Below are 129,556 nucleotides of genomic sequence, written 5' to 3' on the forward strand. Positions count from 1 at the left end.
AATGGGGTCTGAGAGGAGCACAAGAGAGGAAAGGTGAGAACTGATTTCAACTCTGGAAAATGAATCCGAGGGTAAAGGGAAGAGAGACAGAGCTGGAGGAAAGGTAACATGGGAAAAGATGGGGGGGGGGGGGGTGTAGAATGTGCCATGTGTAATTTAAGATACATATCTGCAGGGTGGGAAGGACGGCAAGGACCCCCGGAGGCAGGCCAGTGATTCACAGCTCTAGGAAAGCGCAATTTGATTTTTAATGAGTCGTCATTGTTGTAATTTCACAACTGATCGTCCAGAAGTAAAAAGACCTGCTTCAACTGCAGTGATCTAATTTTCTAAAGAAGTCACATTGCAATTTTTATTTTAAAGAAAGCTTTGAACTTTAAGCAAGTTGAATCAAAAGGTGATCTGAACTTGGCAAGCAGTTTTACTTGTTCAGCAATTTCCTTTTGTGTTCGTGGCTGCAAAACAAAACAGAAGAGTGAGGAATTGGATTGATGGTCATAAGTACACAACAGCAACTGTGCTCAAGAAAGCAATCACTATCTTCAAGGACTCTCCCCAACCAGATCATGCCCTCATTTCACTCCGTCAGGAGCCTGAAGATGAACACAAGGACAGCTTCCTTCCCTCCACCATTAGATTGCTGAACCAACAATAAACCACAGACACAACCTCACTTCTTTTCATTTGCACCAATTTACTTTTAAATGTAATTGAAAGCAATTTTTGCACCTGTAATTATGCCACAAAAGAACAAATCTTGTGACACATATTCATGACGATAAATTCTGAATTTCAAGAGTTTGCTTACCTGGGGTGCAACAGCCTAAGACTCTGTAAGTGAAAAGGAGGGGGGGAAGGGGGGGGGGGTGGGAAGAAGAGAAAACATTGTTAGTCTGTGATAAAAACAAAATCTGCACCAGTTTCCTGACGCCATCCTACACATGGAAAGATTCACTAATAACGGAGCCCCTGCCTGCTCATATGAGAAGTGTCTGACAATTCTTAGCCTGTATTTGTTGGAATTTAGGAGAATGATGGCCGGAGGTGGGGGATCTCTCATTGAAACATTTCAAATCTTGAAAGGCATTAACAAGGCTGATGTTGAAAGGTTGTTCTTCATGGTGGGACAAGAGGGCACAAATTCAGGATTGAAGGGTGTCCACTTAGAACAGAGAATTTCTAGCTAGAGGATGGTGAATCTGTGGAATTTGTTGCCACAGGTGGTTGAGGAGGCCAGTCATTGGGTGTATTTAAAGCAGATTGATAGATTCTTGATAGGCCTGGGCATCAAAGGTTATGGGGAGAAGGATGGGCAGTGGGGCTGAGTGGGTAAATCTATCAGCTCACGACGAAATGGCAGGGCAGACTTGATGGGCTGAATGGCCTATTTCTGTTCCCATGTCTTATGATCACAGAGAATTATATCACAGCGTCCAAAACACCATGTTCCCCAAGGGAAGGGTGCAGGTTTAAAGGAAAGGCTGTAACTGAGGTTACTTTGATGGAAGAAACTGGGCCTGCCTTGAAGACTCAGCTTCAGATTCTGGTACCTCTCCAGCCCCGACTGTGAAGGCTTCGCGGTAAGAATTCAGGCTCCAGTGCCACCTTCAAGGGGAGCTGTGGAAGATGGCGCTGGAGCACGGAAGAAAACTATGGAGGTGACTGTAGAAACAACACGCATGCACGGAACTTCGTGCATGCGCACTACGGAAGTGACCGAGTCTGAGTCTGTGGACCCAACTCAGTCTGTGATTGCAGGTCAAACATAGTCAAAGCAAAAAGCCCGCCTGCAGTTTCAACCTTTGGCAACTTCAACGGAGGAGGGAGAAGAACCGGGAGTGGAAGAGGAAAGCCTCCTGCCACAATCACAGGGAGAGGAATCAGAAGGAGGTGGAGACCAATATATTCAAGGTAAAATGGGTGCAGATTATGTTACCCCAAAAACCTCTTGACCCACAGATTTTTGAAAAAATGCACTCAATTAGTCAAAAAAATGGATACAAATTTTTTACAAAAAAAGTGAAAGCCGTTTTTACTAATCAATTGGGAGCTATTAGACAAGAAATGACTGCCATGAAGACAAAGTGTAATAAAACTCTTGATAAAATTAAAATTAAAGTTCAAAAGTTTGAAGAAGATTTCCAGGAATGTCATATGAAGGTAGAAGAATGTAAAGATAGAGTTAAGAAGACAGAAGATTCCTTTACGGCGTGGGAAATTCAGAAGAAATTTTTAATGCAATATGTTGGAAAATCAGAGTCGGAGAAATAATGTGAAAATTGTTGGTTTGCCTGAGGACTTTGAAGGCAATAATCCAGTTAAAAAAAAAAATCAAAATTGGGTACCTGAAATTTTGGGGCCAGAGAATTTTCCTAATGGTTTGGAACTTGATAGAGCACATAGGAAAATAACCATATCCAGGACAACCACCACGCTCTTAAATGTCTATGTTACCAAGATAGGGAAATAATTTTAAAAATGGCAGTTCAAAAAGCCCAGGGAACAATAAAGCCCTTTTAATGATCCAGAATAATAGAGTATTTTATTTGTGCAGATCTGAGTAATGAAAGTGTCAAAAGAAGAAAAGAATTTAATCCAGCAAAATCAGTTTTGCAGAAGAAGGCATATAAATTTGCTTTTCGATACCCAGCGGTTCTTTTATGGGCAATTTTTTTCTCATGAGTGCGAGTCTTTGGAATTTGCCAATTCATTGTTTAATATTAAGCAGAATGGAAGGCAATCTTGTGTATGTCATGTTCAAATTCTGATAGAATTGAAACAGTTTTTAGATGGAGATTGAACTCATAATTATTAAGAAATGTAGAATTTTGTGATTTTTATGAGAAGTCAAATACAGATATATTTAGATACAAATGTTAATTCAGTTGATAATAAATTTGTATTATAGGATGCCTTAAATGCTTATCTAAGAGGCCAAATAATAAGTCATTCAACTTAAATTAAGAAAAATTATCTTAAGGAAGTAGATAGAGAAGGAACCTTTGGGAAAAAATTTACAAAAAACCATCGGGGTGGCGGGGGAAAGGTTAGAATTGATAAATTCAATTCAGCCTTATAGGATTAAGAAATTAATTGATAGAACTAAACAAAAATATTATGAATTAAGAGAATGAGCACACAAGGTTTTAGCTTGGCAATTCAAAAAAAGAGCAAGTATCAAGGGTTATTAATGCTGTCAAGAAAAATTACATAAACTGCAGGATATAAATGATTCTTTGAGAGAGTATTACACTAAGTTATATTCATCTCTATCATGCAATAATGAGGAAGAAATTAATTATATTTTTGCACAAGCTTCAACTTCCATCTTTGAATTGCCAAGCTTGGAAAGATTTAGATTCCCTGTTTACATTGAAAGAAGTTATTAAGGCTTTAAATTCTATGCAAAATAGGAAATCTCCTGGTGAAGAAAAAAATTTAAAGACTTATTGATGCCTTTATTAATGAATGTATTAAAACAAGGACTGTAACTTGCTTGTTATCAGAACTTTTCAAATGCTGTAATAACAGTTCTGCCTAAGAAAGATAAATGTTTATTAAAACCTGTGTCTTATAGACCTATATCATTATTAAATGTTGATTATAAAATTGTTGCTAAAGTTTTAGCTAATAGAGTAAATGAATATTTACCTGAGTTGGTTCATTTAGATCAATCTGGATTTATTAAGAAAAGATATTCTGCTGATTATATAGCTAATTAATTAGCTTAGTACATAGTTCTCAGAGAAAATCAGATTTAGCATTAGTTTTATTGTTCGATGCAGAAAAAGCTTTTGATAGTTTAGAATGGAATTATTTATTTAAGGTTTTACAAAAATTTTAATTTGGGCCAACATTTATGAATTAGATTATAGCTTTATATAGTTACTGATGGACAACTTCCTTCTTCTCCTTCATTAACACGATCAGTCCTTTATCTCCTGCACTATTTGATTTAGTAGTTGAAACATTGGCACAATCAATAAGGCAAGATGTTAGTATTAAAGGAATTAAAGTGAATAAAGAGTATAAAATTAGTTTGTTTGCAGATGAGGTATTGATTTATAACAGATCCTGAAAATTCTTTAGTTTATTTATATAAAAAGTTACAAGATTATGGAGAAATATCTGGTTATAAAATTAATTGGAATAAAAGTAAAGTTATGCTGTTAGTAGAAGGAGATTATGATTGTTGTAAAATGTGTAGCTAAATTTAGGTGGACATGTAATCCGATTAAATGTTTAGGTATTAGAATTGATAAAAATTGTTAAATTTTGTTAAATTATGTTCCATTATTTGATAAAATTAAAGATGATCTAAATAGGTGGAATGACTTACCTATTACTTTAATAGGCAGAGTGAATTCTATTAAAATGAATATCTTTCAAAGGATTCAATATCTTTTTCAATCTATACCTTGTTTAGTACCCCCAAAAAAAAATTTTTTTAAGACCTTAACTTAAGTTTAAGGAAATTTTTATGGAAGGCAAAATGGAGAAATAACTTGGAAATTTGAATTAGGCGGTCTACAACTTCCACATTTTCACTATTATTATAAGGCTGCACAATTGAAATTTATTAATGCAATGTTTGATTTAAATAAATCTTCTATTTTGGTGAATATAAAATTGATGAGAAGTCTATCTCCAAATTTATTTATAAGTGAAATTAAAAATTGTTAATTGGTAAGGATCCACCAATTTTGAAATATGGAATAAAACTGATTTTATCAGATAGGTTGGAAAGGAAAAATTTCAGCGAAAATGCCTTTATATCAAACTAAACTTTTTCCTTTTACTGTAAATAATCCGTTTTTAAAGATATGGATCAATTGGGGATTAAAAAGAAGTTGAAGATTGTTTTGAAGCAGGGAAGTTTTTAATCTTTTAATCAAATGAAGGAGAAATTTCAAGTTCCTAGTAATACTTTTTTATTGGAAAAATTAGGCCATAGTTTAAAATTACCTAGACTATCTGCTTTAGAATGATTGCTTACTAATAAATACATTTATATCTGAGATGGAAAAGTTATTACAAAATAATGCCCAAGTTGAATGTTCATAAATCAAGAATGAAATGGGAACTTGATTGAAATAGATAGATGAAAATGTTTGGAGAAACTTATGTAAGGATAGTACGATTAAGATTATAAATGTAAGATATAAAATATCTTTCAACATAATTTTTACATCAATTGTATTTAATCAGAAATTAAAGAAATTTGAATTAATTTCTTCAGATTTGTGTTTTAGATATGGACAAGAAACAGGTACTTCTTTTTGACTTGGACTTGTTCTAAGGTTAATAATTTTTGGATACAAGTTAAATTGTTTTTGGAGAGAGTATTAAAAGTGAGTTTACCATTTGATCCAATGTTATTTTTATTGGGGGACATTAAGTCGATTGCTTTAGGATTGAGATTAACTATGTACCAAATTGAATTTTTACGTTTGGCTTTGGCTGTTTTGAAAAAATGTTTGGCTATTACTTGGAAATCTGATTTAGTTTTAGGAATGCAAAGGTGGTATGCTGAAATAAAACCCTGTATTCCTTTAGAAAAGATAACATATAATTTGAGGGATAAATATCATTTGTTTTTTTGTAAAAGTATGGAGCCCATATTTAAAAACTCTTTTGGTACTAAAATTTAATCTCTTGATCACTCTGGTGAATGTCTTGGTCTCTGCAGCCAAAAAGTTGATTATTGTTGTCCTTGGTGACGATCTCCTTTCTTCTTTCTTTGGGGAGGAGGGAGGGCGTTAGTTGGGTGGATGAAGGAGGTGGGGGGGGGGGGCGGGTTATTCAATTATATAATGTTTGTATCAATATGTTATAATTAATGTCATACGATTTAAAATTATAAAATATTTTTTAAAATCACGTTTACGAGGCTTTGGGCCAGGCGTGAACAGGATGGGAATTAGCAGAGATAAGATGGGCAGAAAAGCCTGTTCCTGTGCTGTCATCTCCCTACTGTGTGATTTCAGGGATTAGCACTGCAACATTCTCAGCCTAGTTATGGATCAGGAGTTCAGGCCAATGTTGGAAATTAGAGTGCAGAAACTAGTCTGATGTTTCAGTGCAGGTGTCCCTTGTCCATAAGTCCTTCGACCGAGATTTTCTTTTAAATCCTGCAACCACAGAGGTCTGTGCCAAACATGGCGGCACTTGTGCTCGACACCGGACTAGGAGGGTTGCAGATTTCGGTGGTGCAGCAGACAGGTGATGGGGAAGAACACTGCCCCTCCCCCTGCTGAGTAGGAGAAACATAGGGGACAGCCCTACAGGTCAGTGACCATAGCAGCAGAAAAGCGAGGGGCTCAGCGGCTGAAGGACCCATGCAGGCTGCAGGGGACTGGCTCATAGGAACCAGGTATCAGAGCCAGAGAGGGGAAAGAAGGACTTTGAAAAGTCCTCGGGTACTGAAGGCTTCCTAATCGTGTGGGAGGTTTGGATCTGGAGCTCGGTTGGCTGATGGATTGAGGTCCATCATGAGTCCATGCAGCTATAGGAGGGCTGGAGGGGAATCCACGGACACTCAGTGACTCTGAAGGGACTCATTTTGCTTCTCTTTCTCCTATTGTTAGGGATTAGTTCAGTATAATTTTCTATATCTGTTATACCTTACACCACAGAAATTGAATAAGTTGAAGTGGTGACGACGTAGGCACATTTTTTTGCATTCTTGTCCTCAGGTGAGATCTTTTTGGGTGGATTTCGGGAATTTTTTGGAACGAGTGTATTTCTGCAAAATCCAGATTTATTTCTATTACGAAATATTGAAGAAACAGAACCTAAATTAAATTTGTCAATATATCAACTAGAATTTGTTAAAGTTGTATTAGCAGTGGCAAAGAAATGTTTTGGAAATCAGATACATATCTGGGTATGGCAAGATGGAATGCAGAGCTGTATTCCTTTGGGAAAAAATTTACATATAGTTTGAGAAATAAATATGCTATGTTACTGCAAATTTGGCACCCATATACCCAAATATTAGATTTAAAATCTGTAAAATTGTCCTTCTTATGTCACTGGACCTGCAAGAATCTCCTCTGAATTGTATTAAAGATCTTTAAATATATCTTGAACATCTTTTGCTATTTTTCTTCTTTTATTATATATAACTATATTGCATTTTTTGTTCTGGTTACCTTGGGTGGGGGGTTGGGAAGGGGTTTTGGGGGGGGTAAATAACATCATGTATGTAATTTTTAATGTGTTTCCTTTTGAAACATGTATCATTATAATAATTATTATTGAATAATATGTGTGGGGAAACATTTTAAATAAAATATTCAAAAAAATCAGTCAGATTACAGGCTTTATTAAGACTGAAGCCAGAAGGGGTCATGTCTAGTCTATTCAGAGGAGGGGTAGGGGAAGAGCTGAACAGAATCTGGCATGAGACACAAACATGGGTGTGGTAACTGAGTAACTGGAAACAAGGCATCATGACGATTTACATCAGTAATATTAGTTACCTGGGAATGTTCCAGAATTGGATCAAGTTCAGCTGGATATTAAGCACTGAGTTGGAGAGGAAGTTGTTCTTAGAGATGAATCGCTTATAGTAAAATGGGGTTAAGAGTGTGTGATGCTGTGTGCATTTAAATATGGTAAAGCTCCAATAATCTACAACCCAAACCCTTGCTGCCGATCTCACATGTGACATTAGACTCCCTTACAACTCATTCCCTTACAACTTCCTCATTCCCTCATAACTCCCTGGAGTACTGGTTCCCCTAGCATTCACATTGACCCTGGAGTTTGGGTGTAATACCATAGACAGTATCATCAAAAATGTAAAAGTAAACAGAAATTGTTTTAGGAATTAAGACCATAAGACATAGGAGCAGAAATATGCCATTCAGTCTGCCCCACCATTTAATCATGAGCTGATTAATTTTCCCCACTCAGCCCCACTGCCCAGCCTTCTCCCCATAACCTTTGGTGCCCCGGCTAATCAAGAACCTATTAATCTCTGTCTTAAATACACCCAATGACCCGACCTCCACAACTGCCCATGGCAATCAATTCCACAGATTCACCTTCTGGATGAAGAAATTTCTCCGCATCTGTTCTAAGCGGACACCCTACAATCCTGAAGTTATACCCTCTTGCTCTAGACTCTCCCACCATGGGAAACAACCTTTCTAAATTTGAAATAAGCAGAAAGGAAAGTAATGGGAATAAATTCAATGATCCAGAAAATCTACCAGTTAGCTCCCAAGTTCCAAGCATGCAGTGCTCTCCATGTTTTACTATGTATGATTTGCAACCAATGCACGTTTCACTCACCCAATTTATATTTATACATCTTGCCATTGTGATGCACCCTACATCCGTATTCCTCTCCCGCCTTGGGGTGGAACTCGATGTATCTGAAGTATATGAACTTCCAGTTTTGCTCAAAGGTGATGTCGGAATGGTTTGTGTTCGGTATCACCTCATTTCCTTGCATCAGCTCCAGTTTGATGTTGGGTGGGGTGAATCCTTTGGCGTAACAGAAGAGAACATTCTTCTCACCCTCCTGGATTGTGTTGTAGGTGTACATGGTGATCTGTGGTGGACTTACCTCTACAGAGGAACAAAACGGTAAACGTCAATCTCATGTAAAAGTTAACTATAGTTTCTCACCTCAGCAGCCCACAGGCTGAAGGTCCCGATACCTTGGTCACAAACTCATGCCTTAGTCCTCCCAGCTGCCCACAGACCGCAGCTCTTGATGCCTTGTTCACGAATGCATGCCTAGGCCCCAACCGCCTGGTGCTCCCGATGACGCAAATGCTTACTGTGGTCCTGACCTCTCCCGTACTGGCACCCACGCCAACTCCCACTTGAACCTCAGCCTCCGCAAGTTTGACACTACTGCTGGATCCCACAGGCTCAACTCGCCCACGCCACACCTTACTCCCTCTCACCACTCCCTACTCAATCCCTCCTTTGAGATTCCCTTCCCCTACCCCCAATCCTTTGTGTTTTATTCTTGTGGTTTTTGTTACCTGGTTGGATGCATGTTTTGATGTGCAGAATCTACTTAATACCTTAACTCACTGTGTTTTGTTCTTTATCATTTAGAGATCATTTAGATTTCTGCTACTGATTTTGGATTCTAGTGTGAATTTCAGTCCCATGTAATAAAGCCCCTAAATTTAACATTAAAAAGTGGTCTAGAAAATTTGACTTTTACACAAGTACCATATAAACTCATGTAATAGTCAAGTTTTTTGGACCAATTTTTCAGGCCAAATTTGGGGGGTGGGAAGTCAACTTTTATACAGATCTCACTTTTCTGACCGCAGGAAGTACCTCAGAAGGCCAGGACTGGATACTAAGTCGCGCTCAGGGTGTCAGGAGCTTGGATAGGCAGGCAGCCAAGGTGAGGATCCACTGTCGGGACATTGGGAGCTTGGATGGATGGGCAAAAAAAATGTGAGGGGGGGGAGGTCATGGGAGAACATAGGATTTTACAGTAACAGGCCCTTCTGGCCCACAAGCCCGTAATGCACAAATTAACCTACAAACCCCATACATTTTTGGAGGGTGATAGGAAACTGGAACACCCAGAGGAAACCCACACAGTCTTGTGAAGAACATACAAACTCCTTGCATAGTGCCAGATTCCCAGTTGCCAGGATTGTAATACCGCTTCACCAAAAAAAGTTCAAGACTGGCACCAACTCCTGCACTAATCGAAGATCCCAGTGAAAGCTTACTCACTCCTCGATAGGCAGCCTATGTTCCTCTCCTCCAGACCTCATCTAACCTTATTCATTCATGTACGGAGTGAAAACACCGCTGGCAATGCCCAGCTGACCCTGGATTAAATGGTGGTGAACAGCCTTTTTGTATCACTGCAGTCCTGGTGAAGGTGCTGTGGCAGAGGGAGTTACAGGAATTCAACCTCACCACAGATTATATATTTTTTGGTCTGGATGATGTACGAAACCACATCATTGTACTTCCTTGCAGGTAACTCATGTCAAGTCAAATCAACTTTACACTCATCTGATTGTACAAGTACAACTTGACAAAACAGCATTCTCCAGTCCTTGCCGCAAAATACATGTACAGGTACACAATCCTTTATCCGGAACCCTTGGGGGTAGGGGGGCAGTTTGTTCCGAATTTCAGATTTTTCCAGATTTCAGCCCTCCCGAATTGTGCTGCCATATCCACTCCCACCTCCTTCCATCTCCCCCCTCCACCACTCCCCCCCCCCGACTAGGGCTGCCGGTCTCCTCCCCTCGCCTGCCTGACTCGTGCTGCCGGTCTTTCCCCCTCGCCCACCCAACTCGCCCTGCTGGTCTCTCCCCCTCGCCCGCCTGACTCACCCTGCCATCTCTCTTCCCACTTGCTGGATTTTGGAGCTTTCCGGATTTTTAGATGTCCGGATAAAGGATTGTGTACCTGTACAACCAGACCCAATAGACATACAAACAGTAGATATGTAGGACAACTCCTCATCTATACAAATGAATAAATATTGTTCCATTAATACGACAGTCTGGATGGTCAGTGAGAGCAGTTCCTTTGGTCGTCCAGCATTCTCACTGCCTGCGGGAAGAAGCTGTTCCTCAGCCTGGTGGTGCTGGCTCAGATCCTCCTGGATCTCTTCCCCGATGGGAGCAGCTGGAAGATGTTGCATGTGCTCTTCAGAGAATGGTTGTTGAACACATTTATCACATGGGCTATCAGCATGTTAATGAAATCTGTCATGGGAATTTCTTCATCGTCTAAGCTTTGTACCATATGAGAGAAAACAATAAAATCTCAGCAACATGCAAAACTCCTACATCAAGAAAGGGGTGGGGGGTGGGGGAAGAGTGGGAAGGAGCAAGAGTTGATAGGATAGTGGAATAAGGTGGGAGGGGTGGAAAAGTTAAAGAGAGTGAAAGGTGAAAGTCTGCAGGTAAAAACACAGGTAAACTCAGCTGATCTCGCATCCAGAGGAGGTAGAGATATATTACCAAAATTACGAGCCTGGACCCAGTAAGCAAAAAGAAGGCATGTGTCAGAAGTAAAGACTGGGGAGGAATCCTTATCAACAGACAAAAGATGGATAAGAGGAAAAGTGAAAGTTGATTTTGGGTCTGTGAAAGGAGAGGGGAAAAATACGAACCATGACCTGTGCACGATCACAGCCTTTCATACATTTTCCCCATTAGCCACACCAAAGCCTAACCTCTTCTTCACAATCTATTTTCTTTATATTCAGGGTTGGCGTCAAGGGGTAATTTGCAGGCATGGACCCTCCTAACGAGGTGCTGTGTCCTCTGTTCATGGTTGTAGCACAGTCAGGCCCGTTTCCCCCCACCCCCCCCCACCATGTTACTAGCATGCATCAAGATTGACACATGCTAGCAACTCTCCACCCTGGTCACGTCTATTGGCACAGGTCAGGCCCACGCATCCTACAGCACCCCCCAGCTGGCACATTTTTAGCAGATAGCACCTCCCCTTCCCAAGTGTCCCCTATCAACTTATTTTTAGTCTATAACCCCCCCCACTGAGCAATTTATCAAGCAGTGGAATGTCTGCACCTCTAACATTCCAATGACCCCCCCCCCCCCCCCCCACAATTTAACATTCGTTCTGGCATTGACCCAGTTTAGATTTGAGAAGCCTGGTTTCAGTTTCACAAACACTACATCTCCATGCAAGATTCCATCACGTTATGGTCTACTCTAAGTACTGATACACAATTATTAATGAACCCTTCTGCTTTGACATTAGTCAATCTAAAACAGCCAGTTCCCCTTGTTGTTTTCCAAATAAATAGATCTCAAAATCAACCCTGGGCACTCTTTTGCCCCTCCTCCCATCAGGGAGAAGGTTCAAGAAAGTGAAATCACACACCAACAGACATAAAGGAGAGGTTCTATCGTCCAGCCATCAGGTTCTGTAATGGAGAGGCTGCTGCGCTCCTATTCAGAGGATATGCTACCTGCCAACCAAGACTCACCACAAGCCATCATGGTGACCAGGTTGCTGTTGTTCAGACAGCCTGCCCAGACTCAGCCCTGACCTTCACCCAATTGGCCCAAGTGAATCACCTCTGCTGACCCCAGCAGTTTGCTTCAAACCATGGGCCCCAGCACCCAATGGGCCCCGAGTGATTGGTCCCCCAATACTGGCTGCAGAACTCTAAAGGAGCATGTGCTCCTTTGTTCTGCCTCTTTTGACCCCTCGTGGCACCCAAGTATCACCTTTTGCACTGGGTTGGGGCAAGTCTTGAGGTTAAGTAGCTAGAGCCGTGTCCATACTGGTCAAGGGGTGGGGGAACGTAGTATCACCTTGATTCTGTTGATTGTATATACTTAAATAATTTCTCCAGTTTCTGTCGGTTTTCCCTCGTTATCCGAAGAGTATATCCACCTCTTCCGTGTGTGTGTGTGTGTGTGTGTGTGTGTGTGTGTGTGTGTGTGTGTTTATGACAAGCGCTGAAATTGCACCCCCCACCCCGTTTAAAAAAAAAATGCAAATCAAGTTGCCAGTTGGGTCATTTCCACGCATAATTGGGCTAGTTTTAAAGATCAACCGCAGGAAATTCTGAGCAGCTGGGGGTTGAGGTTTTGGGGTACTTTTCAGGGTGTGCATGTTTTTTGGGTGGAGTTCTCCATGATGAAACTATGACATCACTGCGCTGAACAGAAGCACGAGCCAGCTGATTTAAAAGGGGCTTTCTACCCTGGATGGGGTTTAATTCCAGGAGGGAGTGGGAGCACTGCACCCCACATGCATTTAATCCCAGAAACCAATCGCCCAGCAGACCACCCACCACCCCCCACCTCCTTCCCTCTCCATTCAAAAAGCCACCCCCATCCTCCGTTTGCTGGTGTGCCCTCCCTTATCCACCTACTACTGCTCCCCTCCCTAACTATTTTATAGCACGAGAGTTGACGAGTTTGTACATTCTCCTCGTGGGTTTCTTCCGGGTACTCTAGTTTCCTCCCCACCCTTCAAAACATACGGGGATTGTCGGACAATTGGTATTAACTGAGAAGCATGGGCTCATAGCACAGTAACAGGTCCTTAGGTCCTATGTTTTTACATTTAAAGGAATGCATAAAATAATTGAAGACTCTTTTACTGAGGACAAACTATTGAACATTAGGGCTAATGGGGGGGGGGGGTGGAGGGAGTCTTTCAACGCAAGGTAGGGAGTACACGTGCATTGGGCTAAAGGGGTGGAGGAAAGTCTTTCCAGGAGAAAGAGAGACCATGGGGCCTTTTGGGCTAATGGGGAGCACTTGCAAGGGGCCACTGAGGTTCATGGTAGGGAAAGGGGGCTCTTTTTGATAGAGCTTTATGGAGATCATTCAGAGAAGTAAAAGGGGCAGAGAAGAAACTTGGGTCCGCTGGGAAGCAGAAACTGGTGTGAGGAGCCCACAGAGGTGGAGGGCCACTGGCGACTGTGGACAAGGGACTCGCACAAGGCGGCGGGCTGCTGGAGACTGGCCGAAGGGGTACCAGGTACCAGAACCAAGGTAATGGGACTCGATAGGGAGCCAACAACACTGAAGGCTCCCTGATCATATTGGTTTGGATCTGAAGCTGGGGCGGCTGATGGTCTGTGTGCAAATCCACACTCAGTTTCACTTTTGCTTCTCTTTCTCTGAGCATAGGGGCAGCAGGCAATTTTGGCCCATGGTGAATCACAGTGGGCTAAAGGAAATTAGGCAATATTACACCCATTTTATCACTTGACAATAAAAGAATCTTGAAAATCCTTTACAGGGGATTCAAGAGAGTGGGGAGCAGTGGCAGGGAAAAGAATAGAACTGGGGCAAATGGAAACAGAGGCACAGAACAGGAGCAGGCCATTCAGACCTTCCAACCCATCTCACCACTGAGCGCAACCAAAAACTGGCTCCCCAAATTCAATCCCCAAGCCTGGAACAGGACCCAAATCCTGGGAAGAGGGTGGCCTTCCTTTAGACAGAGAGAGACTGAGGGAAGGTCCAATTTGAAAGGGAGACAGAGGACTGGGACTATTGGCCAGAAGGAGGGCTTCTTCCAAGAGAAAGATGCGAGGCTTGAAGGCAAGGGGGTCCTTTTACCAAGAAAAAAAAGGGAAAGTGAGAGAAAAGATAATAGCATTCAAAGACGAGGAGTCTGGAGTCCAAACGTTTTCTTTTTGAGCGAGGGAGGAATGAGGGGAACAGGACCGAACCAGGGAGATCTTGCAAGGGGCGAAGGGCCGAATGGACAGTCACCAGCACCCACTCCCTCTTTTTTTTGGCCTAGCCCTCACTTACTCGCCAGACACAGAAAAGCCAGGGACATCCAGATGAAAGCCTGAAGCATGATGACAGAGAGCTCTGGCGACGATATCCCTTCGATAGCGACCTGTGTAACCAGTCCCCGCCGCAGCAACTGAATGAAGCTCAGCAAAGTCCTGTCGATGGCGAGCCGTCGACCCACCCCCGCCGGTTTGGCCAATCACAATATTCTCCGCGCGCTGCGTCATCGGTCTCCGGGTGAAACTTCTCTGTAGATGTTGCGAACTGGGAAAGGTTTGGAAACGCTCACTCGAGTTGAACCTCCAGACTCTGAAGTTTGCATCTATGTCATTGCATGACGGGGCAGTCACCAAACTAAGAAAGAGCCCTGACAAATTCACCTGTCCATTGCATTAAAGCTGCAAACATCAGGTTTATTACGATTCAAGATTCTTTCATTGTCAGGTAATAAAGTAGGTGTGTGATACCCCGTTTTACGAATACTCACTTTACGAAAATTCGCTTTTACTAAGAGACCTGTGTTCACTTTTACAAAAGGATTTGAATAGGTTTGCACTTTTACAAAAATAGCCTTCAATAGGAATGAATGAGTCTTCACTTAACGTCACTTTGGCTTACGAAAGGTTTTGTCGAAATGGACGAGTTTGGTAAAGCGGGGTACACCTATACACAAAATTTCTTTTAGTCTACGGTAGGGCCGTCAAAGATGTACCATGAGCAGAAATTACCCGGCGCCCCTTACAGTCAGAGAAAGAGAAGCAAAAGGGAGTCCCCTTCAGAGTCACTGAATGTCCGTGGATTCGCCTCCAGCCCTCCCGCAGCCTCTGCAGCCGCACGGATTCCTGTTTGATCCACTGGCAAGATCTAAAGCCTCTGACAGGAGGCCTTCAGGATCTTGGCACCTTCCTGCATCCCGGTTCGATATCTTGTACCCCTTCAGTCAGTCTTGAGTCAGTATCCATCAGTCCAGGGCCTGGTGTCGAGTCCCTTGACATCATGCATCAGCAGCCTGCAGTCTGCTTGGGTTCCTTGCCTCAAGTCACCAAAAGCCCACCGCCTGTGTGTTCTTCAGCCGTAGAGCCCCTCGCTGGTCTGCGGCCATGGTAATGGTCCCATAGGATCATCTCCTATGCCTTTCCTCAATCTGGTTTTCTGGTGCCTTACACCAGTCCTCTGCTTCCACAGAGACTGCAACCCCTCGTGGCCAATGACGGTCATAGGCGCCACCATCTTAGGCTCAGACCCCGTGGTTGCAGGATTTAAAAAAACAATGTGATTTTGAAATAATTATTCCAAGGCAGTGGAATTCCACCCAACTCCAGTGTTTACAGGACAGAAGCTGGGGATTGAGTGCAGTACACAAACAGCAGGTCACACGTATCTATAGAAAGTAAAGGCTCATCAATATTTCAGGCTTGAACTAAGTTGATTCCAGAGATGAGGAGGGGTTAGCCTATGAGGAGAGATTGAGTCACCTGGAACAGTACTGACTAGAATTTAGAAGAATGAGAAGGGACCTGATAGAAATGTATCAAGTGAAAAGCATAAATAAGATAGAGGTAGGTAAGTTGTTTCCATTGGTGGGGGAGACTAGAAGCAGGGGACATGGCCTCAAGATTCAGGGTAGTAGATTTGGGTTGGAGATGAGGACCTGCTTTACCCAGAGGGTGGTGAATTAAAGGAATTTGTTGCCCATTGAGGCAGTGGAGGAGGCCTCAGTAAATATATTTAAGACAAGGGTGGAGAAATGTTCACATAGTACCTGTAGGGAAATTAAGGGATATGGGGAAAAGGCAGGTAAGTGGAGATGAACCTCTCATCAGATCAGCCATTGAATGACAGAGCAGGCTCAATGGGCCAGATGACCGAATCCTGCTCCTATTTTTTATATTATGACAAGGTCAAGGTACTTCCCGTGAATGGTATAAACACAGAAATACTGGAGGATTGTGGGGGGGGTGGGGGGGGGGGGTTGTTGCTCTGTGAATGCAGGGCTGCGGGAAAGGAGACATAGGAATAGGGGAAGGGGAGAAGGCTAATGAAAACTGGATAGTCGATGTTGATGCTATCTGGTTGGAGGGTGCCCAGATGGAATATAAGATATTGTTCCTCAAATTTGCCGGTAATCTCAGCCAGGCAGTGCACGAGACCATGTGGGTGCAAGTCATGCATCTTCTGCGGTCACAAGGACAGGTCAGCAAGGGAATGGGATGGAGAATTAAAATAGGTGGCCACCTTTAGGCAGGAAACAAAGGGATCCTGTTCAGGTTGGCTGCGTGCAGCAAGCAGTGTTCCACAGGGGTCGGTCTTGGGGCCGCTACTGCTTACAATTCGTATTAATGATTTGGATTGTGGATTGAATGGTTTCATGGCCAGATTTGTAGATGACATCAAGATAGGTGGCGGAGCAGGAAGGGTTGAAGAAACCGAAAAGTTGCAGAAGGAATTTAGACAGGGCAAAAAAAATGGCAGATGAGATAAAATGTTGAGAAATGTACAGTTCTACATTTTGGCGGTGGAAATAATCAGACAGGGTACTATTTGGTGGGGAGAAAATTCAAACCTCAGAAGTGCAAAAGGACTTGGGCATCCTAGTGCAGGTAAACCTAAAAGTTAATGGGGGTGTTTCTAGTGAGCTGGGAAAAGCGCGGTGATGTGAGGTAATGCGAGGTGAAGCGCGGTGACACCTCGAATTTGGCCGCACTAGAAGCACATCCGGTTGTGGCCGATGTGCGGTGATTCAAGGTGCTCCGGCGTCCTACTTTTGAGGTGGTCGATGCAGGGTGATGCGAGGGACGACCTCGCAGTGGAAACACCGTGGGTGACTCACCGGAATTCGCGATTTTTCACCCGCGGTTTTCAATTGCTCATTGGACTTCCTGATCACCTCACATCGCCCTGCATCACCTCACATTCCTCGCATCACCTCGCATCGCCCCTCATCACTGCGTATTCATCGCTCGGTAGAAACAGTTCAGGTAGTCCAAAAACGCGCGGTGATGCGAGCGACAAAAAATCGCGGTGATTCGAGGTGATGCGGGGTGATGCGAGGTGTCCTTGTATAAACACAGCTAATGACCAGGTTGGATTGGTAGTGAAGAAAGCGAATGTTATGTTGGCATTCATTTCAAGAGGAATAGTGTATAAGAGTATGAGGTGTTGATGAGACTCTATGGGGCACTGGTGAGACCTCATTTGGAGAACTGTGTGCAGTTTTGGGCCTACTATCTTAGAGAGGATGTTATGTTGTTGGAGAGGGTGCAGAGGAGATTTACTAGGATGATTCCTGGAATGCAAGGGCAAATGTATGAGGAGCGTTTGGCAGCTCTTGGACTGTATTTTTTGGAGTACAGAAAAATGAGAGGGGATCTCATAGAGACATTTTGAAAGGTTTTGACAGAGTGGATGTAGATAAGATGTTTCCTTTGGTGGGTGAATCAAGGACAAGAGGGCACAGTCTTAGAATTAGAAGTTATCCATTCAAAACAGAGATGAGAGAAAAACTTTAGTCAGAGGGTCGTGGATTTGTGAAACTTGTTGCCGCATAGTGGTGGAGGCCCGATCACTGTGGGAGAGTTTAAGCAGGAGATTGATAAGGGGATATGGGGAAAAGGCTGGCAATTGGAACTAGGTGTGAGTAGAGTTCAGCTTAGGGTAGAGTCGCAGGGCAGACTCGATGGGCCAAGTGGCCTACTTCCTTTATCTTGTGACCTTTCCTCTCTCCTGACCTCCAAACCATTACCAATTAGCACTTTTGGCCCGTGATCTGTTCTGCATCCCATCATTTTTTGTCCTTCTCGTCAGCCTTTTTATTCAGGCAGGTTTTCCTCACACCTTGAAGAAGGGCTCAGGCCTGAATCATCGGTTCTATGCCTTTATGGATGCTGCAAGACCTGCTGAGTTCCTCAACCCTCTCTGTGTTTTTACATCATCTGTGGACTTTGGGTTTTTTTTTAATTGTTGTGGGTGGGATAGAACCTGCTGAGTTTCTCCAGCATGTTTGGCTATTTTTGTATTAAGTCAGTATAACTTATCATGTTAAAATCTCGGTTGCGCCTCCATTTACAGCAGCCTTGATTATCCAATGGCAACGTTTTAAACTCAACTGCTTCATGCCCTTTTATTTGTTGGTTGGCTTCCTCAGCTGCGCACTCAGAGCAGGGAGTCAGGATCAGTGCAAGTGACTGCTCTCCTGTTTGTCAATTTCTATCAGTTTCACACCAGAACAGAAACTGCCAATAGATTACAGGAATTACTAATACAAGTGCCAACCAAAATGAATTTGTTCCTACAACCAGAATCTGGTATCTCCCCTCTCAGGACAAAGGAAAATTGACTTGTGCTTCCCCTTTTCCTCTCTGGGATAAAATTTGCTCCTGTAAACACTGGTTCTAGTTCAAGTTTATTGTCACAGACCAAGGCACGGTGAGAAAGTTTGTTTGCAAGCAGTCCAGCTGGTCAAACTATACAGAGCACAGCAGTAAAAACACAGGTCAGAGTGGTCATAGAGAGAGGGGGGGGGGGGTGGCAGAGAAAGAGAGAGAGAGAAAGAGAGCAGAGGAGAAGGGAAGAAAGGGAGAGAGAGAGAGAGAGAGAGAGAGATCAGTTAGAGCAGAGTAAAGAAAACATTGTTTTACTAGTGCAAGACACCAATGTGCTGGGGAAACTTCAAATGGTGGTGAGGGAGGAGGTGTGGGTGCAAGTCAAGCATCTTCTGTGGTCACAAAGGGAGGTCCCAAGGGGATGAATGGTGGGGAGGGAGGACAGAACAAGGGAATCAAGGAGGGAGAATCCCTGTGGGAGGCGGAGAGGGGAATATGTGTCTCGAGGTAGGATCATGTAGTAGGTGGCAGAAATGGCAGAGGAGGATGTGATGGATGCGGAGATTGGTGGGGTGGTTGGTGAGAACAAGTGGAATCCTGTCCTTGTTGCATGTGGGAGTGGAGGGGGCCAGGGCAGATGTGCGGGTAATGGAGGATATACAGGCAAGTGCTGGTTGATGGTGGTAGAGGGAAAGCCATGTTGTTTGAAGAAGGAGGACATCTCTGATGATCTGGCATGAAAGATCTCATCCTGAGTGCAGATGTGGCAGAAACAGAAAAATTGAGAGAATGGACTGGAATCCTACAGGGGACAGGGTGGGAAGAGGTGTAGTCGAGGTAGCTGTGGGAGTTGGTGGGTTAATAGAGGTTATCTGTTGAGTGTTTGACTCCTGAGATGAAGTCAGAGGGATTAAGGAAAGGAAGAATGTTGCTCAAAATGGACAAAGTGAATTTGAGGTCAGGGTAGAAGATGGACTAAGTCAATGTGCGTACATGAAGCAGCACCAAAGCTGTCATCGAATGGATCAACTCATGATGGAATGGAAGAGCAGACTTGACAGGCTGAATAGCCTCCTTCTCCTATATCATAGGGTTTTATGGTCAGGTTTGGTCATTTAAACTAAACATCAGGGGTTGGCAGGTTTTTAAATTCCCATTCACCTTTTTTTTTCAAATTTTAATGCAGTCACAATCAATATTGTTTTCCTAATGAGAGCACCCTCTCAGACGTAGGAAGAGAATGAGGCCATTCAGCCCACCATTCACATCATGGCTGATGTACTTTTCTTTTCACTTCCATTTCCCTGCCTCCCCATAACCTTTGAAGTAATTTAAGGCAGAGATTGATAGGTTCTTGATTAGCCAGGGCATCAAAGATTATGGGGAGAAGGCCAGGCAGTAGGGTTGGGTGGGAAAATGGATCAGCTTTATTAAATGTTTAATTATTGTTTAAAAATTAAATGATTAAATTGTGGGGCAGACTTGATGGGCTGAATGGCCAATTTTTGCTCCTATGTTTTGTGATCTCATTAATCAAGATCTTATCAACTTTTAAATATACCCAATGACTTGGCCTCAGTAGCAACAGATTTATACTCCGTCCCACAATTTCTGGGGTTTTGTTGTCATTAAGGAGATCTGTTTTCGACGAAAGGGAGAGGGGATGCCTTCATTATGTTTTCTGTCATGAAGATGGGCCTAAATGTTTTAATATCTGTCAGCACATACTTGGAGTACTTACTTACTTGCTAGTTCATTCACAGAAGAGTTAGAGAAACTCAGCAGGTCCCACAGCATCCATTGGATGTAAAGATATAGAACCAACATTTTGGGCCTGAGCCTTTCGTCAAGGTATGAGCAGAAATCAGGCAGGGAGGGGGGTTCGGAGGAGGGGAGAAGGAGCAGGGGGGAGGAGCACAGGCCAACAGGCATATGTGGACAGGGGTAGGAGGGCAAGAGAGAGGAAAAGTGAGAATTGATCGGGGAAGGGGGTGGCTCTGTGAATGCAGAGGTGGAGCAAAGAGGAGACAGAAGGATAGGGAAAGAGAGAAGTGGGGAGGAGAGAAAAAGAGAGAGGAGGGGGTGAGGAGGAGCTGGAGGATAGGAGACTGGGAAAGAGAAAGGTGGAGGGAGACATCTATGCTTAACTGTGCAACCAAACAGTAACTTGTAAAGTACAACTATAATGGTAATTAAATTACAAGAGACGAAAATGTGTTAGAACAATAATACATATTCACAGTAATCCTCATGCAAAAATCCTACTTCAGTTAAAGATCAGCCAGGAACCATGACATAGTAAACAGAAAGGAAGGACTGAATGGCCTGTGTCTGCTTCTGATGTACTTGGGTTCAATACCCTCGAGGGCTGTCATCCTGGGAGAGGATGACTGTGACAAAACTACACCTCAAAGTAAGCCACGTTCTTTACACAACCTCTGGATGCTTCAACAAATTCCAGCCAGTATAGCCATTAGCATTACAGGGCTTCAAATCCATTACTGTCTGTAAGGAATTTGTACGTTCTCCCCACGACTGGCCAGAATTTCCTCCAAGTGCTCCAGTTTCATCCAAAAACACAGGGCGGCAGGGGCTGGAGGAGCCTTTTACTGTGCAAACTCCTGCAGGGATATGGATAGTTGCAGCTGTAATAATGTTGTGCTGACCATTGCACAGTCTGTGCTGCCTTTCAGTGATAGTCAGGGATACTCCGTGTGATCGGAATAGGTGGTGTCTGTCTGCAGACACCACGATTGAAGTAACAACATGGTTAGTGTAGCCGTTAGTTTACAGCGTGAGTGACCCCGGTTCGAATCTGGTGCTGTTTGTATGATCTCCCCGTGTCTGTATGGATTTCCTCCCAGCGCTCCAGTTTCCTCCCACCCAGGTTGTTGGTCAACAGGGTGTAACTGGGTGGCACAGGCTCATGGGCAGGAAAGGGCCTGTTGCTGGGCTGAATATCTAAATATAGAAAAATTACAATATTGGTGAAACTCAGCAGGTCAAACAGTGTACTTTAAACTGTAAAGTTGGTTATGCATAACCAACGTTTCATTCTTGAGCACTTCATCAAGGAGAGAACAAAATGTAGTTAGGTGCCTGAACAAAATGGCCAGGGGGAGGGGTAGGGGGAGTAGCATGGTTCCAAAGGCAGGAGGTCCTAGGTGGATAAGGGTTGTCTCTGAGAATGGAAAAGGAAGAGGTAGACAGTGGGGAGACAATGGGTAGTGGGCTAGCAGAAACCAGAGAAGTCGATGTAAATGCCATCTGGATGGAGAGTGCCCAGATGGAATATTAGGTACTGGTCCTCCAATTTACAGATGGCCTTGGTTTGACATCACACGAGGTCAAGGACAGAAATGTTGAAGGGAGAGGGTGGTGCAGAATTGAAATGGTTGGCCTCTGGGAGAACCCTCTCATTGATGTAGGGAGTGCGAAGGTGCTCAGACAGAGGTGATCTGGTGGTGCTGTTACGAGTCCAGAGGATCCCAAAACCCAGCAGGGGTTAAACAAAAGTTGCTTTTAATTATCTTTGAACATGAAAATAGAATCAAACTTTAACTTATCTCTATTGACTCACTTACCCTACTTAACCACCTTCTAATTCTAAGTGCACGTGTGTGTAATGTGTGTGTGTAAGTTCAGCAAAGTTCTTTGGTTCACAGTCCAATGTCACTGGTTGCAGGCAATTCTTGTACTCTGCACAGAAGTTAACATTAATAAAGTTCACCAGGCTTTGATGCTTAACAAGTAAATGGTTACCACTCAGAAGGGTTCTTGTTGTTCTTCAGAGAGGGAGTTTTTCTGTTTCCAGGACAGCCACCATGGAGTTCCTTTCTGTTTCTCCTATTCCAAGGGAAACACCGGACAGCCAGCCCTCTCCTTTGACCAGGCCGTCTTCCAAAATTTGCTAGCTTTGTCCCTCTGGAACCAACGTCTGCCTGTCTGTCTCTCTCTGAGAGCAAAGCCTGCTTTTTTCTCTGTCCTCTGCCTGCAAAGATCACATGACCCCCCCCCCCCCCCCCCCCCAAGACAAGTTCTGGTTTCCAGACAAAGCTGCTACTGCCTGTTATTACATTTGTTGCTTTTTGCAAACAACAGTCCATCATGAGTCTCTGAGCTCTCTTGCAAAAGCTCCTGCAAAAATTCTGTGTTTTAAAGTGTTTGAGTGTGACCTGCTCTAACAAACCTTCCCCAATTTATCTCCCAAACACCTCTATATACTCTGTCACAGTATAATGGTGATTAGCGGTTTTGGTGAGTAACCTGTGATTTACTGGGCAATAAAGTTGGTCAGCCCCATTTTGTTCTGATCTGCACAAGGTCACACAGCAAGTATCCACAGAGGCCAGAAAATACCCATCACGTGTCTTCCTGCATCTTCAAGTTTAAATTACTGTGTGAAAAACAGGGCTGTGAATAAATGGAGACTGCAAGCCCAGATACAAAATGGAGATGAATAAACAGTTTGGAATTTGTGATGAACACACAGTGACCTTTGCTCACTGAACCTTTGCCAAATGAAACTGAAAGAGCTGTTGTCTGATTATGTCAGGCAGTCTGAGCTAGGAGTACAGAGGGGATTTCCAACACATCAGTTCCTGCTCTTTACAATCCAATCTTTCAGACTCTCCTTTCTGCCCCTTCTTTCTTACTACCTTGTGATAAGCACCACCTGTAACCAGAGAGACTAGACTGAGGAAACGATAGGCTTTAATATACAGAAGAACTTTGCTGTCCCAGATTTAGGTATAGGAATGGAGGAAAGGGAGGGGTAGCTTGAACTTTATGGCCCAGGGCCACGAGGGAGGAGTCATAGGGTATGAGTCATCAATGGGCAGGTCAGGTCCATATATACAATAGTCAATTATAACTATATACAATGGAGGAAACTTATCACCACACCCTGCTCTTATATTTTCCCAGGTGAGTTCTGTGTGTTTTTACAACCAGATGGAGGCCATTTGAGTCTCTGATCCATTCCCTTCAAACAGTTCTTCCCAGATTCCTACTAATACACTCCATGAAGGACATCTTTCAGAAGCGGTGCCTCAAGGAAGTAGCTTCTATCCTCAAGGACCCTCCCTTTTCTCCCTGCTACCATCAGGATGGAGGTCAAGGACTCAGACGCAATGTAACAAAAAATAGCTTCTTCCCTCTGCCATCAGATTTCCACATGGACCCTACTGCTCTTTTTCTCTCTTTTGCACTAGTTATTTATTTTTAAAAATCTTGTATTTACAGAATTGCAATTTGTAGAAATTTTGCACCTTGTTTTGCACAGTAAATGCTGCCACAAAACAATAAATTTTGTGATGCATGTTCGTGACAGTAAACTTGTTTTGATTCTGATTCTATCACCCATCTACAAACCTGACTTGGGATACAACAGCCAATTATCCCACTAACCGGCATCGTGAGGGGCAGGGAAGAAACTAGAGCACCCAGAGGAAACCCACAGAATGACAGAGAGAACATGGAAACTCCACACAGTCTGCGCCGGAGGTCAGGATCGAACCGGGGTCATTGGAGCTATGCAGCAGTGGCTCTCCCAGTTAAGCCCCAAGTACTCCCTGTAGATTTTCCTTTCAGAAATCTCCTTTAGATCAAATACTATTTATCATCATGTGATAAAACAGAAATTTAATATTACATGAAATTGCATTTAGTCTGCAATAAGGCATTCTGCAATGAAGAATTCTTCTGTCATCAGCTGTGGAGGTCTTCCTTGTCCTTTCAGTCCCTTGGTGGTTACTGAGGTCACCAGTTCACTCTTTCTTCTTAGTGGTATTCCAAACATCCTAAGATTTGTGTGCTGTCCCTTCCAGTTTTATTCTTATTTTTCAGTCTCATAATGGCTTCTTTGACTTCCATTGGCACAACTCGGGTCCTCATGTTGATAAATGGCAACTACAGACTCCAAAGGTAGCCCAGCTCTCTTATACCTGCACTAATGAAGCAATTAAACATACCTGAGCACTCACAAGCCCCCGTGAAGCCAAATATCCCAAACATAATGGTGCCCTGAAATGGGGGAACTATGTATAAAAAGTTCTGTAAATTCCACATGGTCTAACCAAAATGTATCCAAATAACCTTGAATAATGTGGAATGTGCACTTTAATCACATAACCATATAACAAATACAGCATAGAAACAGGCCAACTTGGCCCCTCTTGCCAACGTCGAACACTTTCTCCCACCTAACCCCATTGATCTACCCTCAACCCGTAACCCTCCACTCCTTTCCCATCCATGTACAGATCCAACTTCTCCTTAAATGCTAAATATCGAGCCCTCCACTACTTCATCTGGAAGCTCGTTCCACACACCCACCACTCTCTTGAGTAAAGAAGTCCTCTAAACTTTTGCCCCCTAACTCTCAACTCATGTCCTCACGTTTGTATGTGGATTGTTTGATTAAAAACTAAAAACTGTGGAGTGCAGGGGTGGGAGGGAACTGAAGCCCACACTAACATGGGGAGAACGTACAAACTGCATACAGACAGCGTGGGATTTGAACCCCAGTTTCGATCACTGACGCTGTAAAGGTGTTGGTTTAACTGTGCCTTTGTCCCAAACAGTATGAAGGACATGTTCGCTCTGTCCGCTGCAACAGCGAGGATCTCCCAGTGACCACCCATTTCAATTCCACACCCTATTCCCACACTGACACGCCTGTCCATTGGCCCCATGCACCGCGACTCACTGCCCTCTTCCTCTGTCGCTTCGAACCACCTGTATCCACCTCTCAAACTTTCTGCGGCCGAAGAACACACAGGCAGTTGGCGACTCGAGGCGAGAAACCCAGGCAGGCTGTGGGCGGCTGGAGACTATGGTCGAGGGACTCACACCAAGCGGCGGACTGCTGGAGACTGGCTGAAGGGGTATCAGGTTTTGGAACGTTGATGCAGTGGGGATGGGGGGGGGGGGGGGGTGTTGCCGAAGGCGCTGAAGGTTTCCTGATTCGTGTCAGAAGTTCGGATCTGGAGGTCGGGCTGCTGATGGTTTGGACTGGGCTCTCTGGGGGCTGTGGCAGCGCGGGAGGCGAATCCACGGACACTTGGTGTTGCTTCTCTTTCTCTGACTGTAGGAGGCTCTCCAGGCACTTTCTGCCGATGGCGAATCTTGTCTGCCTTAAAGCAAATTTCATTTAATATGGCACTGGGTGTTTTTAATTACATGAAAATAAGGAAATATTGAATCGCCTGTTATCCTCTGCTTCCCCCATCCCATTTCTCCTCTCCCCACCTTTATATTCCTTTATTCACAGACTTTGCCTTCTGCCAGTCAGCCAATTTACCATCCACGCCTGAAAATTTTGCCTAATACCATGGGCTCCTTCTATCTTGTTCAGCAGTCTCATGTGCGGCACCTTCTGAAAACCCGAGAGAAATGCCTCTCCCCAAAGGGGTTAGTTTTGGATTTATAGAGGGAGAGAGAGAGAGCAGGGATAGGGGTTGGCTTCCCATTGACCTCCAGCACTCGGAATCAAGGCTATACATATCTGCGGATGCTGAGAGAATACAAGGTAGGTGGAGGCAAACAAGCCTGTACATGCTGGGAACTGGAGCAAAAAAAGTAATTGCTATTGCAATTTTTAAAGATTTTCTTGGTATTTGTCCAATTATATCCTTTTCATAAATAGCTCCAAGTAAAAATATTATTGGCTCCTTTGGTATCTTTATCTTCATAATTTGCCCTAATAATAAACTCAGTTCATTCCAAAACTTTTCCACTTTTTCACAAGTCCACACTGAAAGCAAAAATGTTCCTATTTCTTTCGCACATCGAAAATACTTATTTGAATAATTAGGATTAAGTCCATTTAACCTATGTGGAGTAATAATACAATTGATGAAGAAAATTATATTGAACCATTTGATATCTAACATTCACTGTATTCGTAACACTTTCATAACATAATTTTGACCAAATCTCCTCCTGAATTTGTATATTTAAATCTTTCTTCCATCAGATTTTTGATTTATATCAATCTTCTTTCTTTACGGTCTGTTTTAATTTTATATAGATTTCTTAAAATAAATGTATTTATTATTACATCTTCAAATTTACTGTTTAGGAAGTATCAAATCTGCTCCCAGTCTCTTTTTCAAATACACTTTTAATTGATAATATGCAAAATTGTATTGTTATGCATGTTGTATTTATCTTTTAATTGATCCAAAGTTAAGAAAAAAGATCCAAAGATTCTCTGTATACCCTTACCACACAAATTATCAAATAAAGAATTATTCAAGTTACAGGAAGAAGTTGATTTTGTTTTAACATCTTTTTGGTAATTGATAATTTTTAATTCCTCTCTCAATATGAATTCTATTCCATATGTTTAAAATATTTTTCAATACGGAAAAATCTTTAGTTCCTTTAAATGACTCACTATTCCATTTATACAAAATTAACTCTGGAATAGTTTCAACAATTTTATTCATTTCTATTTGAATCCAAGCTGGCTTTTCATCCTGTTGATAACAGGAGGACAAAATTGAGTTGCTTTAAAATAATTCTTAAAATTTGGTAATCTTAGTCCAACCTGATCAAATTTTTCTAAACCAATTCTTGTCATCTTACCTTTCCAAAGAAATTCATGTATTATTTTATTCAAGTTTTGAAAGAAAAATACTTGAATGGGCAATGATAGAAACAAATATTGTATTCTTAGAAAAATGTTCATTTTAATACAATTCACTCATCCTATTAACATTATTGGTAAATCTTTCATCTTTTCAAATTTTTTTAACAATGGCATAATTTAGTTTAAACAAATTACTTATACTTCTACTAATTTAATTTCTTAAGTATTTAATTGCTTCATTTTGCCATTTAAATTTTGTCAATCTTTTACATTGAGAGTAATTCACTTTTATCCACATTCACTTTATAACCTGATACTAATCCATACTCATTTAATCTCTCATTCAATTTATTTAAATATATTTCTGGTCTCATTAAATATACTATAAAATCATTAACAAATAAATGAATTTTATGTTCTTTATTTCCTACTTCAAATCCTTTAATTTCATTATAGTTCTAATTACTTCTGTCAATGGTTCAATCGCTATTGCAAACAAAAAGGGTGATAATGAACAACCTTGTCTAGAAGACCTTTCAAGCAAAAAGGGCTGTGAGATTTGTTTATTTGTAACCACTTTTGCTTTTGGTTGATAATACAATGCCTTTATCCAGTTTATAAAAGTATTTGGAATCCCAAAACCATTAAGTGTCTTAAATTAAAAATCCCATTCCAAATGATCAAATGCTTTCTCTGCATCTAATGTTGACACTTCCATGGGAATCTTCCTGTTTTGTGCTATATTTGCCAAACTTAAAAATTTAACTATGTTATATATGCTTTTCTATTTTTAATGAAGCCAGTTTGATCTAAACTTATTAATTTTGGCAAAAATTCAACTAACCTATTAGCTAACAATTGCAATACAATTTTATAGTCTGTATTCAATAATTCAATAATGATATAGGTCTATATCAATAAGCCTGTAAACAATCTTTCCCTTTTTTTAGAATTACAGTTATTAATGCTGTTTTAAAAGATTCAGGTAGATCATGAACCTCTTTCATTTGATCTAATACCTCCATCAATACTGGTATTAATAGCTCCTATTCCAAGGGAAACACCGGACAGTCCTTTCCTTTGACCAGGCCATCTTTCAAAGCTTGCCAGCTTGTCCCTCTGGGACCAATGTCTGTGTCTGTCCTTTCTCTCTCTCACTTCCTCCTCTCTGAGTGCAAAGTCTTCTTTTTTCTATGTTCTCTGCCTGCAAAGATCGCATGACCCTCCAGACAGAAAGTTCTGTTTTTCAGACAAAGCTGCCCTGCATGTTGTTACATTTGTTGCCCTTTTGCAAACAACAGCCCATCATGAGTCTGAGCACTCTTGCAAAAGCTCCTGCAAAAATTCTGTGTTTTAAAGTGTTTGTGTGTGACCTGCTCAAACAAACCTTTCCCAATTTATGTCCCAAACACTTTCACTACTCTTTATAAAATTCTGGTGGGAAACCATCTTCACCTGGTGCCTTATTATTCTGTAAAGGCATTAGAGTTTCATAAACATTTTCTGAAAAATTCTCAAACAGTCTCATCTTTTTGTCCACCTTTAACACCGTTAATTTAATTTGTCTCAAATAATCTCTTATTTTATTATCATCTTTCTTAGACTCTGAACGATAACATTTAGCATAAACGTCTTCAAAATTATCATTTATTTTCTGCATTTTATGTTATCTATCCTGATCATTTCTTTGTAGCAACTATTGTTCTAGAAATCTGTTCCATTTTTAATTGCCATGCTAAAACCCAATTTATAATATCTTTGATATATTCTTATTATATCTCTCTCCATTCTATAAGTCTGCACAACTCTGAGTCTTAATTTCTTCAACTCTAACAATGATCTCTTCTCCTCATCTTTATGTATTTGAATTTCCTTCTCCAATTTTATTATTTCTATATCTAACTGAGTTATTTCTTTCATATATTCTTTCTTTATCTTTGATAAAGTATAACTTATTATTTGACCTCTGAAATATGCCTTCATTGAACCCCATAATACAAATTTACTTGCAACTGAATCCTTATTAGTATCTAGAAAAAGTTTTATCTGTTGCCTCATAAAATCACAATATTCCCTTTTCTTCAACAAAATAGCATTTAACCTCCATCTATAACCTAGCTTTTGTTCTTCTTCCAATGAAACATACAAAATTAAAGGTGATTGATCTAATAAAACCCACACTTGATATTCCACTCTTTGTATTCTATATTGAAGTTGTGCAGAAATTAAAAACATATCTATCTGTGAATATGTTTTAAATTGAAAAGAACAAAAATAATAATTTCTTTCACTTGGGTGGATTTTTCTCCATATATCCATTGAATCCATATCTTTCATCAAATCTGTTTCCATTTTTGCTACCTTATTTTTCATCATTCTATCTCCAGATCTATCTAATTTAGGGTCTAAAGCAAAATTAAAATCCCATCCCTATATACATTTTCCTTTTGCATTTGATAAATTCATAAAGACATCTTGCAAAAATCCTCTACATTTGATGATTATACATTCATTGAGGTCCATTGTTCCAAATAAATCTGACAATTCACCACAACATATCTCCCCATTACATCTATATTAATATCCAATATTTTAACTGGTACATTTTTATTAATTAATATTGCTGTACCTCTAGACTTAGAATTAAAAGATAATGCTATTACTGTTTCTACCCAATCTTGTTTTAATTTTTGATGTTGTTTTCCATTAAATGTGTTTCCTGAAAAAAATCTGTCTGTTTTAATTTTTTTCATATAAACTAATAATTTTTTCTGCTTTATTTGATTCTGAATCCTATTAATATTAATACTAATAAAATTCAATTTATCAGCCATCTAAACACTCATTAAATCCAAAAACCATCCAATTTTCCATCTCCACTCCTCCTACATCCAAAATACTAACTAAATATTTCATAATACAATTATTACATTTAGGTGTATTAGAGAGAAAAAGAAAGAAAAGAAAGAAAAGAACAGAAACCCTACCCTCCCCCCAGCCCCCCCAGGCGTATGTTATTAACAGTGCGTCTTTATACCCTTGATCTATAGGAGTTGTGAACAAAAACCACACCCGCCATTAGATTCTGCGGAGGCCAGGCTCATACTCTCACCGAACTCTCCAAAAATTGTACTCTCTCTTATGCCTCAAATCTACTTAAAATTACAATGATCAATTCATTTTTTTATACAGATCTACCATGTAAAAACTGTCCTCTCTAATATTCTCTCTCCTCCTAAAACTTATATCATTTCATTATACATCCCCAGATGCAAACTTTGTACTTCTCTCCCTCTCTTCAAATATCTCCCAGTTCTCGTCTCATTTTCTCAGGCAACAAATCTGCAAACACTTTCGCCTCATTGGGTTGCGTAAAAAATCTATTTGTACCCTCAGGAACAAAAACTTCTAACACTGCTGAGTACCTTAAAACAAAAGTGTAAGCTTTTTTCCATAGCACATTTTTAAATTCTTTTCTTTTTTTACAACAAATCAAAATTTATATCAGGGTTAAAAAAAAATCTTATTATCATTATGAATCAATGGTGATTGTCTCTCCTCTGTTTGCTTTGCAGCCAGCTCCAAGATCTTCTCCCTCACTTCATAACGAAGCAACTTGAACAGAATCAAATGTGGTTTCTGATCTGGCTGTGGCATAGGTCACAATGCTCGATGAGCTCTTTCAATCTCAATATATCCTTTAAATTCAGTTACCCCCCCAAATTTGGCGGAATCCAACGTCATAAAAATCTCTTTATATCTTGCCCTTCATCGCCTTCCTGAAGTCCTACAATTTTTAAATTATTTCTTCTACTAAAATTTTCAAACATATCAATTTTTTGAGCTAATTGTTCGTTAGTTGCAGCCTCCGCAGGTTGAACTTCTTCATTTGCACTTCAACCTGCTGAATTTCAAATTCATTATCTTTAATTTTTGCGTCCATCACTTCAAATTTTTGTTACATTTGAGACAGCGACCTTCCACCTTCTTCGTAGAACCCTTATTTTCAATTATACCCTCATTACATTTTTTAATTTCCCTTGTTAACTGAAACAAAGTTTGCAGGAAGGAATCCCTATACTTCTTCATTTCAGTTGTAGATATACAAGACTCCTTTATTTTCTCCTGTTTTTTGGCCAAGACTCTGTGTTCAACAAACATTTCTTCTTCCTGCTCCTCTTCCTGATCACTGGAGCTGGAGGCTTCTTGAACTTTTTAAAAAATGGCCTCCTTTCTTTGCGCTTTGCTCTGAATGGGGAGCACAAAGTACCTTGGCGTCCATTTAAAGGACGACCTCTCCTGGACCCACAACTCCTCTTCGTTAATCAAGAAGGTGCAGCAGCGCCTACACTTCCTAAGGTAGTTGAGGAGGGCAAGGCTACCGGCCCCCATCCTAACAACGTTCTACAGGAGCGCAATAGAGAGCATCCTGGCTGGCTGCAACAGGTATATTAGCAGCAAAGCAGCAGATCGGAGGTCAATACTGAGGGTGATTAAAACTGCTGAAAAGATCTCCCTTCCCTCCATCAATGATATCAACAGGGAGCTGAGCTTAAAGTGGGCTCAGAGAATCATGACCTTACTTGTCCAGCCTGACACTACCTTCAAGGACCATAAAAACCAGGACTGCCAGGCTGGGAAACTGCTCCTTCTCACAGGCAATGAGACTGTTGAACAATGCTAGAAACCTGTAAATTAATTTAGATCTCAGTATTTTGGATTGCCAAGTATATCTGTCGTTTGTGTGTAGGGTGCACTATGTGTCTGTGAGATACGCTGATTTGTCAAGTTGTGTATATGTATATGTATATGTATGTGTGTATACAATCAGATCACAATAAACTTGAACATGAACCGCCATCCATCACACAGGATTTTAAATGCCTGACTATCATGAAGGAGGTTGAGGAGCATCAGGGCTGCCAGGTTGGGATATAGCTTCTTCCCACAGGCTCTAAGATTGATGAATATTCTGAAACATTGGGTCTCTTATATTAAACAAATATTTCAGTCCAGAATATTTATATGTATGTATATTTTTATTCATATGCTGTATGTGATCTTAATGCGCTGTTTATGATGTGTGTATGTCCATCATGACCCAGAGAAATGCTGTTTTTGTTTGATTTTTCTCAGACGATTACAAACTTGATCTTTTCTTTTCTCTTCATTTTCTCCTTTCTTCTGCAAAATGAGGTGAGGTTCACTGAGTCGCTCAGAGTTGAAACAGGCTCTTTGGCCCAACTTCCCCACACCGACCAAAGCGTCCCACCCACAACTCATCCCACCTGCCGGTATTTGGCCTGTGGTGATATGGCCACCAGGGGTCATCCCAGTGACCTTGTATATAAAGCAGTCCAGAGTTACAGTCTAGCCTTCTGGGTTTGTCTTGCAGAGAGTCAAGACCTCGTAGTGTACATATTAGTTTATTAAAGCTGTCTTATACTCGCACTGCTGGTGTGGTTATTGTCAATACATGGTCAACAGTCCTGGAGACTTATCCTATCCATTTATGTGTCCAATTTCTTAAACATTAGTACGTACCTCAACCACCTCCTCCTGCAGCCCCTCAAGTTAAATCTCTCTCCATCTGGTTTCCCCTTCCCCAACTCTGGGAAAAAGACTCTCTGCATACACTTGATCTCTTCCTCTCATGATTTTGTATACCTTGGTGAGATCGCCTCCTGCGCTCTAAAGAATAAAATCCTGGCCTACTCAACTTCACGCTCTTACTCAAACCTCCCCCATCTCCCAAGTCTGCTAATTCTGATTCTGATTTACTCACTGTATCATTGCCTGGAGAGAATTGCTGGACCATTCTGTTCCTTTAAGATTATCCATGGCTGAGAGAGTGAGGAGCACAAAGTTCCTTGGCATTGTGATGGGCCCAGAGGACCCCAAAACCCAGCAGCAACAGAAATTCACCAAGACAAATGGTTACATAAACACAAGTTACTTTTAATTTTCTTTAAACATAAAAACAGGATCAAACTTTAACTTATTACTATGAACTTAACTTAATTTAACCCCCTTCTAATTCTAAGTGCACGTGTATGTAATGTGTACAAGTTCAGAAAAGTTATTTGATTTACAGTCCACTCTCACTTCTCACTCCTCCAAGTTCACCGGTATCAGGCAATTCTTATACTATGCACAGAATATAACATTTATGAATCTTCACTAGGCTTTGGTGCTTGAAAGGCAAATGGTTACCACTCAGGAAGGTTCCTGTTGGATTTCAGAGACAGATTTGTTGCTCATTGGACACCCACAAACTGATTCCTTCCAACCAGCCACATCAATGTCTTGCTGAAGAAACTTGCTCCATCAGGGTTTTCCAGATGATAACCTCTTTCTTTCAGGTCACCACAAAGTTGATTTTCTGTTTCCCTTATTTCAAGTGAAACATTATCAAGGCACAAGGGCTTTGAACAGGCTAAACTAAGAACTCACAACCCATCTTCAAAGTGAGGTTTCAAACAAACTTTCAAAAGCCCCTGCAGAAAACCAGCAGTCTCTCTCTCTCTCTCTCTCTCTCTCTGTCACACTCAGCGAAAACCCTGTTTGACTCTCTCTGCTTGCAAAACCACATGATCTTCTGAGAACAGAAAACTGCATTCCGACAGACTGTGGCATCAGATCCAGTCTTCTGAGTTCATTCATCTGTTGCTTTCCAAGACAATAATCCATGTCCAATGAACACCTACTTGTGAAGCAGTAAAGCAGTTTCCATTGTCTTTACAAGGCACTGGGAGCCTGGACTGTCTAGGTTGAGCAGAGCTCTGTCATTTTAAATGAGATCTGTGTTGTGAAGTGTTTGTGTTTGTTTGTGACCTACAGTAAAAAGATCCCACAATTTATCTCCTTTAAAACTACAATATAAAATATAACATAATCCATCACAGCATCCATTTAAAGGACAACTTATCCTGGAGCCACATCTCCTCATTAGTGAAGAAGGTGCAGCAGGTGACTACACTTACTAAAGTAGCTGAGGAGGGCAATTTTACTAAATGTAGAAGGCTGTAGAAAGTGAGCACAGGACATCTACATGAGGCACAATCTCTAAAAAAACCAACAAATATATTTAGAAAAGGATTGTAGAAAGATGAGCTGTGACTTAACAGGCATACGTCAGACGGGGTACCTGGAATGCATTGCCAGGGGCTGGTAAGATAGAGACATTTAAAAAACCCTTAGGCTGGCACATGAATGCAAGAAATATAGAAAATCAGAATCAGGATTTGTTGTCATGAACGAGTCATGAAATTTGGTGTTTCGTGGCAGCGTCATAGAGCAAACATTCATATTATAGCATCTTACAACATTATAAAAAAAATTAAAATAATAATGCATGAAAGATAAGGCAGTGTCTTTGGTTCATTGATTATTCAAGAATCTGTTGGCAGCGGGGAAGAAGCCGTCCTTGCACCGCTGAGTGCTCGTCTTCAGGCTCCTGGACCTTTTCCCTGATGGGAGCAAAGTGAAGAGGCCATGGCTTGGGTGCTGGGGTCTTTGAAGATAGAGGCTGCTTTTATGTCATGGCCTCTTGTAAATGTCCTCGATGGAGTGTAGCCTGGTGCCTGTGATGTTACATGCCCAGTTAACAACTCTCTAGAGTTTATTCTTGTCCTGAGTGTTGGTGCCTCCACACCAGTCAATGATGCAACCAGTCAGAATGTTCTCCACGGTTCACCTGTAGAAGGTTACAAGCCTTCAGTGACATACTGAACCTATGGGTGTGAAGAAAGAAAGGTTATGTGTGTGACAGAGGGAAGGGTTAGAATGCTGTGCTGCAGGTTTAAAGAAGAGGGCATGGCATTGTGGGTTGACGAATGTTCCGTGTTCCTCCATAGATGCTGCGTGCCCTGCTGCGTTAAAATGTGTATAAATGTTTTGAGATTAAAATATGTATAAGTGTTCTGGTTTGCTTGGTAACTTGAACACTGAACACTGGTGCACCTCAGGGCTGTGTGCTCACCCCTCTGCTGTTCACGCTACTGGCCCACAGCTGCATCACAAGATGACAAGGAAAAGGAACAGAAGCAGGCTATTTGGCCCATCGAGTCTTCTCCGTGAACCCTCCCAGTGCTAATTGCACATCTAGTTCCAAGTTCCAGCCTTGTCCCCATATCTCTTGATACCCTGACTAATTAGATACCTATAAATTTCCCCTTTAAATTCCCTCAAAGATCCTGCCTCCACAGCTGCATGTGGCAACAAATTCCATAAATCTACTACCCTCTGGCTAAAGAAATTTCTCCTCATCTCTGTTGTAAATTGGTACTTTTTAATTCTAAGACTGTGCCCTCTTGTCCTGGAAACGTCTTATTTGCATCTACTCTGTCCAATCCATTCATTATTCGAAATGTTTCTGGGAGATCCCTTCTCATTCTCCTATATGAATAGAGTCCAAGAGCCACTAAGTTTTCCTCATACATTAGCTGCCTCATTCCCGAAATCATTCTGGTAAACTTTCTCCAACCTTGCTATATCCTTTCTAAGATATGGGGCCCAAAACTGCACACAGTTACTCCAAATGAGGTCTCACCAGTGCCCCACGGAGTCTAATCTCTTTATTCTTATACACAATTCCCTTTGAAACGAATGCCAACATTTACTGCCAATCCAACCTGGTGGACAACGCTCAGGTTATCCTGCACGAGAATCCCCAAGTCCCTTTGTGCCTCTGAGGTTTGAATTTTTTCCCCATCCAAATAATAATCCGATTGTTTATTTCCTCATCCAACCATACATTTCTCAACATTATATCTCATCTGCTATTTCTTTGCCCATTCTACTAAGCTGTCCAAGTCTCTCTGTAAGTTTCGATTTCTTCTACATTTTGTACTTTACCACCTATCTTGGTGTCATCTGCAAACTTTGCCATGAAACCATTTAATCCACAATCTAAATCATCAATATACATTGTAAAAAGAAGCGGCCCTAACAACAACCCTTGTGGACATCACTAGTAACTAGCAACCAACCAAAATAGGATCCCTTTATTCATAGCCTTTGCTTCCTGTCTATCAGCCAATGCTCTACCCAATTTATTATTTTTCTGGTAACTCCATGTACTCTCCTCTTATTGCCAGATCCAACCCCAACAGTGTCATCAACAACAACTATGAGTTACACTACAGAGAAGAGGTGGAAAATCTTGTAATGTAGTACAGGAGTAACAACCTAAGTCTTAATGTGGACAAGATGAAAAAGATGATCATGGACTTCAGGAGAACCAGGAATTGTAAAGGTTAAAACCATGTGTTTTTGATTCTTAGTTAATTTTGTGCCTGTCTCTTTAAGGAAGTAATGATTGTAGTGCTACCATAGTAATATGGCATAATATGTCATAATATCTGAGCAGATGGAGAGCTTGCATGTCATTCTTTGTTGAACTCTGAAGGGAATGTGAATCAAGATAATTTTCTTTGCATTTGTCTTATTTCTTCTTGTATATGTCTTTAAAGTTGAATATCACTATATCTTTAAATTTAGCCGAATGCTTTGTTTATTCATCGTTATGTAAATCTTAATGCAAAATGTTTATGTGTTTTATCGATGAATTAAAGCTACATAAAGATGCATCTATAAAGTTTGGTTTATTGGATTAATAAGATAGTAATTCAGAATATCTTCCCCACATTTCCTTGAAGATGACACGTTTTGAAATTAGGAAATACTAGAACCTGGAAAGTGTTGTCTATATTTTGATTCAAAGAAAATTATAATTGTGAACTTTGTTTGAAAGAAAGGCTCATAAAATTTGTCTGAAAGAACTCAACTTGTTAAACTCACTGTAAAGATACAATATTCCAGAAGGCCATAAGAATATGTCTGTGAATTGCGCAGTTTAAAATTGAGCCAAGGTCTGGCCATACACCTGTGACCTTGCAAAGATAAGATACAGCTCTGGTTTACAGAATCTGGCAGAAAGTCCAGAAGAATGTATTCTTTAAAGTTATAAACAACCAGCGATAAGGAAAGCTTGTGTGCACACTCACAGATTCAAGACAATTAAGAGAAATTCTTTTAAAGGGACAATGCAAGATATAAATTTGTTTACAGTTCCCAGGAACCAGGAGAAGCAAAGATGCAGTGTGACGAACCCAAGATGGTTAAGAAGAAGTCTTGTCGGGCTAATGACCTCAAGCAAACAGCTCCTCTCAAAGAAATTACCTTATCACATAGAGTTTAATTTGTATACTGTATTTTTCTTTTACAATGTTCATTTGAAACATAATTTCAAGGATTATGCACTTTTTCTGCAGTGAAAAAATGTTATTTCATTTGTGTCAAGTGTTGACTTTATTTTTCTTTAAAACTGCTCATTTTGATAAGTGAAATGTGCAATATTTGCTAATGAAGAAACAATTAAAATTTATCTGTTCATCTATTCTTTGCTTTTCTTTTAATTTGAATTTTAAAAGTACTGCCCAAAAAATCCAGGAAATCCAAAAATCTGGATAGACCCAATCCCTGATGAGTCCAGATTTTAGGACTTCTACTGTACCTAAAGTTGTAGTGGTTTGACTCTGAAAGGCTGAAACAAGCCCAGGTGGAAATGAAATGTTGCCCTCAAATTTGTCATGGGTGATGTGGTCACAGTATAGGAGACCCCAAATGGAGAGGTGAGGTTGGTAGTGGAGTGGACAGGCAACCAGGTTTCAAACTCACCCCCACCCCCCATGACTTCAGAAACCCTGGCAAATTTCTATAGATGTGTGGTGTAAAGTGTGCTGACAGGCTACTTCATGGTCTGGTATGGGGACACCAATAACCCTGAATATAAAGCCCTGCAAAAGGTAGCAGACACAACTCAGGACATCACAGGTAAAACCCTCCCCACTATCGAGAACATTCACAGAGAATGCTGCCGTCGGAGGGCAACGGCAATCATCAAAGACCCTCACCACCCAGCACACACTCTGTTCTCGCTGCTGCCATCAGGAGAGAGGTTTCAGTGGCACAAGACTTGCACAACCTGTAAAGGTTAACACCTTGTATTTTCAAGTTGTAGTTAATTTTATGACTATCCCTTTAAAACATAGTTGTTTGTAGTGTTACCACAGAAACTGTGACATCATAGATCATAATATCCAAGCGGACAGAGAGTTTGTATCTCATTCTTTGGAGAATCATTACAGAGATGTAAGCTCAAGATACTTTTCTTTGAATTCATCTTAACCATCTTAATTTGTTTATTTCTTTTACATCTGTTTAAAGTTGAATGCTTTGTTTACTCATCATTAAGAAAATCTCAATGTGAAGTTATGCAAAATGTTTATCTGTTTTTATCAATGAATACTTGCTACTTACAGTTGCAACTACGAAGTTTGATATATTAAATTATTAAGATAGTAAATTTGAAATATCGCTGCTTACATTTCTTTGTAGATGGCACGTTTTGAAATTGGGAAATACTAGAACTTGGAAAGTGTCATCAATATTCTTATTCAAAGTATAATTGTGAACTTTGTTTGAAATAAAGACTTGTAAAATTTGTATGAAAGAGTCATAATTTGTGAAGCGTTAAAGCTTTAAAGAATTTTAGTTGTCTGTGAGAAGATTTCAGAAATCTTTATGAGAACATGTCTGTCTGACTGCAGACACCTGTAGCCTTTCAGAGAGAAAAGAGCTCGGGTTTGCAGAATTGGCAGGAAACCCAAAAGTATGTGTCTTATAAACAACTGATATGGAAGAAGCCTGTGTGCAGAACAGAGACAGCTAGAGAAATCCTCTTAAAGGGACCACACAAGATACAAATTTATTTAAAGTTCCCAGGAACCAAGCCAGGAGACAGGCTGCAGTGTGAAGAATCCAAGATGGAGAAGAAGAAGTCTCATCGGGCTAGAGACCTCGAGCAAACAGCTCCTCTCAAAGAACTGTTTGGTTGTGCATTAAGCCAACAAGGTGGACCAACAACGGTTGATAGGATGTTGGAGCCAGCCACCATAGAAGAAGCGGCTTCATCTACCAAACAAGACGCTGGACTGCAAAAATTACTCTCTGAGCCAAACAAAAGTCTGCAGTGCGCTTACTGAGGAGAAGGATAACACCGACAGGAGGGGGGCTCAGCTGAGGAGCGGGCAAACACAACGCGACCAGCTGAGGGATCCCCGACACCAGGGCTCTCAGTTGGAAGAAGAGGAAAGCGACAGAAAAGGGAGTGATAGGAAAGAAGTGCAGTGGCAGGAAGCCCAACAGATGAGTAGCCCAGAAGAAGAGGACCAACAGCAAGAAGCCAAGCAAGAAGAAGCCCAGCAAAGTGAGACAAGCAACTCATCAGGAAAGTCAGAAGAGACACAGATACAAGGAAGAGAAGAAGAAAACACAAACACAGCTGCAGACACAGAAGAAGAGGAAGACCAATATCTACAGAGAGAAATAGAAGGTAAAACAGATGGACAGAATATAGACAAAGTTTTTTTTCCAAGAACAAATGAGAGCATTAAAAGAATTGTTGACATTAGAATTTAATGAAATGAAAAGTACAGAAGAAAAAGTGAGTAGAATAGAGGTGGTCATGGCAGAAATAGGGAAAAGATTAGAAAATGTGGATGAACGAGAAATGGCTGTAGAAATGGAAGTGAACGACTTAAGAAGAAAATTGGAAGAAAGTGACAAAAATGTTAGAGTCACAAGAGTGGTGAGCTCAGAAAATTGATATGTTGGAAAATTATAGTAGGCGAAACAACAAAGGTAGTGGGCCTAAAGGAAGATGAAGAAGGCACACATATGAAGGAATTTATAAAAGGGTGGATCCCAAAGGTCCTGGGAATGACAGAAATACAGGAAGGAATGGAAATAGAAAGGGCACACAGAACACTAGCCCCGAAACCACAGACACATCAAAAACCAAGATCCATTTTAGTAAAATTTTTGAGATATATGACAAGAGAAAATATACTGGAGTGGGCAAGGAATAAAATTAGAGAAGACAATAAACCATTGGAATACAAGGGTCAAAAAATATTTTTTTACCCAGACATAATTTTGAACTCTAAAACAAGAGGAAGGAGTTTAATACAGCAAAATCAATCCTAGGGAAAAAAGGTTATAAATTTATGTTAAGACATCCAGCTGTGCTTAAAATATTTATCCCTGGGGAGCAAATCAGACTGTTCTCAGATCCGGAGGAAGCACGAGAATTTGCAAAATGACTGGAGGACAGAAGGAGAGATGAAGAAATGTAACAAGAATGAAGAACGGCGATAAAATACATATAAAGATATAAAAATAATGTATATATAAGAACTAAAGAATGGAAAGAGAAGGGAAGAAAGAAAGTAAGGGAATAAAAGAGGGTGAGCTTTGTTATATGTGTAAAAAAAAGTATTTTCTGGGGGGGGTTTGGTGGGAGAGAATAGTTGACGCTTGCGAGCGGGTTCGCAATCCAAATGGAGAGGGGAGTTGTGGTTGCCTGGCAAGGGATAAGGAGAAACTTAGAGGGGGGGGCACATTTGGTTAAGGGAATATTGGATGGGGGGGTTTTTGAAGTATTTTATATTTTAAATGTGTTGTCATACATTGAGTTTAAAAAGGGAAAACTGAGAGATGAAAATGGGGAAAAGGTGAGGAAGCGGAAATGAGGTGTCAACAGGATGAGATGGCCATGTTGAATTATATGACTATAAATATTAATGGAATACATAACCAAATTTAACATAAGAGGCTATTAAATTTCCTGAAAAAAAGAAAAAATAGACATAGCATTTGTGCAGGAAATGCAGCTAACTGAAGTGGAACGTATTAAATTAAAGAGAGACTGGGTAGGGCACATAGCGGCAGCATCATATAATTCAAAAGCTAGAGGTGTAGCTATATTAATTAATAAAAATATACCAATCAAAATAGAGGAGGAAATAATAGATCCAGGAGGGAGGTATGTAATGATAAAGTGTCAGATATATTCAGAATTTTGGAATTTGCTCAATATATATGCACCTAATGAAGAGGATCAAAAGTTTATGCAAGATATTTTTTTGACAATTGTAGATACACAAGGGGATATATTGATAGGAGGGGATTTTATCCTTAATTTGGATCCAATGTTGGATAAAACTGGACAAAAGACTAGCAAAAAGAATAAAGTGGCCAAATTTATGGTTAAATCAATGCAGGAAATGAAACATGGATATATGAAGGAGGCAGCACCCAAGGTAGAAGGAATACTCATATTATTCGAGTAGGCATAAAACATACTCAAAGATTGATATGTTTTTGTTGTCAGCCCATATTCAAGGGAGAGTCAGGAAAACCGAATATAAAGCTAGATTGCTATCTGATCATTCACCCCTGTTATTAGCAATAGAACTGGAGGACATCCCACCAAGAACATATAGATGGATGTTAAACTCCATGCTACTTAAAAGGCAGGAATTTAGAGAGTTTATTGAACGCCAAATTAAAATGTACTTTGAAATAAATACGTAATCAGTGAAAGACAAAATTATATTATGGGATGCAATGAAAGCCTTCATTAGAGGGGAGATAATAAGTTATGTAACTAAGATGAAAAAAGACTACAATCGGGAAATAGAGCAGATGGAAAGTGAAATAGTAAGTACAGAAAAGCAACAAGGGATGATATAACAAAAATAAGAGAATTGGCGGACAAAAAAAATACGAAACATTACAAACATATAAGGTGGAGAAGAACATAATGAAAATAAAGCAAAAGTATTATGAACTAGGAGAAAAAAACACACAAAATATTAGTGTGGCAACTTAAAACAGAACAAGCTAAAAGAACTGTATTGGCATCAATGATAAAGGACAAACAAATTACATATAATCCAACAGAGATTAATGAGAACGTTAAGGAATTTTATGAACAATTATACCAAACTGAGAAGGAGGGGAAAGATGATAAAATAGAAGAGTTTTTAGCTAAAATTGAACTGCCGAAATTGCGAGAAGAGGAACAGAACAAACTGATAAAACCATTTGAAATAGAGGAAGTACAGGATATATTAAAAAAGGTGCTGAACAATGAAATGCCTGGAGAGGATGGATTCCCAATAGAATTCTATAAAACATTTAAAGAGTTATTAATTCCTCCTCTCCTGGAAGTAATGAACCAGATAGAAGAAACACAAAACTTGCCAGATTCATGTAAGACAGCAATAATTATAGAAATACCAAAGATGGGGAAGGATCCACTAATAACAGCATCATATAGACCAATATCTCTACTTAATTCAGGTTATAAAATAATATCAAAATTATTACCGAACAGATTGGCCGACTGTGTACCAAAAATGGTAAAACAAGATCAAACTGGATTTATTAAGAAAAGACGAACAACGGATAATGTCTGTAAATTTATTAATCTAATTCATGCAGTTCAAGGAAATAAGAAGCCAACAGTGGCTGTTGCTTTAGACGCAGAAAAGGTCTTTGACAGGGTGGAATGGAATTATTTATTCAAAGTATTGCAGAGGTTCAATCTACCAGAAAAATATATTAATTGGATTAAAGCATTATATAATGGGCCATTGGCGAAGGTAACAGTAAATGGATATGTATCGAACCAGTTTAAATTAAGTAGGTCAACTAGGCAGGGATGTCCATTATCTCCCTCACTGTTCACTTTAGCAATAGAACCATTGGCAGAACTGATAAGAACAGAAAATAAAATAAAATAGATAAAAATAAAGGAGAAGTATAAAATCAGTTTATTTGCAGATGACTCATAGTATACGTAACAGAACCAGAAATATCAATAAAAGAATTACATAAGAAATTGAAGGAGTATGGAAAAATATTGGGGTGCAAGATCAATGCAAATAAAAGTGAAGTGATGCCAATGAGTAATACAGATTATGCAGAATTTAAAGAAGAATCACCAATTAAATGGCAAACACAAGCAATCCGATACCTAGATGTTAGGTTAGATAATAATTTAAGCCACTTGTGCAAATTAAATTATCAGCCAGTAATAAAGAAATTGCAGGAAGACTTAGAACATTGGAAAGAATTACTGCTAATGTTGGTAGGGAGGGTAAATTGCATTAAAATGAATATCTTCCCAAGGATACAATACTTATTTCAATCGTTACCATTCCCTTAACAGAGAAATTCTTTAATGAATTAAAGAGAATAATAAGGAGATTTTTATGGAAATGTGGGGAAACCGAGGATAGCGTTAGATAAATTAACAGAGAGGTACAACCAAGGTGGTTTGCAGTTACCAAACTTTAAAAGTTATTATAGAGCAGCACAATTAAGGTATTTATCAGATTTTTATCAGACAAGGGAAAAACCAGATTGGACTAAGATAGAGCTCGATAAAATAGGGGAGAAGGTACTGGAACATATACTTTATAAGTGGGATGAAAAGCTGGTACAATATAAAAGCCCACCAGTACTGTATCATTTACTCAATTTATGGAAGAAGATTCACTTAGAAAGGAAAAAAATGAATTACCAAATACCAAAATTATTATTGACACAAAATCCGCTAATCCCTTTTAACCTTTCCTTTAGAGCACACATGTCAAACTGTGGCCCGCAGGCCAAATTTAGCCCATGATATAATTATATTTGGCCCGTAAGATCATTTTAAAAATGTATTAGAGGTGGCCCGCTGGCCGCCGCTCCAGTATAGCGCATGCTCAGCTAATACTATAAATCCCAGAATGCATTGGCGTCAGCCTGCTAATCGCCCCCACCTCCTCTGTTTACTTTGCAGGGTCTCACCGTGGACTCTGGTTTTGGGGCCTGGCCGGTGTCAGGGGAAGCCAAGGCCACTTCCCAGCGCCCGGAACCGGAGGCCTCGGGCCTGACCTCGCCAGGACCATTGCTCACTCCCCCTCCCTGCCGCAGGCCGACCCGCGACTCACGGTGACGGGGCCGCTGATCCACCGAGATGCCGCCCTGCAGCGAGAGCCGATGCCCCTACACTGTCGTTGTCCAACCTGATCGCCCGCAAACCCCGCCCTCCCACACACAGGCCTGAGTAAGTATTATGAACTTTAATCTCAGGATAAAACAATCTTCCAATAGTTTCATGTCACAGTGATAAATATATTCCTGGTTAAAAATGATCCTGCACCTGGATGCAAGCTCATTAGGCATAAAACTTGAAAAGTGTGTAAATCAAAGGATATCTGTACCAATGGAAAAAGGGCATGGCAAATAACCCTGCTAGAGTTCATGCCCACAATCAGTCACCCATTTGATTGTTTCAGGAATCATGTTATTCTCCCATATTCTCAATAGCCCTCAGATTTTACTATTCGACAGCACACTACCAACATTTGACAAATCCTCTATAGAGAAATATTATTTATTGAATATTTTATTTCTCATTTGTTAATGCTTCTGGAAAGAGTTTATCCAAAACTATTATTAAACATTTATTTTAATAAGAAAATGTTTAACATTACATATGTTGAAAGAAGAGAAAACATGCAGATGTTGTTGAAAATTTTCAATAAATATTTAGTTCGGCCCTCGACTTAGTCCATGATTTTAATTTTGGCCCTCCGTGAATTTGAGTTTGACACCCCTGCTTTAGAGAATGGGAGAGAAAAGGAATTAAAAGAATAGAAAATTATTTTTTGGGAAATAATTTATTAACATTTGAACAAATGAAGTATAAGTATGGAATAACTCATGATACAATGTTTGCAATGTTTGCATACCATAAGAAAGCCTACTTAAAGGATAAATTGGGAAACAGACTGAGATTACCAGAAGGAAGCAGCTTTGAATATGTAATTACAGAAATAATGAACATGTACATCAAGCTGCAAGAGAAGGAAAATGATGAAATAAGCTATAAACCCAAGCAAAAGTGGGAAAAAGATTTAAACATAAAGATAAAAAATGAAACATGGAAAATGTTATGTTCTGGAACTATGAAGAATATAATAAACACGAGGTTACGCATGATCAATATAATTGGTTACACAGGTTATATATCACGCCCCAAAAATTACAAAATGGGATCCAACATTATCAGATAGATGTTTTCGCTGTAAGAAGGAAATGGGAACAACAGTACATGCAACTTGGGCATGTACGAAAGTGAATACATTTTGGGAAGATCTAAATAAAGTATTAAATAAAATCACAAAAAGCAACAAACCAAAAAATCCAGAGATATTTCTTCTAAGTAATATAAGAAGTAAGGAATTAGGCCTCAAATTGGATAAAGTGCAAAAAAGATTTATTATGATAGCCTTAGCTGGAGCAAAAAAATGTATAATGTCAGCTTGGAAAATGTAAGAGAGCCTGAGAGTACAGCAATGGTACATGGAAATGAATAAATGTATTCCATCGGAAAAAATAACATATAATTTAAAAAATAAAGTCACATTATTTAAACAAATTTGGGAACCATACATGGAATATAACAGAGAGGGCTTGCCTCGGACCTCCACCCCCTAAAATGATAAGAAGACAAAATGACTTGATCCAGTGTGTAAAAGTAGATGACACATATTTCTTGTTTATTTTCATTGTGTGATGATGACATTGTTTAATGGTTTTATTGTATTGTATATGTTGAATGTTTATTGGTTTTGAAGAAGGGAGGGAAGTGGGGAGGGAAGGTAGGGGGAAAAAAGGGGAGAAAATGACACTGTGGATGTTTGTATGTACTTTGGTTGATTATGGTTCACAGTGTGAAAAATTTAAAAAATATTTTAAAAATCTACCAAACAAGAAGGCAATGCAGACCTCATTAGCTGACTGAAAGGTTAGTGGAACTGGAACAGATGAATATATGTTGCAAAGCTCCACTGAGTGAAAAGCAGAAGAAAGAGACTCAATCAGCGGTGTCTAAAAATTCATATGTGAATTCTGACGATAGTATTTCCAAGGTCATAAGCACAGAAAGATCTTTAAAGTCTTCAAAGGCATCTAGAGCAAGTTCAGCTTTGCATGCTTCAAACATATCAGCTATGCATGCTAAGGTGCAAGCAAACCTGGCTACTGTCTGTGCACAACAGTGGTTGAAGAAAAGATATGCTTTTGAGGATATGGAAGCTGAAAGCATGAAACAACCATTGGAACAAAAAGAGCAACTTTAAAGGTTACAAATAACTAGTGAAGAACAAAATGGATTATTGAATAGAGAAAAGACTGGAGCTTGAGGAACCACGTGCAATGACTATGTCAAAGTGAAAGCATTACCTCAGGCTTCTGCAAGATTTATCACCCAAAATGAAATACCCGAAGGGCTAGCACCTAACATTTCAACTGATCAATCAGTACTGCAGCCAAGAGAAATGAGTAGACTCGAGCAAGGAGCCACGGGTGTCGCTGCGAGTGCTCAAATGGCAATGACCAATCCTTTGGAAAGAGCGAGCGACATTCAATCTCTCCAGAGCGCTAAATATAGGAATCTTCCCGAAAGGAGGGTAGTTCAAAAAAATTCAACCATGCGAGTTGATCAAAATCAACTGTTGACATCTCTTCGTGTTGCTGGAGAACCAGTGACAAGACAAGGATCTCCACCAATGCCATCACTTACATACCAAGGATTCCCATCAATGCCATCACTTACAAGTCAAGGTGGCACCAGTTCAAGATCCATTTCTCCATTCACTCAAGACAACCAGTCACAAGCCATGGTGGACAAGACAATAGAATATCACTCATAGCAAAACAAAATGAAATCTCTGCTCTGTTAGCACAGCAACAAGGTTCATATGATTTATCTAAGAAGGAAATTCCAGTTTAATATGGAGATCCATTGCAATATCTGACATTCATGAATTCCTTTGAACATCACATTGAAAGTAATACTAAAAATGCTAAATATCGTTTGTGTTACCTGGAACAGTATCCTGGAGGACAGGTGAAGGAGTTAGTCACAAGTTGCCAATATAAAAATCCAAAACAAGGTTTGAAAAGGGCAAACAAATGATTGTGTCATCGTTATGGCGATGAACATAAAATCGCAAGGGCCTACATGAAATAATAAAATCAGTAATAAAATGAGAGGACACAAAAGCTTTACAAGCATATGCACTCTTTCTGAGAGGACATTGTGGGAATGGGAAGTAGTGTACATTTGCAAGAGCTCAATTTGCTTGCTAATTTGTCGATTTCTATTAATAACTTACCTTATAAGCTGAGGGATTTATGGAGAACCAAGGTTGCAGAGCTTAAGATTCTCCCCAGAAGGAATGCCACTTTTGAGGATGTTGTACAATTCTTGGAATGGCATGTGCATGTTAACACTGTACCAGTATTTGGAAATATTAAGGATACTTCAATAGTTCCTAAAGATGTAAAGAAGTCTAAATCATCATCTCAGCAGAAACCAAAGGGAAGTACCTTTGTTACTGCTGTGTCAGATACAAGCACAAGAAAGAACAAGAAAACAAAGGAGAACGAAGGTCAGACTGTTCGGGGAAGCTGTTTGTATTGTGAAGATAAACCTGCTTTAGAAAGATGCTCACAATTGGAGGAAAATTCGTATGATGAGAAATTAAACTTTTTAAAGAAGAATGGAATATGTTTTGGTTGCTTGTGTAAAGGACATATCACCAAAACTTGTAAAAAGCGACTCAGTTGTGATATATCCAGTTTAAAGCACCCCAAGTTACTGAATACTCCATAAAGTAAAGTTGTGAAAGAAGGCAAACAATCTGAATCCAAGACTAAAGAGACAGTCAGAGAGGATGCTCCAACTTCAGTTCAGACAAACAGCCTGTGACAAAGCCCTCTCAATAGTTCCTGTGCAGGTTAAAGCTAAAAAGGGGAGCTTCATACTGAAGACTTGTGCATTTCTTGATCCAGGAAGTACCGCATCATTTTGTACTGTTGAATTAATGAATAAATGTAATCTTCATGGTAAAAGATCATAGATCTGTTGAAGACAATGAATGAAGAAAATAACATTGAAACTAATATAGTTTCAGGTTTACCGATTGCCGGATTTTGTGATCTTCCAAGTGTATACACTGTGCGTGTGAATAAGGGGAACATTCCCAATCAGGATGATATCAACAAGTGGGATCATCTAAAAGACATTTGCTTAGCCAAGAATGATGCCAAAATGGAGATGCTCATTAGATTAGATGTACCAAAAGCTCTTGAACCTCTAGAAGAAATAAGGAGTCAAAATGACGGACCTTATGCCATGAAAAAATTACTTGGATGGACAATTAATGATGATTAGGAGGAAAAATGAATAATGTTCAGGAGTCATTGAATGCAAATATCAACAGAATTTCAGTTGTCAAAAAGTTAATGATCTGTGGGAACAACAGTTTAAAATTGATTTCCCTGAATATCTCACAGATATTCAAGAACCATCAAAGGAGGACAAGGAGTTTCTGGATTTATTTTCAAATTCTGTTAAACATGTTGATGGTCATTACTGTGTAGCATTAACTTTAAAGAGAAATTTGTATGCCAGATAGCAAAATAATTGCAGAACAGAGTATCCTGAATTTGAAGAGAAAATTCAAGAGAAATTCTTCCTTTCATTTGGCATATACAGATGTCATGTTGAATATGATAAACAAGGGTATAAGGATTATGTGGAAAAGGTATCTGAAGATATCTTGAAATATAAAGATGACAGAAAATGGTATTTACCTCATCATGGAGTTATACATCCAAAAAAGGAGAAACTGTGTGTTGTATTTGATTGTGGAACATCATTTCAAGGAGTTTCATAAATTCTCACCTTTTACAAGGTCCAGACTTAACCACTACTTAAAGAGATGCTCTGATAAGATTTTGTAAAGGACCTATGGTGATTGCTGCAGATATTGAAGGGTTGTTTCAAGTGGAAGTACCATCAGAAGATTATGTGGTTTTGCAAGCAGAGAGAGTCAAACAGGCTTTATCTCAGAGAGTCAGAGAGAGAGAGAGAGAGAGAGAGAGAGAGACAGACAGACAGACAGACAGACAGACAGACAGACAGACAGACAGACAGACAGACAGACAGACAGACAGAGATCACTTGTACAATGTAACAGCCAGCAGAAGCAGCTGGGACTGAAACAGGACAAGCTGGCAAGTTTATGAAAAATCATCTACTTGGAAGACAGCCTGGTCAAAGCCCTTGTGGTTCATGCAAGAGGAGAGGACAGACTGTCTAATGTTTCACTTGGAATAAGGGAAACAGAAAGGAACTCTGTGGTGAACTGAAAGAAAGAGGTAATCATCTGGAGAACCTGAAGGGGCAAGTTTTATCAGCAAGATACTAAAGTGGGTGATTAAAAACAAACAACAAATCTCTCTCTGAAAATTGACAAGATCCTTCCTGAGTGGTAACCATTTACCTTTCAAACACCAAAGTCTGATGAACTTTACATATGTTAAATTCTGTGCACAGTATAAGATTTGCCTGCAACCAGTGAACTTGGAGGAATGAGAAGTGAGATTGGACTGTGAACCAAAGAACTTTTCTAAACTTACACACACATTACATACACATGCACTTAGATTGAGAAGAGGGTTAATTTAGGCTGTCAATCAATAGAGATAAGTTAAAGTTTGATTATATATTCACGTTTAAAGATAATTAAAAGCAACTTTTGTTTAAGTAACCATTTGTCATGGTGATAATCTATTGCTGCTGGGTTTTCAGGTCCTCTGGGCTCGTAACAACCACTCTAGGTAAATAGGAGTCTGAAAGGATTAGGGGTTCTGTGGATAAATGTGAGTTGGGGTCTGCATGGGCAGAACAGGTAAAATTAGAGTCAATTGGACAATTTAAAACCACAATTGTTAGGGAAAAAATAGAAGTAGCATTGAAAATAACATAGTAACTGCAAAGAGTGGACATGTCAGAAATAAAGACCATGGACTGGACTGAATGACGAAGTGTGCTAAACAAAATAGCACGATGAGTAAAGCGACTGTAGTTGAATTTGAAAAATGGGAGAAAAGAACAAAAAAAGCTGTCAACCCAGTGGCCAAGGGAAGGCACCTTTGACATAAACGTGTAATGAAATGGAATGGAATTACTGATCAAAAATCATGTCCAAAGATAAATCTGAAATATGAGAAGGAAAGAGAGAGCAGGAGATAGAGATAGTGAAGCTTTTCAGGACAGGAGAGAAACTGGGGAAGGTGTGTCAGGCGGTGAGAGTAACTAAAGAAGAAAGTAAAAATAACTACAGAAACAGCCTGAACAGGAGGAGAATCAGGAAAAGAGACCAACATTATGTGGAGTAAATGGAACTCAGTGCACTTATTATTCAACCTTGATACAGGGATATAGGGGAGGGGGCTACAAGGGGTCTGATTTACCTTGTACGTAATGGTCATTTACCTTGTATGTGGAATAATGATGTAATCTTTTATTTCAACTTGTTTTCTCGAGTGTATAAAAGTTGATGCATCCCCTTGTTGAGCCGATACCCCGGAGACTGCTTTCAAGGCTGAAAGCAGTAAGGGTTCTCTCAGGTTAACTTGGTGTCCAATAAAGAGTTAGCTGGACCAGTTCTGTGTGCTGTGTTCTTTGCATTGGGAAGTGGTAGTTTCAATACATTTGGCAAACCAGGAGTCCAGGATTAAGGAACGTTTACTGGATGGTGTCAGTGACCAGCTGGACTAGTCTCTAAAGACTAAAATACAGGCCCATAGGACTCTTTCCTGGTTCTTCTCTTAAGGTGTTAGATCAATTGATCTCTCCCTCCCTATAGCATAACTCTGATGGACTCAAGATGAACTAAGAGTGTCAAATCCCGAGCACACAGAGGATAAGGGCTTGAGGATTTGCCCAATGAGGGGATAAAAGTACTGTCCAATATAACATGTTGTCCTAGTTCTGATGCCCTGCCTTAGACTGGTTGTTAAGAGGGGAAATCCCCCACGCGAAGGTCAGGACCCTGAAGTAGCGCAGAGGAACAAAAGAACAACATGGGACAAGTGTGTGATCAATTAGGAATAAACAGTGACGTGAGGTCCCTGGAACAGCCAATGTGTTATTTATATCTGAAATATGGTAGAAATTTAAATTGGGCAGTGAGTTGCACAACTCAGAAAAAGGAAAGAATGGAGCAGAAGGCTAGAAAAGGGCTGGCCAAGTAAATTTATGATAGAGTTAAAAATATATCAGAAAAGGGACTGGTCCCACCCATGTTCCAATTACACGGAGCAGGAGGAAGAATTTATAATGGTAGTAATTCAGCGGTGGCAAAGTAACATATGTGGAAACAAAAATAAGAGTTGGAGAGATAATGGGAGCCACAGGGGAGGAAATTTTGGGGATCTCCATTGCATGTCTGGAATATTGCTTGGTAATTAAAGTCAATAATGATTGGCCGCTCCCACTCTGAATGCGCAGTTTTTTAAGGCTGAAATTAAACATTTCTCCACGTAAGATGTGTAATAAAAATTAAATTTAAATAAGGAACAGACCAGCACCAACTACAGACTATGAAACGGATTTAGCATTTTAGATTAAAGAGATGATAATTATGATTAAAATGGTAACACTTTCTCTCAGGCACCAAAAGGTTAACAAGCAAAAGGTGGAAAAAATTAAACCCCGGGGACCTGGTCAGGCAGGGCGACCTTATTCTTTTTTTTTTAAACTTTATTTAAGATTTTATAACATGAATAACATATAGGATTACATTTAAAAAAAATTAAGAATAAAATAATAAAATTACAATACAGTATCAGTAATCTAAATAAACTATACCCTCCCCAATAATTATTACACATTAATAACCCAACTCAAATTAGTCCAACCCCCCCTTTCCCCCAAAAAATAGAGTGAAGAATTAATAAAGTTAATAATATATGTGAGAAAAAAAACACACTTACAAAAAAAAAACAAAAACATAACCGATTAAAATACTAACAAAAAGAAAAGTAATTAATACTAAGATATCAGACTTAAAAAACATATTTAAATCAAACTTAAATGCATATATTTAACAAACGGAGTTAAGATGAAACATATATTTAACTCAAACTTAATAAAAAAAATTAGTAAAGTAACATTATCTATCAAAAATTCTTAAACAATAATCAATTCTTAAAAAAAATTGTAGCATGAAAAAAAAATGAAAAAAAAACTTTCTCTGTAGAGATAAACCTTCACCAAATATCAACTAACTTCACATCTATCATCATATTAGTCACATAAACCACCATCTTAAAACAAAATTCAAACCTCATTAAGCATTGTACAATTCAATTTTAGTACTCTTCCACCATTTTTCCCTTTTACTCTTGAATAGTTATCCAATAAAAGCTCCAATACCACATTTAAATATCCCCAATCATTACGTTAAAATTCAGATATCCAAATAATAAAAACACATCTTCAACGAAATCTATATCTTCAACAAATGGAGCATAAACCATAAACAAAATTCAAGCCTCATTAAGAATTGTACAATTCAATTTATAACTTTCACCATTATTCCCTTCATTCTATAACTAAAATAGCAAAATAATATACACCAAAATTACCACTCCTTTCACTTTAAAGTTAAAGAAAAAATTTAAAAAAACTTATCCATCCCATTCACATTTAAATTTCCGATATTCCTTATCTACTGAATAAACTTTACAAAAAAAACCACATCAATTTTTAGTTTTTTAAACAATCAAATACTTTCTTATGCTTTTTTTATATATTTAAACAAAAGAAGACCCCTTAGGGCGACCTTATTCTTGCAGAGCGATGAGATTCCTTGTAGGTAAGGCCATCCCCATATGTACCCCAGCAGCCACCGTGACCAGACCTGTGTCTCACTAGTTACGATAAAGAAGAAGGTTTCAGACTTAGCTTTGATGTAAAATTGTTGCTCATTTTGGAAAAACAAATTTGAAAGTTTGCCTCGTAATTTCATTGACAGGAGAAAGACTGTGCATGAGTGAGGAAGAAGGGGTTAAAGAGCTTGAACTGAAAGTTATCTGCAGTAATTTGAAACCTGCCTTCCAGAGAGCTTCACCATGCAGCAATTTCACAAGTTGATGGACTTTAAAAAGTAACAATAAAGAAATGGTGTTCTACTTCTGCAGTGTTTCCTGGTTCTAATTTGTACAGAGGGAGTAAAAACAAATCACACCGAAGAAAGAATTTTTTTTTTTTAAACTGCAAATTGTTTAAACTGGTCTAATACCAATAACAACCTAGAGAAGTGGTGATGACTCCTGGGCCGAGTATTAAAGAGTAAGAGCTGAGATACCTTTGAAACCCAGAGTAAAATACATCCAACATTTAGGAGAAGCTCTCCTGACTCAAGCACTTTTGAGCTACTATTAACGTTTCCCTTAGTGAATTCATCTGACCTTCTATGAGTGTATTACTGTTAACTCGATGGCCTTTTTAAAACTGCCTTGTGAAAAATAGAGAAATGAAATAATGAAGATGGCTGCCTTCTATCATCCAGTTTTCCATGAATTTTAATTGTTTGGCCTTGTTGGAGCCTACAGGATAGGGAAATAAATACTTATGCCCATACCAGAACCTTTTACCCCTTGGGAGTGATTACACAGGTGCTCCTGCAAAAGCTGCTGTTATAAACGGTCCCTTCACCGTTTATTCAGAAAGCGATGAACTGCTTGAATAGACTGGTCTTGCCTGATTTGGTGTTGAAGCATAAGTTCGGGATCACTCCTACCATTTCGTTAAGCTCTGTAAACAGTAGGGGGTGTGCCAGAGATCAAAATATGAACCACCCCCACTGAACAATTTCTGAACTAAATGTAATTTCTTTTACTTAAACTACTTAATTGTATATATGCAATAATGTAGATTGGCTAAGGAGGAGTGGCATAGGAGGGACACGTCACTAATTTAACAATGTAGGACATTCCTGCCTACAGCATAATCCTGGTAAAAAAATTGAATGCCGACCATTTGAGTGTCTATGGATTGATTTTATAGAATTAAGTACATAACTACAAGTATTGTCTTGTTGTTATTGATTTGCCTGGGACCTTAAAGAATAAATTGACCAAGTTGTGAGCAGAAACTGGGTTGGATTGGATGAAGGAATTGGAGACTATAGTGACTCCACTACTCCCATTAACCCCAGCCAGGAGGAATAGTGGAATGTGCAAATTAAAAAAAAACTAAACTGGCCAAATTGACTGAGGAAACAGGGCTAAATATGGCTAAAAAGTGCTACTCCCGCATTGTTTTAAATGCAGATGACACCGCAGGCTAAGTTAGGGCTATCTGCTGCAGAGATGGTTCACGGACAGCCAATACTGACATCTTGGGGAGCAAAGCCCGCCAGTAGGGATGGCTATATTATCATTAGGTGAGGACATAAGCAAATGTTCAAGTAATCTAACTAAAACTTTTTTGATAGATGTGTTCACAGGTACAACAAGCACACCTAAAGGAGGCTGATCCAACAACAGATCAAAGTGGTGAATATCCTGATATCAAACCTGAGAATTATGTTCTGGGAAAGAATTGGATCGGAAGAAATTGGAAACTCGCTGAAAAGGAGACAGAATGGAGAAGGAGATAAACAAGTGGAAGACAGCAGGAGATAACATGACACCTTTTATTAAATAGTATATCCAGTCATAGCCATACTAAACCTGGGAGAAAGTTGATGCAAATCTCTTAGTGTAGACAATGAGACATTTATTTTGACATAAAGCATATCCGTGGCTCACTACTAATTGGATGGGGTCCTGTTAATTGAAATATGTGGTTCCTTCTATGTGGTGGTATACCATCAGCCTACTGCAGGGAGCAACCTCTGTACCTGCAGGAGTGTACTGCCGGCCTACTGCAGGGGGCAACCTCTGTACCTGCAGGAGTGTAAGGGGACAGGACAACACCTGGCCAGCTGTCAATCAGTCGGCCTGAAGGGATCAAGCCCCACCCGGTCGGGTGTCAATCACCCTCCGGGATATAAGCCTGCGCCAGCCTCCCAAGGCCTCACACAGAGTTACCGCAGCTACTGCTTGTGGATTAAAGCCTGTTGTACAGTCTTTACCTTGTGTGTGTCTGATTCTGGCTAACAGTGCACCACAATTTACACATCATGTACAAGAGTTACACTAGTCAGAAGTTAGGGCTATTGGGTAATGAATCGTTTAAGTGGTTCCAAGCAGCTAAAGGAAGGTGTATAGAAAGCCAGCCACACTTGTTTGATGAGATAGATAGTATGACTAGAGGAGGTTGCTAGGGTACTTGCTTTTACAACACAACCACTCCTGAATTAGCACAGTCAGTATATTTCTTAAATAACAGTTACCCCATGTGTTTTGATGGCCTGGGATGGGGCTGTAGGATGGTAACATTAAACGATGATTTACCCTTGTATAGAAGAACACTGCTGGGAGCACGATTGTAGGATTAAGGAAGGTCACTTCTCATGCACTTGTTTAAGGAAAGAATGTTTGAATTTAACTCGAGGATAGTTTGTGGGGATGCTGCTGGGAAAAAAAAATAGGAAAAATATAAAGTAAGAATAGGAAAAATCACCCTTGATTTTGCTAAATAGAGATCCCAGACATTGTACCAATAAATGTACCAAGACTCCACCACGTGTTATCAGTTAAAGAAACCCTATGTATTACAGGAAACAGCCTCCCTGCCTTGTTTGCCATTGGAACGTTAGGACCTCTTGTCACCCCATGCCCAGAAAACGCTAGAGTCAAATGACAGATCATCACCGAGGAATGTCAAAGGACCATAACAATCCTGTTACCCTAGGATCTGACATTGGAAGGGGAGTCCTCAGCTTCTTGTCCCTCAGCCAAGAATCATCATAATTATCTCATCTGTGGTTTAACAGCATTGTGGAATGAGATAGTAGCAGGGTTGGAGGCTGTAAATTGTGAATTGGTAGAATCGAGGCTTTTCTCACAACAAACAAGATATGCGGTGGATTATCAGTTTGCTACCCAGGGTGGGGTATACTCGATTAGAGGGGATACAAAGGTTGCAGATGAATCCTTCAATATCTCTAAGGCAATACAAGATATGTATAATCAGTTAGACTGTTTTAGACAGGGAGCAAGGGAACAGAATGGATGGCTTGCTTGGTTAACCTGAATATTTGGAGAGTCATGGGGGTGTCATATATCTTACATGCAATTCTGATATTAGCTCATTAAAAATTACAAACCAAAAGACAAATCTAGGAAAACAAATATAGTATTAAAGTGAATTAAAACACAAAATGGAATCCAGAATGAGGTTACAGATTGGTATAACCTTCATAAGACACCAACAGATGGCCTTGGAATGCAGGTAGTGCAGATAAGAAATATATTTTGGGGATAATGACTCTTTGTATTCTCTCTCTCTCTCTCTCTCTCTCTCTCTCTCTCTCTCCCCCCCCCCCCCCCCCCTCTCTCTCTCTCTCTCTCAATGTCAGACCATTTAGGACTTAAAGGGGGCAATATATGGAAAATAAACCACAGGAACTACCATCCATTTCTTGGTAACAATTTACACACACTATGTTACAAAAGTAATAATCCATTATGTATTTACTACACAAGGCTACAGTAATGAATAGAAGGCAGCAGGTGGCAGGAGATGATGAAACACGTGGTTCAAAACATGATTAGATTACTGGGTGGAAAATAATGAAAATAGTTGTGGTGAGACAAGGGATGGTGTCCTGTTAAGGAATGGGGTTATGAATGATTGGGTGCAGAAATGTGAATGTCAGGACTATTTTATATAAAAAAAGGGCAGTGTTTCATAGCAACAGGCATTTCAGAGTCCAGGCTTTGCTTTGTCTCAGTTTTTGTTTGCAAATAAAGGCTTAAACTTTTCTTAAGAATTCTCTGCATTTCCTGACTCATTTTTGGACATCAAAACACCGTCACAAGTTCAATATATGATCCTTTGGGAATATTGGCATCAGTAGAATTAATAGCCAAGAAAATTCTGCAAGAATTGTGCAGAAGAAAATTTGGATGGGCTGAAACGATACCAGATTCCATCGCATAAGATTGGATTGAAAGTCTTAAAATGTTAGAAAATGTTGACATCAACGAATGCTTTAAATCAACAGATTTTGGAATTGCTACATTTGCTCAGTTATGCAATTTTGCTGACACAAGGGAAGGTGGTTTTGGTCCTGTCAGCTATTTAGTATTGCAAAATAACCAAGAGGAAGTACATTGTGGGTTTGTAATGGAAAAAGCCAGAGTTGTTCCATTAAAGCCAGTCACCAGACCTCGTATGGAATTGACTGGCGCTACTATGGCGAGTAAAATGGACACTGTGTTAAGAAAAGAATTACAGAGAGAGTTAGCTGATTCTATGTTTGGACTGATAGTACATCAGTATTCAAATACAGGAGAGACCACCCTCCTCCATGTAAACAACTCTGGTAGAGAGAGTGGAGAGCACCAAGTTCCTGGGAGTCCACTTAACTAGTGACCTATCATGGACCCACAACATCTCCTTACTTGTCAGGAAGCTGCAACAGTGACTGAGAAGACTGAAGCGGGCAAGGCTACTGGCCACCAATGTGTCAACCCTCTACAGGAGATCTATCGAGAGCATCCTGGCCGGCTGCATCATTGAATGGTACAGTTGCTGTCGAGAAATGGATCCGAGGTCAATCCCCAGAACCGTGAGTGGCAGAGAGGATCTCTGAAGTCTCCCTCCCACCCATCGATGTGATCAACCAAGATCGTTTTCTGAAGAGGGCGTGCAAGATTATTGAGGACCTCTTCCACCCTGACAACAGCATCTTCCCCGTTGGGGAAGAGATACAGGATGATCAGAGCCAGCACCACCAGGGCTGTGGAACAGCTTCTTCCCACGGGCAGTGAGAAGGCGGAACGACCAAAGGAACTGGTCTCAATAACCCTCCGAGACTTTAATATTCAGGAATCAATACTTTTTATTTGTATATATGAATACTCCTCCTGGATAGAACATTACAGCACAGTACAGGCCCTTGGCCCTTGATGTTGTGCTAAGAAAAGTACTAAACCCTCCATACCCCATAACCCTCTATTTCCACCCATGTGCCTGTCTGAGAGTCTCTTAAGGGACCCTAACGTTCCAGGCTCTACCACCATCCCTGGCAAGGCATTCCAGACCTTCACCCCTAAGCTTCCCTCCCTTCACTTTATACAGAGGTGCACTGTTTGAACGTGGGAGTGTTATGTGTCTGCGTGTTTTTGCACGGAGCACCGGAGAACTTGTACAATAAGATATGTGCTATGGCTGGTGAAGGAGAGGACTGAGGTGCAGGGGATGGGTGTGCCTGTCGATAGGGCGGGCGGGTTGGAAGGGAGCGGGCTGGAGGCGCAGGTTGCATGGCGAGGTAGGGGCAGGTTTGCTGTGAACCTGCGGGGAGCGCGGACTGGATGTGGAGCCTATTCCCGGGGTGAGCGGGGCGAGGGGATTGGAACGGTGGTTAGTCCCCGAACACTGTCCCCCGCGCCGTGACAGCGCAAGCTGCCTTCCACTTCCTTCTCCTGACTTGTGGATAGGACGACTCCAACGCCCATCCCTTCTCCCTTCCTCGTCGCTTCCAGCAGAGCAGAGCGTGTCACTCCGGACGGAGCTGGTTCCGTGATCAGTCGCCGGGATGGAGAGTTGGAACGGACGCTTGTCGCTCCTCGCCCTGTCCGCTCTCTATTCTGTCTCGGGGAGCCTCTCAGGTAAGTCCGGGGGTAAATGCTTTTGGCGGAATTCCGCTACCATCTTCTTAAAATCCCACAGAAGCAGGATTTTTTTTCATGGACAAGTGGGGAAATGCGGGGTTTTGCAACAGCGCTGTGAGAAACAGAAGTACCTTCACAGAAATTGCTGGAGACAAAAATTGAGAACAAAGAACATTTATGATACAACAATGCAAAGTTGGGTGCTTCCCCTCACCCTGGGAATACACACACACTCTGGGGTTCACCCAACTTTTATACAGTTCATTTCAGTGTAGAGGTACCCTCCCCCCCCACCCCCCCCCCTAACATTCTTCTGCCTTCTGGATAAGTTTGGCATTAGGCAATCCTGTCTGCCTACCTGCTGTTTCTGTGAACTTGGAGGACCAGGAGGTATCCTATCTCATCATGTCATTGTCCTTATTGTCCTTGTCCTTATTCACAAACCTGCCTTTGTCCTTATTCACACCTTCCCGAACCTCAGGGCTACAACCTTCTTATGCAGAACTTGCTAATTCTGTCTAAAAGGCAAGAAGACCCTTATCTTATTCAGACTAACTTCCTACATTCTATTATCTATTATCTATCCTTTCATACTGGCTTTATTCATCTCTCATATTTTCATATTAGTTTTACTCATCTCTCACAATCCTCACTTATCTTTTAGCTACGCTTCGTGAATTCTCAACTGGAATGTAACTTGGTCTTTTCCCCAGCGAGTCAGTAAACGAACTGCAGTCTCAACATCATCAGACAATTTGGGAAACATACATCCTTTGGGTTATAGTGATCTGACGAGGGGTCCGTTGAATTAAATACTGCACACGTCTTTAGGCAGGGGAGCACCATAATGGCCAGAATAGCGAGTCCAGCTGCTTAGTTATCTGATTGTCCCGTGCTTCCTTATCAGACTCCAGTTACCAATAAAAAGTCTAGTCCATCCTGTGAGAGATAGGTAAAACTAATATGAAAATATGAAAGATGAAGAAAACTAGTATGGATATATGTAATGAATAAAGCCAGTATGAATAAGATAAGGATAGATAATAGAATGTAGGAAGTAAAGTTAGTCTTTTAGACCGAATTAACAAGTTCTGCATATAAGAAGTTAGTAAGCCCTGAGAGTCGGGAAGGTGTGGATGAGGACAATGACATGATGGGACATCAACAGGATACCCCCTGGTCCTCCAAGTTCACAGAAACAGCACGTAGGCAGACAGGATTACCTAATGCCAAACTCATCCAGGAGGCAGAAGAATGTAAGGGGGAGGGTACCTCTACACTGAAATGAACTGTATAAAAGTTGGGTGAGCCCCAGTGTGTGTGTGTATTCCCAGGGTAAGGGGAAGCACCCAACTTTGCATTGTTGTATAATAAATGTTCTTTGTTCTCAATTTTTGTCTCGAGCAAATTTTGTGAAGGTACTTCTGTTTTTCACAAGTGGGGGCTCGTCCGGGATCCCTCTCCCTCCACTGACAGAGTGCCCGATGACGAGGGTAGGTGCACCCCGGCTGATTCAGCTGGACTCACGGACGGCGGGTGACTGGTCAGTGGATGAAGCGAGTGATATCCGAGAAGAGGCATTGAGAACAAACGACGGGAGGACTTTAAGGAAGCGCGCTAGGAATAGCTACTGGATCCCGATAAGAGGAATTTTACTTACCTGTTAGTATGGGAGGTGTGAGTGGCAAGGGAAATAGTCCTAAAGAAGGACGGGACAATCAGATAACTAAGCAAAGTCCGTTAGGATTAATGCTATCTGATTGGGCTGCGGGGAAAACCCGTGGGAAAGACAAACAGACCATGGTCAGGTATTGCTGTCTGGAATGGGTTAAAAAACCCGATAAAAGGGAATTCGGTATATTGGCCAAAGTTCGGATCCGATGAGGACTGGATGTGTCAGGCATTGAACATCTGGCTCTATCAAAATCAAAGAAATAATATTGAGAGCAGAGAATATGCAGCCTAGCCTGCTGGCTCAGTGGATCGGTTGATCAACTGGTTTTGAATGAAAAGGAATGTAAGGACAAGAAGGATGAGGAACCTTTTGTCCCTGAAACACAAGGATGGGATGTGTTACATTCCCTTCCTCCACCTTATGCTCCTCCTATGCCAGCTCCTATTTTTCCCCTCTCTCCTATGCTCTATCCTTCTTCACCTTCCCCTCCTCCCCCACAGCTAAAGAAAGGAGTAGGGGTGGTATGATGACCTGTTCACAAAGTACTAGATTACCACCTCAATTGACAAGAGAGGGAGGAGACTTTGATTCAAAACAAGTGTGAGACCCTCCGGGAGGGAAGGGCAGAACCCTTTGATTCATTTCCCGGAGAGCAGGAATTTAGACATTATAAAGGAGAGGATAAGCCAGAAATTAACTGGATGAGACCTTTATGGGAAGTTCCCATGGGAGGGGGTCTCGGTTTCGTAAATGTGCCCCTGACTAGTACGGAGGTGCGTAATTTTAAGAGAGAATGCCCAATAAACAGAAAGGAAAGGCTAAGATTTTGATGCAGGCAGTCAAGGAAGTCGTGGAGGGACAGCAAGGAAAGGGTAGGGACTGTGTGCCAGCTCCTGGACATTAGGATGAGCTCCGGGAGTGGGAGAGTATATACCAGAGGAGGGGCAAGGGTAGAGGGGAATTCCAGGGACGACGACCGTTCCCGGGACCTCATGGTAATCCTGGTAGGAATTGGGAAACAGGAGCATTAGTTTGCTACCATTGTAAAAAGGAGGGACATTTTAAGAGAGAATGCCCAATGTGATCCAGGGAGACACGATCTTACGCACTGATGTGTTGGAATATAGGGGTTAAGTAATCATAGAAAATATGTTGAATATATGCTTATGTACTATTCAGTTTGTATACATGAATCCAGTACTATGTAACAATTTAATATTTACCTCATGGTGAAGGGAAAGAGTAATGTAAGTAAGGGGCAGCCACAGTATGTAGCAAAGTTGGCTGATTACAGTAGGTTTAGAATTGCCTGCTCCCAAAATACAAGAGAGGATATGTATGAAACAATTTAGTAGGAATGTTAAGGCAAAAGGAGGTGTTGATTAGCACAAACAAAAAGAATCCTGACAGAGACTGTCAGAAACAAAGAGAATGGAATCAGTAAGAAGGCTATAAGACAGAAGGAGGTGTTGAGTAGAACAGAAGAATATGGCCAGATGAGAACAAAGAAATAATTAGAAATATCTGGGGTATGAATTGATTTCTGATCAAAACAACAGGATATTGTGAACTTGAGGATTAAGATGGGAGCTCTTCACACCAGATAACTGCAGAGCAGGAAATTACTCGTTATAAATCTTATGCAAGAAATCTAGCAAAGAAACCCAACTTTTGTTCTGTATGATAATGAAATCTAGCAAAGGAAGCCAACTTTTGTTCTGTATGATAATGAAATCTAGCAAAGGAAGCCAACTTTTGTTCTGTATGATAAGGTTGAGCTATATAAATTGTAGAGACTGGACAATAGAGGTCAGTCTTGGGGAATATCTCACTGTGCAGGTGACCTATGAACTAACGACTGAACCAGAGCTCTATTAAGCTTTATTCTTGTGCTTGTAATAAACTGATTGTTGAACCGAATACCTTCTCCTATCACTTCATTTAACGAACACGCTGGACTCAGACGACACATAGACTAAATTAAGGGTAGGGTAAAGCCAGAGTCCGACAGATGGAAGCAGATTATGAATAGGTTGGGGAGGGGGGGGGTCACGGTTCTCAGTCAATACACACCGTGGGGCTGCACGGAGAACCATTGATAAATTTAAGCATAGGACCCCACAGTGACAAGATGACCTTTTTAGTAGATTCTGGGGCAGCCCGGACTAGTATTTTACAACCACCCGAGGATGTTAAGATAGAGGGGACAGTGATGATTTCGGAAGTAGGAGGAAGAGATTTTATGGTCCCTGTATTAAGGGATGTAAGAATACAAATGGGAGAGAAGATAGTAACGGAGGACATTCTACTAGTTCCCCAAGCTGGAGTTTGTTTGTTAGGACGAGATTTACAGGACCAATTGGCTATCGGCACCAGACCACAGGAATCAGGTATCGGGGTTCAATTGTATGTATTAACTGAGGAGGATCGGGAACTAATAAATCCTGGAGTATGGGCAAAAAGAGGCAATAGAGGAGTGTTAGATATTCCTCCCCTGCAAGTTACTTTAAAAGATCCTGAGCAAGTAATTAGACGAAAGCAGTATCCAATTCCGATGGCTGGCCGAAAGGGGCTGCAGCCAGTAATTGACTAGTTGGTGAAAGATGGTATACTCGAACCTTGTATGTCAGCTTTTAATACCCTTACCCTTGAAGCGAACAACCAGTACATATCCAAATATTTAAAGGGACTTTCTGCCTCTCTATACGAATTAAAACGGAAGGGTTTATTAGCTCAAAACCCACCCCTGGAGTATCCTATTCATTCTATTAAATCTGGTGATTGGGTATATGTAAAAGCATGGCAAGATCACCAACTAAAACCTGTCTGGGATGGCCCCTATTGTGTACTTTTGATTATAGACACTGCAGTGCGAACGAAAGAAAAGGGGTGGACTCACATAGAACGAATTAAACAAGCTGCAGATCCACGGACTAACGACATTGATAATCTACCCTCCACCTGGCGTGCAGTCCTTCATCCTTCTGATCTGAAAGTTATACGAGGCCGGGAAAAAGTGCTGTAATGTTGTTTTTACCATTTGCTGTTTTGTTTACTTGTTATTTCCCAATTTTTGGGAAATCACCAAATTGCTCACAATGTATTAAGTCCTCCTGGAATAGGGGCAGCAGAGGTGACAATTATTTACCTTTAGAATGCAGACAGGGCCAGGGCGCAGGTATAGAGTATAGTCATAGTGGGGTACTTTATTTAGTATGGGTTAATATAGGATCCCAACATGGACCAGGGGAACAGAATGCCCCTAGGGGAGTAGAATTGGTTTGTATTCCGGCCTCTACAGATATTAAAAAGAGGAGTTTTAAAGAGATAGCACAAAGAAAATGGTGGGACAATGACAGACAGAATGTTAGTCAGGATTGTACATGTAGCAGAGATAGAGTGAATACATATGCTAATGTCACAGACAGGCTGCAACTCACAGGTTCAGTGATACTTATGCTAATGTTCGCAGACAAGCTGTAACTCACAGGTTAAGTGACAAGAAACACCCCTCCCCAACTTGGTCTCCTGTAAATCATCCTTTGGGTCACACAGACATTCGGAATGTTAAGAACCACCACTGTAAGGGGAGTTCCAGTTGTAAACGACGTAAGCTGCTCCAGAACACCACAGCTGCTTGGCATTTAAATCATTTAATCAGACTCCAGGCAGCCTTGGAGATCATCACCGAACAGACAGTGATGGCCCTGAATTTTTGGGCTGAAGAAAGACGACAGATACAAGCCACAGTTCAACAAAACCGCCTGGCTCTCGATTACTCGTTGGATGCTGAAGGCAGCGTTTGTGAAAGACTGGTTAATGACAATGATCACAAAGGTCAGGCGGATAAAGACACTTCTTCAGGAGTTCGAAAATCTTCCCATGCCCAGGTTCAGACTCGGCAACCTTGGACCAGTGTGGAATGGACTAGACTTTTTATTGGTAACTGGAGTCTGATACCCACAGCCCTTATAGCAGCTGAACTCGGTATTCTGGCCATTATGGTGCTCCCCTGCCTAAAGACGTGTGTGCAGTATTTAATTCAACGGACCCCTCATCAGAACCAAAGGATGTATGTTTCCCAAATTCTGTCTGATGATGCTGAGACTGCAGTTCGTTTACTGACTCGCTGGGAAAAAGACCAAGTTTACAAGTAATACATTACAGTTGAGAATTCACGAAGCCTAGCTATAAGAAAAGTGAGGATTGTGAGAGATGAGTAAAACTAATATGAAAGATGAAGAAAACTAGTATAGATATATGTGTAATGAATAAAGCCAGTATGAATAAGATAAGGATAGATAATAGATAATAGAATGTAGGAAGTAAAGTTAGTCTGAATAAGATGTCTTCTAGCCTTTTAGACAGAATTAGCAAGTTCTGCATATAAGAAGTTAGTAATGAGAGTCAGGAAGGTGTGAATAAGGACAATAAAGGACAATGACATGATGGGACAAACACAGGATTCCCCCTGGTCCTCCAAGTTCACAGAAACAGCACGTAGGCAGACAGGATTGCCTAATGCCACACTCATCCAGGAGGCAGAAGAATGTAAGGGGGAGGGTACTTCTATATTGAAATAAACTGTATAAAAGTTGGTTGAGCCCCAGTGTATGTGTGTATTCCCAGGGTAAGGGGAAGCACCCAACTTTGCATTGTTGTTATAATAAATGTTCTTTGTTCTCAATTTTTGTCTCAAGCAAATTTTGTGAAGGTACTTCTGTTTCTCACAAAGTCTGAACCTGGGCATGGGAAGATTTTCGAACTCCTGAAGAAGTGTCTTTAACCGCCTGACCGTTGTGAGCATTGTCATTAACCAGTCTTTCACAAACGCTGCCTTCAGCAGCCAACGAGAGCCAGGCGGTTTTGTTGAACTGTGGATCGTATCTGTTGTCTTTCTTCAGCCCATAAATTCAGGGCAATAGCTGTCTGTTCGGTGATGATCTCCAAGGCTGCCTGGAGTCTGATTAAATGATTTAAATGCCAAGCAGCTGTGGTGTTCTGGAGCAGCTTTTCAACTGGAACTGCAACTGGAACATTCCGAATGTCTGTGTGACCCAAAGGATGATTTACAGGAGACCAAGTTGGGGAGGGGGGTTTCTTGTCACTTAACCTGTGAGTTGCAGCCTGTCTGTGAACATTAGCATATGTATTCACTCTATCTCTGCTACATGTACAATCCTGACTAACATTCTGTCTGTCATTGTCCCACCATTTTCTTTGTGCTATCTCTTTAAAACTCCTCTTTTTAATATCTGTAGAGGCCGAAATACAAATCAAATCTTCTCCCCTAGGGCCGTTCTGTTCCCCTGGTCCATGTTGGGATCCTATATTAACCCATACCCCACTATGACTATACTCTATATCTGCACCCGGTCTGCATTCTAAAGTTAAATAATTGTCACCTCTGCTGCCCCTGTTCCAGGAGGACTTAATACATCGTGAGCAATTTGGTGATTTCCCAAAAATTGGGAACCAACAAGTGAACATAACAACAAATCGTAAAAACAGCATTACAGCACTTTTTCCCGGTGTAGTGTAACTTTTAGATCCGAAGGATGAGGGACTGCACGCCAGGTGGAGGGTAGATTATCAATGTCTTTAGTCCATGGATCAGCAGCTTGTTTAATTCGTTCTATGTGAGTCCACCCCTTTTCTTTCGTTCGCACTGCAGTGTCTGTAATCAAAAGTACACAATAGGGGCCGTCCCAGACAGGTTTTAGTTGGTGATCTTGCCATGCTTTTACATATACCCAATCACCAGGTTTAATAGAATGAATAGGATACTCCAGGGGTGGGTTTTGAACTAATAAACCCTTCTGTCTTAATTAATTACCAATGTATTCCCAGGATTTATTAGTTCACGATCCTGTTTACTTGGTGAAATGCTAATTAAAAGTGAATAGCTGCAATTTAATGCCTTATCTGTTTTTACAATAGTTTCCAAAATCGTTGTGGGGCAAGACACCGTTTACCATAACAATCTGACATTTCTTTGTGTTAGTGTAAATGTTATATTTAGAATTATTGTAAAAAGAAACACAAACCATATTTCCATGGGTTTTGAATATATGAGACCTTATTAAAATGCAGTTGAAGCTGCTTGTCTGTATGGGGCAACCAACCTGCAATTTGTTAGAGTGAGTACATAACAGACATTGCAGCACTCAAGCATGTTTGAGCCTCCCTGAACTCTATTAGCGAACCCGTATTTGACCTTCACAACTGCAGTACTATTAACCCAGCAGTCTTTTAGACACCACTTCCAGATGAATTTGAAAAACGAGATCATGATTATTTACAATGTAACTTCCGCACGACCAGATTTAAATATAAACCTGATGAATGGGGGAAGTTATCACAAACTAAATTACAGCGGCAATACAGAGAAATTGTGCTGAGGCATGAATTTCACTCCGGAGGAAAATGCACCAGAGAAATCAATCATTAAACTTATTGGCTTCCCCAGAGGTTTCTTTATTCTCCAAAGGTGGGCGATCTTTAAGCTCACGGACCTTGACTGCTGAATGTGTAGAAGAAATGTACTAAATCTATTGAGAGGGCTCCATACCGCTAACTGCAAGACAGGAGCCTGAAGCCTCAGTTTCAAGTGAACAGAATACAATTCATTAGTGCCACACGTGCTTAAAGGGACATGCACACTCCCCCTTCAACTGGTTGATCCAGCCACTTTACACATCGGATCCTTTCTTTATCTTACATACACTTAAAAAAAGTAAGACGTATAGAACTCACCCTACTTGCGCAAACATTTCTCCCTGCAAATGTTATAACATCGCTCAACTCTCACGTACTCCCTGTGCAAAATCACGTTTGAATACAATTTATTTCATAAAATGAAATTAACTGGTAGTTAAATTCGCTCATTCTAGAGTATTGATAAACGATCATTTATGACATTTACATTTTAGCATGAATTTTAATTAATATTGGTCAGTGACTGAAGTGAGAAGTCGTGATTTATGAAATTATCTCTGGTCTCTACTCTCCCACTCCCAGCACTTCTCCCAACATCCAGAAGCTGGCACACAGTCCCTAACATTTCCCTGCTGTCCCTCCACAACTTCCTTGACTACCTGCATCAAAATCTTAGCCTTTCCTTTCTGTTTATCCTCAGAACTCTGGACATATACCCTTTGTGCGATCTGCAAAAGCTGTGTTATTCCCTGTTCATGCCAATTCTCAGTCTTCTGCAATTTTCTCCTGATGTCTGGGGCTGAATTAGTAATGAAGCCCGTTAATACCCATGTATATATATTTGGTCCCAAAAATTGATCTAATTGTTTGGAACATCCCTAGGATCCTCTATCAGGGAGGTCATTTCTCTCTTAAAGTTATGCACCTCCGTAATAGTCAGGGGCACATTTTCGAAACCGAGACCCCCTCCCACGGGAACTTCCCGTAAAGGTCTCATCCAGTTAATTTCTGGCTTATCCTCTCCTTTATAGTGTCTAGGTTCCTGTTCTCCGGGAAATGAATCAAAGGGTTCTGCCCTTCCCTCCCGGAGGGTCTCACACTGTTCTGAATCAAAGTCTCCTCCCTCTCTTGTCAATTGAGGTGGTAACCTAGTACTTTGTGAACAGGTCATCATACCACCCCTACTTTCTTCTCCTTTCTTTAGCTGTGGGGGAGGAGGGGAAGGTGAAGAAGGGTAAAGCATAGGAGAGAGGGGAAAGATAGGAGCCGGCATAGGAGGAGCATAAGGTGGAGGAAGAGAATGTAACACATCACATCCTTGTGTTTCAGGGACAAAAGGTTCCTCATCCTTCTTGTCCTTACATTCCTTTTCATTCAAAACCAGTTGATCAACCGATCCACTGAGCCAGCAGGCTGCATATTCTCTGCTCTCAATATTTTCTCTTTGATTTTGATAGAGCCAGATGTTCAATGCCTGACACATCCAGTCCTCATCGGATCCGAACTTTGGCCAATATACCGAATTCCCTTTTATCGGGTTTTTAACCCATTCCAGACAGCAATACCTGACCATGGTCTGTTTGTCTTTCCCACGGGTATTCCCCGCAGCCCAATCAGATAGCATTAATCCTAACGGACTTTGCTTAGTTATCTGATTGTCCCGTCCTTCTTTAGGACTATTTCCCTTGCCACTCACACCTCCCATACTAACAGGTAAGTAAAATTCCTCTTATCGGGATCCAGTAGCTATTCCTAGCATGCTTCCTTAACGTCCTCCTGTTGTTTGTTCTCAATGCCTCTTCTCGGATATCACTCGCTTCATCCACTGACAAGTCACCCGCCGTCCGTGAGTCCAGCTGAATCAGCCGGGGTGCACCTACCCTCGTCGTCGGGCACTCTGTCAGTGGAGGGAGTGGGATCCCGGACGAGCCCCCATTTGTGAGAAACAGAAGTACCTTCACAGAATTTGCTCGAGACAAAAATTGAGAACAAAGAACATTTATTATACAACAATGCAAAGTTGGGTGTTTCCCCTTGCCCTGGGAATACACACATACACTGGGGCTCACCCAACTTTTATACAGTTCATTTCAGTGTAGAGGTACCCTCCCCCCCTAACATTCTTCTGCCTCCTGGATAAGTTTGGCATTAGGCAATCCTGTCTGCCTACGTGCTGTTTCTGTGAACTTGGAGGACCAGGGGGTATCCTGTCGGTGTCCCATCATGTCATTGTCCTTATTCACACCTTCCTGACTCTCAGGGCTGTAACCTTATATGCAGAACTTGCTAATTCTGTCTAAGGCTAGAAGACCCTTATCTTATTCAAACTAACTTTACTTCCTACATTCTATTATCTATTATCTATCCTTAATCCTACTCATACTGGCGAACTCAAAAAGGTAAGATGGGTTGTTTTCATTGGCCGGTGAAACTCGAGCCAAGGGATTCAGGGAAGTAGGTTTAGGGCAGAGATGAGGAGGAACTGCTTTTCCCAGAGGGTGGGGAATCTGTGGAATTTGCTGCTCTTTGAAGCAGAGGAGGTGACCTCAGTAAATACATTGAAGATGAGATAGGATAAATTTTTATATAGTAGGGGGAATTAAGGGATATGGGTGGAGATGAGCCATGATCAGACATGATCTCATTTAATGGCGGAGCAGGCTAGATGGGGCCTCTCCTGCTCCTATTTCTTTTTGATATATATATATATATATATATACACACACACACACACATTTATATATATATATATATATATATTTATGTGTGTATATATATTAAAGCAATAAGCAAGAAACACTCTGGCTGTTTAAAAACTCTGCAAGGGTTTTGACAGAGTCCACAGAAAGGTCACTCCTGGGTTTCATTTACCTAAAGACAACAGCTTGTCCAAGAAGACTAATTTGCTGGAGAAGGCCAGGGGTTTTGCAAGTGAGAGAGTCACATGATCTTTCTGGCAGTTGCAGAGACAGCTGAACAGAGCAAGCCAAGAAGCTTGTGGGAACTGAAACAGAAAGCTGTTTGATGTTTCTCTTGGAATAAGTGGAACAGAAAGGAACTCTGTGATAGCTTGAAAGAAAGAGGTTCTCACCTGGAGAACCCTGATGGGGCAACTTTCAACTAACGGTGGTACCTCAGTTGTGGGCATCCTGGAACAACAAATCTCTCTCTGCAAACCCTACGAGAACCTTCCTGAGCGGTAAACATTTACCTTTCAGGCACCAAAGCCTGGTGAACTTTATACATGTTAAATTCTGTGCACGGTATAAGAATTGCGTGCAACCAGAGAACTTGGAGGAATGGGAAGTGTGATTGAACTGTGAACTGTGAACCAAGTGAGATTGAACTGTAAATTTACACACACATTACATACACGTGTGCTTAGAATTAGAAGGGGGTTAAGTTGGGTTTAGTTACGTTAATAGAGATAAGTTAAAGTTTGATCCTGTTTTAAAGATGATTAAAAACAACTTTTGTTTAAGTAACTACTTGTCTTGGTGAATGTCTATTGCTGCTGGGTTTTGGGGTCCTTTGGGCTCGTAACAGTTTCCGTGTGTCGGGCACTACCACAAAGACAAGCTGAGGGAATGATAGGCTTTAATACACAGAAGAACCTTGCTGGTCCGAATCCCAGGATAGGAATGGCGGCAAGGTAAAGGTGACTTGATCTTTATGGACCAGGTCCACGGGGGAGGAGTCATAGGGTTATGAGTTGTCCATGGGTGGGCCAGCTCCATATATATACAACCGACAATGATAACTATATACAATGAAAGAAACATATCACCACAACGTATTAACGCTGTGTACAGTTTATTTTTTGCACTGCCAGTTAGTGGTAATTCTGCCACACCCGCAGGAAAAAGGAATCTCAGGGTTGTATGTACTCTGACAATAAATCTGAAAAATGGACTGTGGAATAAATGTCTGTGGCTACGTTTGCGGGTGATACAAAAGGCAGGTGGAGGAGCAGGTAGCGAGGAGGAACTGGAGAGGCTGCAGAGAGAATTGGATCGATTAGGAGATGGGGCAAAGACGTGGTAACTGAAATACAATGTTGGAAAGTGTTCAGTCATGCACTTTGTTGGGAGGGATAGAAGGGCAGGCTATTGTTTGGATGGGGAGAAAATTCAAAATTAGGAGGTGCAAGGTGACTTGGGAGTCAAAAGATTAACCTCCATGTTGAGTTGGTGGCAATTACAATTCCGGAGGACAGGATACAAGAGCAAGGATACAATGTTGTTGCTTTATAAGGCACTTTTGAGGCCTCGCTTAGAAATCGGGGTTCAGTTTTAGGGACCTTATTAAAGAAAGGGTGTGCTGTCATTGGAAAGGGTTCAGAGCAGATTTGCAGGAATGATTCCTGGAATTAAGGTATTAGCATATGAGGAATGTCTGATGGCTCTTGGGCTGTATTCCTTGGAGTTCAGAAGGATGAGAGAGGGGCCTCATAGAACCATTTTGAATGTCAAAAGGCCTGGACAGAGTAGATGTGGCAAAGTTGTTTCCCTTGGAGGGGGTAGTCAGAGAGGGAGTCAGCATTGAAGGGTGCCCATTCAAAACAGAGATACGGAGGGATTTCTTCAGCCAGAGAGTAGTGAACCTCTGGAATTTGCTGGCATGCGCAGCTGTGGAGTCCAGATCATTAAGACAAGGATTAATAGTAATCTGATTAGTCAGGGTTTCAAAGGTTATGGGGATGAGAATGGATCAGCTTATGATCCATTCCCTGTTGAATGCCCTGTTCTGCTCCGATATCTTATGGCCTTATGGATACGTGCTGGAATTTAGAAGAATTTAGAGTGGATTTGATGAAAACTTTTTTTTCTCTAAAAAATAAACTTTATTCACAGTAACATTATATACAAAAAATCCATGTTAGGTTCTGGTGATGCACCACTAGCCTACTGCAGTGGGCAATCTCTGTACCTGCAGGAAGTGTGGTGATCTGTAATTACACCACTAGGTCACCAGGGGGCATCCCGGTGACCTTGTATAGAATTCAGTCCAGAACCACAGTTTAGCCTTCCAGGTTTGTCTTGCAGAGAGACAAGACCTCGTAGTGTACATGTTAGTTTATTAAAGCTGTCTTATACCCGCACTGCTGGTGTGGTTATTGTCAGTACAGGAAGATCACTGGAGGACAGACCACACCTAGCCGGCTGTCAATCAGCCAACCTGAATAGACCTAACTGTACCCAGCCGGCTGTCAATCAACTGCCCAGGATAGAATCCCGAGCCAGTCACTCAGGAGTCATTAGTATAGCTGCCGCTGTAGCAGAGACTTTTAACTGAATAAAATCTGTTGTACAGTCTTTCTCGAGTTTTGTATCTGCTTGCTGCTGCAGCCATGCATCACATAGGTCTCTTTGCATCCTTAGTGTTATATTCATACATTCCTTTACTGTACATTGTTGCATTAATCCATCAATTTTATATTTTGCACTGTTCCAACTCCCGTGGACCCTTGTAGTTAACCCCCCTCCATTGTTTGTGGGGCTTTCCCTCGATTTCAATCCTGTAACGGAAGGGCCCTAGATTGTGCCCCCCCCCCCCCCCCCATCACCCTCTCGTTGGCTGCACCAAGCCTCAGCACGTATTCCTGCAGCCTGGAATGTCCCATTTGGCAGCATTCCCACTCCGACATCTCTGTGTTGTGAAGGACCAACAGGTTTCGGGTGGACTAATCTAAGCCTTTCACCAAGTTGATGGTCTTCCGGCAGTTCTGGATGACTGATTCTGTGTGTGCCTCCGGGAACAGCCCGTAGATCAGAGAGTCCTCTGTCACACTGCCGCTGGAGATGAAATGTGACAAGTACCCTTGCATCCTTCTCCACACGCTCTTAGCGAATTCACAGTTTGAGCAACATATAAAATGATTGAAAAAAAGTAGGATGGATGTAGGCAGTTACTAGGCGAGTCCAGAACTAGGGGACATTGCCTCGAGGTCCAGGGGAGTAGATTTAAGACTGAGATGAGGCGGAACTGCTTTTCCCAAAGTGGAGTCAATCTATGGAATTCTCTGCCCGAGAAAGCAGCAGAAGCTGTTGAACAAGAAAGGCTGCAGATGCAGGGGTTGAGGGCAATAGATAAACGTGCTGGAGAAACTCCGTAGGTCACGAAGCATCCATAGGAATTAAAGGCTTCAGACAGAAGAAGCTTCCCCATTAGATATATTGTGTATCAAGAATGTTTGGTTTGGGAATCCATGGGAAGTCAAGGGATCTGAGATTGAACAAAATATCTAACATGTAAATATCTTAAAAAAAAGGAGTGTTTGGTAAGTTAAATTTTACCACCAATTATTCAAAGGAAGCAAAATTGTTTTGTATAAAAAGATCTTTAAAACATTTAATACCCAACCTATACCAGTCATTAAAGACAGTGTCTTGCAAAGAAGATTGAAAGAGGTTATTAGATATAACAGGACTAGCAAGAGGAAAAACTCTGAAATCCAAAAAAACATAAATGTGCCTATATTCTCAAATGATGTCTAATTATTGGATTATCAGTTAATTTATATATAGAAGAGGATTAAAAAAAGACCCTAGAGTTGCTAACATAGAAGTACTTTTAGTAAAATTAAATTCCATTTCTACCCATGTAGGGCGGCCAAGTAGATTATCGAAGTGTAATAAAAGAAGCAAATTCTGTATATTGACCGCCCAGTAATAAAATCCAAAATTAGGTAATGCCAATCCCCCATTCCTTTTTGAAGATGAGTTTTATTTAAACATTTTCTTTGCCATGTGTAGGAAGATATGAGCGAATTAAGTGAGTCAAAAAAAATTTGGAAATAAAAATTGGTGTAGATTGGAAAAAATACAAAAATTTAGGGAAAATGTTAATTTTAATGGAATTGATGTGACCAATCATGGAAATAGATAAAGGCGACCATCTCTTTTTTAAAATTTTATTTATTAATCAAAATAAGTCAAACAATCAAAATCAAAATGCAAGTAAATACATAATATTTGTACATATAATCCCCCACCCCCAACCCTAACACCCCCACCCCTTCCAACCCCCCTCTAATCTACCCCAAAAGAAAAAAAAATATAGAAGATAGAAGAGATCAACTTATGTAAAAATCATCAATTATTGCCATGGTTTGGTGCATCCCCAACAACCATGGGAAAAAATAACTATTACAAATTCAAACCCATATATCTCATATACGGGCTCTGAACTTTAACAAAGAAAGGATAATTATTATGTAAATTGTACATAATCTTTTCCAATGGGATACAAGACTTCACTTCCAAATGCCAACATTGAATACTCAAATCAGTCTAATTTCTCCAAGTAATTGCAAAAAGTTTTCTTGCCACAGCTAGGGCCAGTCTCAGAAAAGCAATTTGAGAATTATCTAATTTTAGTTCCAAACTCAAACCCACTAAAAATACCATAGGATCAAGCAAAATTTTAAATTTAAATAAAACTTCTAAAAGTTCCTTAATTCTATTCCAAAAAGGCCTCACCTGATTTAATAAAGGAATTGTAATACAGGTACACAATCCTTTATCTGGAACCCTTAGGGGGCAGTGTGTTCCAAATTTTGGATTTTTCTGGATCTCGGAAAGCCCACCCGAATTGTGCTGCCGTATCCACCCCACCCCCTTCCAGTCGCCCACTGTCTCCCCCAAACGTCGGTCCCTCGGCCGCCTCCCCCAAGTGCCAGTCCCTCGGCCGCCTCCCCCAAGCGCTGGCCACCTCTCTCCCCATTTACCGGGTTTTAGATGTCCGGATAAAGGATCGAGTACCTGTACCAAGATAGGTAAATTGATTCTTCACAATCTTAAAAGGAAAATTAGATACATTGTGGACAAAAGTAAAATACAAAAGTCTGCAGACCCTGTGGTTGAAGTAAAAACATAAGGCCTAAACATGTTTGTACTCGGCATCTGATGCCTCTTGTGTCAGTGACTGGAATAGTCAGGCTATTCCTGTTGTCCTGATACCATGTTTCCACGGTCACAATATCCTGGTGAATCCTTTCACCGTGTTCGTCACTGACTGCACCAAGACCAGCAGGGAAGACATTCAAGTGCGAATGCAGAAAATGAATTTTCGATGACATGTTGAACTTCATGGTTTTGTCTGCTTGAAGAAGATGACAGGAAATCACAGAAATAAGTTTTATCTAAAAAAATGGTATGTGATAGGAAAATTTTATCCTTGTTTTTCATGATCAGCAGCCCAAAATCCAAATGAAATACACCCAAAGGTGTTCAGGAAGCAAAATCTTCATTGTTCTGTAGAATTGAATATGAATATGAGGACAGGAGAGGGAAGGCGAGAATTGATCAGGGAGAGGGGTGGGTCTGTGAATACAGAGCTGGAAGAAAGGAAACAGAGGGAATGGGAAAGGGGGGGAGAGAGAGAGGAGAGAGGGGGGGAGGAAAGGAGACATGGGTATAGGGGAAGGGGGCGAGACAAGGGTAAGTGGGAGGATATTGGAAACCAGAGAAGTTGACGTAAATGTCATCTGGTTGGAGGGTGCCCAGACACAATATGTGATGCTGATCTTTCTATTTGCAGGTGGTCTCAGCCTGGTTGTGCAAGAGACATGTCAGCAAGGGAATGGGATGGGGAATTGAAATGCTTGACCTCTGGGAGATCCCCACCATTACAGCAGACAGAGCAATCATTCTCAGTGAAGCAATCTCACAATCTGCGTCCAGTCTCTCCGATATAGCGGAGACCTCCACGGGAGCACCGGATGCAGTACGGGAGCACCGGATGCAGTAGATGACCCCTGCAGATTCATGAGTGAAGTATGGCTTCACTTGGACCGGCGGGGGCCCCAAATAGCAGTGAGGGAGGAGGTGTGGGCGATGCCAGACAAGCGGCTTGAATAAGGCGGGCATTCTTCAGAGAGGATGGACCTCCCCTCGGCTGCTCTCTCACCTTCCTCTCTTGTTTCTTTGCCTCAGCCTCACACAGCCTGAAGTATTTGTTCAACTTTTCCTTCAACGTTCCCCAACAGCCGACTTTCTCCAGGGTGGGGATGCTGGATGACCTGCAGATAGATTACTACAACAGCTCCTTGATGCAGGTTGAACCCAGGAAGCCATGGATGAAAGGCAGCCTCCTGACTAAGTACTGGAATCAGCAAAAAGAAATCTCACGCTCAGTCGAAAAGCTTTTATCTGAAGAACTGAGAATATACGCCTCATTTTTCAGTATGTATTTTGAACCTTTACTGAAGCTCACATTAAATTTTAGGTGCAAGTCAAACAAATGCTGGAGAAACTCAGCAAGTCACGCAGTGTCTCGAAGAAGCAGAGGATAACCAACGTTTTGAGTATGATCAAAACCAGGGACCGAAATTAAAATGTGGGGGAGGAGAGGAAGGGACAGGGGGAGGAGCACTGGCAAGAGGTCAATAGGTGGATGCAGTGAGAGTGTAGAAGAGAAAACAATCTGAGTAGTGATGGGGGAGGGGTTTGCTGGGTGACTGGGGTGGGAGCTGGAGGAAGGGAGACAGAGAGTGAGGGAAATAGAAAGACTCGGTGGAGGGGTTCAACGGAAACCAGAGGTCGATTATAATCTGGTGGAGTGTGTCCAGACAAAATGGGTAGAGTTGCAAGCACCACAGGTTTGGCAGTACTGGAGGTCCTGGATTGACATGTTGGTGTGGGAATGGGGCATGGAATTAAAATGGATGGCCACCGGGCAGTCCCTGCTAGTGCAGCAGTCAGAGAAAAGATGCTTGACGAAACAATCTTCTTGTCTGCGCTCAGTCTCCCTGATGTAGAGGAGGCCACAATGGGAGCACTGGGTGCAGGAAATGACCTCCACAGATCTCTCCATAGCCATAGGCACTGCCAAACCTACAAATTGGTCAAACAATGCCTAATATTCCATCTGGGCACTCTCCAACCAGAGAGTAACATCAACGTCTCCTGTTTCTGTTAAATCTCTCTCTCTCTCTCTCTCTCCCCCTCCCCCATTGTCCCATCTCTTTTCCTCCAGTTCCCCCTGCTTTCCCCTCCCTCTCCATTCAGTTCCCCACCCACTTTCTTTCCCTCTCCATTCAGTTCTCTCCTCCCCTCTTTCCTTCCCCATCACCTCAGCTTTTCTCCCCTGCCTCCCACCCATATCCACCGAGGAACTGGTTGCCTGAACTCCTACCTGTGTCTTCCTCCCCCCTCGCCTCCCACACCTTCTTATTCAGGCACCTGCCTGCCTGCTTTTTGCTCATCCCTAGACAAAGAGCCCAGGCTCTAAGTGGTGGCTTCCTTTTACTTCCTGTTGGGCACTACCAGTTGCCCCAATAATTACAGAGACTGTGGGGAACAATGGGCTTTATTACACACGAGACTGCTGGACCGGGTCCAAGCTAGGGAAATGAGGGGAGGGAGAGGAGTCTCGACCTTTATGGCCTGGGTCACAGGGGAGGAGACCAGGAGAGGATGTCATCGGGAAGGCAGACCAGCCTGTGCCTATAGTACATATAACCATATCATTACATTTCCTATGGATGGTGAATGGCTTGCTGAGTTTCTCCAGCATTGATGTGCGTTGTTCTCGACTCCAGCATCTGCACACTTTCCTTTTTAACTACATTGAATCGTGTGGCTAGCAGTTAACAGTTCAGTTTTTAAATTTTAAAATTCCAATCCCCCCTTTCGATTTCTTTCAAAATTTTCAATTTCAATAAGAGACACAGTACAGTAACAAACCCTTCTAACCCACGAGACCGCGGTGCCCAAATAAACCCATGTGACTAATTAACAGACTACCTGCATATCTTTGGAACATAGGGAGAAACCGAAGCACCCGGAGGAAACCCACTCATGACATTGGGAGAACATACAAACTCCATACAGACAGCGCTGAATTCGAACCCGGTCACTGGCGCTGCGTTAACTATGTCACCCTGATCTCTTAAGGTTCACAATCTATTCCATACTGTAGAACCATAGAACGATAGCATAGAAACAAGCCCAGGGCATGCTGGACCATTTTTCTGCCTCAACCCACTGACCTGCACTCAGTCCATAGCCCTCCGTACCTCTCCTATCCAGGTACCTGACCGAATTCTTCTTAAATGTTAAAATTGAGCCCAAATTCACCACTTCAGCTGGCAGCTCGTTCCACACTCCCACCGCTCTCTTTGTGAAGAAGTTGCCTTTCATATTCCCCCTAAACTTTTCCCTTTTATCCTTAACCCATGTCCTCTGGTTTGTATCTCTCCTGTCCTCAGTGGAAAAAACTGACGTACATTCACTCTCATAATTTTAAATGCCTCTATCAAATCTTCTCTCATTCTTCTGTGCTCCGGGGAATAAAGTCCTAACCTGCTTAACCTATTCCTATAACTCACTTCCTGGAGTCTGGGCCACACCTGCAATTAGAAACAGATTCCCAATTATCCTGGGGAAGTTGCAGCCTTTCAGAATCCTATCCCTGGAGACCCCTCCTGCCTCCCTCCGACAGGTAGAAACACTGCGGAGACCATCAGGCTCACTGACCATGCTGGCTTTTCATGTGGCTGTCAGGGCAGAGGGTATGGTGAGCTCCCCATCCTCGACACATGGTGAACTTTTCTGTCGGTGATGGGTGTCCTCATCTCTCCTGCTACTGCCATGGTCCCTGGATATGATCCCCAGATGGGAGTCCCTGGGTCATATTCAACATTCAGTGCTAGGATTCAAACTGCAGTTTGCTGGTTCTACACACAACCCCTTCCTCCTCCCACTGCGTGTGCCTTCTCTGTACATAGTGCACATAGTACACGACACCTCATTGTGACCCCTTCTCTGAACACGCACCTACACACAGATCACAGTCCCTCTCTGTGACCCCTTCTCTGTACACACACCCACACAGTACACAGTCCCTTCCTATGACCCATTCTCTGTATACACACCCACACACAGTACAGAGTCCCTCCCTGTGACCCTTTCTCTGTACACACACCCACACAGTACGCAGTCCCTCACTGTGACCCCTTCCCTGTACACACACCCACACAGTACGCAGTCCCTCCCTGCGACTCCCTTCTCTCTACATGCACCCACACAGTGCACAATCCCACATTGTGACCCCTTCTCTGTACACACACCCACACACAGTACACAGTCCCTCCCTGTGACCCCTTCTCTGTACACACACCTACACAGTACACAGTCCCTCACTGTGACCCCTTCTCTGCACACACACCCACTCAGTACGCAGTCCCTCCATGACCCCTTCCCTGTACACACACCCACACAGTACGCAGTCCCTCCATGACCCCTTCTCTGTACACACACCCACACAGTGCAGTCCCTCCCTGCGACTCCCTTCTCTCTACATGCACCCACACAGTGCACAATTCCACATTGTGACCCCTTCTCTGTACACACACCCACACACAGTACACAGTCCCTCCCTGTGACCCCTTCTCTGTACACACACCCACACAGTACGCAGTCCCTCCCTGTGACCCCTTCTCTGTACATGCACCCACACAGTGCACAATCCCACATTGTGACCCCTTCTCTGTACATGCACCCACACAGTGCACAATCCCACATTGTGACCCCTTCTCTGTACACACACTCACACAGTACGCAGTCCCTCACTGCAACTCCCTCCTCTGTACATGCACCCACACAGTGCACAATCCCACATTGTGACCCCTTCTCTGTACACACACTCACACAGTACGCAGTCCCTCACTGCAACTCCCTCCTCTGTACATGCACCACACAGTGCACAATCCCACATTGTGACCCCCTTTTCTGTACACACACCCACACAGTACGCAGTCCCTCACTGTGACTCCCTTCTCTGTACATGCACCCACACTCTGCACAATCCCACATTGTGACCCCTTCTCTGTACACACACCCACACAGTGCAGTCCCTCCCTGTGACCCCTTCTCTGTACATGCACCCACACAGTGAACAATCCCACATTGTGACCCCTTCTCTGTACACACACTCACACAGTACGCAGTCCCTCACTGCAACTCCCTCCTCTGTACATGCACCACACAGTGCACAGTCCCTCACTGTGACCCCTTCTCTGTACACACACCCACACAGTATACAGTCCCTCACTGTGACCCCTTCTTTGTACACACACCCACACAGTACGCAGTCCCTCACTGCGACCCCTTCTCTGTACACACACCCACACAGTACACAGTCCCTTCCTATGACCCATTCTCTGTATACACACCCACACACAGTACAGAGTCCCTCCCTGTGACCCCTTCTCTGTACACACACCCACACAGTACGCAGTCCCTCACTGTGACCCCTTCCCTGTACACACACCCACACAGTACGCAGTCCCTCCCTGCGACTCCCTTCTCTCTACATGCACCCACACAGTGCACAATCCCACATTGTGACCCCTTCTCTGTACACACACCCACACACAGTACACAGTCCCTCCCTGTGACCCCTTCTCTGTACACACACCTACACAGTACACAGTCCCTCACTGTGACCCCTTCTCTGCACACACACCCACTCAGTACGCAGTCCCTCCATGACCCCTTCCCTGTACACACACCCACACAGTACGCAGTCCCTCCATAACCCCTTCTCTGTACACACACCCACACAGTGCAGTCCCTCCCTGTGACCCCTTCTCTGTACATGCACCCACACAGTGCACAATCCCACATTGTGACCCCTTCTCTGTACATGCACCCACACAGTGCACAATCCCACATTGTGACCCCTTCTCTGTACACACACCCACACACAGTACACAGTCCCTCCCTGTGACCCCTTCTCTGTACACACACCTACACAGTACACAGTCCCTCCCTGTGACCCCTTCTCTGTACACATACCCACACAGTACGCAGTCCCTCACTGTGACCCCTTCTCTGTACACACACCCACTCAGTACGCAGTCCCTCCATGACCCCTTCTCTGTACACACACCCACACAGTGCAGTCCCTCCCTGTGACCCCTTCTCTGTACATGCACCCACACAGTGCACAATCCCACATTGTGACCCCTTCTCTGTACATGCACCCACACAGTGCACAATCCCACATTGTGACCCCTTCTCTGTACACACACTCACACAGTACGCAGTCCCTCACTGCAACTCCCTCCTCTGTACATGCACCCACACAGTGCACAATCCCACATTGTGACCCCTTCTCTGTACACACACTCACACAGTACGCAGTCCCTCACTGCAACTCCCTCCTCTGTACATGCACCACACAGTGCACAATCCCACATTGTGACCCCCTTTTCTGTACACACACCCACACAGTACGCAGTCCCTCACTGTGACTCCCTTCTCTGTACATGCACCCACACTCTGCACAATCCCACATTGTGACCCCTTCTCTGTACACACACCCACACAGTGCAGTCCCTCCCTGTGACCCCTTCTCTGTACATGCACCCACACAGTGAACAATCCCACATTGTGACCCCTTATCTGTACACACACTCACACAGTACGCAGTCCCTCACTGCAACTCCCTCCTCTGTACATGCACCACACAGTGCACAATCCCACATTGTGACCCCCTTTTCTGTACACACACCCACACAGTACGCAGTCCCTCACTGCAACTCCCTCCTCTGTACATGCACCACACAGTGCACAATCCCACATTGTGACCCCCTTTTCTGTACACACACCCACACAGTACGCAGTCCCTCACTGTGACTCCCTTCTCTGTACATGCACCCACACTCTGCACAATCCCACATTGTGACCCCTTCTCTGTACACACACCCACACAGTGCAGTCCCTCCCTGTGACCCCTTCTCTGTACATGCACCCACACAGTGAACAATCCCACATTGTGACCCCTTCTCTGTACACACACCCACACACAGTATACAGTCCCTCACTGTGGCCCCTTCTCTGCACACAGACCCACACAGTGCACAGTCCCTCACTGTGACCCCTTCTCTGTACACACACCCACACAGTATACAGTCCCTCACTGTGACCCCTTCTTTGTACACACACCCACACAGTACGCAGTCCCTCCATGACCCCTTCTCTGTACACACACCCACACAGTGCAGTCCCTCCCTGTGACCCCTTCTCTGTACACAGACTCACACAGTGCACAGTCCCTCACTGTGACCCCTTCTTTGTACACACACCCACACAGTACACAGTCCTTCCCTGTAATCCTGCGCTCTGTACACACACTCACACTCAGTATACAATCCCTCACTGCGACTCCCTCCTCTGTACACACACCTACACACAGTACCTTATAGTAATGCCAGGCTCTATGCACACATTGCAACCTTACATGGTCCCTCACTATGATCCCACGCTCTGCACTCACACTGATGCCACTGTACAATGTACCCCACTATGATCTTGCGCTCTGTGCACAAACTGATATAACTACACCATCCATCACTGTGATCCTGTGGTCTGTACACATAGAAACATAGAAGATAGGAGCAGGAGTAGGTCATTTGGCCCTTCGAGCCTGCTCCGCCATTCAATGAGATCATGGCTGATCTTAAGTTCAGTACCCTGTCCCCGCCTTCTCACCCCAGCACACACTATAACAGTCCTACGATGAGTCAGTATGTGCATAGGTAATATCCATAGGGGTCTGGGTTGAAGCACTGAAAATTAATGATGATTTAATTGATATGTTTGTCCATGGTTATATCTCCCAGTGGCCACCCATTTCAATTTTACATCCCATTCCCTTGTTGACATGGGTCCCTTGCCCTTGGTCTCATACATAGACAGACTGAGTCCACCTACAAACTGGAAGAACACCACCTCATCGTCCATCTGGGCACCTTCCAACCGGACGACATTTACATCTTTGGTTTCTGTTAGCCCTCTACTTCTCTTTTCCTTTAGCTCTGTCTCTCTCTCTCCTTGTTGCTCTCTCTCCTTTCCTGCAGCTCTCTATTCTCAGAGCCAGCCCCTGCCCCAATTGATTCACACCTTTCTTCTGCTGTCCTCCTATCTGTGCCCAATTATCACCTTTTGGCAGTTGGACTGTGGTTCTCCCCCTGCCCTTTCTTTCGTTCTCCCCAGTCCATTAATTTTGACACCTTCCTGCTTTGCACTCGTACCTTGAAGAAGGGCTCAGGCCTGAAACATCGGTTATATATATCCTTACTTTCTATGACTCTGCGAGACCTGTTGAGATTCAATTTATATTTAAATTAAATTTAGACACACAGCATGGTAACAGTCCTTCCGGCGCACAAGCCAGTGTCACCCAATCACACCAATTAACCTACAAGACCCATATGTTTTTGAAGTTTTGGATAGGGGAGAGCATACAAACTCCTTAAAGACTGCGCGGGATTCGAACCAGGGACGCTGGCTCTGTACAACGTTGTGCTTACTGGCTACATTAATTCTGCCACCCTCCCTCCAACATCTCTGATTTTTTTTTTACTATGAAGATTAACCTGTTCATCCTTCACAGGCATCCACTACTTGGAGGGGATGTGGGGCTGTACACAATCTGAATCTACAACCAATGTTTTTGTAAATTTAAAGACGGAAACTGCTGGAGAGATTGACTGTGATATTATCATAATGAAGTGTTCTGCCACCGGTATCTTTGCTGCCACAAATGACCCTCTAAGCATATTGGATGAAGAATCCTCGCCTATCCGTGCAGTGAATGCCAGCTGCATTTCCGACTTGCAGAATATCCTCAAGCTTGGTAAAGCGGCCCTGGAAAGAAAAGGCAAGTTGGAGCATCTCAGTGTGCATCCTCTGGCTGGGAGGGTGGCGGAGTTCCCTATCTGGAGTCAACCGATCCGGGTTGGTGAAAGCTCTCCCAATCTGGGATGGTGACAGATCTCCTGATCTGGAAACTGAGGGAGCTCTGGATCCAGGGCAGCGTGGGGGTTCCCAATCCAGGATTCTCCTGGCCCACGATGGTGAGGGAGCTCCCGATCAATGATGTTCCTGATACGAGCTTTAATTTTAGCCAATGAGACCATCCTGCATCTGAGAGTTTGGGGATGATCTCATCTTGGGCATCCGAGGATTCCCTGAATTGGGAACATAAGAAATAGGATCAGGATTCGGCCATCTGGCCTGTCAAGCCTGCTTTGCAATTCAATGAGATCATGGCTGATCTGATAGGCTCATCTCCACCTACTTGCCTTTTCCCCATATCCCTTAATCCCCCTACCATGTAAAAATCTATCCAACCTTGTCTTAAATTTGCTGTTCAAAGGGCAGCAATTTCCACAGATTCACCCCCTCATCTCCATTCAAAATCTTCTACCCTGGATCCTAAGGCTATGTCCCCTAGTTCTAGTCTCCCCCACCAATGGAAACAACTTGCTTAATTCTATCTGATCTACGCCTTTCATAATTTTATACATTTCTATCAGATCCCCTCTCACTCTTCTAACAGGGCGTGGAGCCTTGACCTGTGACTAATCTTAAGCTGGAGACTTAAATCCTGGGTTGCTGGAGGGGATGGTTGTGTAGGTGGCTGTTGGAGGTGGCAGGGTTAGACAGCCATGATTCCAGCCCTCAGACTGGCAGGTCTGTGTTGGGAAAGTGATGTGATTTACCATTCTTCCCCAGTTGCTCCAGAGCTGGTGCTGTTCATCAGGAGCCTGTCTCCTGAAGAGGGCGATACTCTTGTGTGCCTCATCACTCCCTTTTACCCCCGTGCCATCAACGCCACTTGGCTGAGGAATGGGCAGGCCGTCTCAGCTGGCAGCAACGCGACTGTTCTACAAAACCAAGACGGGACGTACTGGATGGAACTGCTCATTGAGCTGCAAGGTCGTGATCCACGGACCTTCTCCTGTCAGGTTCAGCACAGCAGCCTGTCGGAGACACTGACCGTGAGGGCAGGTAGGTCACTTTACAGGACACAATGTGCTCTGTGGAGAGGAACACAAAAGGTTGCAGACGCTGCGACTGCGGTTAGAAGGCTGGGATGTTGGAGGAACTCAGCAGGTCCATCAGCGTCCAGAGGAGGGAAAGATATTTCACCGACATTTAGGACCCAAGCCGCCCTTTGTCAAGGCATGAGCAAAAAGCAAGCAGGCACCTGAATTAAAAGGCTGTGGTTGGAGGGAAGATGGAGGAGCACGGGCAGAAGGATAGGAAAAGTGAGAAATAATTTGTTGGGTGGGGGGGGGGGTGAGGGTGGATCTGTGAATGCAGAACTGGAGGAAAGGAAACATAGGGAAAGGGGAAGAGAGAGAGATGGAAACCGAAGAAGTTGGAGGGGGCCCAATCGGAAGATGAGGTGATGTTCCTCCAATTTGCGGGTGGTCCCATTTCTAGTCCATGGACAGACATGTCGGAAAGGGAAATGGGGTGGCGAATTGAAATGGGTGGCCACTGGGAAGTCCATGCTATTGTGGCTGACAGAGCTGAGGTGCTCAGTGAAGCGATCTCCCAGTTTGCATCCAGCCTCCCCCAATGTAGAGGAGACCATAGCAGGAGCTCCGCATGCAGTGGATGACCCCTGCATCAATGAAGCGATCTCCCAGTCTGTGCCCAGCCTCCTAACGTAGAGAAGACCACAGCAGGAGCTCTGCATGCAGTGGATGACCCCTGCATCAATGAAGCGATCTCCCAGTCTGTGCCCAGCCTCCTAACGTAGAGAAGACCACAGCAGGAGCTCCGCATGCAGTGGATGACCCCTGCATCAATGAAGCGATCTCCCAGTCTGTGCCCAGCCTCCTAATATAGAGAAGACCACAGCAGGAGCTCCGCATGCAGTAGGTGACCCCTGTAGATGCACAAGGGAACTGTTGCTTCAGTTGGAAGGTGTGAGTGAAGGACTTGAGGAAAGGGTCAGGCCTGAAACGTCAGTTCCATATCTTTACCTCCTATGGTCGCCGCGAGGCCAGCTGAGATCCTCCAGCATTCCTGTGTTTTGGCTAATTACGATGAGATTAGGCTGGAATTTGAGCAAATATATTGGGGCTAGATGTTCTCAGGAAAAAGTGGAGATGTGAAGAATGTTTAGGGATCATTTGCAATGGATTCTGGAAAGGCTTGTCCCACTTAGACAGAAAGAAAGTGGTAGGATAAGGGAACAGTGGTTGACAAAAGAGGTGAGACGGCTCGTTAAGAGGAAGAAGGAAGCACACATTAGCTTTAGGAAGCAAAAGTCAGGAAGGGCTCAAGAGAATTATATGGTTGTGGTGAACAGCTGAACTGCTGTATCCCTGATTACCTGCTTCCACCCCATCCTGTGACTGCACCTGCACCTGTGGCCCCTCCTTCCTTGACCTTGTATAAAAGCCTCTAACACCTTGACCCTTCCCCAGAAAGCCCAGGTCTCAGCCTCTCGAGATATTTACTGGGCATCAATTATATTCACCATTTTTTTTTGTTTTCATCACCAATAATGGACCAACTCCTGAAACCCGACAAGCTGAAGATCGATCTGCCTCAGACAGCTTCGAACTCTGGCTTCGCTGTTTCGACGTCTTCCTACAGAACTCAGCCGGCACCATGGCCACTGAAACAAACAGATGGCATCTTCTCTTCTCCCAGTTCGGACCCGGAGTGTTCCCAATGATCAGGGGCGCCACCACATACTCAAGGGACAATACAGGGAGAACATTAACAAGGAATACGCCAGATATGCTGGCTACCCGCAGACAGCGATCGGGTGAATTGGGCAATGGGTTTCTCCAGGCCCTGTGGGGACTCGTGTGGGCATACAACTTCCAGGCAGTATCAGCCACCCAAAATATGGAGGTCATGATCCAGGACACTTATGTTACAGGAATCAGGTCTGACTACGTGTGCCAGAGGTTACTCGAGAAGAGTAAGTTTAGACTTGAAAGGGGTGATTGATTTTGAAAAATCGCTGGAGACAGCCCTCTGCAATGCAGAGACATACTCTGCGAATGGGCCACCCAATGGTCACCATCCTGGGTTGTGGGCCTACAGGCCATTGGTCCGCTACCACGGTTGATTAATGAGCCCACCGTCTCCCAGGAGCACCCTAAGTGCTACTTCTTCGGCCAGGCAAAACACCCCCGAAGCCACTGCCACGCTGGAGACGCGATGTGCTCCAAGTGCAAGAAGAAAGGCCACTATGCAAGAGTATGCTGATCACAGCCTTCCAGTCCCAGTGCCACCGCTTGCGCAGCATGGCAGCCACCATATTCTGCAGACGACCACGTCGCGATGTGGAGGCCGCTATCTTGGATGCCACCAACTTCTGGGGAGACCTACGCTGTTGCGTCGGCATCACCATCAGAGATGGCGAGTCAGCGCAGGTCTGACCACAGACCAACCCTGGCCTCAGCGGTGCTGGACCAGAACTTCTCCATCAACAACCAGGTGACTGAATTCCTTTTCAATAGCAGGAGAACCGAGAGCTTTATTCATCCTGTCCAGCGTTACTCCCTTGAGGCTAAACCGGTCACCTACAAAGTCACACTAGCCTCAAAGTCTCATTCCACAGAAATCCACAGTTACACTCCAGTAATTCCGACCGTACGGGGCACGACATATAGAGACTTTAAACTCCTCGTTATGCCGCAGCTCTGCACACCAGTACAGTTGGAGCTTGACTTCCAGTGCCACTTAAAGGGTCTCACAATGCAATATGACAGCCCTCTCCCACCCGTTATGGTCAGTGCACTTCCTCAATGAACCACTCTGCCCTCCCCTCACCCCATCCCTCACCCACTGGTCCAACCGACCCTCTGCCTCGACCTTCCCCGTCACTGTTCGCCAACCTCATCCCCAACTGTAAGCAAGTCGCCACAAAAATCAGGCGATACAGTGAGGAGGACAAGGTGTTTATAAAGGCGGAGATATGACGACTCTTGGACAAGGGAATTATTGAGGCCAGCACCAGTCCCTGTAGAGCTCAGGTAGTGGTTGTCAAGACAACAAGTAAACACAGATTGGAGATAAGCCATAATCAAAATATTAGCTGCTAGATGCAGCTGGATGCGTACCCCCTCCCTCGCATCATGGATATGGTTAACCAAATCGCCCAGTATCGTGTGTTCTCCACAATATACCTGAAATCCATCTATCACTCCCCATCTGCCCTGAGGATCATCAGTACACAGCTTTTGAGGAAGACAGTCGGCTTTACCAGTTTCTCAGCATCCCCTTCAGTGTCACCAATGGCGTTTCCATCTTCCAATGGGAGACGAACCGGACGATAGACCAAAATAACCTGCACATCACCTTTCCATATCTGGATAATGTCATGATCTGTGGCCATGACTTGCCATGATGCGGACCTCCAGAAATTCCTCATCACTGCCAAATGCCTGAACCTGACCTAGAATGTGTTTTCCGCCCTACATGACTGGTGATCCTTGGGTGCGTCGTGTAGAATGGGGTCATTGGCCTCTGCTAGACCCCCCCCCTTCCCCACTCCCTCAAGGCCTTGAAAAGGTGCCTGGGGTTCTTAACCCCAGTGGGTTCTAAATTATGCAGATAAAGCCCATCCCCTTATCAGGTCCACTTCCTTCCCCTTTACAAATTAACCACAGGCAGCCTTCTGCCGCATAAAGGAGGACAAAAATGGATGAATCTGCCCCCTTCCAGGTGGAGAACGATGCATCCGATTTCACCCTGGCCTCCACCCTCAATCAGACAGGCCGCCCTATTGTCTTTTACTCCCACACCATCCAGGGCCCTGAAGTCCGATACTCCTCTATCGGAGAAGGAGGCTCAGGTGATAGTTGAGGCAGTATGAAACTGGAGGCACTACCTGGTCGGCAGTAGTTTTTCCCTGCTCACGGACCAATGGGCTGTGGCATTCATGTTCAACAATAAACAGTGGGGTAAGATAAAAAATGATAAAATTTTGAGGTGGAGGATCGAACTCTCCCAGCTCGAATGATGACATTCTGTATTGGCTGGTGAGGTTAAACAAGTTCTCACATGCCCTGTTACAAGGGACATGTGCCAGCACACAGGTGGATCACCTGAAAGCCCTTCACAAGGACCTCTTCCGCCCCAGTGTCACGAGAACTTTTCACTTTATCAAATCTCGAAATCTGCTATACTTCACTGGGGATGTCAGAGACATGGCCAGCGACTGCAAGGTCTGTGTGGAGTGCAAGCTGCACATCTACCAACTGGACAGGGAGCACCTGATAAAAGCTCCTTTGAGTACCTGAGCATGAACTTCAAGGGCCCCCTTCCTTCCACCAACCGCAATATATACTTCCTCAAGGTCATGAATGAGTATTCGTGGTTCCCCTTTGCCAGCCCCTGCCCTGACATGACAACCGTCACAGTCATTGAGGCCCCGCACAACCTGTTCATCCCGTTTGGGTACCCGTCGTACATCCACAATGACCGGGAGGCCCTCGTTTATGAGTGATGAGCTGCGCCATTTCCTGCTGGCTAGGTGTATTGCCACCAGCAGAACCACGAGTTATAACCCCGGGGGAATGGTCAGGTAGAGAGAAAGAATGGCACCGTGTGGAAGGCCATCCTCCTTGCCCTAAAGTCCAGGGGACCACCTGTCTTTCACTGGCAGGAGGTCCTTCCAGAGGCGCTCCACGCCACTCAAATTATTCTGTGTACCGGCACTAACACTACCCCTCACAAAAGAATTTTTTCCTTCCCCAGGAAGTCCGCGTCAGGGACCACCGTACCCTCCTGGCTCCAGGGCCAGTCCTGCTATCAAAACACATGAAGGGCCATAAAACCAACCCCTGTTCGAATGGGTTCAGCTCCTCCACGCGAATCCCCAGTATCCCCAGCCTCCATCTGGGACCTCACGCACGCAGGGACCCCAGAGGAACATACTCATCAAGCAGCACCCCCCCCCTTATTCCACAGATATGCAATATGCACCCTTGTACTCTCTCCCCCCCATCCTAGACCAGAGCCATCATGCCCCCAGCAGGTCAACACAGGGCTAGAGGTCCGGGATGAAACAGCGGCCCTGGCTGCAACCCAACAACCGGTGCTCCGCCGGTCGGTATGGAAGATCAAGCCACTGTACCGGCTTTGTGACCACGTCATCCCATAGACAATAAAAAAAAGTACAAGGGGTGAATGTGGTGAACTTCTGTATTCCTGATGACCTGATTCCACCCCGACCTGTGATTTGACCTGTGGCCCCTCCCTCTTTTAACCTTCTATAAAGCCTCTAACACCCCGGCCCTTCCCCAGAAAGCCCGGGTCACGGCACAGGATGAGGTCCTTGTCCATTGTGAACAAAAGCCTGTAGATCAGTGACTCAATCTTAGCCTCTCGAGTTATTTACTGTGCGTTAATGGAAGAAAGGACAAGAGAGCAAGAGGGGTTCAGTAAAACCCCAAAGCATTCTATGAAGGATGACTAGAGTGAAGGTAGGGCTACTTAAGAATAAAGGAGACAATCTGTGCCTGGAGGTAGGGGAGGTTCTAAATCAATACTTTGCTTCATCAGGGAGAGGTCAATGTGAGGTCAGTTTAGAACAGGCTTGTGTGTTGGAGCATGTTGAGGTTAAGAAAGAAGAAGCACTGGATCTTCTTCAAGACATTCAGACTGAATACTTCCCAGGATCTGGCAATGATCATTGTCTCCTCCCTGGCTACAGGGGAGGTACCGGAGGATTGGAGAATGGCAAATGCAGTCCCGGTATTTAAAACAAATGTAATAAGGAGAATCCTGGGAATGATAGGCCCGTGAGTCTCAAGTTTAAATCAAGATCAAGTTCAAATTATTGTCAGAATATATACATGATATCACATACAGCCCTGAGATTCTTTTACTGTGGGCCAAGCAGTTATTGGTCATGTAAACTGTACTCAATAGCAAGACATGTGCACAAAAGTTAGAGATGTGAACAAACTGATGGTGCAATCCAGAAAAAAATATATTTGGTAATAAATATTGTGCAAAGTAGAGTCTCTAATTGAGCTTGTTGTTTAAGAGTCTGATGGTGGACAGGTAGGAACTATTCTTTATTCAATTCTGGAAGTGGGGTAATCCAGCATCCAATTATCCAGTGGGGTGTTGTGGGTCACTGTGACCAGATCCCTATTGACTGTGGAACAGAAAACAGAACATCTTAAAGGCAAGCAGTATACCCTGTGGTGCCGGGATTTTCTGCAATGTAAACTCCCTGCGGGGATCCACCTAATCGACGTGGTGGCTCCAAAGGGAAAAAAAATAAGGTGCTGAAGGAGTCACAGAGCTTCAGAAAATACACTGGACAACAAACTTTTTCAAAAGGTTTGCTTCCTGAAAATAAATTGGGTATTATGATGGACAACTTAGAGCTGAACACAAAGATAATTTCAGATTTGCCGTATCACATAGGAAATTTTTTTATATTAGCATACATGACGGTAACAGGCCATTTTGGTCCACAGGTCTGTGCCACCCAATTTACACCCAATTAACCTACACCCCCCAGTACATTTCAAACAGTGGGAGGAAACCAGAGGTCCCAGGGAAAATCCATGCAGTCACAATAAGAATGCACAAACTCCATACAGACAGCACGGGATTCGAACCCAAGTCCTGAAGGCTGACCTATAAAGGCAATGCACTATTCACTGACAATTCTTGCCGGAAGTTGGAGAAACTTTAAATGAACCTTTATTGAATTTAGCATATTCAGTCTCATAATAATCACGTTAATTCAACTGACACAAAAATGCTTTGCAGCTGATTTTTGTTTGTACTCAGCATCTGATGCTTCTCATGTCAGTGTCCAACAATAATCGGCCAGCACTGATGGATTCCAGTTGCCCTGATACCACTTTTCCTTGGTCGCAATATCCTGGTGAAACCTTTCGCCATGTTAGTCACTGAAAGCAGGGAAGACGTCCAAGTGCAAAAGCAGAAAATGAATTTTCAATGACGTGTTGCACTTTATGGTTTTGTATGCTTGAAGTAGATTTAAAATATGACAGGAAATCCCAAAAGTTGGTTATATCTAAACAACAATGCTTGATAGGAAATTTTTAAGGTGATTTTTGTGATCAGCAACCCAAAAATCCATAAAATACACCCAAAAGTATTCAGGAAACAAAATCTTAGTTGTCCAGTGTTATTCATTTATTCGATATGAATGATGTTGATCTTCACAGTTCTGCACCCAAGGTTGTTCAACAAGAAACTCCAGAGGTAGGGAATGTTGACTGAGACCCAGAGGACTGTTTGCTTTACCCTATCCATTGCACACTGCTTTTTCCGCCTGTTCCGCAGATCCAGGCAAGGCGGGGTGTCTTGAGGGGGAAATGGTGTCGCGTAGAGAAGCTTGATATGGAAAGGGAAGGGGAATGGAGAGCAACACATAGGGAATTGAACGATGGGCTTGGGAGTGAAACCTGTGGTGAAATCGTAGTTAGACTGTGTTGAAAGGTCTGCCATTCAGCAGGTGTTTGTCTGGACAGAAGAATCTCAATCATAAGGTTGGCACGACACTAGGCGCTTTCAAACTGCCTTGTAAAATGGGGTTAACTGGGCAATTTGCCCAGATAGTGCCCCACTCACAAGGCAGCTTGAAAGGATCCGACCCAGTCAACTAGCTCCATAATCAACCAGGTCCCTGCCCTACCTCGGAGGTAGTCAGCGAACCCAGTTACACTTACCTAGGTCTCGCCCACCGGCGGCTTGAAAACAAAAATGGCCGACCCAGTTACTCCTGTGATGTCACAGGAAAACCCCAGCTGAAGTGTCTGTCATAATCAGAGGGGAGAGAGGAGTCGCTGCCACGTTGGGGGGAGCACAATTGGGGGTAGTGAGATCGGTGACTTGAGGAGGAGAGGTCACTGCCATGGTGGGGGAAGGAGGGAGAACCATGCTACAATCGATGGGGGGGGGGGGTCGGAGGGATCAGCTGCTGCGGGGGGAGAGGAGTGGGGTTGGGGGGCGACTGACTGCCGTTGTGGGGGGCGGAGAGATTTACCAATAGTTCCCCTGAGTGTGTGACGTGGCACTTACTGTGCCATCATGGGGATGGGATCCCCCTTAAATTGCCGGGTTGGCGATTTAATGAGTCCATCCCCCTGCAGCTTAAAAGGTGCTGGAAGCACCTTTGCCCCACTAATTGCAGCAGGAGGGTTACCCAGATACTGCAACTTAAAAACACCTATTATTACAGTGCCAGTGACCCAGATTGGAATCCAGCACTGTCTGTAAGGACTCTGTATGTTCTCCCTGTGACCTACGTGGGTTTCCGCTGGTTTGTTCTGGTTTCCTTCCTTCCTTCCTTCAAACTGTACAGGGGCTGTAAATTCATTGGGATATTTGAGCAGCATGGAAGGGCCTGTTATGGTGCTGCACATCTACATTTAAATTAAATACATTTAAATAAATGTGAGGTGTTTTGCTGTGTGAAACAAAACTGTGCATTGTTGATCAGGAATGTGTTCATCAGCCTGGGGCTATCATGACTGGGGAGGGGCAGAATTCCATTTACATGACAGCTTTGCAATAAAATATCTCCTTTCCCAGCATTAGGGTTCCTCGTGATACAAATACACAGCTCTGAAATAATTTCAAACAGGAATCAAACATAATTTTATTTTGAAACAATCTCCCCTGGAGGCTTTCTCCACCGAGAGATTAAAAACTCAAGGGGGAGGGTTAAGGGTGAAAGGGAAAATGTTTAAAAGGAACATTTAGCGGGAGTGGTATGGGATGTGGAATGAGCTGCCAGCTGAAGTGGTGAATGCAGGCTCAATTTTAATTTTTTAAAATTTAGACATACAGCACGGTAACAGGCCCTTCTGGTCCACGAGCCCAATTACACCAATTAACCGGTAACCCTCATACATTTTGAAGGGTGCGAGGAACTGCTCACGCACTCAGGAGAACTATCGGTAAGTCTTCCCCACCCTCGCCCCCCCCAACCAGCTGTCAGTCGTCCCGACCCCACTCCTCTCCCTCCCGCTGCAGTCAACCCCTCCGCCCCCATGGCAGCCGACCCCTCCGCCCCATGGCAGCTGACCCACGCCCCCCCCCCCCCCGATAACCATTCAAGACTCTCAGATTCATGAAACAAAATTGATTGGTTTATTTGTAGAGATGAAATACTTGTCCTGAATGTATATCGTTTGTCTGTCTATACATGTGTTATATCTGGTTGTGTGTCGGCATGTTTTGCACCGAGGACCAGAGAACGTTGTTTTTTAGGGTTGTGCAATCAAATGACAATAAACTTTACTTGATTTGAAACCAGAGCACCCGAAGGAAACCCACACATACATAAGGAGAACGTACAAATTCCTTACAGTGCTGGATACGAACCTGGGTCACTGGTGCTGTAATAGCGCTGCACTAAGTTTAGACATGAAAGAAAAGTTTGGACAGGTACATGGATGGGGGGAATGGTGGCTGAGGTATAAAGGGTGATAGTCTGGGTACAGGTTGGTGGAACTAGTTCAACACAGACCAGCTGGGTCTGTTTCTGTGCTGTAGTGTTCTACAATTCTATGCACCTTATCCGGTGCCATCATTTCTCCGTATTTCACCTAATGTGCTCCGTCTTTACTTGGTGGGCAGGAGTTAGTCGGCCTTATGAGGTGTTTCGAGCTGATCCCATTATGGGCCTGATGGTGGTGCTGGCAGTGGTGATTGGAGCAGCGTAGAGGACAGGAGAGGCAAGGTGGGTAAGCAGGTGACTCCCTGTGCTGAAACCACTTGATGTGACAACACAGCTCTTCCCTTTTCCCCTTCCCAGCTGAGCATTCGGTCCAAACCCCAAGCTCTCTATCCTCTGCCTGCTGTGGTAGTGATGAGTGGCTGTGTCCCTTAGTATTGCCCCCAGCACAGTAACGGGTTGAATGAATCTTTGCTGTATTATCTCTTCCCATTGCTTTAACTTCCTGACACATTTCACTCAGGATTTAGGTTCCCATCCCACGTTCGCCTATCAATTGCCAGCCTGTGCTCCCTTAATTCCCCGTCCTTTCTTTCAGACATCTGCTATTCCTGTTGAAACATCGACTGTCTTTCACCTTCCCCGGGTGTTGCCTTGAGCCACTTTGAGTTCCCCCAGCACTTTGTGTTTTCTCCAGTTTTCCAAAATCAGCCGCCTCTCTCATTTACCTACATTTTAGTGTGGTGGAATGTTCTAGTCCCTTATCTTTACTTCAGATGAGTGGCTCTACCCAATCCTCATTGGAAATTGAACTCTATGCATGGTGTGGTGTGATCATGGAGTAGGTTTTATAGGAGGGGTGGCCAGGGTGGGAGAGCTGAGGACGAGAGGGCACAACATTCAGGATCCAAAGGCATCCACTTAGAACAGAGACGTGGAGGATTTTCTTCAGCCAGAGGGTGGTGAATCCATGGAATCAGTTGCCACAGGCAAGTTGTGGAGGTCAGGTCATTGGATGCATTTAGGGGAGAGATCGATGGGTTCTCGAATAGTCGGGGTATCAAAGGTTATGGAGAAAAGGCCGGGCAGTGGGGCTGTGGGAAAATAGATCAGCTCATGATTAAAATGGTGGGGCATGCTCGATGGACTGAATGGCCTATTTCTACTTCTATGCCTTGTGGCCTTTGGAAGTGCTGAGGAAGCACTGAGTCTGCAGAAGGACCGAGAGAGGTTTGCAGCATGGCCAAGGAAATGGCAGATGGGGCGCAGTGCAGACAAGTGTATGATCGTGCTCTTTGGTGCTGGAGAAACTCAGCGGGTGGCGCAGCATCTACAGGACGAGGTTCTGGGCCTGAGCCCTTCATCCAGGTATGAGCAGAAAGTGGGCAGTCACCCGGATTTAAAAAAAGTGAGGAGGAGAGGAGAGGAGGGAGGAAGGGTGGAGGGAAGAGGACAGGTGTGGGTGAATACAGGGTGGGAGGCATTGCTCCCACTAAGCTGTGTGTATGTGCACGCAACCAGCGCACAAAGGAAATTAAGGTGAGCACAAAAGGTTCGGTTTTTTTGGAAAATTTTATTTATCATTCGTATCGATACAAAATAAAAGTTCAATAATATAGTAACTTAATAAACCACACAAAATGATACAATAATTTTTAAATTTTCTCCCCAACTCCTCTCCCCAACAAAAGGAAGAAAAAAAGAAGAGAACACCTACTTCTACATATATATTCATTGACTTTTTTTTAATAATTACTTGGTGAGAAGGGTGGGCAAAGTGGAGGGTGTGGATGGACTTTTATTCATAAAATGCATCTATCGTTCCCAAATTTTATAAAAATTTCCAATTCGATTCCTTAAACTATATGTAAAGGGGTATGATTTTGCATTTCAATCTGCCATCTGTCTATTTTTACCAAATTCTCCATTTTCCACGTTACTGCTATACATTTCTTTGCTGCCACTATGGCTATATTTAACATTTTTTCTTGATATTTATCCAATTTCAATTTTATATCTTCTTCATATATATTCCCAAGCAAAAATATTCTTGGATCTTTTTGTATATTTATCTTCATAATTTGTCCTAACAATACACTCAAATCTTTCCAAATTTGTTCCACTTTCACACAGGACCATCCCAAATGTAAAACAGTCCTTGTTACATCGGAAACACTTATCCAGATAATTAGAAGCAAGTCCATTAAATTTATGTGGAGTATAATATAATTGAGGGAGAAAATTATCTTGAACCATTTGAAATCTAGCATTAACTGTGTTTGTAACACACTTTTGACACAATTTTGACCATATTTCCTCTTGGATTTGTATATTTAAATCTTTCTCCCATCGCAATTTTTATTTATATAAATCTTCTTTTAGTTTCTGGTCATTTTATATACATATTGGCAATAAATTTCTTGATAATATTATACCTTTTATACCTTCAAATTTACTTTGTTCCGGGAGTCTGTTCTTAATTTCTTTTTTAAATATAATTTTAATTGATATATGCAAAAATTGTATTATTTTGTATATTAGATTTATCTTTTAATTGCTCAAAAGTTTTAAAAAATTCCCAAAAAACAATCTTTTATCCTCTGTATACCTTTCCTATCTTACAAAAGGTTAGTGACCTAAAATAATGTCATAATTAATAATTACACTTATTGAAAATAATCTCTGAGCTGTTTCTGTCAATTAGTTTGTCGGTTAGACAAGTAGTTCATCATACTTGTGTGATATTAAAACATGCCAATACAGTTTGGTTAGCTATGAGAAATGGGCTGGGCCAAAATGATCTTGAAACAATTCCAAGTTTACATTTGCCCAAGCATTCAGTGTGCACATGCTTTCGACACAGGAAAGAAATGTGCACAACATAAGATTTTCATGCACACCAACCACTAAAAATTAGAGGGAATATTGGTGGGAGGGTAGAAGAGAAAAAGGCTGAGAAGTGATAGGGAGAGGGGGTAGCTCTCTGAGTGGAGGAGTGGGGGCGGGTGGGGAGCTGGAGTAAAAGAGACGGAGGAGTAGGGAAAAAGAGAGACACAGGGGACGGGTTACAGCATGTTTAACTCCATAAAGGTGCAGACTATTAACTAAATGAGTAAGGAGTTCAGAAATCAAAGGAGCAGAGAAACTTGCGTATGATTCCCTCTAGGTTAACCCAGGTAGAGTTGGTAGTAAGGAAGGCAATGCAATGCTGGTATTAATTTCACAAAGGATAGAATACACAACCAGAGATGAGCTGTTGAGGCTTGATAAGGCATTGGTCAGACTGCATTTGGTGTACTGTGAGCAGTCCTGGGATAAGGAAGGATGTGTCCGCATTAAAGAGAATCCAGAGGAGGTTCACCGGAATGATTCCCGGATGGATAAACTTTAGCAGATAGATCATAGAACAGAGAACATTACAGGCCCTTTAGCCCACAATGTTGTGCTGGCCTATAAATATCAACCAAAAAAAAAACCCAAAGCATTCCCTCCCTCATAACCCTCTATTTTTTTCCATCCACATGCCTGTCCAAGAGTCTCTGAAATGCCCCTCATATTGCAGCCTCCACCACCACCCCTGGCAAGGCATTCCAGACACTTTCTGAATTTCAGTTAGATTTTTATCATGCTTCAAGCAGACAAAACCATGAAGGGCAACATGTCATTGAATGATTCATTTTCTGCATCCGCACTTCTTCCCTGCTGATCTTGGTGCAGTCAGTGTTGAACACGGTGAAAGGTTTCACCAGGACATTGTGACCATGGAAAAGCGGTATCAGGGCAACGGGAATCCAACGCTGCCCGACTATTGTCGGACACTGATACAAGGGGCAACAGATGCTGAGTACAAAGGAAAATCAGTGGCAAAACATTTTGAGGTCAGTCGAACTAACGCAACGTGTCAGCATCATTATGCAATTAAACATGCTAGAACCATAGGAAACTACAGCATAGAAAACATTTGGCCCTTCCAGTCTGTGCCAAAACATCACTCCTCTAGTCGCATTGACCTGCACCCAGTCCATAACCCTCCATATCCCTCCCAACCAATTTATTCTTAAAACTCAAGAGTGAGCCTGCATTTACCTCATCAGATGGTAGGATGTTCCACACTCCCACCACTCCCTGACTGAAGAAATTCCCCCTAAACCTTTCCCCCTTCATCCTAAAGCCATGTCCTCTCTCCTAATCTAACTGGAAAGAGCCAACTCACATTTACTCTGTCTATACCCCTCGTAATTTTTTAAACCTCTATCAAATCTCCCCTCATCCTTCTTCACTCCAAGGAATAAAATTCTAATCTGTTTAATATTTCCCTGTAACTCAACTCCTGAAGACCCGGCTGTACTGACAATAACCACGAAAGTAGTGCGAGTATAAGACAGCTTTAATAAACTAATATGTACACTAAGAATTCTGCAAGACAAACCTGGAAGGCTAGACTGTTGCTCGGGACTGCTTTATAAACAAGGTCACTGGGATGACCCCTGGTGACCTAGTGGTGTAATTACATATCACCACACCGGCAACATCCTTGTAAATCACACTAAATTCAATAAAAGTTAATTTAGTGTTGCTCCAACTTCCTCCGTGATACAGCAAATCTGAAATTATCTTTGCGTTCAGCTTGAAGTTGCCTATCAAAATCACCATTTTTTTCAGGAAGCAAACCTTTTGAAAAAAATTAATGTCCAGGGTAATTATAAGAGACGGCTAGGAAGAACTGAGGAACCTTGTGATCCAAATCCATAGACCTTTCAAGATTGTCACGCAGGTTGATTGGATATTTAAGAAGGCCATATGAAATCCTGGGCTTCATTAGTCGGGGGATTGAGTTCAGGAATGGTGATGTAAAAGGGCAGCTCTATAAATCCCTGATGAAACCACACTTAGAAAAAAAATGTTGCCCAGTGTAATTGTTTCCAATAAAATATTATTCTTGTACCAAATGGACTCACTTCAGTCAATCATTTCACAAAACCTCCACTCTGAACTCAAACTCCAATACTCAAACGTGTTGGAGAAACTCAGCATGTTATGGAATCGAAGGGGTATGACCAATGTTTCCGGCTGAGCCCTTCGTCAAGGGGTGAGTAGAAAGGAGGCTGGCGTCTGAATAAAAAGGTGGGGGGAGGAGGAGGGGAGAGAGGAAGAGGCAGGGGGATGAGGAGCACAAGCCAACAGGTAATGTGGGTGGGTGGGCAAAAGAAATAAAAGAGGAGGTGATTGGGGGGGAGGGGGAAATGATGCAGCTCTCCGAACGGAGAGGGAAGGGCAGCTGGAGGAAAGGAGACTGAGGAATTTGGAGGAGGGGGTGGGGTGGGGAGAGAGACAGACAGACAGAGAAACAGACAGACAGACTCAGGAGACAGGCCTAACTGAAACCAGAGGTCAATCTTAATGCTGTCTGCTTGGAGGGTGCCCAGACAGGATGTGATATGTTGTTCCTCTTGACCTGTCCCTTTTTCCCTCTGTGGTAAACCACTGTTATGTATAATTGTCTGGGGAAGCCCAAAGCCTATGTGGGTTCCTCTCCTCGAGTCGCCAGCAGCCCACCACCTGTGTGTTCTTCAGCCTAGAACCCCTCACTGGTCCACTGTCGTGGGTCATCTTTGCTTTTCCTTCTCAAAGTGGGGGGTAATTTTAGTGTCGGGCACTAGTCCTCTGCTTCCCTGGATACTGCAACACCTTGAGGTCACTGCCGAATACAGGCACCCCCATCTTGGGCCTAGATATCACGTATGGAGCAGTTGGTAGTATGACTGCGCATTAGGACCCTGTAGGTTTGGAAGACTACACAAAAGAGTCTGGAAAAACAACCAACTGAAAAACCTCACAAAGATAAGCGTATACAGAGCCGTTGTCATACCCGCACTCCTGTTCGGCTCCGAGTCATGGGTCCTCTACCGGCATCACCTATGGCTCCTAGAACGCTTCCACCAGCGTTGTCTCCGCTCCATCCTCAACATTCATTGGAGCGCTTTCATCCCTAACGTCGAAGTACTCGAGATGGCAGAGGTCGACAGCATCGAGTCCACGCTGCTGAAGATCCAGCTGCGCTGGGTGGGTCACGTCTCCAGAATAGAGGACCATCGCGTTCCCAAGATCGTGTTATATGGCGAGCTCTCCACTGGCCACCGTGACAGAGGTGCACCAAAGAAAAGGTACAAGGACTGCCTAAAGAAATCTCTTGGTGCCTGCCACATTGACCACCGCCAGTGGGCTGATATCGCCTCAAACCGTGCATCTTGGCGCCTCACAGTTTGGCGGGCAGCAACCTCCTTTGAAGAAGACCGCAGAGCCCACCTCACTGACAAAAGGCAAAGGAGGAAAAACCCAACACCCAACCCCAACCAACCAATTTTCCCCTGCAACCGCTGCAACCGTGTCTGCCTGTCCCGCATCGGACTTGTCAGCCACAAACGAGCCTGCAGCTGACGTGGACATTTACCCCCTCCATAAATCTTCGTCCACGAAGCCAAGCCAAAGAAAGAGGACCCTGTAGAGGAGCGCTTTGTCTCCGCTCCCAGCTCTCCCTGGATCTGCACCAACGGCAGTGATGTCATTTTTATTTGAAGACTGGGCTCTGGTGGATGGGAGAGAGTGAGGTCCCAATGGGTGGGAGGGAGCGGGAACCCAGTGGGTGGGAGGGAGTGGAGCCCTGATGGGTGGAAGGGAGTGGGACCCTGGTAGGTGGGAGGGAGTGGGGCCCAGAGGTCGTTAGGAGGGAGTGGGGCCCTAGTGGATGGGTGAGAGTGGGGCTCTGGTGGGTGGGAGGGAGTGGGGCCCTGGTGAATGGGAGAGAGTGGGGCTCTGATAGGTGAGTGGGAGTGGGGCCCAGCAGTGGGGAGGGAGTGGAGCCCTAGTGGATGTGTAGGAGTGGGGCCTTGGTGGGTGGGAGCGAGTGGGTCCTGATGGGTGGGAGGAAGTGGAGCCCTCATGGGTGGGAAAGGGGCCTTGGTGAGTGTGAGGGAGTGAGGCTCTGGAGATAGGCAGGGAATGGGGACCAGCAGCAGGGATGGAGTGAGTCCCTGATGGTTGGGAGTGAGGTGGGGAGGGAGTGGAGCTCTGGTGGGTGGGAGGGAGTGGAGACCTGGTGCATGGGAGGGAGTGGGAACCTTATGGGTGGGGTCGGAGTGGGGGCCTGGTAGGTGGGAGGAAATGAGGCCCCGATGGAGGGAGCAGTGGGAGCCAATGGTGGGGAGGGAGTGAGGCCCTGATGGTTGGGAGTGAGTTGGGCCCTGGTTGGGGGAGGGGGGGGAGTGGAGCTCTGGTGGGTGTGAGGGAGTAGGGCCCAGAGTTGGGGAGTGAGTGTGTGGCAAATATTACCTGCTGAGCCAGATCAAGTCAAGTCAAGTTTCTTGTCATCTGATTGTACAGGTACAACCCGACGAAACAGTGTTCTCTGATCCTCGGTGCAAAGCACGCAGACACACAACCAGACATAGCACACGTACAGACAGACAATACATTTGCAGGATAAGTATGTCATCTATTCAAATAAATGAACAAATATTGTTTCATAAATATGAGAGTCTCGGTTGGTCAGTGGGAGTGGTTCCTTTGGTACTTTAGCATTTTTACTGCCCATGGGAAGAAGCTGTTCCTCAGCCTGTTGGCATCAGCTCTGATACACCTGTATCTCTTACCCGACGTGAGCAGCTGAAAGATGCTGTGTGCAGGGTGGAAGGGGACCTCAGTGATTCGGTGCTTCCTCTTTAGACCATGATCACATCGATGAGGGGTCGAGGGAGACTCCAGTGATCCTCTCAGTCACTCTTATGGTCCTATGGAATGACCTCTGATCCATTTCTCTACATTAACCGTAGCACAAGGTGATGAAGCCAATCAGGACGCTCTCAATAGAGCTCCTGTGGAAGGTTGACATGGTAAGAACACAAGAAATAGAAGCAGGAGTCGGCCATCCAGCACATCAAGCCTGCTCCACCATTCAATAAGATCATGGCTGATCTGATCATTGAATGAACTCCATTGACGTACCTTTTCCCCAGATCCCTTAATTCCTTTTTTAAGTAAAAATCTATCTAACTGAACCTTAAATATGTTTAATAAAGTAGCTTCAACTGCTTCCCTGGGAATTCCACAGATTCATTACTCTCTGGGAAAAACAGTTCTTCCTCACGTCCGTCTTAAATCTACTCACCTGAATCTTGAGGCTGTGTCCCATAGATCCGGTCTCACGTATCAGTGAAAACAATTTTCCTGCCTCTATCTTATCTCTCCTTTTCATAATTTTATGTTTCTATAAGATCTCCTCTCATTCTTCTGAATTCGAGTGACTATAATCCCAGATGATTTAGTCACTCCTCGTAGGTCAACCCCCCTCATCTCCGGGATCAACCTGGTGATTGATATGCTCTATCAATGTCTCCAAGCCGTAGAGTGAGGAACGCTCGGCTTTATTATACTTTAGATGTAGCTGGCCTAATTCCAAGTGCTCGACTGAGGACAGGGAGAGGGAGGTCAATCTTTATTCCAGGGTCACAAGGGGAGGAGTTACCAGGGAGTGAGTTGCCAGTGGGGCACGGGCCAGCTAGTCACACTTACCTATATTTGCATCACCACATTCACCCCTCCTTCCTTTTAAAACGCAACCTTACTGGGTTAAAAGTACCAGAGGCTCAGCTGGTCGGATGGTCTCCTTTGCTTCTGTGACCAGCGCAGTTCTGTCGGTGGTACAATGACCGGCTCTTTTGCCAGTCATGTGTTTTGAGGCTGGGGAGGGAGGGCTGGCTCCGTAGGAGGTGGGGACAGGATCCAGGGTTTATGGTGTGGTGGGTCAGGGTGAGTCACTAACCTGCACTAAGTCCCTGACGGGGGCAGTATGAGTGTAGGTAGGAGGAGGTGGGGAGTGGGCAGGGACATGGCATTGTGGCCTCATAGCCATCTGGGTACACCACGTAGGCTACTGAGGGTTGGTGTGCAGGAGTTGCAGCTCTTCAGGTCAATGGGTCAGATTTAAGACCCCTCGCATGTTTCTGCAACAGGACGGGTCCTGGGGATGAGAGCTCGGTTGGCGACTTCCTGGAGAAGGAAAGCATGCGTTTATGTGGGGTTGCATTGGGAGCGGTGCATAGCAGAGATCGGAAGGCATGGAGTGCTTCTGCCAGGACTTCCTGCCAATGGGATACCGCCAGGCATTTTGATTTAAGAGACCAGGAGGAAAGCTTTCCAAACTGGGGCATTTTCTCTCTCTACCTGGCCGTTCCACCAGGGGTTGTACTACTGGCAATGCCTCTAGCCAACAGGTACTGCCCTAATCACAGTGGATGTAATTTAGGTACCCGAGGAGGGTAAATATACCATGGTGTGCCTTTATGATGGTGGCTGAGGTCATGTCGGGACAGGGGATGACAAAAGGGAACCTGGAATACTCGTCAATGATGTTCAGGAAATAAATGTTCCTGTTGGACGAGGGCAGGGACCCCTTGAAATCAATACTGAGTCGATCAAAGGGGCACATAGCTTGTCAGGCCAGAAGAACTGTGGTTTGCATTCTGCGCAGACCCGACAGTGTCCGGTCAATGACCTGACATCCTCAATGGAGTAGGGAAGGTTAGTAAATGCAAGATCATCCACTTTGACAGGAAAATCAGATGAGCAGATTATTATTTAAATGGTGAAAGGCTGCAGCGTGCACGTAGGCAGACAGGATTGCCTAATACCAAACTCATCCAGGAGGCAGAAGAATGTAAGGGGGAGGGTATTTCTATACTAAAAACAAATGTATAAAAGTTGGGTGAGCCCCAGTGTATGTGTGTATTCCCAGGGTAAGGGGAAGCACCCAACTTTGCATTGTGGTATAATAAATGTTCTTTGTTCTCAATTTTTGTCTCGAGCAATTTCTGTGAAGGTACTTCTGCTTCTCACAAATGGGGCTCGTCCGGGATCGCACTCCCTCCACTGACAGAGTGCCCGACGACGAGGGTAGGTGCACCCCGGCTGATTCAGCTGGACTCACGGACGGCGGGTGACTTGTCAGTGGATGAAGCGAGTGATATCCGAGAAGAGGCATTGTCGGACTCTGGCTTTACCTTACTCTTAAATTAGTCTATGTGTAGTCTGAGTCCAGCGTGTTCTTTGAATGAAGTGATAGGAGAAGGTATTCGGTTCAACAGTCAATTTATTACACAGCACAAGAATAAAACTTAACAGAGCTCTGGGTCAATCATTAGTTCATAGGTCACCTGCACAGTGAGCTACTCCCCAAGACTGACCCCTATTGTCCAGTTGGCTCAGTTTATATAGATCAACCTTATCATACAGAACAAAAGTTGGCTTCCTTTGCTAGATTTCATTATCATACAGAACAAAAGTTGTCTTCCTTTGCTAGATCTTTTTGCATGAGGGTTATCACAAGTCATCTCCTGTTTTGCAGATATCTGGGGTGTAGCACTCCCATCTTAATCCTCCAGGCCAGACTATCCTGTTGTGTTGATCAGAAATTAATTCATCCCCAGATATTTCTAATCACCATTCTGTTCTTGTCTGGCCAATTTCTGCTGTTCTCTTTAACACCTCCTCCTGCCTTAATCTTCCTCCTAGACTGGTTTTCCATTCCCTTTGTTTCTTGCAGGCCATTCTTTGTTCTGATCTGGCCTGTGTCTCCTGTGCTACTCACCACCTCCTTTAGTTTGAGCATTCCTCCTAAATCGTTTTATGCATTTCCTCTCCCTGTATATTGGTGATAATTTCCAAAATAGCTTGTAAACAAATCAGACGGTTTAACATGTAAATTGGGGTTCGATATCCCCAGGACCCATCCTGGGCCCAAGTGGCAGGTCCATAATAAGAAATAATGCGCTCTGGAGGCCAGTCCTCTCCCCACTCACCGATCTTTAAATCCCTCTTCTGGCGGAGCCCCTGATATACACGCGCTGCTAACTGATGGGAGTCGTTCTGTGGTAACAGCACAAATTGTGGTTGAATGATACCTATACAGCAAGTTCCCCTCCAGTCTGTCTCCAAAAAAGTGTAAGCCGTATTCCCACAAATCCAATATAAACCCTCTGGGGCAAATCCGTGTGGATAGGGATGAGCCCAAAATTGTCTGAGTGAGGGAACCCCTTCATATGGATTAACGCCCGTGCAATTCCATACCACTTACCCACGGGAGTTATCTGTTATAGGTCTGCAATGTGTTACCTTCTGTGGGGACAGGAACCACCGGGGTCGCTGAGGATGCCATCGAGGGAACTTCCCCAAGATTTTAACCCTTGTGCACCTCGAATCTCCTTTATAATGCTTGCCTTGCTCCTTCCTGATACATTCCTCTCCTAATGGGTGATTAGCTAGATGCCATGTCTGGCGGGGGCGCGTCTCATCTGCCGATCCGTGAAAACTCATCAACTCCCACACTTCCAGGGGCTCCCCGCTCCATGGCCATGATCCATCTCTTGTGGGTCCCCCACATACCCAACAGTTTTTAACCCCCAAGAGTTCTGCCGTAGTTTGGCAAAGGTCTACCCATCTATTGTCACCTTCTCTGTGAGTGGCAGCCTGGCGTTTAGTGTTGTCATAGATATCCCCCTTATCTCTGTCCCATACGTATGGTTGTTTTCCTTTTTGCCACATGGGGTCCCACTGTATCCTCTGAATGGGAATTGAGCCCCCTTTCTCCTTATCTTGGTCTCCCTCCGGGGCACAAAACCATGTTACTCCTTGGGGACAGCGGTCTCGATTTGGCGTGAACTGTAAAGAGCCCTTATTGAATTTAACATCATACACTTGTCCATTATGCAGACACTTACGTCCCGTGTGAGTCCCCACACAGTGTTCAGGAAAGTTAGTCCAATCAGCAAAGTACTGTTCTTTTTCGTTGTGCGACCCCCAGGCCGAGTGCACACACTTTGTACAGTGGTTTTCTACTCCAGCCCCTTCAAGGGCTCGGAATACCAGTACCCATAGTCCCCACATAGTATTCATCCCAGCTCCTTTCATTGTTTTGATGCCAATAAATTGATTATCCTGTCAACCACTGATATACAGTCACCGTAGTCCAATAGTCTCTTTAAAAAGGGATGTTAAGTGTTCTTAGTCTGTGGTTGCTTCACAGGTTCTCAGTCACCTCCGTTCGAATCTGTTCCAGTGTCCGTGTCGGTGGGTCCGTTGCTGCACACTGACTCCAATGATACCACGTCTCGCCTTTTCCTTGTAGTCGAACCGCGTGGGACGTCCTCTCCACCACTCTGTAGGGTCCTGTCCACCTGGGCTCCGACCACTTTCTTTTGATGACCTTTAGCAGAACCCACTCCGCGACTGAAGGTATCGGTGTTTCCCCTTCTCTGTTGGGACTTGTGACCTGTTATGAAAAATCTGACACCAGAGCCGTTAGTTTTTCATAATAAAGCTTGCATCCCATTGAACTTACCTCATTCTTCGTAGTCTGAATTCCGGCTCCTGGTCCTGGAAACTGGTGCCCTGTTTGTAGTTCATATGGAGTAAATCCTGTCACAGAACTTACCGAACTCCTTATTGACATTAATGCCAGGGGCAATGCATCCACCCAATTTAGTTTGGTCCGTGCCTGTACTTTCCCGATCTTACCTTTTATTGTTTGGTTCATCCTCTCCACTTTCCCTTGGGATTGTGGATGGTACACCGTTCCAAACGCATGTTTCAATCCCAACATTGCTTCTACCTCCTGAAGATCGTTATTCTTAAAATGACTTCCATTATCGGACCTAATTTTTCTAGGAACTCCGTGTCTCGGAATATACTGGTTGATCAGGAATTTACATACTGTCCTTGCATCTTCTCTTTTGGCAGGGATTGCCTCCGGCCACCCTGTGAACACATCTACTGCTACTAAGAGGTATCGATAGCCACTTACCCTTTCAATCATTTCCGTATAATCAAGTACGATTTCCTGCCCTGGTAACCTAGGTAACGGGAATCGTCCTTCATGTGGCTTTACAGTCACCTTGACATTGAAAGTTATACATACCTCACACTCTCTAATATGGTTCTCCACCATCGCCGGCAGGAAGGGGTGCCACCAATGGATCAAGTACCTTATCATCTGCTTCTTTCCACAGTGTGTTAGCCCATGCGCCTCCTCGAGGAGGGGTTTCATGAGTCCAGATGGTAAAACTGGCCTCCCGTCTATCGATCTCCATATTCCTTGATCCTTGGTTGCCCCCCTTTCCTCCCATACCATCCTTTCCTGAGGTGATGCCTTTGCTTGTTCCTGTACTATTACTTCTACCCTACACGGTGGTAATAAGTCATGTGCTGTTCTGTCTGCCTGTATCATAATAAACTGAGGGCCGTATCCTGCTGCCCTTTTAGCGGCCATGTCCACTTCCTGATTTCCCCGAGCCACCATCATATCTGTTCTATCATGTCCTTTACATTTAAGAACTGCTAATGCCCTTGGTTTCAGGAGGGCCTCAGCCAGTTTTCTAACGTCCTTCTCGTGTTTAATTGGGGTCATTGCTGCTGTTAAAAACCCACTTCTAATCCATTGACTAAGTTCAACCTGTATTGTCCCTACCACGTATGCCGTCTGTATATATATTGACCTCCTTCCCTTCTGCCCATTCTAATGCTGCTATCATTCCCTGTAGTTCTGTGAGTTGTGCTGACTCCTTTCCTCTCACTGTCCCTGTAATGATTTCTTCAAATCCTCCTGTAGTTTTTCATACCACCGCATAGGCAGCTTTCAATCCATCTGTGGGGTGTCTGTAACAACACCCATCTGTAAACAAGGTTTCATCTGGTTCTCTTAAGGGTGTAGCCTGTAAGTCAGGTCTTATTTTAATATCCTTCACTACCCTCTTCTCACAACAGTGTGGTTCTCCCTCTCCCATATTGTCTGCCATGTTAATGCCTTCATGGGTAAATGTAACATTCGGAGCATTCAGGATCTTTTCTAGTCTCATCTGCCTTAGCGAAGTCATTGTAAATGCTGTCGAGCTCACAAATGCTACAATGCTATGTGTTGTTAATACCGTCAGGCCATGTCCCATTACTATGTGTGCCACCTTTTGTAAAATCTTTGCTACTCCCGCTGCATGTCTCGTACATGGTGGGTGTCTGTCTTCCGTCGGGTCTAGTGTGATACTCACATACATGAGCACATATCTTCCACCCCCTTTTTTCTGAAAAAGAACACCATCAATTGTGTGTGCTTTTTCAGAAACATCCAAAAAGAAAGGCAGTTTATAATTTGGAATCGCCAAATCTGTAGCTGTTGTAAGAGCTTGCTTCAATAGAGTAAAACTCATCTCAGCCTGTGCAGTCCAATCAAGTGTAGCTCCCAGATTCCTCATTCCCTGCTCATTCACCAAAGTTCGCAGTGGATGTGTCAACTCGCCATACAATGGGATAAACTGCCTACTATAACCTGACAAACCCAAAAACGAAAGCATCTCTTTTACTGTCTTTGGTTTTGGATGATGTAGTATCGCTGTTCGATGTGTAGGGGAAATCCCTGTGCCTTTCGCTGAGACCATTCTCCCTAAAAAGGTGACCACCTGTCTGCAGCATTGCAGCTTTGAGCGAGAGACTTTAAAGCCTGCCTTGAACAGCTGCACTAGCAGGAGACAGGTGGCCTCCAAACAGGAAGTATGATCAGGTGCTGCTAATAGGATGTCATCTACATACTGGATCAGAACTACCCCACCTGGCAGTGCTAGCCCCCCCAGCTGTTCTTTCAACACCTGATTGAAAATCCCTGGAGATAAGATAAAGCCCTGCGGAAGCCTAGTATACCGCAACTTTCTACCTCTATACGTGAACGAAAACACATCTCTTAATGGTTCTGCCAGCGGCAAGCAAAAGAAAGCATTCGCTAAATCTAAGCAAGAGAACCACTTGTGGTTGGGGGTTAAAGCAGTCATGGCAGTATATGGGTTTGGTACTGGAACTGTGGGTGTTCTCACAATACCATTGATGCGCCTTAAGTTATGGGCCATCCGATATTTGCCCGTGTCTTGTTTAGGAACAGGTAAGATGGGTGTATTCCAACTAGAACGCGAATGTTCCAATACCCCTGAATACATAAGGCCATCAATGGTCTCGGCCAAACCTTCCTCAGCTTCAGATTTGTGGGGATACTGCATCTGCCAAATAGGGGTGTAATCTGGCAGTTCGAAGGTTATGGGATCAACCTGCTGACAACAACCCACATCTGCTGATCCCACTGACCACAGGTTCTCAGGGAGAGAATCTAGCATAGGGGCCGAGTCGGGGTGATGCATCTTCTCTCTACCATGAAAGCGTTCAATCTGTCTATGCTCAAGGAGGACTTGATCATATGTCGGAGACAAAATTCTGTATGCCTGACCAGATGAGGAGAACTGCACTGTCGGTATTTGGGTGTCAGACCAGTCACTAAAGGACATCAAGTTCCGACACATCGGTCCCAAATCTTTTGCCTGGTGAGTAGTGCCAATTGCAAGGATGACATGAGGAATGGCCTCACCTGCCATCTCATACCATTCCAGCTGTTCAGATGTCAGTGCCACCGTAGTGGCCACTCCCTCCTTTCCTACCACTATGTAGTCCGAATTAATTTCCTATAGCATGCCCTCTACTTCTTCATAAAAGGCATGCTGATACATTTCATCCCCATCCCTATCATAACAGAGGGTCATATGGGGGGGGGTCCGAGGGAGGGGTATACGGGTGTAACGTCTGGATCCACGGCTTCCATTGATTATAAAGCTTTAGCAGCCCTCCCTTCTGTGGGTCCTCTGGTTGCAACAGCCCCCAGTAAATGTCAGTCCATTGTCCCTCAGACGCGGATCCTCCAGCTGCCGCCAACAACATCTGAGAACTGGAATGCAGTGTAGTTACTGAACAGTTCATAGAATATCCATTTGGAAAGGTGACCTTTATTCCGCTGGGTCCACAAAGGATCGATGCTCCGCACTTGACCAACAGGTCTCTGCCCAAGAGATTGGTAGGGCACTTGGCTGACAAAATGTATTGATGTGTAAAAGTCTGTCCCGCCACAGAAGTGACTAGTGGTGTAGAAAACGGCAGATTTTCTGGTGTACACGAGAACCCTATTAGCTGGACACAAGAGGATGATGTTTTATCTTGAAACTCAGCGCCAGTGAGTGTTGAAAATCTGGCTCCCGTATCCACTAAAAAGGATACTTCCATGTCCATTACTTTAATCTGCAGGAAAGGATCTGCCAACCTAGCCTGCTCGTGGGTGCTCGGGCTCCGTCACTGTGGGCAATATTGTTCCTCCTCTGTCAGCAAAGGGAATTGCCTCTTCGGAGCTAGAGCCGCATGGGGTGCCTGATGTACTGGGGGTGGCACTGACAATCTCTGGGGCTGGACCCAATGCTCATTTTGTGGTGGTCCATATCCTCTTCCCCCAGTGTCCCGAGGATCCCAAGCTAGGGGGCAGTCTCTCTTCCAGTGTCCTGGCTGACCGCATACAAAACATACGGCTGGTTGCATTCGTGGAGCACCCCGACCTCTCCCTCTTACTCGGAATCCCCCCATTGGACCTCCCGTTCTGCCCACATAGGTGGGACCCGGTGCCCAATATGGGGCCGGGTGCCAACTCATATTATTCCCTTGTGGTGGCTGCGGTGGATGCTGAATCATCTGGTTCGCACCCTTTGAGGGATTCTTTTTTGCCTCGTTTGCCTTTTTCCTAGCCTCTTCCAATTGAAGCTTAAGGAGTTGCACTTGTGCCGACTCCGTAGTTTGTTTGTCCTCCTTTTGCTTAGCCCTGTAACGTTTCATGTGATGGGTCAAATGTTTTTCCCATTGCTCACTCGAGCAGCCAGGAATATCAGGGTTATTCTCTAATGCCTCCCTAACTACAGCTGGCAGTCCGCTCGTTACTGCAGCCCTAAAGAGTGTAGTCTGCAAGGGATCTGTGGCTGGGTGTACTCCTGCTTTATCCGTCCAACTCTCCCTACACTGACTCAAAAAGGTCAAGATCTCCTCATCCTCCTTTATGGAAAAGGTCAGGGACTGCATGACACCGGGGGGAACGGGAAACTTATCCCGCATTGCCCCTCCTACTGCCGTAGCATGGTTGGCAAATGGCTCGGCATCGAGGCACCTAGTGATTCCTGCGATCATTTCTACCTGCTGTATCTCCCACAGCCCAAGCTGTTTACCCAATAATGCTCTCCAATCCCCTATGGCTATCTTATGTCCCATCGTATATTGGCAGAACTTTCCCATCCACGCTCCACCTCCCTCAGTCGGAGGTGGCATTTTGTCCAAAATACAATTCATGTCGGTGAATGAGAAGGGTTGATACCTTTCCCCAATTTGCGGACCCTCATAAATTAGCGGCATCTGTCTATACCTTTCTGGAAGCCGTACTTCCTCCCTGTCCCGCAACGCATATCCCAAAGGGGAACGAGGGTTATCCTGACTCTATCTTCTGTGTATGATCATGCTTCCCCTGAACGTGACTGGCTGTTCCTCCTCTTCATTCTCAACACTCACACTAGCTAGATCAGTATCCTCGTTCTGCTCTCTCTCCCGTTCCCATCTGACACTCGCTGGGTCATTTCCCTTCCTATTCTCCTCTTGTCCCAGCTCTCTCTCATCTGTATTTTCCAAGCCCCTACTATTTTTCCTTACTGCACATCTATCGTTCTGTACTTCGTGCACCCACTCTTTTGTTTCCTCCACTCTCTCCTGCGCAACTCTCTTCAGTCTCTCCTTTGCCTCATGTAGTTCTGGACCTGTTAACTCAGTGACATTCATTATTCCCTCACTTATCTGCATCGCTGGCATTTGGGGAATAGGATAAGGTGGTGGCAATGTCTTCGGTAACTCTGGATATAACAGGGCTGACGGCTTCACCTCCCCCGTATTCTCCTTAGTGATATGGGATCCCTTTTTAATATCATGTTGAAGGTTCGCTTCCACAGCCATGCAAGCCAATGTCATAATGTGTAAATCTGCCCTTCTCTGTTCCTTCACTTCTCTCTTGTTTAAACCTTCTTCTATTCCATATAGATCCTTGTCCTTTTGCCTCATGTTCCTGTACCTCCTTGGCTGCTTCCCTCTCTGCTTCTCCTAAGTACAGTACCAGCCGGATTTTTTCAAATCCTCGTGGTACCTTCCCCTGACTCTGCAGCTCTCTCCATATCTATTCGCACCGTGCCATAGCCTGCACCTCCTCTCCCTTCGGTAATCCTCCCAGTAATTGATTCCTTGTTTTTTCCCACTGTCGGTTTACAGATGGGGGAACCCCTCTGTCTCCCCCGAGCTCTTGCCCTACATCCCTATTTACTCCTTCCATCTCCGTTCCGATCTTTAACCCTTTAGACCGTACTTCACTGGGTCTCTCCCCTGGTAGGATTTTGACACCCTGCAATTTACTTCGTCCCTTCCCACATTATTATGAACACCAGCGGCACACTGTACACAATCCTTAAACAAATACTTATTATAAACTATTATGATACACTAGACGATTCCTAAACAGATACTTATACACTATAGAAGCAAATAACTATAAAACAATACACCTTATACAGATACTGATTATACACTACTATGGTATACGATCCTTAATCAAATACTTATTACACACTATAGAAGCAAATAACCATCACCATACACCTTATTCTAATTGGCCAAGTGTCTAAACCTATCTCTCGAGATCGCTACGAGGGGACTCCATCCCCGTTCTACTAGGAGGACTCCAACCCCCTTTCTACTACAGGGGACTCCCACCCCCTTTTTACTACAGGGGACTCCCACCCCGTTCTACTAGGGGGACTCCCACCCCGTTCTACTAGGGGGACTCCCACCCCGTTCTACTAGGGGGACTCCCACCCCGTTCTACTAGGGGGACTCCCACCCCGTTCTACTAGGGGGACTCCCACCCCGTTCTACTAGGGGGACTCCCACCCCGTTCTACTAGGGGGACTCCCACCCCGTTCTACTAGGGGGACTCCCACCCCGTTCTACTAGGGGGACTCCCACCCCGTTCTACTAGGGGGACTCCCACCCCGTTCTACTAGGGGGACTCCCACCCCGTTCTACTAGGGGGACTCCCACCCCGTTCTACTAGGGGGACTCCCACCCCGTTCTACTAGGGGGACTCCCACCCCGTTCTACTAGGGGGACTCCCACCCCGTTCTACTAGGGGGACTCCCACCCCGTTCTACTAGGGGGACTCCCACCCCGTTCTACTAGGGGGACTCCCACCCCGTTCTACTAGGGGGACTCCCACCCCGTTCTACTAGGGGGACTCCCACCCCGTTCTACTAGGGGGACTCCCACCCCGTTCTACTAGGGGGACTCCCACCCCGTTCTACTAGGGGGACTCCCACCCCGTTCTACTAGGGGGACTCCCACCCCGTTCTACTAGGGGGACTCCCACCCCGTTCTACTAGGGGGACTCCCACCCCGTTCTACTAGGGGGACTCCCACCCCGTTCTACTAGGGGGACTCCCACCCCGTTCTACTAGGGGGACTCCCACCCCGTTCTACTAGGGGGACTCCCACCCCGTTCTACTAGGGGGACTCCCACCCCGTTCTACTAGGGGGACTCCCACCCCGTTCTACTAGGGGGACTCCCACCCCGTTCTACTAGGGGGACTCCCACCCCGTTCTACTAGGGGGACTCCCACCCCGTTCTACTAGGGGGACTCCCACCCCGTTCTACTAGGGGGACTCCCACCCCGTTCTACTAGGGGGACTCCCACCCCGTTCTACTAGGGGGACTCCCACCCCGTTCTACTAGGGGGACTCCCACCCCGTTCTACTAGGGGGACTCCCACCCCGTTCTACTAGGGGGATTCCAACCCTCTTTTTTATTCTTTGGCTTTAACGAGGGCTTTTGCAGAGTAGTGGCAACACACAATTTATCGTTGCCAATAGCAGAACTTCGTTAAAACAGGCGTCTGCTTACCTCCCTTTGTAGGCTGGTCACTTGTTGTTATCACCACACCACAATCGACCGGTGTTTCGTATCTTTTTCTTCCGTCACTTCTCCATCTTCATCACGTCGGGGTCACCAAATTGACGAACTCTGGCTTTACCTTACTCTTAAATTAGTCTATGTGTAGTCTGAGTCCAGCGTGTTCTTTGAATGAAGTGATAGGAGAAGGTATTCGGTTCAACAGTCAATTTATTACACAGCACAAGAATAAAACTTAACAGAGCTCTGGGTCAATCATTAGTTCATAGGTCACCTGCACAGTGAGCTACTCCCCAAGACTGACCCCTATTGTCCAGTTGGCTCAGTTTATATAGATCAACCTTATCATACAGAACAAAAGTTGGCTTCCTTTGCTAGATTTCATTATCATACAGAACAAAAGTTGTCTTCCTTTGCTAGATCTTTTTGCATGAGGGTTATCACAAGTCATCTCCTGTTTTGCAGATATCTGGGGTGTAGCACTCCCATCTTAATCCTCCAGGCCAGACTATCCTGTTGTGTTGATCAGAAATTAATTCATCCCCAGATATTTCTAATCACCATTCTGTTCTTGTCTGGCCAATTTCTGCTGTTCTCTTTAACACCTCCTCCTGCCTTAATCTTCCTCCTAGACTGGTTTTCCATTCCCTTTGTTTCTTGCAGGCCATTCTTTGTTCTGATCTAGCCTGTGTCTCCTGTGCTACTCACCACCTCCTTTAGTTTGAGCATTCCTCCTAAATCGTTTTATGCATTTCCTCTCTCTGTATATTGGAGCAGACAGAACCATGCAGTAAATATACACTTATTAATTAATCATTTATTTCATACTGTTTTAACCCCTAGATTCCAACAGCATTGAGATCAAACAACGGGAGGACGTTAAGGAAGCGCGCTAGGATTAGTTACTGGATCCCGGTAAGAGGAATTTTACTTAGTATGGGAGGTGTGAGTAGCATGGAAGAGAGTCCTAAGGAAGGATGGGACGATCAGATAGCTAAGCAAAGTCCGTTAGGATTAATGCTATCTGATTGGGGTGCGGGGAGAACCCGTGGGAAAGACAAACTGACCGTGGTCAGGTATTGCTGTCTGGAATGGGTTAAAAGTCCGATAAAAGGGAGTTCGGTATATTGGCCAAAGCTCAGATCCGAGGATGACTGGATGTGTCAGGCATTGAATATCTGGCTCTATCAAAACCAAAGAGATAATATTGAGAGCAGGGAATATGCAGCCTGCTGGCTCAGTGGATCGGTTGATCAACTGGTTTTGAATGAAAAGGAATGTAAGGACAAGAAGGATGAGGAACCTTTAGTCCCTGAAACACAAGGATGGGATGTGTTACATTCCCTTCCTCCACCTTATGCTCCTCCTATGCCGGCTCCTATATTTCCCCTCTCTTCTATGCTCTACCCTTCTGCACCTTCCCCTCCTCCCCCACAGCTAAAGAAAGGAGAAGAAAGTAGGGGTGGTATGAGTGACTTGTTCACAAAGTACTAGATTACCACCTCAATTGACAAGAGAGGGAGGAGACTTTACTTCAGAACAGTGTGAGACCCTCCAGGAGGAAAGAGCAGAACCCTTTGTTTCATTTCCCGGAGAGCAGGAACCTAGACATAATATGCCAGAGATTAACTGGATGAGACCTCTGCGGGAAGTTCCCATGGGAGGGGGTCTCGGTTTCGTAAAGGTACCCCTGACTAGTACGGAGGTGCATAACTTTAAGAGAGAAATGACCTCCCTGATAGAGGATCCTCAGGGATGTGCCGAACAATTAGATCAATTTTTGGGACCAAATATATATACATGGGATGAGTTAACATCGATATTTAGGGCTCTGTTCACTTTGGATGAACGTGGGATGATTCGCCAAGCAGGGATTAGAGTCTGGGATAGGGACCACCAAGAGGGACCAGAGGCGATACCTGGGGAACTTAAATTCCCCCTGGCAAAACCAATTTGGGATAAGAATACTAATGATGGTCGCACATTAATGGAAGAATATAGGGTTAATCTGATAAAAGGAATCAAGGAATCTGTTCCAAAGGGACAGAATTTTAAGAAAGCATTTGAGGTTCCCTAAGGTCCCGAGGAGACCCCCTCTGCATTTCTGAATAGATTGCGCATGGCCATACAGCAATATGGGGGTCTGGATGTAGAATCCCCAACGGGTGAACAGTTGGTATTAACGAGCTTCATTATGAACTCAGCCCCAGACATTAGAAGGAAATTGCAGAAGACTGAGAATTGGCATGAGCAGGGAATAACCCAGCTTCTACAGATCGCACAAAGAGCATTCGTCCAGAGGTCTGAGGATAAACAGAAAGGATGCAGGCAGTCAAGGAAGTCGCGGAGGAACAGCAAGGAAAGGGTAGAGACTGTGTGCCAGCTCCTGGTTGTTGGGAGGAAAGCCAGGGGTGGGGAAGTAGAGATCAGAGTAGAGGGAGGAGTAGAGGAGAATTCTGGAGATGACAACCATTCCCAGGACCCCGTGGAGACCCAGGTAGAAATTGGGAAACAGGAGCATTAGTTTGCTACCATTGTAAAAAGGAGGGACACTTTAAGAGAGAATGCCCAATGGTGAGCCAGGGAGACGCGATCTTACGCCCTGATGGAAGCAGATTATGAATAGGGGGGGTCACGGTTCTCAGTCAATACACACTGTGAGGCTGCACGGAGAACCATTGGTAAATTTAAGCATAGGACCCCACAGTGACAAGATGGTATTTTTAGTAGATTCTGGGGCAGCCCGGACTAGTATTTTACAACCACCCGAGGGTGTTAAGATAGAGGGGATCGTGATGATTTCGGGAGTAGGAGGGAGAGATTTTACGGTCCCTGTATTAAGAGATGTAAGAATACAAATGGGAGAAAAGATAATAACAGAGGATATTTTACTAGTTCCCCAAGCTGGAGTTTGTTTGTTAGGACGAGATTTACAGGACCAATTGGTTATCGGCACCAGACCACAGGAATCGGGTATCGGGGTTTAATTGTATGTATTAAGCGAGGAAGATCGAGAACTAATAAATCCTGGAGTATGGGCAGAAAGAGGCAATAGAGGAGTGTTATATATTCCTCCCCTGCAAGTTACTTTAAAAGATCCTGAGCAAGTAATTAGACGAAAGCAGTATCCAATTCTGATGGCTGGCCGAAAGGGGCTGCAGCCAGTAATTGACCAGTTGGTGAAAGATGGTATACTTGAACCTTGTATGTCACCTTTTAATACCCCAATTTTACCTGTCCAAAAACTAGACGGTACCTATCGATTAGTGCAGGACTTGAGGGAGCTGAACAAAATTATTCTCACCCGTCACCCGGTTGTATCTAATCCCTATACAATAATGGGTAAAATCGATCCCCATAGTAAATGGTTTAGTGTGATTGACCTCAAAGATGCTTTCTGGACCTGTCTGTTAGCAACAGAGAGCAGAGACATGTTTGCCTTTGAATGGGAAAATCCTTTTACTGGATGTAAGAATCAATACCGGTGGACGGTCCTTCCCCAGGGCTTTACAGAATCACCAAATTTATTCGGCTAGGTCTTCGAACAAATATTGGATGAGGCTCCTCGGAGAGAGAATTGTCAGTTGATACAATATGTTGATGATTTGTTAATTACGGGAAAAACGTATGAATTAGTTAAACAGTATACTGTAGAACTTTTGAATTTTCTGGAGAATAAGGGTCTCAGGGTGAGCGAATCCAAATTACAATTTGTTCAATCAGAAGTTAAATACTTAGGTCATCTGGTAAGTCAGGGAACAAGGAAAATAAGTCCAGAGAGGATACGTGGTATTCTACAGATCCCCCCTCCCAAGAATGCCCAAGAACTTAGGAAATTCCTTGGTTTGGTGGGATACTGTAGAATCTGGATTGAAAATTATTCTAGCCTGGTCAAATTCCTCTATGATAAACGCACGATCCTAGGAGGCGAAGCTGTTGTCTGGACAGAGGAAAAGATTAAAGATTTTAACTTGGTGAAACAGCGCCTTATTAGTGCCCCAGTGTTGGCTTTACCCAAACTAAATAAGCCATTTGGCCTATATACCAATGCGAAAGGAGGTGTAGCCACCGGAGTACTAACACAAGAGAGAGCAGGCTGTAGACAGCCAGTTACTTTTCTATCAAAAGTTTTAGACCCTGTTTGTCGTGGTTGGCCAGAGTGTGTGCAAGCCATCGCAGCCACTGCTATTTTAGTTGAGGAAGGACGAAAGATTACGTTTGGTGCCCCGATGATAGTTCACACCCCTCACACAGTCCGTAATATTCTCTTACAGCGTGCTGGATGGTGGCTCACAGACTCTAGAATTTTAAAATATGAAGCGATCCTAATGGATAGGGATGATTTGACTCTGATTACGAATAAAGAACACAATCCAGCAGCTTTCTTGGTTTCTCCAAATTCTGACAATACCATAAATGAGTTAGAGCATGTATGTTTAGAGGTAATAGATTTACAGACCAAAATCAGAGAGGATTTAAGCGATGAGCCTTTACAGGAGGGTGAAAGGTGGTTTATTGATGGATCTTCCCGTTGCATTGATGGCACTCACTATAGCGGGTATAGTGTAGTGGATGGGAAAGAAGGAGTGGTGATTGAAGCCGGTCGCCTCCCCGGACATTGGTCAGCACAATCTTGTGAATTGTATGCCCTCTGTAGAGCTCTCCAGGGTCTAGAGAACAAGGTGGGCACTATCTACACGGACTCAAAATACGCTTTTGGTGTAGTGCACACCTTTGGGAAGATCTGGAAAGAGCGGGAAATGATAAATGGAAAAGGACAAAAGTTGATCCATGAAAACTTAATTGTCCAATCCCTAGATGCTCTTACATTACCTGAGGAAATAGCTGTAGTTCATGTACGAAGCCATCAAAGTGGTGACAGTCCTGAAGCACAGGGGAACAGACAGGCAGATGCAGCTCCCAAACAGGCTGTGCTCACGGAAAAAATAGATATGCAGCTGTTACTGCCCACCCCACTTGAGGTTAAAAAGACTCCCATCTTTTCACGGGAAGAGGAGGTTTACATGAAGAACCAGGGAATGCATCAAACTGTTGATGGGTTGTGGTGGACGGCAGAAGGACGTCAAGTGTTGAACAAAGCCTTGGCTTGGCAAATTATTGATCAGCTACACCAGCAGACACACTGGGGAACACAGGCACTTGTGGATACTTTTGTACGGTCTTTTCATTGCTCAGGCATATATACTATAGCCAAACAAAGTACTCGGGGTTGTCCAATCTGTCAGAGAGTAAATAAGAAAGTTATGCACAGGTAAAGCTTGGCGGTCGCGATATAGCTGCACGCCCGTTTCAACGGATACAAATTGACTTTACAGAATTACCTAAGATAGGGGTTTACAAATACCTCCTGGTGATGGTAGATCATTTCACACGATGGGTTGAGGCTTTCCCGACCCCTAATGATCGTGCCAGCACCATTATCAGGATACTACTGGAGTCTGTGATTCCACAATATGGTATGATTCAAACCATTGACTCAGATAGAGGTACACATTTTACCTCTCAGGTACTCCAGGGTCTGAGCAAAATACTGGGAATAGATTGGCAGCTCCATACCCCATGGCACCCCCAGAGCTCAGGCCGTGTTGAATGAATGAATCAGACCTTGAAAAATCAGCTCACTCGACTTCATGAGGAAACTGGCCTCTCCTGGATTAAATGCTTACCCTTAGCTTTAATTAGGACTCGCACAGCTCCTCGTAAGGACCTTGCTGTCTCACCATATGAAATTATGTTTGGTCTTCCTTACATGGGATTCCACGCTGACACCCCATATCCCTGAAGCTAATGACCAATACATATCTAAATATTTACAGGGACTTTCTACTTCTCTCCATGACTTACGACAGAAAGGTTTATCAGCTCAAACTCCACCCCTGGAGTATCCTATTCATTCTATTAAACCTGGTGATTGGGTATATGTAAAAGCATGGCAAGATCACCAACTAAAACCTGTCTGGGATGGCCCCTATTATGTACTTTTGATTATAGACACTGCCGTGCGAACGAAATAAAAGGGATGGAGCCACATCCAACGAATTAAACGAGCTGCTGAACCACAGACTAACGACATTGATAATCTACCCTCCACCTGGCATGCAGTCCTTCATCCTTCTGATCTGAAAGTTACACTACGCCGGGATAAAGTGCTGTAATGTTGTTTTTACCATTTGCTGTTTTATTTACTTGTTGGTTCCCAATTTTTGGAAAATCACCAAACTGCTCACAATGTATTAAGTCCTCCTGGAACAAGGGCAGCAGAGGTGACAATTATTTACCTTTAGAATGTAGACAGGGCATAGATATAGAGTATAGTCATAGTGAGGTATGGGTTAATATAGGATCCCAACGTGGACCAGGGGAACAGAACGGCTCTAGAGGAGTAGATTTGATTTGTATTTTGGCCTCTACAGGTATTAAAAAGAGGAATTTTAAAGGGATAGCACAAAGAAGATGGTGGGACAAAGACAGACAGAATGTTAGTCAGGATTGTACATGTAGCAGAGATAGAGTGAATACATATGCTAATGTTCACAGACAGGCTGCAACTCACAGGTTCAGTGATAAGAAACAACCCTCCCCAACTTTGTCTCCTGTAGAGCATCCTTTGGGTCACACAGACATTTGGAATGTTAAGCACCACCTCGGTAAGGGAAGTTCCAGCTGTCAACAACGTAAGCTGCTCCAGAACACCACAGCTGCTTGGCATTTAAATCATTTAATCAGACTCCAGGCAGCCTTGGAGATCATCACTGAACAGACAGCGATGGCCCTGAATTTATGGGCTGAAGATACGAGCCACAGTTCAACAAAACCGCCTGGCTCTCAATTACTCGTTGGCTGCTGAAGGCAGCATTTGTGAAAGACTGATTAATGACAATGCTCACAACGGTCAGGCGGTTAAAGACACTTCTTCAGGAGTTCGAAAATCTTCCCATGCCCAGGTTCAAACTTGGCAACCTCGATCCAGTGTGGGATGGACTAGACTTTTTATTGGTTGCTGGAGTCTGATACCCACAGCCCTTATAGCAGCTGGACTCGCTATTCTGGCCATTATGGTGCTCCCCTGCCTAAAGACTTGTGTGCAGTATTTAATTCAACGGACCCCTCATCAGAACCAAAGGATGTATGTTTCCCAAATTCTGTCTGATGATGCTGAGACTGCAGTTCGTTTACTGACCAGCTGGGAAAAAGACCAAGTTTACAAGTAATATATTCCAGTTGAGAAGTCACGAAGTGTAGCTAAAAGAAAAGTGAGGACTGTGAGAGATGAGTAAAACTGATATAAAAATATGAAGATGAGGAAACTAATATAGATATATGTGTAATGAATAAAGCCAGTATGAATAAGATAAGGATAGATAATAGATAATAGAATGTAGGAAGTAAAGTTTGTCTGAATAAGATAAGGGTCTTCTAGCCTTAGACAGAATTAGCAAGTTCTGCATATAAGAAGGTTGTAGCACTGAGAGTCGGGAAGGTGTGAATGAGAACAAAGGCAGGTTTGTCAATAAGGACAATGACATGATGGGACACCGGATACCCCCTAGTCCTCCAAGTTCACAGCATGGGCAGACAGGATTGCCTAATGCCAAACTCATCCAGGAGGCAGAAGAATGTAAGGGGGAGGGTACTTCTATACTGAAATCAACTGTATAAAAGTTGGGTGAGCCCCAGTGTATGTGTGTATTCCCAGGGTAAGGGGAAGCACCCAACTTTGCATTGTTGTATAATAAATGTTTTTTGTTCTCAATTTTTGTCTCGAGCAATTTCTGTGAAGGTACTTCTGTTTCTCACAGTTCCTTTGATGAACATAGAATTTTTTTGAAAAGTAGACAACTGGATGGTCAATTTCATTATGTTTTTGCAATAAAACTGCACCTGCTGCTCTCTCACTGGCATCCACTGCTACAGAAAATGGTTTATCAAAATCAGGAGATTTTAGCACAGGAGAATGGCACAGGATATCCTTTAAATTTTCTAAAGGTGTCTGACACTCTTTCGTCCACACAAATTTCTCCGCTATCTTCAAAAGGTTGGTTAAAGGAAGAGCAACCTCAGTGAAATATCTGCAAAAATTCCTCCCATTCCTAAAATCCTTCTCACTGCTTTCTTGCCATTGGGAATAGCAATGAATAGGTACAACTTTGCCATGACTAACTACATGACCCAAGTATGTTACAGTCGCATTTGCAAATTCACTTTTCACTAAATTTGCTTTGGATAATAATGCAAACAATTTGTCCAATTGCCTTAAATGTTCTTCCCATGTGTCACCTTTTGTGACCAAGTAATAAATATAAGCATTAAGTGCTGAACATCTGCCCTGTCCCTCTGCAACCATAACTTGGATTGCCTAACATCATGTTACTCTATGATTCATAAAGGAACTGGTTTCAGTTCCCTTTCCTTTCTGATTTCAGAGAACAAATGAGCAACACTTCCCATCTCATGGTCTTTTCCACATGGTAAAACACAAAAGCTTGCAAACTCTGGTTGAAGCAAAAACTCAGCTGGTCAAACAGTGTATTTTAGAGAGCAAAGATAAAGATGCAGAAGCCTTGAGCCATTCACCAAGGTGTGGACAAAATGTACGTAGGGGTCCAGAAACAATGGTGGGGGTGGAAGGGACAAGGGGGGAGCATGGTCCCACTGGCTGGAGGTAATAGGTGGGTGAGGGAGGGAGGCCACACTAGCAAACAGGGGGAGGGGGGATAGCTCTGTGAATGGAGAGAGAATAGGGTCGAGAGCTGGAGGAAAGAAGAAAGTGGGATGGAGAAGAGAGAGGAACAGGGAGTGGGCTAGAAGAAACTGGAGAGATTTACGTTGATGCCATTGGACTGAAGGGTCTTGCTCCTCCAGTTTACTGGTGTTCTTGATTTGACTTGACACAAGGCCATGGACAGACATGTCAGCATGGGACTGGGGCACAGAATTAAAATGGTGGGCCGCTGGGAGATCCCTGTCACTGATGCGGCTGAGTGAAGATGCTCAGTGAAACGACCTCCCAATCTGTGACCAGTCTCTCCGATGTAGAGAAGACCCCTGCTTCCCTTATCCACCTATTACCTCCTGCCTGTGGGACTCTCCCCTCCCACTACCATTTTAACCACACCTTGATGAAGGGCTCAAGCCAGCAACATTAGTTCTGTACCTTTATCTTTGCTATATTAAGGGTACTGTTTGACCTGCTGAATGTCTCCAGCGTTATGCTTTTACTTCAACCACGGTGTCTTCAGACTCTCATGCATTACTGCTGAGGACATTGAAGGGGAAAACCTGTAACGGGAATGCTTGGCAGTACCCAGGGGTGAAGGAGAAGCAAATCAAGTTTAATCTGGCAGAATAGACAGTTCAGTGAACTCCCTAACTCAACAAACTTTGAGGTGTGGGAATGGGATTTGGACTGTTTTCAAGTTGGGAAACTAAAAATAAGCATATCCTGGTCCTAGAGGCCTCAGAAAAGTTAACACCCCCACCCAATGAAGCACTAGAAAAAAGCATGACTGTGGCTACACTTAGTGAGGAGTTTGGGGAGATTCGGTACGTCACCAAAGACTCCAGAAAATTTCTTACAGGTGTACCGTGGAGAGCGTTCTGACTGATTGCAGCATCACTGTCTGGGATGGAGGTGTCAATGCACAGGTCAGAAAAAAACTCTGGGGGATCTAGGACATTATGACACCAGAATTAAATCTACAAGAGGCGGTGGCTTAAGAAAGCAGTCTCTCTCCTCATGGACCCCCACCATGCAGGCCATGGCCTCTTCACTCTGCTACCATCAGGAAAAGGGTACCGGAGCCTGAAGATGAGCACTCAGCGGCACAAGGACAGCTTCTTCCCCTCTGCTATCAGATTCCTGAATGGACAATGAACCAGAGACACTGACTCACTTAATCCTATTTTTATTGCATGCTTTATTTATTTAAAATGGTCTTAATGTCTGAAAGGTTATTGAAATCTGCCTTGATTATACTCCAGCATCTGAGAATCCACACTCTTCTTGGATGATAATGCTTAAATAGAATATTACAGCACAGCCAATAATGTTGTGCCAACCCATATATACCCACCAAAAGAAACTGAACCCTCCCTCCCTACCACATAACCATCTATTTTTCTTTCATCCATCTGCCTAATACCCCTATTTTTGCAACCTCCACCACTGGCAAGGCTTTCCAGGTACCCTCAACTCTGTGTAAAAAATTTACCCCAAATGTCACCCCTGAATTTTCCCCCCTTTGCTTTGTACAGATGTTCTCTGGGGTTTGCTACTCCCTCCCTGGGAAAAAGGTGCTGATTGTCCACCTTATTCAGGTCTCTCAGATTCTTGTAGACCTCTATTAAGTCACCTCTTAAGTCCATATCTTCCCCATATTTCCTGTAATAAGGTGACCAGAACTGAACACAATATTCTAAGTGTGAAATTTATAGTGCTGCCACAGTACCTCACAACTCCTGAAGTCAATCCCCTGACTAATGAAGCCCAGTAAACCATAGGCTTTCTTAACTGTCCTATCAACCTGGATGGTGACCTTGAGAGATCTATAGATTTGGTCCATAAGGTCCCTCTGTTCTTCCCCGCTGTTAAGTATCCTACTAATAACCATGTACTCTGCCTTCTAGTTTGACCTCATAAAAAGCATCACTTTACACATCCTCATTGAACTCCATCTGCCACTTCTCTGCCCAATACAGTATCCTGTCAAGATCCTGCTATAATCTACGACAGCCTTGCACTTAATATCACCCAAACTCAGGAGCTGATTGTTGACTGCAGGAAAGGAAAGCCAGAGGTTTACAATCCAGTGATCATTGGGGGATCAGAGGTGGAAAAGGTGAGCAAATTTAAGTTCTTGGGTGTCATTATCTCAGAGGATCTTTCCTGGACCCAACACACCAATGACATCATGAAGAAACCATGCCAGTTCCTCTGCAGTTTGTGGAGGTTCGGTATGACATCAGAAACTCTGGCACACTTCTACAGATTCGTGGTGGAAAGTGTGCTGTCTGGCTGTATCACAGTCTGGTAATGGAACACCAACACCCCTGAGCTCAAGCCCACCTGGACACAGCCCAGGACATTACAGGCAAAACCCTCCCCACTATTGCGTACATCTACAGGGAACGCTGGCGTCGGAGAGCAGCAGCAACCATCAAAGACCCACACCACCTGCTCTGTTCTCGGCTGCTGCATCAGGAAAGAGGTTGTCGGGGCCACAAGACTCGCACCCAGCAGGTTCAGGAACAGCTGCTCCCTCTCCACCATCAGACTCCTCAACGACAAACTCAAACAGGGACTCTCTTACTTGTGCAGTTTATTGATTTCTTTGCTCTCTCCGTATTGCACCATTCGTTTACATTCGTTATCTGTTTTGTCCTGCTACCCTCTATATGCATATGTGCTGCACCTGTGACCCCTCCCTCCCAGATATCCCCAAAAAGACTGTTACGCCCAAACTCCTCCCTCATTACCTGCCTTGGATCCGGGCCAGCAGCAGGCAAGCTGTGCTGACACTAAGGTGATTAAAGCCTATTCATCACGACTCTCTGTCTGATTGTGGTTGATTGGTAGAACATTTTTAGAGTTCTTTTATTTGTTGACATGTTTTACGTTAAGCACAGTTTATTTTTTGCGCTGCAAATAAGTGATAATTCTGCTGCGCCTGCAGGAAGAAGGAATCTCAGGCTTGTATGTGATGCCATGTATTATAAGTCTGAAATCTGCAACAGTATTCAAAACACTCCAACCTTTCGCAAACATACTGACCCATCCCTCGACTTCTGATGTCAATGCTTCGGCTTGACACTTTTTTTTCGAGACTAACCCGAAGCTGTAACCCTCCATAGGTGCTGCCCAACCTGCCCCCCACCCCCCCTCAGTTCATAGATCCCAGAACATGCAAGTTTAAAAAATAGAGCAGCGTCGCCACAGCTGCAGTAACGGCTGCTCTGCCGCTGGTGTTGGTCCTGGGAGAGCAGAGACACGGAGCTCCCCCCCGCAGGGAATCGATAACCCAGTCCGACCACTGGCGGCTCCATCCAGGGGATGGGTCACGTCTCCAGAATGGAGGACCATCGCCTTCCCAAGATCGTGTTATATGGCAAGCTCTCCACTGGCCACCGTGACAGAGGTGCACCAAAGAAAAGGTACAAGGACTGCCTAAAGAAATCTCTTGGTGCCTGCCACATTGACCACCGCCAGTGGGCTGATATCGCCTCAAACCGTGCATCTTGGCGCCTCACAGTTGGGCGGGCAGCAACCTCCTTTGAAGAAGACCGCAGAGCCCACCTCACTGACAAAAGGCAAAGGAGGAAAAACCCAACACCCAACCCCAACCAACCAATTTTCCCCTGCAGCCGCTGCAACCGTGTCTGCCTGTCCCGCATCGGACTTGTCAGCCACAAACGAGCCTGCAGCTGACATGGACTTTTACCCCCTCCATAAATCTTCGTCCGCGAAGCCAAGCCAAAGAAAGGGACCTAGAGTATTTCATTTTAAAACCTTATGTCGTGGTGTCTGTGCTGGCAGCGGCCTTGAGGGTTTGCATGGTCCGGGGAAGCGGACTGGCATTGGGCACCAGAAATCCTGGAGATGACCTCTTCTTTGAGAAGGAGAAGCAGAGGAGGCGACCCTACGAGTCGGTGACCACGGCGGCGGACCAGCGAGGGGCTCTGTGCCTCGAGAACTCACAGGCTGTCGGCCACTCGAGGTGAAGAACTCGCAAAGGCTGAGGGCTGCTGGCATCTTGCACTCAAAGGACACGCGCCAGGCTGAGGGCTGCTGAAAAGCTACTAGGAATTGGAAGTGGGGTGAGAGAGGGTTCCGAGGGCGTTAGAAGCTCCTGGTATATTTTGAATGGTGGGATGAAACTGGAGACCCCAGGTAAAAACCACGCAGACACAGGGAGCAGGTACAATCTCCTTATAGACAGCGCGGGATTTGAAACCTGGTCCCGATCGCTGGGGCTGAAACACTCACCATAATTTATAGTGAAAAGAATATCAGTTCCAACTAGTATTATATTACAGGTAGTCCTCAAATCACGTTTTGGTCTGACTGACTGGTCGTATCTCGAAATGAACGCAAGTCGGAAATGGAAGAGCCTGAAGTTCCCGCTCCTGCCTGGGAGGCTAAGGTCTCCCCTCCCCACCAACGCCAAGACATAGCCGTGGTTCCTGCACCGAGCACACTCGACGGGCGACGAGGACGGCACCACACCCGATGTTGAGAACGGATCCATAAAAGTGTAATTTTTTTTCGGTCATATGTGTGGATGGCCGTAAGTAGCAGAGGTTGTAAGTCATGGAACCACCTGCACAGAAACTTGCTTTAATCTGCTGTAAGGCAGATTTGTCATCGGCAGAAATTGCCTGGTGTCTCTTACCGTCAGAGAAAGAGATCCCCGCCAGAATTACCGAGTGTTCGTGGATTCACTGCCAGTGCTCCTGCAGCCTCCGCAGCCACACAGAGTTCGGTCCAAACCATCAGCAACTCGAGTTCCAGATCCAAACCTCTGATACGATTAAGAACCCTGCAGCGTCCTCGGCACCCCCTCCCATCCTAGTACCCCTTCAGACAGACTCCAGTCGTCCGCAACTGGCACGAGTCCCTTGACTGCAGTCGCCAGCAGCATGAAGCCTGCCATGATCACCGTCCAGTAGGTCCTTTCTTCTGCTTCTCCTTCTCAGATGGGGGAGGGGAGGGGGTGTTATCCCAGTTTTCTGGTCCCGTACACCAGTCCTCTGCTTCCCCAGCCTGAAACCCCTTGTGGCTGCTGCCAATCAAAGGCGCTGCCATCTTGGGCGCAGACACCACTGTCGTGAGATTTTAAAGAAACCCACTGACCTTCAATACTTGTACGGATCAGACAGGACAAGGCGGGGGGTGTGTTGGACCCCGAGGGAGCGCTGTGATTCTGCTCCCCGCAGGAGTGCAACAGTGCTGCCATTTTCACAGGTTGGTTTATCAACAAAAAACCTGCATGAAAATGACCAGATGGGATGAACAATTGATGTTGATGCACCAGGAAGGTGAGCGAAAATCACACAACTTTGTGGGCTGAAGGGCCTGCACTGTAAGTTTTCTATAAATACAGTTTTTAACTTCATCAAAACCAGAGAACAGTTGCAACACAGAAACAGACCACTTCGACCCCTTTCATCTGTGCTGAACCAATTTTTCTTGCCTTGTCCCACTGACCTGAACTTAGTCCATAGCCCTCCATTACCTCTCTCATCCAGGTACCTCTCTCATCCAGGCACCTCTCTCATCAGGCACCTCTCTCATCCAGGCACCTCTCTCATCCAGGCACCTCTCTCATCCAGGCACCTCTCTCATCCAGGCACCTCTCTCATCCAGGCACCTCTCTCATCCAGGCACCTCTCTCATCCAGGCACCTCTCTCATCAGGCACCTCTCTCATCCAGGCACCTCTCTCATCCAGGCACCTCTCTCATCAGGCACCTCTCTCATCCAGGCACCTCTCTCATCCAGGCACCTCTCTCATCCAGGCACCTCTCTCATCCAGGCACCTCTCTCATCCAGGCACCTCTCTCATCCAGGCACCTCTCTCATCCAGGCACCTCTCTCATCCAGGTACCTCTCTCATCCAGGTACCTCTCTCATCCAGGTACCTCTCTCATCCAGGTACTTCTCTCATCCAGGTACCTCTCTCACCCAGGTACCTCTCTCATCCAGGTACCTCTCTCATCCAGGTACCTCTCTCATCCAGGTACCTCTCCAGATTTCCCTTAAATGTTAAAATCAAGCCCACATCTACTACTTCAGCTGGAAGCTCATTCCACACTCCCACCAATCTCTGAATGAAGAAGTTCCCCCTTATGTTCTCCCTTAACCCATATCCTCTTGTTTATATCTCACCTAGTGGAAAAACCTATCTGCATTTCCTGTCTATCCCCCTCATAAATTTAAATACCTCTATCAAATCACTCCTTATTCTTCTACGCTCCAGTGAATAAAATTCTAATGTGTTTAACCTTTCCCTGTAACTCGGTCCCTGAGGTCCAGGCAACATCCTAGTAAATCTTCTCTGCATTCTTTCTATCTAACTGATATATTTCCTATAGGGTGACGAACACTGCACACAATACTCCAAACTTGGCCTCACCAATGTCTTGTACAACTTTACCATAACATCCCAACTTTTGTACTCTATATTTTGATTTATGAAGGCCAATATGCCAAAAGCTTTCTTTACAACTCTATCCACATGTAACACCACTTTCAGGAAATTATGTATCTGTATCGTTATGGGTATATAATATATTAATATATCATTAAAAGAGATAGATTGTGGGGGTTTAGTGTAGGTCACTTCACAAACAGATACTTACAAAACATCTCATTTAAAATGCAAGAGCTTTGTTGAAAGCCAGACATCCAAGCTCCAAGTGTCTTTGCAAAGACAATGAAATTACTTTGGAAGGAATTTTAAAAAGCAGGTGCAAATAGACAGTCCACATTCAGAGACTGATAAGATCGTTCAAAGATTCTGGTTTTTACAAGCAGAGAGAGGAAGAACAAAGAGGATTTCTCTTTTAGAGAGAGAGAGAGAAAATTCAGCTCTAA

General features: G+C 43.7%; 2 protein-coding genes across 6 annotated transcripts in view; one reads left to right on the forward strand and one right to left on the reverse strand.

The window, feature by feature from the left end:
- The window catches only part of LOC138754830 (beta-2-microglobulin-like), a 15,024-nt gene extending 579 nt beyond the window's left edge, over positions 1 to 14,445 (reverse strand). The window contains exons 1-4 of the mRNA XM_069919719.1: positions 14,265 to 14,445; positions 8,302 to 8,580; positions 809 to 831; positions 1 to 455 (exon numbers count right to left, since the gene is read on the reverse strand). The exon at positions 1 to 455 is cut by the window's left edge and continues 579 nt beyond it. Of these exons, the coding sequence (XP_069775820.1) occupies positions 824 to 831; positions 8,302 to 8,580; positions 14,265 to 14,313 (336 nt within the window). The 5' untranslated portion in view covers positions 14,314 to 14,445 and the 3' untranslated portion in view covers positions 1 to 455; positions 809 to 823. The remainder of the gene's footprint in view (positions 456 to 808; positions 832 to 8,301; positions 8,581 to 14,264) is intronic.
- A 42,814-nt stretch (positions 14,446 to 57,259) lies between these two features.
- LOC138754832 (class I histocompatibility antigen, Gogo-A*0501 alpha chain-like) lies at positions 57,260 to 121,680 on the forward strand. 5 transcript variants are annotated; one of them, XM_069919724.1, is made up of 6 exons: positions 57,260 to 58,718; positions 75,771 to 76,019; positions 83,239 to 83,505; positions 84,363 to 84,638; positions 114,788 to 114,859; positions 119,957 to 121,680. In XM_069919724.1, exons 1-5 carry the CDS (start codon positions 58,646 to 58,648, stop codon positions 114,838 to 114,840), a joined length of 918 nt encoding a protein of 305 aa, XP_069775825.1. In that variant the 5' UTR covers positions 57,260 to 58,645; the 3' UTR covers positions 114,841 to 114,859; positions 119,957 to 121,680. The 5 variants fall into 5 exon arrangements, with proteins under 5 accessions (XP_069775825.1, XP_069775826.1, XP_069775827.1 ...); XM_069919725.1 differs by having other exon boundaries at positions 120,565 to 121,680; XM_069919722.1 differs by lacking the exons at positions 114,788 to 114,859; positions 119,957 to 121,680 and adding exons at positions 94,242 to 94,344; positions 95,751 to 97,030 and having other exon boundaries at positions 57,262 to 58,718.
- Positions 121,681 to 129,556: the final 7,876 nt, after the last annotated feature.

The sequence above is a fragment of the Narcine bancroftii genome, chromosome 2 (genome assembly GCF_036971445.1).
Source record: "Narcine bancroftii isolate sNarBan1 chromosome 2, sNarBan1.hap1, whole genome shotgun sequence".
In the NCBI taxonomy this organism is placed as follows: Eukaryota; Metazoa; Chordata; class Chondrichthyes; order Torpediniformes; family Narcinidae; genus Narcine; species Narcine bancroftii.

Excerpts from the sequence above, each read along its gene's own strand:
- LOC138754832 (XM_069919723.1), top strand. The coding sequence starts at position 58,646 with ATGGAGAGTTGGAACGGACGCTTGTCGCTCCTCGCCCTGTCCGCTCTC. Across the intron at positions 58,719-75,770 it reads TGTCTCGGGGAGCCTCTCAG|CCTCACACAGCCTGAAGTAT; the intron begins GTAAGTCCGGGG and ends TCTTTGCCTCAG. Across the intron at positions 76,020-83,238 it reads AATATACGCCTCATTTTTCA|GCATCCACTACTTGGAGGGG; the intron begins GTATGTATTTTG and ends CATCCTTCACAG.